Source organism: Oncorhynchus masou, chromosome 23, assembly GCF_036934945.1.
Source record: "Oncorhynchus masou masou isolate Uvic2021 chromosome 23, UVic_Omas_1.1, whole genome shotgun sequence".
NCBI classification, from domain to species: Eukaryota; Metazoa; Chordata; class Actinopteri; order Salmoniformes; family Salmonidae; genus Oncorhynchus; species Oncorhynchus masou.
Window position 1 is genome coordinate 45,948,940 of NC_088234.1, and position 134,572 is coordinate 46,083,511.

Genomic DNA, 134,572 nt, shown 5'->3' on the forward strand with positions numbered 1-134,572 from the left:
CTGGGGTAGCCTAGAGAACATAGCCAGCTATAGCTAGCTAGGCTAATTGAGGCCACATTCTGTGCTTTCTCCCCAACCCCATTAGGATAAACAACAGCCTACCTGTTGGTTGCTCATTGTAGACTACTCCTTCTCATTTTGCTAACTTTTTAATTCCATAAACTTGCATTGCATTAGTGACCTATCACTCCACTTGCTACATATTGAGCTGCTTTGATTGGCCAACCTAAACAGAAAGCTACACACCTGAAGGCTACCGGTCTTTTTATGGGCCGCACGTCATAAAAACAACATTGGAAAGTTTGTTTTATTATAGTAATAGTTTGAAACATCATGGTGTGTGTGTATATATATATACCCTTGTATGGATATTTTAATTTAATTAAGAAAAAGCCTTTTCAGTGTTAAATAGACGTAATAAAAATGGATACTCACACACAATACTCTGTATTCGAATACTATTGTCCGTTCGAATATTCAAATATCTGTGCACATCTCTACTCGGGGGCACACACGCTTTGAAGGAACAGTGGGGGTGCATGCTACGCCACTGCTGGTAACTATCTAAGGTGCCAAATAAATTATCTACAGCTCAGGGCTCCAGCTAGGCATTTGGTTTGCTAACTTGCTAGCCAAGTGGCTAGCTTGCAATACCAAGCTTCTTGGTTACAGCATAGACAATCAATCAACTCCAAGATCCCTGCTCCCTAAATTAGTTTTGTGCGTCAATGTGTTTTGTGCAGGGTTTTTGTTTTTGTTTTGGAAGGAATAGTGCCCCTTGTGTGCACCGCCGGTAATAACGTATGGTACAGGGACGGTATGAAAATCTGGATACCGCCCAACCCTACACCAAGGTATATTCCTAAAAGTCCAATGCAGATGTTTTTATCTCAATATCAAATCATTTCTGGGTAACAAGGAGTTATCTTACTGTGATTGTTTTAAGTTAAAATGGTAATAAAAAAATAGCTTTTTAGCAAAAAGCTATTTCTCAAGCAATCAATTTTCTAGGACTGTCTGGGAGTGATCTGAGGGAGCAAACTGGAAGGATATGTAATTTTAACTAGATGTTATTAGCAGAGAGGTTTGAAACTCTTTGTAATTGGTCTATTAACTTATACCACCTGGTGATATCGCAGGCCAAAACTCAAGCCTACCAAAACAGGCTGAAATTCCATGTGTTTTTTTTCCAAACAGCTCTTGTATTAAAAGGTAGTTATCATAATTGTCACAATATTATTTCAACCTCAGAGTGGAAATACCATACAAAACACTGGAAAATCAGGTTTTTGACTCCACTGCCCTTTTAAACTGGGTCTTGAATTTGATTAAATAAAAATGAGACATTTGTTTTGCATTTTTTTTGTCTGAAGGTATCCTGGACACATTGGAAGGACCCAATATGCCCCCCATCCAGAGAGTGGCCAGAGATTTGCCTGTGGTGGCCACTGCTGCTATGAATGCTGTGAATGCCACAGTGAAGACCCTTGGTGTTATCCTGCAGTCACAGTGATGTTGTGTCCAACATCAACGATGAGACCATAGGCTCATGAGAACCTGAATTCCATGGTGGTGGTGTTGTGTAGATAATACAGACTGATGTGAAGGTCAAAGACCATGGTGGTTACTGGTTATAGTTGACATTCATCATGATACATGAACATTGTCTCGGCAAACAAATCATCATCAGTTCACAACAACTATTGGTTGTTTATATTGAACCAAATCAAAAAACTAGTGAATGTCATGTTTGTTCTCTTCAAATGATTGACTCCCTTTTTCATAGGGATCTTGTATTTGTTAAAGCAGCTTGAGTGCATTAAGATTCCCAGCTGTTTGCATTTGTTCTCATGTTTAGACAAATTAATATTCAACTCGACACTCTCCTTTTTGTAGGCTTTGTTACACAGGTTATGGTGATTCTATAAAATTCTAGACATTCAACGGGAGGACGGTTCCCTAAGGCTGTGTGGTGCCTTCTATAGTTTCTTCAAAGGAATTATTATTATTATCATGTATGATACGGGGTAAATTTAGAGTTTTATCTAGCTTGTTTTACACAATGCACCTCTCTTGTCTGATATCCTAATGGGAAAATAACCAGATATGCAGTTGATATGTCACGAGATACTGCATTAACTTATGAATATTGTTCCTTCTAATCAGCTTTTGTTTCACCCAGTCATTTGTGCTGTGCATTATTTGTACTTCCTAACATTTGGGTGGGATGCAAGGTAACCTCTCCTCCTTTTTATTTAAATGTGAAATTGTATTTATAGGGTTATTGTACAAAACGATACAATGGAAATAAACTTTACGGACCTAAGACATGGTCTTCTGAAAAAAAATCAAGAAGTCCTGCAATTAGATCCTAATCCATGAGTTTCACATGAATGGGAATACAGATATGCATCTGTTTGTCACAGATACCTTTTTTAAAAAAACAGTCAGTATCTGGTGTGACCACCATTTGTCTCATGCAGTGCAACACATCTCCATTGCATAGAGTTGATCAGGCTGTTGATTGTGGCCTGTGGAATGTTGGCCAACTCTTCAATGGCTGTGTGAAGTTGCTGGATATTGGCGGGAACTGGAACATGCTGTCGTACACATAGATCCAGAACATCACAAACATGCTCAATGGGTGACATGTCTGGTGAGTATGCAGGCCATGGAAGAACTGGAACATTTTCAGCTTCCAGGAATTGTGTACATATCCTTGCGACATGGTGTCGTACATTATCATGCTGAAAAATTAGGTGATGGCGGTAGATGAATGGCATGACAACGGGCCTCAGGATCTCGTCATGATATTCTGTGCATTTAAATTGCCATCGATAAAATGCAATCGTGTTTGTTGTCCGTAGCTTATGCCTGCCCATACCATAACCCAATCGCCACTATGGGGCACTCAGCAAATGTTGACATCAGACACCCGCTCGCCAACAATGCACCATACACGCTCTGCCATCTGCCCGCTATAGCTGAAACCGGGATTCATCCGTGAAGAGCAGACTTCTCCAGCGTGCCAGTGGCCATTAAATATGAGCATTTTCCAAATGAAGTCGGTTACGACTCCAAACTGCCGTCAGGTCAAGACCCTGGTGAGGACAACAAGATGAGCTTCCCTGATACGGTTTCTGACAAGTTTGTGCAGAAATTCTTCGTACAAACCCACTGTTTCATCAGCTGTCCAGGTGGCTGGTCTCAGACGATCCCGCAGGTGAAGAAGCCGTTTTTGGAGGTCCTGGGCTGACGTGGTTACACATCTGTGGTTGTGAGGTCAGTTGGACATACTGCAAAATTCTCTAAAACGATGTTGGAGGTGGCTTATGGTAGAGATCTGAACATTAATATCTGGCAACAGCTCTGGTGGACATGCCTGCAGTCAGCATCTAAATGGCACTCTCCCTCAACTTGAGACATCGATGACATTGTGTTGTGTGACAAAACTGTATATTTTAGTGTCACCATTATTGTCCACAGCAAATCAAATGTATTGGTCACATACAATAATTTAGCAGATGTTATTGGGGTATAGCTAAATTCTTGTGTTCCTAGCTCTAACAGTGCAGTAGTATCTAACAGTTCTCAACAATACACACTAAAAATAAAATAATAGAATTAAGAAATATATAAATGTTTGACTGAGAAATGTCAGAGTGGCACTGACTAAAATACAGTACAATAGAATACATTTATATACATATGAAATGAGTAAAGCAGTATGTAAACATAATTTAAACATTACTATAGTGGCCAGTTATTCCAAGTCTATGTACAGTTGTGGCCAAATGTTTTGAGAATGACACAAATATTAATTTCCACAAAGTTTGCTGCTTCAGTGTCTTTAGATATTTTTGTCAGATATTACTATGGAATACTGAAGTATAATTACAAGCATTTCATAAGTGTCAAAGGCTTTTATTGACAATTACATGAAGTTGATGCAAAGAGTCAATATTTGCAGTGTTGACCCTTCTTCTGCAATCCGCCCTGGCATGCTGTCAATTAACTTCTGGCCCACATCCTGACTGATGGCAGCCCATTCTTGCATAATCAATGCTTGGGAGTTTGTCAGAATTTGTGGGTTTTTGTTAGTCCACCTGTCCCTTGAGGATTGACCACAAGTTCTCAATGGGATTAAGGTGTGGGTGTTTCCTTCCAAAATATCGATGTTTTGTTCCCCGAGCCACTTAGCTATCACTTTTACCTTATGGCAAGGTGCTCCATCATGCTGGAAAAGGCATTGTTCGTCACCAAAATGTTCCTAGATGGTTGGGAGAAGTTGTTCTCTGAGGATGTGTTGGTACCATTCTTTATTCATGGCTGTGTTCTTAGGCAAAATTGTGAGTGAGCCCACTCCCTTGGCTGAGAAGCAACCCCACACATGAATGGTCTCACGATGCTTTACTGTTGGCATGATACAGGACTGACGGTAAAGGGGAAAGGGGATTCATCAGAGAAAATGTCTTTACCCCAGTCCTCAGCAGTCCAATCCCTGTACCTTTTGCAGAATATCAGTCTGTCCCTGATGTTTTTCCTGGAGAGAAGTGGCTTCTTTGCTGCCCTTCTTGACACCAGGCTATCCTCAAAGTCTTCGCCTCACTGTGTGTGTAGATGTGCTCACACCTGCCTGCTGCCATTCCTGAGCAAGCTCTGTTCTGGTGGTACCCCGATCCCACAGCTGAATCAACTTTAAGAGACGGTCCTGGCACTTGCTGGACTTTCTTGGGCTCCCTGAAGCCTTCACAACAATTGAACCGCTCTCCTTGAAGTTCTTGATGATCCAATAAATGGTTGATTTAGGTGCAATCTTACTGGCAGCAATATCCTTGCCTGTGAAGCCATTTTTGTTTGAAGCAATGATGACGGCATGTGTTTCCTTGCAGGTAACCATGGTTGACACAGGAAGAACAATGATTCCAAGCACCACCCTCCTTTTGAAGCTTCCAGTCTGTTTTTCGAACTCCATCAGCATGATAGAGTGATCTCCAGCCTTGTCCTCGTCAACACTCACACCTGTGTTAACGAGAGAATCACTGGCATGATGTCAGCTGGTCCTTTTGTGGCAAGGCTGAAATGCAGTGGAATTTTTGGGGGGGAGGATTTAGTTCATTTGTATGTCAAAGAGGGAGATTGCAATTAATTGCAATTACTCTGATCACTCTTCATAACATTCTGGAGCAAATGCAAATTGCCATCATACAAACTGAGGCAACAGACTTTGTGAAAATGTATATTTGTGTCATTCTCAAAACTTTTGGCCACGACTGTATATAGGGTAGCAGCCTCTAAGGTGCAGGGTTACGTAACCGTGTGGAAGCCGGCTAGTGATGGCTATTTAACAGTCTGATGGCCTTGAAATAGAAGCTGTTTTTCAGTCTCTCAGTCCTAGCTTTGATGCACCTGTACTGACTTCGCCTTCCGGATGATAGCGGGGTGTACAGGCCGTGGCTCGAGTGGGTGATGTCCTTGATGATCTTTTTGGCCTTCCTGTGACATCGGGTGCTGTAGGTGTCCTGGAGGGCAGGTAGTTTTCCCCCTCTGGAGAGCCCCGAGGTTGTAGACGGTACAGTTGCCATACCATGCAGTGATACAGCCCAACAGGATGCTCTCAATTGTGCATCTGTAAAAGTTTGTGAGGGTCTTAGGGGCCAAGCCAAATTTCTTCAGCTTCCTGAGGTTGAAAAGGCGGAGTTGCGCTTTCTTCACCACACTGTCTCTGTGGGTAGACCATTTCAGATCGTCAGTAATGTGTACGCCGAGGAACTTGAAGCTTTCCACTGCGGTCCTGTTGATGTGGATAGGGGCGTGCTCCCTCTGATGTTTCCTGAAGTCCACGATCAGCTCCTTTGTTTTGTTGACGTTGTGTGAGAGGTTATTTTCCTGGCACCACTCTCCCAGGGCCCTCAACTCCTCCCTGTAGGTTTTCTCGTCATTGTTGGTAATAAGGCCTACTACTGTTGTGCCGTGTGCAAACTTGATTGAGTTGGAGGCTGAACAGGAAGTACAGGAGTGGGGCTGAGCACGCACCCTTGTGGGGCCCCTGTGTTGAGGATCAGCGAAGTGGAGGTGCTGTTTCCTACCTTCAACAGTTGGGGGTGGCCCATCGGGAATATATTCTTAAATCCATTCCTTTACTTAGATGTGTGTATTGTTGTGAAATTGTTTGATTTTACTTGTTAGATATTACTGCACTCTTGGCGCTAGCATTTCGCTACACCTGCAATATCATCTGCTAAACACGTGTATGTGACCAATAAAAAGTGATTTGATTTTTATTTGATTTTGGAGCAGCCTCTGGAATAGGTTAAATTGGGGCAGCACCCCACCATGTCATCATGTAGTACAGCTGTGAGTGAGTACTTCATGGCTGAAAAACACCACGTATCCCTGAAGAACTCCTTTAGGATCAGCTGAATGACATTGAAGTTGGATTTTCAGGTTGACCTTCAAACCTCTTGGAGTCTATTTCTCTGCTGACGAGTAAATATTGGCCAGGGCCCGGTTTCCTAATAGCGATGGAATTTAGGCTTTTGTTTTAACGATTCTAGCGTTTCCCACAACACCATGCAGAGAATGTTTGTCTGGGCACACCAAGTAATTTGAACGTGGATAATTGGGTAATATTTGGTTGAAACAATGATTAATGAGAACTATATTAACCCACTCAAAAAGACAGCCAAATGTTAGATGAATTTCCAATGTGTTATCACTATGCTTTCAATCATCTAAAAGCACAACCAAATTACAATGAAAAAACAATGTCTTATTTTTGGTTTCGTTGTCACACAAATCACCACGCTTTATATAATTACATTGGAATCAAAATGTGACCATGGATGTGTTTCTTATTTTAAAGTTGAATGTTAAATTAGTCTGGAAGATAGCCTTAACTTTAAGCTATTTACAGTATTAAAAATGTTATATTGAACTGTGTTTGGTTGTCAACGCAACATTTGAAGGCGATGCATCTTCTGTTTGGATAGTTCCATCTGTGCTGCTGGCTTTAATTTAAGTTGGTCTACAAATGAATTAAAACCAACCAGAAATCTAATTTAAAGAATAGAACTAAATAAAATCAAACTTTAAATGCACTTTAAATAAAATTTGATTTGATTTAGTCCTATTCTTTAACTTAGATTTTTGGTTGATATGGAGACGTGAATCCAGCATATTAATTATTACTTTAAAAACAAACTGGTATTAAAGCCAGACTAATTCAGTGGCACAGATGGAACTATCCAAGCAGAATATAAATATCCTTAAAATGTTGATATTTGGTTGCGTTGACAACCAAACAATTCAATAAGACTAAATATAGTTATATTTGAAATCAACCAGACCTTGAAACCCTAGGCCAGTGAATCCCAATCTTTTTATAGCCCCGTACCCCTTCAAACATTTAACCTCCAGCTGCGTAGCCCCTCTAGCACCAGGGTCAGCGCACTCTCAAATGTTGTTTTTTGCCATCATTGTAAGACTGCCACACACAACACTGTACGATACATTTATTAAACATAAGAATGAGGTTGAGGTTTTGTCACAACCCGGCTCGTGGGAAGTGACAAAGAGCTCTTATAGGTCCAAATAACAATAATCAAAATTGTGAATAACTCACCACAGGTTAATGAAAAGGGTGTGCTTGAAAGGATGGGCATAACTCTGCAATGTTGGGTTGTATTGGAGAGAGTCTCAGTCTTAAATAATTTTCCACACAGTCTGTGCCTGTATTTTGTTTTGATGCTAGTGAGAGCAGAAAATCCACTCACATAAGTATGTGGTTGCAAAAGGCATCAGTGTCTTAACAGCACGATTTGCCAAGGCAGGATACTCTGAGCGCAGCCCTATCCAGATATCTGGCAGTGGCTTCTGATTAAATTACATTTTCACAGAACCGTTTGTTTCGATGAGGCTCTCTTGTTCAGATATCGGTAAGAGGACTGGAGGCAGTCTCTCAATTCATAAAAACATAAAATACTTTGCCCCTTGATAACCAGCGCACTTATGTATGTTGTGAAAGCATTACATGGTCGCTACCCATATCATTGCATTATGCAGAAAATACACAAGAGTTCAGGGGCCTTGCTTTAACAAAGTTAACCATATTCACTGTAGTGTCCAAAACGTCTTTCAAGCTGTCAGGCATTCCCTTGGCAGCAAGAGCCTCTCGGTGGATGCTGCAGTGTACCCAAGTGGCGTTGGGCCATCAGTACAGATACCAACACATCTTGACCACCAAAGTCCATTTGATGTCACAACGCTGTCCAGTACCTTAAAAATATCCTATTCTGTTATCCTGGTTTCCAGAAGAGGATGTCTTCCTTATTTGACCCTCAAATGTAACAGGCATAGCTGGGCTAGCAACAAATGTAGAATTACTGATGCTAGCATTGGATGTGCTTGTGGAAGCTTAACAACTTGTGTCGTCGACAGGTGCAGGTGTAGAACTGCTGGTAGTAGCAGTACTACCAGTAGAGCTGGTATGTGTCTCTGGACACGGGCCTTACTTTTTAACCATTTATCAATGGTTTATCAGCAGCAGCTACGTTTGGCTACATACAGACCATTAGTGGAATTCCGCCGAGAGAGTAACATGTAATGTGATTGGATGTTAATTGACTAGGCTACCTGTCTTTGACATTGTGTTGTTATGTCGCTGAACACCAGATGGTTTGATTTTATTTTTGGCAGTGAAATGTGGCTACTCAGGCGAGAAAAAAAAACATCACCCAAATGTACAGCCCCATTGAAAATCTAAATGGACTGTTTGAGAATGTGAATCACAACCCCTGGGTATACCCCAGTCTGGGCATAGCCGCCCTAAGCCTGTGTGTTCTCTATTTTTTGTTGAATCGAAACAATAGCTATGGATGACTTTGCATATGCTTTATACTGTAGTCCTAAATAGCTTAATTGAGGATATATGAATGATAAAGTATGGTCAGATTTCATTTGCTCTGTTAAACCTACACTTTGGAATGGCTTTGATAGCAACAGTAAATCTATTTGGTTTTTAAGTGGAGATCGCTCAACAATCATTCTCACAACAGCACATTGGTAATAGTCAGTGATAAATATCATAGCTAAGCAAGGCTGGGCTTGGCTATAACCTTGCTGCCCAGCCTATTGAATTTTATTCTGATAGTGGATCTAATGTTGTTTTAAAGGTACAAATTCAATATGTCAATAATATTTACACAAGGTTTGTCTATGTTGAAATGTGGCAGCATAGCCATGCCCTCCACTAGTCCTCTCCGCTCACTAGGGGAACTATGGGATGTGACTGCAGTCTGCAACAAGACATGATGTAAGGGCTTTCTTCCATTGACAGAGAGGCGGACCAAAGCGCAGCGTGGTTATTTTGATTAATGTTTTAATAAATATTTTCACATGAACAAACCTACAAAAACAAGAAATGTGAAAACCCTAACAGTCCTATCTGGTGCAAACACAGAGACAGGAACAATCACCTACAAACACACAGTGAAACCCAGGCTACCTAAGTATGATTCTCAATCAGAGACAACTAATGACACCTGCCTCTGACTGAGAACCATACTAGGCCGAAACATAGAAATACCCAAAATATAGAACAAACAAACAGACTGCCCACCCAACTCACGCCCTGACCATACTAAATAAAGACAAAACAAAGGAAATAAAGGTCAGAACGTGACAGTACCCCCCCCCCCAAAGGTGCGGACTCCGGCCGCAAAACCTTGACCTATAGGGGAGGGTCTGGGTGGGTGTCTGTCCTGTGGGACGCGGACCCCACTTCACCATTGTCCTAGTCCGCCTCCGTGGCTTTCTAACCATGGCCACCCTTCTCAATGACCCCACCAGACAGAGGGGCAGCTCGGGACAGAGGGGCGGACGCTGAGGGGCTCTGGCGCCTCAGACTCCGGCAGCAGCGCCGGGCAGGCGGGAGACCCCGGCAGCAGCGCCGGGCAGGTGGGAGACCCCGGCAGCAGCGCCGGGCAGGCGGGACCACCTGTAGGGAGGAGACAGAGAGACAGCCTGGTGCGTGGGGCTGCCACCGGAACCACCAGGCTAGGGAGACCCTCAGGAGGCTTGGTGTTAGGAGGAGGCACCTGAAGGACCGGGCTGTGGGGGAGCACTGGAGCACAGCCTTGGCACCACTTTCCCAGGCTGGACAACCACTCTAGCCTGGACCCTCCAGAGTGCAGGCACAGGTTGAACCGGGCTGTGGGTGAGCACGGGAGATCTAGTGCTTACTACGCGCACCTCTCCCTTAGGCTCCATTCCCACATTTGCCCGGCATGAGCGGAGCGCAGGCATAGGACGCACTGCACCCTCCCAGCGCCCCGGAGACACAGTACGCAGAGCCGGCGCAGGATACCCTGGACCAAAACTGCGCACCGGCGACCAGACACGCTGAGCAGGCACCATACGCCCTGGCTCGATGCCCACACTCGCATGGCACTGTCGGGGGGCTGCCCTATAGCGCACGAGGAGTGAGCTCAGGACTGCTACCAAAAATTATTTGGGGGCTGCCTCTCGTACCTGTCGCACTGCCGTGCTGCCTCCTCATATCGCCGGCTCCTCTCTCCGGCTGCCTCTGCTCTTCTCGCTGTCTCCACCTGTTCCCATGGAAGGCGATCCTTTCCCGCCAGGATCTCCTCCCATGTGTAGCAACCCTTGCCATCCAATACATCGTCCCATGTCCAGAAATCCTGACCTCGCTGTTGCTGTTCCTGCCTCTGTTCCTTCTCCTGCTGCTGCTTTTGCTGCAGTTGCTGGTTTACCACGCCGCTTGGTCCTGTTGTGGTGGGTGATTCTGTCACGGTCTTCCTCCTCATCTGAAGAGGAGAGGCGAGAAGGATCAGAGGACCAATATGCGGCATGGTATGTGTTCATAGTGAATTTTAATAAAGAGAACACTGAACACTATACAAAAGAGTAACAAAAAACAATCAACTAAATACGACCGTGAAGCTACAAATGAGACCTGTGCTGACACAAGCCACTAACATAGACAATCACCCACAAACAAACAGTGCAAAGCCAGGCTACCTAAGTATGATTCTCAATCAGAGACAACTAATGACACCTGCCTCTGATTGAGAACCATACTAGGCCGAAACATAGAAATACCCAAAATATAGAATATAGAACAAACAAACAGACTGCCCACCCAACTCACGCCCTGACCATACTAAATAAATACAAAACAAAGGAAATAAAGGTCAGAACGTGACACATGAGATAGGTACAGTGGAAGGATACTCAGCTGTCACACCCTCAACCTGGGTGCTATGGTTATTCAGTAATCATATATACAAAGTGGGAAGATTTGACATTAAGTATTTGATACACTGCCGATTTTGCAGGTTTTCCTACTTGCAAAGCATGTAGAGGTCTGTCATTTTTATCATAGGTACACTTCAACTGATAGAGACGGAATCTAAAACAAAAATCCAGAAAATCACATTGTATGATTTTTAAGTAATTAATTTGTATTTTATTGCATGACATAAGTATTTGATCACCTACCAACCAGTAAGAATTCCGGCTCTCACAGACCTGTTAGTTTTTCTTTAAGAAACCCTTCTGTTCTCCACTCATTACCTGTATTAACTGCACCTGTTTGAACTCGTTACCTGTATAAAAGACACCTGTCCACACACTCAATCAAACAGACTCCAACCTCTCCACAATGGCCAAGACAAGAGGGCTGTGTAAGAACATCAGGGATACAATTGTAGACCTGCACAAGGCTGGGATGGGCTACAGGACAATAGGCAAGCAGTTTGGTAAAGAAGGCAACAACTGTTGGTGCAATTATTAGAAAATGGAAGAAGTTCAAGACGATGGTCAATCACCCTCGGTCTGGGGCTCCATGCAAGATCTCACATTGTGGGGCATCAATGATCATGAGGAAGGTGAGGGATCAGCCCAGAACTACACGGCAGGACCTGATCAATGACCTGAAGAGAACTGGGACCACAGTCTCAAAGAAAACCATTAGTAACACACTACGCCGTCATGGATTAAACTCCTGCAGGGCACGCAAGCCCCCCTGCTCAAGCCAGCGCATGGCCAGGCCCCTCTGAAGTTTGCCAATGACCATCTGGATGATCCAGAGGAGGAATGGGAGAAGGTCATGTGGTCTGATGAGGCAAAAAATAGAGCTTTTTGGTCTAAACTCCACTCGCCTTGTTTGGAGGAAGAAGAAGGATGAGTACAACCGCAAGAACACCATCCCAACCGTGAAGCATGGAGGTGAAAACATCATTCTTTGGGGATGCTTTTCTGCAAAGGGGACAGGACGACTGCACCGTATTGAGGGGAGGATGGATGGGGCAATGTATCGCAAGATCTTGGCCAACAACCTCCTTCCCTCAGTAAGAGCATTGAAGATGGGTCGTGGCTGGGTCTTCCAGCATGACAACGACCCGAAACACACAGCCAGGGCAACTAAGGAGTGTTTCCGTAAGAAGCATCTCAAGGTCCTGGAGTGGCCTAGCCAGTCTCCAGACCTGAACCCAATAGAAAATCTTACGAGGGAGCTGAAAGTCCGTATTGCCCAGCGACAGCCCCGACACCTGAAGGTTCTGAAGAAGGTCTGTATGGAGGAGTTGGCCAAAATCCCTGCTGCAATGTGTGCAAACCTGGTCAAGAACTACAGGAAATGTATGGTCTCTGTAATTGTAAACAAAGGTTTCTGTACCAAATATTAAGTTCTGCTTTTCTGATGTATCAAATACTTATGTCATGCAATAAAATGCAAATTAATGACTTAAAAATCATACAATGTGATTTTCTGGATTTTTGTTTTAGATTCCATCTCTCACAGTTGACGTGTACCTATGATAGAAATTACAGACCTCTAAATGCTTTGTAAGTAGGAAAACCTGCAAAATCGGTAGTGTATCAAATACATGTTCTCCCCACTGTATATATATATATATAGTACCAGTCAAACGTTTGGACACACCAACTCAAAGGTTTTTCTTTATTTTTACTATTTTCTACATAGTAAAGACATCAAAACTATGAAATAACACATATGGATGTGTAGTAACCAAAAAAGTATTAAACAAATCAAAATACATTTTATATTTGAGATTCTTCAAAGTAGCCACCCTTTGCCTTGACAGCTTTGCACACTTTTGGCATTCTCTCAACCAGCTTCATGAAGTAGTCACCTGGAATGCATTTCTATTAACAGGTATGTCTTGTAAAAAGTTAATCCGTGGAATTTCTTTCCTTAATGCGTTTGAGCCAATCAGTTGTGTTGTGACAAAGTTACATTCTTCAAGAATCAATGGCTATATATTAATACATTAAGTCCCTTTAATGGATTTAAAATAATTAATTAAATCTGATGCCAACCAGATGTCATCAAACAGGCACCAACTCACAACAACAACTCTCCAATCCATTAATATCTAACAATATCAACACAAACACAAATGCTCTCCTCGCACGCATACAAATATGTGATTCATGTGATACAGATAGCCTAAACATATCTCATAACAATGTCTTACTCATAATGAACTATTTACTATCTCATGACTTACTATCTCATAACTCTTAGTTATATTTGATTGTTTAGGTGGCGGGAACGAGCTTCCATAGTGTGTTTGACCCAGAGAACAGTGTAATTGGAAGGTTAAACTCATGAGAGTTTATTCTAGGCCTATTGATTATGATGCTTTTTTTTTTTCAAAACGTTTTTATAGGGAATAGTTATATGACAGGTATATCTATTTGGTGATCATGTTGCATTATTAATTTGAGGGGAATAAATGTAAAGGCCAAGAGCTATCTATCTATGGGTGTGGTATAGACAGGTCAGGTGATGTATTTGGGCAGGACGAGACCAGCACAGCCCCGGTCAGACCAACGCCAGCACTGCACGTGATCAATAGCAATAACCTACTCTGTACTGAGACCACAGCTATAAATATTCGCCCTCGACTTGCATGTTTTACTCCTGAAGAAACATTTGCTCAGACCAGCAATATTTCCCGAGGTTTGCAGCCACACATATTCTTTGAGGAGGCTGCACGCGCCCTTGACGACTGAGGAAAACGAGCATTAGTAAACTAATTAGAGAGCAACATGTGACAGTCAGAAAAGGACTGATTGCAAAGATGTTTCTGATGACATTGGGAAGAGGGTGTCCATAGTAACCGCTACCTGCCGCAAAAGGGGCAAACAAACGATCGCCTTTGCTCCGGTGCCAAGCTCAAAAGATGACTGGAATGCAAAACGTTTGTTCTGCATGAGGACCTTAAACTGCACGACATTAGATTTTATTGGAGCCTGGCTAATATGTATCGACGAATGTACCCATTCACGGCCTGTGTAAGAAGAATCGCTAAGGGTTTAGCGAGCTACGTAGTAGTAGGAGGTTATGTCAGCGCTTGAAACGGCGCATGGGGGTTTAGGAACGATTTAACTTCAGAACACCTACCTCGTGTGCTCTTTTCCTGTGCATAGCCTAATAAGAAATGCTCAATTAAACCAGCTACAATACAGACAGTCTTGCAAATATCGGATATCGTAAATAGCCTATTGACTTTGAAATGTAATTTAACAGCCTACCGACGTTGGATAATTGTATGCCTACAATGCATGTCCATGTCTGCTGGGCACAAACCATGAATGTAATGTAGGCCTAGTAGACAAACATTAACCAAAATGCTACCAGGTTCTATTCAAATAACGGGAGAAGCACTGTCGGGAGCTGAGATCAAGGATATTTGTGAAAGCCTGAAAGAGAACAGTGTGAGGCTTTTGTCTATCAGGGGATGTCAGCTTTCAGACCGAGACTTCGGACGGGTGTGTCGCGGAGTGACGGAGTCCCACTCACTGGCGCAACTCAACCTGAACCTCGGTGTGGTCTCCACCATCAACCGAACCAAGCATTTGGCCGATGCACTCAAGACCAACAGATCGATCCAGACCCTTTTGTAAGTAGTGGATTACAATTAATAAATTGTCTGTCTGATTGAATGATTGATTGGTCTTAGTGGTTGATAATGATACGGCTACTGTCTATTCACTTATTGTAATCAGCATGGGTCCCTCAATTTGGGATCCATTAAGAGCTGTAGCATGCTTTCGCCATGGCATCACATGGGGGACCAGACTCTAATTGCCATGAGGATGAGCCTGAACTCAAGTCTGTCAAGTTGATGCTTTATGTAGCTTGAAAGCGGTGCTCTGCATTAGGCTATATGTGTAAACATGAGTGAATGAATTGGGTGGTCTTCACTGGCACTTTCATATTGAATGATATTCTGCATTTTTTTTCCCCCTCTCCTCCCATCTCTCATATGCCACAGTCTCCACGGAAGCCCCCTCCTGGATGCAGGATTGGTCACACTTAACACTGCTCTTTCCACTCACCCTTTACTGGTCTCTCTGGACCTGGGGGACTGTATGCTGGGGGACGAGGCACTGCGGCTAATCTGTGGCATGCTGCCTCCGGACGGGGCCAAATCAGGTAGAGCCACGCAACACTGCCCTCACTTTTACTGGAGGTGTCGGACTCTGAACCTGCTTGGCCGCCTGAGGGACTGGGGCCTGGAAACAGTAGGCTAGTGTAGAGGTCCTCTCTTGTTAGTGTGTGTGTGTAGGGGAAATGGAAGCAGAGAGAGAAACACATTTTAGTATAGAAAATACAGTCCAGACAAATTGCAACTTCTATAGGCTTTATAGAGCATTCATAAAGTTGTTATTAATACCACATAATTGTGACAGAGCTATCTTTTTCCATCCTATATGTAGCATGATATTTGCTTATGAGTGATTTCTGAAGCATCTTTATAGGCCATATAAAGGGCTTTATGAAGGCATTATGTTTACAATTAGAGTCATTTGACATGATAATGGAGAAAACACACACAAGCTAGTCAGAGCCTTTAATATATGGCTACATTCGGCTCTGGCTATAGCTAGTTGGTCATTTGATGGTGATGGACTGCCTGTCCCACAGGTCTTAGGGAGCTGACTCTGAGTGCAAACCCCAGCATCACCACAAAGGGCTGGGCCCGCTTGGCCATCGCCGTGGCCCACAGCTCCCAGCTCCGAGTCCTCAACCTGGACTACAACCCCCTGGGTAAGAACCAATCATCAGGACACAAAACCAATTACTGTACTTTATATCAGTGAATTTCTTTATATGGAATCCGCTTGTATGGAATCAAGTTCTTAACATTTGAAAGGAAAATTGCACTCAACCCAAAGTGTTGCCATGAAAAATACTTAATCAATATGAACTATTGTGAACTTCAAGTGTTGGAACAACATTAATGTGTCATCATGCGTAACGGGCCCGTTTCAGAGGTGAAGAACTCTTGAGTTACCGATGATGTCTGTTTTATGGGCCAGTTGCTTCTTGCATTACCCAATAATATTTGTTATCTCCATGACAACCACCTGGCTGCTTGCACTAGAGAGAAAGAGAAATGGGGAAAGGAGGTCATCTGAAGAACATAATGTCCCAAGTTAACTTAAGTTTACATTTTAGAGGGCATAGTCCTTCTTGATACACAATTATAGGGCTATGGTCATTTTGGGTTATACCGGGTATTTAAGTATATAGGGCATAACATTTGGATTCCATTTCATCCATCTGAATTATGGAGGTCAGTGACACTCCTAATGACTGGCACATCAAAATCAATCAAATGTTATTTATTTAATGTCAAAGTGCTTTGTAGAAACCCAGCCTAAAAGCCCAAATGGAAAGCAATGCAGGTGTAGAAGCATGATGGCTAGGAAATGCATGTGCCTTTAACATAGCAAATTGTAGGGGTAGACCAGACCAGGACTCAAACCCGGGTTCAGTGACTGTCAGCCCACCACCTTAGCTTTTACGCCAAGTGATCTGAATCCCTTGACGAGGTCACTAGGTGTTGGGTTAAGGTGGTTACACTATAGCAAGTCCCTCATATGAACTGCCCCGCCAATGGCCTCACGGGCGCGTTCCCACTTCTGACACCAATGTAGTGAACACCGTGGGTAGCCCCAACTGGGACTTGTTTGGGCTCCCGAGTGGCGCAGTAGTCTAAGGCAGTGCATCTCAGTGCTAGATGAAGATGTGCATACGCCTGATGAAGGTGGAAGCCGTACACTCAGTGGTCAGTTTATTATGTACACCCATCTAGTACTGGGTCGGACCCCCCTGTATGTAGCCATGAAGGGATGCACCTGGTCAGCAACAATGTTCAGATACGCTTTGGCGTTCAAATGTTGCTCAGTTGGTATCAAGGGACCTAACGTGTGCCAGGAAACCATTCTCCACACCATTAGCCTGTACCGTTGACACCAGGCAGGATGGGGCCATGGACTCATGCAGCTTAAGCCAAATCCTGACTCTGCCATCAGCATGACGCAACAGGAACCAGGATTCGTTGGACCAGACAATGTTTTTCCACTCCTCAATTGTCCAGTGTTGGTGATTGCGTGCCCACTGGATAGGAGTTGAACCTGGTGTGGTCTTCTAATGTAATGGCCCATCCGTGACAAGGACCGACTAGTTGTGCGGTCTGAGACGCTGTCAATTCTTTTGACCCCATTTTTCTCCTCAATTTCGTGATATCCAATTGGTAGTTAGTCTTGTCCCATTGCTGCAACGCCTGTACGGAGTCAGGAGAGGTGATGGTCGAGAGCCATGCTTCCCTCCAAAACACGACCCTGCCAAGCCGCACTGCTTCTTGACGCACTGCTCGCTTAATCCGAAAGCCAGCCACACCAATGTGTCGGAGGAAACACCGTACACCTGGCAACTGAAGTCAGCCTGTGTGCGCCCGGCCCGCCACAAGGAGTCGCTAGAAAGCGATGGGGCAAGGACATCCCGGCCGACCAAACCTTCCCCTAACCTGAATGACGCTGGGCCAATTGGGTCTCCCCCGGCTGCGACACAGCCAGGGATCAAACCCGGGCCTGTAGTGATGCCTCTAACACTGCGATGCAGTGCCTTAGACCTCTGCGCCACTCGGGAGGCCTGAGATGCTGTTCTGCACACCACTGTTGTACTGCACCATTATTTGCCTGTTTGTGGGCCGCCTGTTAGTTTGCATGATTCTTACCATTCGACCGCTCTCATCAACAAGCTGTTTTCGCCCACAGGACTGGTGCTGACTAGATGGTTTTTGTTTGTCGCACCATTCTCTATAAACCCTAGACATGGTCGTGTGTGAAAAGTCCAGGAGGCAGGCCATTTCTGAGATGCTGAAACCGGCGTGTCTGGAACCCATGATCATACCGCGCTAAAAGTTGCTTAGGTCACTCGTTTTGCCCATTCTAACGTTCAATCGAACAGTAACCGAATGCCTCGACGCCTGTCTGCTTTATATAGCAAGCCACAGCCACATGACCTACTTTCTGTAGGAGCGAACCATTTTCATGAACGTGGTGTATCTAATTAACTTTATCAGCTTTATGCTGTTGGAATAAATTAATTATTTATGCAAATACTAATCTGTGTGTGTGGTCCTAATCTGTTGTTCTGAGTCAATGGCACCAATCAGCTTTATGTAATGCTCAAATGACAAACTCACCTTCTGAATTCACTCATGTTTTGGCTGTGTTGGGATTCCAGGGGACCAGATTGCTGGTATGCTAGCCGTGGCTGTGGCGTCCAGCAGAACTCTGGAGGTGTTAGATCTGGAGGGAACAGGCCTCACAAACCAGTCAGCACAGGTCTGTAGTGTCACCAACATCACCACTAGTGCATAGTCATCTGCAACACTGAGTGTGTGGAAAAACATTACAAAGAAAGTGGAAGAAATCTGATGAATACTGAACAAAAATATAAACGCAACATGTAAAGTATAAGCTTATTTCTCTCAAATGTTGCGCACAAATGTATTTACGTTGCGGTTGGTGAGCGTTTCTCCTTTACCAAGGTAATCTATCCAACTGACAGGTGTGCCATTATCAAGACGCTGATGAAACAGCATGATCATTACACAGGTGCACCTTGTGCTGGGGTCAATAAAAGGCCACTAAAATGTGCAGTTTTGTCACACAATGCTACAGATGTCTCAAGTTGAGGTTGCGTGCAATTGGCATGCTGACTGCAGGAATGTCCACCAGAGCTATTGCCAGATAATTGAATGCTCATTTCTCTACTATAAGCCATCTCCAATGTCAATTTAGAGAATTTGGCAGTATGTCCAACCTGCCTCACAACCGTAGACTGTGTAACCATGCCAGCCCAGGACCTCCACATCCGGCTTCTTCACCTGCGGGATTGTCAGAGACCAGCCACCCGGACAGTTTATGAAACTGATGAGTAGTATTTCTGTCTGTAATAAAGGCCTTTTGTTTGGAAAATCTCATTCTGATTGGCTGGGCCTATGTCGTCCCAGGCCCACCCATAGCTGCACCCCTGCCCAGTCATGTAAAATCATTAGGGCCTAATGGATTTTTCAATTCATTGATTTCCATATATGAACTGTAACTCAGTAAAAAAAAAATATTTTTGTTCAGCATAGTTTCATTATGATTTATAGCTTCCACCCCTGAAATGAAACATTTTAGTCATTTAGCAGACACTCTTATCCAGCGCGGCTTGCAGGAGTAATTAGGGGTCAGTGGCATGCTCAAAGGCACAGACAGATGTTTCAGCTAGTCGGATAGGGGATTTGAACCAGGGACCTTTCGGTTACTGGCCCAACACTCTTATCCGCTAGGCTACCTGTCGCCTTGTCACGTGAAAATGTGTATTTCATATCATTGGAAAAGACACCCCATTCTCATGGATTTGCACCAAGTGAGCAGTTCGGATTTGTCACTTCAAGCCCAAATATCATGTTTGACTAAAACGATGACTTGACCTAAATCGTTGTGCAACATCATGGGTAAGCTCTGGCCATCGTCTTTCAGCTCGAAAAAGGATTTCTACTGGTGTGGCCATTTAACTTCCATGCCTCTTCTCAAAATGTGGTGCCCATTTCCAGCATTACAAATGCCAATCATCAATTGAAAAATAACTCATTTATTTCCATTCATGTTATGGAGGTAGCTTTTCACATCCCTTATGGTTCCATTATATTTAATGAGCTTTAATGTGAATGTAACATTGTTCTTTTTCAATCCCACCTATTCTGTAGATTGTAAATGGATTTTTATAGTTATATCCACTAGGTGGGGCTGCTGTATATCAAATCTCCCAATTTAGCTGTCATCGTAGCAAAGCCCTGTTCCTCTCATGGGCTAATTTCAAAGTCCGTCTGCTTTCTTAGGAGACGAAGGGGCTTTCATGTGCATTTCATGCATATGAGTGTGGAACAACAAGGGTGGGAGTGCTGAACAGAGCCTCGGGCTAGCATACCAAAGTCACCGTCTGGTGGCTGCGAGGCCTCCTCAGTCTTTGATCAAAGTAAACTTCATCTAGACAGGCAGCTCCTTCTTAGTCTCCCTCCCACACTCACTGGTATTGACCCATAACCCTGAGTCTAATTTGCTGTGAAGATGTGCTTACTACACTCAGACACTCTTTTCTCACAAACACTTCGCCAGCTTTGGCCTGGCAAGTGCAAATGAAAAGTGCTCAAGGCTTATGGACAATTTATCAATTTCAACAGACTTTCAATTCATTTTCTAGCTACTGTGTCTCTCTCCTCTCTAAAGCTAGCTGATTTATAAAGAGACAAGCCTTGACATGCAATTCACACTAAGAAGAAACGTCACTGCTTTTGAGACGAGTACTATAAATCAGGACAAATCGGAGCAAACAAAAGTACACGTTGACATTGAAGTGATTTGTTACATGCCGAAGTAATTCAAGATGAACAAACCACATACACTGAGCAAAAATAATTTCAAAGATTTTACTGAGTTACAGTTTATATAAGGACATGTAAAGAAATTCATTTGGCCCTAATCTATGGATTTTACATGGGAATGCAGATATTCATCTGTTGGTCACAGATCCCTTTAAAAAAAAGTAGGGGGCATGGATCAGAAAACCAGTCAGTATCTGGTGTGACCACCACTTTCTTCATGCAGCGAAGCACATCTTATTTGCATAGTTGATCAGGCTGTGGAATGTTGTCCCACTCCTCTTCATTGGCTGTGTGAAGTTGCTGGTTATTCGCGGGAACTGGACCACGCTGTCGTACGCATCGATCCAGAACATCCCAAACATGCTCAATGGGTGATATGTGTGGTGAGTATGCAGGCCATGGAATAACTGGGACATTTTCAGCTTCCAGGAATTGTGTACAGATCATTGCAACATGGAGCCGTGCATTATTATGCTGTAACTTGAGGTGATGGCGGCGGATGAATGGCATGGCAATGGGCCTCAGGGTCTCGTCATGGTATCTCTGTGTATTCAAATTGCAAACAATAAAATGTAATTGTGTTCGTTGTCTGTAGCTTATAGCTGCCAATACCATAACCCTACCACCACCATGGGGTACTTGTTGACATCAGCAAACCGCTCACCCACACGACGCCATACATGTGGTCTGAAGTTGCGAGCCCGGTTGGACGTACTGCGAAATTCTCTTAAACGACGTTGGAGGATTATGGTAGAGAAATGTACATTTCAGTTCTCTGGCAACCGCTCTGGTGGACATTTCTGTTATCAGCATGCCAATTGCACACTCAACTTTAAAACTTCTTTGGTGTTGTGTGACAACTGCCCATTTTAGTGGCCTTTTGTCCCCAGCACAAGGTGCACCTGTATAATGATCATGCTGTTTAATCCGCTTCTTGATGTGCCACATCTGTCAGGTGGATGGATTAACGCTCACAAACAGTGACGTAAACACATTTGTGCACAACATTTGAGAGAAATAAGCTGCTTGTACGTACGGAACACTTCTGGGGTCTTATTTCAGCTGACGGAAATTGTGACTAACACTTTACATGTTGCATTTTTATATTTTTGTTTAGTGTAAATTCACAACCTGGAATACAAAATCCCCACTGGCATGCAGAACTCTACCTACCAAGTCCTCTTATCAACCCCTACTGCAGCCTATCGGTGCTTCATGACAGTCTCCCCTCCCCTGTGCCCTCAGGTATTCCTGGACGTGGTGGAGAACTACCCCACCTGTCTGCGCATGCTGGTCCTGGCTGAGAACGCCATCAACCCCGAGCTGCAGCAGCAGATCTCAGACCTGCTCTCCGAGGGAGAGGAGGAGGACGACAAAGAGAGCGAGGCCCGATGCAGCGCTAGCATCCCCACCAGGGAGAAAACCACCTGGGTCCCCCACAGTAGTAAGGGCTGACCTGGCCAACCAAAACGCTCTCCTTCACTGTCCTTTCTTAGTCATAGTCTAGACAGTTCCACTGGGGTGTTCTGTTCTGGAGTATTGCAGATTCAAAATAAATAATTTTCTATAAGCTGCTATAAACCCGAAACGTCGGTATAAGTGATGACCTAAAATAAATAACCCTACAAACTAACTAACCCATTTGCTTAAGAATGAGGCCTGTTCCCATTTCTGGAGTGCTTTAGAGTAGACTGGTAGTGAGATCTGTTTGTGCTTTGGCCAACTTTTTCCATTGTCTTTCCGTATAAGGCTGAAGCACCCTACAGATGAGGCGACCAGACTCGCTGTGGAGTTATAGAAGTCCTAAACCCGTTTCCGTTGTCTCTGCCCCTTGCAGACTCCCACCCCCAGAGGGTCCTGCTGACGTCAGGTCTAGGCGAGAGCCTACTAGCAGAGACTGAGATGTGATTCCACAGCCTTCCTACCTTTTTTTTATACCTCTTTTCCTTTTGCTAGTCTGCACATAATTGTGTTAAAGATCACCTAGTAGCCTGCAACCAATTACACTTTTTGCATGACCTGTAGCACTTTTACATAACACAATACATTTTGGAGCAGGCACAAAATCCTTAAAACCCACACCAAGTGACTTATAGGCAATAGTGAATTATTTATTTTAAACATGCACAGTCTATTTATAGTTCTGATTTTGAAGGTTATGTAACCAATACAAGTCTGTATGCTCTGATATGATAGATCGACTATATATGATTGTTGTGGCGGTCTGATGTCAGAATAAATCTGTTTACATCTTCTTAAAGACGTTTGGGTTCTCGTGTTTCCTGATTGGAATAGCCTACTTAATGAAATTCTTGTACAATAGCTAACCGAACACGGGTTTCCTTTGATCTGAAATGGACTTCTCTCCACTAATGCTTCATATGAACATTATTTTGAAATGGTAGTACTAGCCCTAGTAACAGGACGTTCCTGGGGTCAGCACTTAAACGTCACATACAACATGATTTGAATTGAATGTAACGAGCATGTGGTAATTCAGTATCACACTATGACAATGCAACAGAGTTGTTTCATCATCCCTGTATACAGTGAGCCCTACCCCCACCACCAGTCAAAGCTGATTACTATGGAGGAAACGCTTTATCCCCATCAAATCCCCTTGTTTGAGCCCTTGGTGCCTAAATTAATTTCTAACTGGCCTATATCCATCCATGTTATGACATTCTATTGAACATTTTTTTGCAAGCCTCCACAGCAATACATTTTAAACACCTCCAGTGTGCTTAGGGATGTTATGGACAGAGTACTAACCTCAATATTATCCATATTGTGATATTCTATAGGACATTCTTTCTAACCTCGTCTTAACGCCTCTTTCTTTGATGTTGTGGATTGAGGGTACAACAAGCCAACATTAAAAGGCACAAAGTCTTAGGCACAGAATGAAAAATAGAGAGCAGGAATTACTTTCAATGCCCATTCCGGAAAAGCACATTCTCATGTACTGTAAGCATAAACCAATCACTTGTACAATTCACATTCAGTTTCGCTGGTAATCAGTTAAGGAGACCATAATCTTATTTTTCACTGATCTGAGTAATCCAGTGAGGTAGGTTTCTGATGTTGGGGTGCATAAATGAAAACAGACATTCACTGTGTTAACCCCTTTCAGTGCTCCATTCTCATAGGACAGCTAAATAATGAATGGAACCAGGGATGGATATCACGATCAATCTCCCGAGTTGCTAAGTGACAGGGACAACAGAAGCCTGTTTTTCCAGTGTATCTCCTCCTGTTACACTTGAACCCCTTGCTGGATATATGCTTTGAGGGCCCAACACCTAGTGGCATGATACAATAGTTTAGGGCAGTAATTAATGTTAATCACAGTGGGGAGAACAAGTATTTGATAACCTGCAATATCGTCAGTGTTTCCTACTTAAAGCATGTAGAGGTCTGCAATTTTTTATCATAGGTACACTTCAACTGTGAGAGACGGAATCTAAAACAAAAATCCAGAAAATCATTGTATGATTAAGTAATTCATTTGCATTTTATTGCATGACAAGTATTTGATACATCAGAAAAGCAGAACTTAATATTTGGTACAGAAACCTTTGTTTGCAATTAGAGATCATACGTTTCCTGTAGTTCTTGACCAGGTTTGCACACACTGCAGCAGGGATTTTGGCCCACTCCTCTATACAGACCTTCTCCAGATCCTTCATGGTTCGGGGCTGTCGCTGGGCAATACAGACATTAAGCTCCCTCCAAAGATTTTCTATTGGTTTCAGGTCTGGAGACTGGCTAGGCCACTCCAGGACCTTAAGATGCTTCTTACGGAGCCACTCCTTAGTTGCCCTGGCTGTGTGTTTTGGGTCGTTGTCATGCTGGAAGACCTAGCCACTACACATCTTCAATGCTCTTACTGAGGGAAGGAGGTTGTTGGCCAAGATCTCACGATACATGGCCCCATCCAGCCTCCCCTCAATACGGTGCAGTTGTCCTGTCCCCTTTGCAGAAAAGCATCCCCAAAGAATGATGTTTCCACCTCCATGCTTCACGGTTGGGATGGTGTTCTTGGGGTTGTACTCATCCTTCTTCCTCCAAACACGGCGAGTGGAGTTTAGACCAAAGAGCTATATTTTTGTCTCATCAGACCACATGACCTTCTCCCATTCCTCCTTTGGATCATCCAGATGGTCATTGGCAAACTTCAGACGGGCCTGGACATGCGCTGGCTTGAGCAGGGGGACCTTGCGTGCCCTACAGGATTTTAATCCATGACGGTGTAGTGTGTTACTAATGGTTTTCTTTGAGACTGTGGTCCCAGCTCTCTTCAGGTCATTGACCAGGTCCTGCCGTGTAGTTCTGGGCTGATCCCTCACCTTCCTCATAATCATTGATGCCCCACGAGGTGAGATCTTGCATGGAGACCCAGACCGAGGGTGATTGACAGTCATCTTGAACTTCTTCCATTTTCTAATAATTGCGCCAACAGTTGTTGCCTTCTCACCAAGCTGCTTGCCTATTGTCTTGTAGCCCATCGCAGCCTTGTGCAGGTCTACAATGTTATCCCTGATGTCCTTACACAGCTGTCTGGTCATTGGCCATTGTGGAGAGGTTGGAGTCTGTTTGAGTGTGTCGACAGGTGTCTTTTATACAGGTAACGGGTGCAGTTAATACAGGTAATGAGTGGAGAACAGGAGGGCTTCTTAAAGAAAAAAACGAACAGGTCTGTGAGCCAGAATTCTTACTGGTTGGTAGGTGATCAAATACTTATGTCATGCAATAAAATGTAAATTAATTACTTAAAAATCTGATTTTCTGGATTTTTTTTAGATTCCGTCTCTGAGTTGAAGTGTACCTATGATAAAAATTAGACCTCTACATGTTTTGTAAGTAGGGAAACCTGCAAAATCGGCAGTGTATCAAATACTTGTTCTCCCCACTGTATATCATTGTGACGGCAACTGTAAGTAGGCTACTTACACTTTCCATAAGCAGATTGCTGACCCTGTTGCAGTCGTCATTGGATGCCACAGAGAACGGAACGCCCACAGGGAGGCAGGCTGGTTCACTGCTGGACCATGCCAAACGAACGCTGCATTGCTGGCAATGATAACATCTCGTCTGCTATGCAATCCGATGACGTAGAGAATCTCTAATGCCGGCATGTAATTCAATTAGGATTTATTTATTTATTTTTTTAAATCGCCGTCCCCTTTCTCTCAGGCAATGAAGGCATTTCAGCCATAAATCTAATTTGAGCTGCTTCAGGATCTTCTTTGGATGGAGCTCCAATTTCCTAGGTTTTACTATTGTGAGAACATTGGATGGTGTGATTTTGAAAAGGAATTGTGCATACCTCATATACAAGGTCATGAAAAAGTCCCTTTTGTATAGTCTTTTTAATGATTGACCATTTTGTTTAGTGTCCACCAAATGAATACATTAAATCATTCACAAATGTATAACAGGAGGGTAAAGTAATTAGGCTTTTCTGTTTGTATTATTATCAAGGAAAACTTCACCTTGAGCTGGACTAACATTTTAAAAGTGATCCTTAACTGCAAGTCCAGGATGAGTCATATCAGTAGGGGGAACCCTTAGTTGAGAGCTACTGTTCTAATCTTCCAAGGTAAATGTGTCAATGTTTAAAACGGAGCTGAACTTCCTGATTTCAGCTCGTTCATTAAGAAATGCAGCTTGTTTGACATCAAATGGACCAACAAATTACACCATGTAAAATGGGACACTATTTTAATGTTGCACATATTTTAGTAGTCTCATTAAATACAAAATATTAAGTGTATGAATTTCTACAATTTATAGTTAGTTTGAAGTCGTTGAAGTTTGGAGCTATAGGTGGGTTGGTTGTTTAGCAACAAAGCCAACGCATGTGCAACTTTGGGGCAAAACAGACAGGGTTGGCTTAGATGGTTGACAATATGTAAACAAATACATGTGCACAATGAGGACTTCTCATACATCGTTGCAGTTGTTGGTTGGCTAGCTCGCAAATGTTAACCATATTGGAGTTGACGTGACAAAACACCAACTACATGGTATCAAGAACAAGATTTAAAACGAGCCACCTACGATTCCCCACATTGCAGCTTCTTTTGATTGTTGCTGGCCATCTCGTCACAACACACAGACTTCTGCCCCATTGAAGCGTGCGCATCATTTTTTACGTTGTCAGCTAACCAGTCTACGGACATTTTAAAGGATTGGCCCATGGACATTGTGTAATTTACTGATGGTCCCTTATCTAGCCCCATAGGGACATCAAATGTCAAACCAAATTGACCACTGTCCTGACGATAGGGTTGCGAGCAGCTGCACTGCAGCTTGTGTTGTGTGCAGGATTGAAATCAATCCAAGAAACTGTTTCAGTACCCTTCATTCACTGAAATACTATTTTTCTCGCAAACCTCTGTTTTGGACTAGACTAACATCGATTATCTTATTGTCAATTTAGTCACTAGAATAAATGTTTGACTCAGATGCCATATAGGCCGTTTTCAAAACAAGACGTTTCTTTTTCGGGGCAGTCGCTCTTTAACCTCTTAAAAGGAACAAACCAAGTAAAAATATTGGAGGTAAAATAAAGATGGCTACATAACCAGACCACAAATTAAGTTTAAAATATTTAATTTGTTTTAAAATATACATCAGTTAAATTCAGAAAGAAATGAGTTCAGTTTTAACAGTCTTTTGTATAATTCTGTCCAAGTAATTTTTTTGAAAAAAACAACAAAAAAAACAATCACATGATACATATGACCATGGAAGCATACACTTACATACAAATCAAAAGGAAATCTACAAAGCTATGAATGAACAGACACTGCATCAGGAGAGCGATAATATGCAACCAAATAACTCAACGGAGCACACTTTTCTTAGTATGAGAAAATAATCTGACACTCAACTCCATGCAAGACTGCTAGACAGGGTTTGGTTTGGGACCGACAGGTACCAGACGGCAGTGTGTCCCCTAGAATCAAATGATCGGTATAACAGTATTGTTCCCCAATAAGCACAATCACACCGTATATTTTAAATGGCAACCTCCTGCCAAATAAAAGTCCTGAATTAGGCATGTGAGAGTATTTAACTTGTATTTCATTCATGTCAAAGGGATCATTTGACAACTGAACACCATAAAAAGGAGACGTGAATAATAAACAGCAATGGATGCATACACTGATGTGACAAGACAGCATCTTTATTAGTATTCATGAACCATCTCATTGCAAAAACACCGCCCTTGGGCAGGGACTGGCTTTGTCACCTGGCAGAAATGAATGCTGAGCGAGAGAGAGCACAAATGCAACTTCCAAGCTCAGAATGTATGATTACACTATAAAACCCTGCTTCTGTATTCATATGTAGAGCCGGGGTTTTCTAATTGCATAATGTAATACTTCACGCTCCAGTTAGTCAAATATCAATATTTCCAATAAACCCTTGGCACTGTGTAAATATTGTATTGGAGACAACTGTGACTGGCTGTTTAAGTCATGCTCTGACTAAAACCTACACCTTCAAATTAACTGTGAGCTACCGGTTAACGGTCACCGTCACAGAGGGATTATCAGTGTGTTTATTCCACCGCATCAGAGACAGTGACGAAGCGGACATTTTTCAACATTTCAGACTAAATTTTAAAAAGCTCCACATGACTGGAGCATCCCGGGAAGGTGACCTTGGATCAAAGAAGCGATGTGTCGGGCAGAGATGTGTTCAATTATATTCTTGAAAGAGGAGTCATTAAAGTTGCAGGAGACCAGATGTAAAGGCCTATTTATAATGCCGAGTAAATTAGAGCCCCGCACATTTTATCCTCTTTCTCTCCCCCCATTTCGATTTTTGTATTTGCACAAAACCTTGTCTACAGCACATCTGATGAGCCCATTAAATATTAAAAATGTACATTTCCAGTTTCAAGACCATGACAGACTACCATTCCTCCTTTCTCTTTTTGAAGTATTAGAGACCTATTTCTGAGTGTAATAAAACATGAATAATTTAGCGAAGGGTTGTTACAACTATTAATTACGGGCTATTAACAGCACATCTAGACATCATGGAAAGACCAATAAGCAGACTAAGCAAAAATAAAATAGCTAAAATAAAAATTAAATGTTTAAGGCTGTAAATAGGTGGAGTGAGGTGGATTTCTGAGCCCTCAGTCCCACGTCGTGGCCCGTCACACAACACAATGGAGTTGAATTATTCAGGGCTCAGGAGTGAAAGCTTCCAACATATTGGATACAGTATGGGGAGAGCCTTTTATACCGGCATATGGGGACTCATCTCACTCAGGAGGGAATAGAGCTCTCAAATATGACCCCAGTGACCGGCAGCGGCACAGTACTAAACAGAACAATGTTTCCATTTCCTTGATATGTCTTGTACTTCTTGGTCTAAGAACAGAGATTTTAGGGGGGACTGAAACCCACATCTACCAGGTACAGGGCAGGCTCAAGAGACATCAAGGAGGAACATATATATTTTTCTCCAGGTGGTTTCTGTGTTCCAGCATGCACTGCCTGCCAATGGACTTGAAATGATATTACACCGTCATCAGCCCATAGAGGGTGGCATGAACATGTAATACCAGACGGATTAGAGTCTGACACCATGTGGACACGAGCATGTCTGAGGGTTGAGAAACACCGCACCAGTCGTGCAACTGTATCCTGGATTACTGCCTTATAACGAATGCAACTGCAGAGCTCCCACTGTGAGCGGTCAATCTAGGACCAATAAAACAGCAGGACTGTATGGTAGACTTGATAACCACACAATCAAAGAGCTGTTAGGAAGGGCTACAACCCCCCCCCCCTCCCCCATCAGTAAATCATCCTTATGTACTAAGGTTACATAGTTGAGTGTCTGATGCTGAACAAATGGAATTAAAATTAACACAAATTCATCATGGCTGAATGCATAACACTTAGTCAATTGAATATAATGGACCAAATGAAAAAAAAAAAAAAAAAATCAATTCATAAAAATCACAAAAATAATAATCTCTTGATGAATGAATAAATATTCCCGATCCATATAAAAGGCATGTGGATGAAAAAGTAACTACAGTGAAAATAAACGTTACATACTGCAAGCCATTTATCAGATCCAGGTACAGGTATGACATCCTCTGTGAACCCCCACAATGGAGACTGACACCAAATCAGAATACTATCCTGGTTAGTTGTCAACGGTACAATTACCCAAATCTCATCATCAACCAGCTGTCATACCATACAGACCTTTTGCCTTTGATTATTCCTGGTCCCTTAGATGGTCTGGACACATGTACTGTAGCTGTATGAGATACAAATACGATACCCACAGAAGTGGTACACAATGAGAATTGAAGGCATAATCAAGGAGAATTACTCTCACCCAGGGCCCAATGATTACTTGAAAAACACATCCACAAAAAAATGCCTGGAGATGGATGGCTTGGTTCTTCCCCAAAAATACTGACTCCATTTTTCATGCCATATGAGTCTTCCATTGTAATACCCCATGTACAGTAGAGTTACCAATAGTACTACCGGCCTGTTTGTTTCTTGAAATGAAAATACAGTGATGACAAGAATCAAATGTCAGAACAAAAGTGAAATGATCTTCAATTATAGAGCCAATGTTATATCTCCGTATCTAGTTCTGGAAATAATATTTACACACAACAATGACATAAGTTGCCCTCTGAACACAGAGCTTCGGGTTATAGGGGTGTAACGGTTCACCAAACCCAAGGTTTGGTACGTATTGCCGTTTTGGGGGTCATGGTTCGGTTTTACAGTGGGGAAATGAAATCAATTGTTGTTTATTTAAGAAAATACAAAGTGCTGTTATTCCTGATTCCATTTGTGATCATGAATCATAATACCTGATGAGAGCACAATCAGGAATATCACTTTGTATTTTCTTAAATGAAAACACACGATTACTCATCAACACTAAAATAAAGTGCAATATGCATGTAAAATCAATACGTAAACATGGCTCAGACATTGTATAGGCCTATGCTATAAGGTTTTCTTACAAGGAGAAAAACATGAACACTTGTGTGACTCATAAAGGGGGCCTGTCTGTAGCACGCTACTTGTCATTTGCCACTCCAGGGTAATGTGATGGGCTGTCACTTAATAAGTAGCACTCTGTCGCCCTGGAGGCCCATCAATCTGTAGTAAGCGCAACACAGGGTGGGATTGGCCAATTCATTGACAACTTCGGTGTTTAGCTTGCTTATATAGAGCGGGTACTAACTACCCGTTGGCTGAAATGGGTACGAGAGGGCGAAGATCGTAATGTTGCTCGAGCACTTTCACCAGGTGCTGAAACCCCTAATTTTCTCAACCAATGAAAATGGGCGCATATCCGCGGCTATAAACATACCCATCGCTCTTGTAGTTTCTTTGGCCGGTCAGAATCAGCTGTAAAGGGTTCCTTGAATGTAGAGGGGAGACGAAGTTGTTCTTTTTTGGTGTTTCCGTCTTGCTCCGGTGGTAGGAATACTGGGGTGATGTTGGCCTAAATGTGTCAACATGTTTGAGATGTTGGCAGCTGCATAGGCTCTTCTCGTTGAGCAGCGGCAACATATTCTCCCTGTCCATCGCTGTTGTAATCTACTAGGAAGCAAACATTTTCCAAAACTGGAGATTTAAATGATGGAGAATCCTCCTGGTTTATCGGCCACATCACTCGCCATACGGAACTAGTTCCCGGCTGCGCCTCACAAAAGGACGGTTTGAAATGCACAAATTATGATAAGAATTTTGATTGCAATTTTGAGATATTTATTTAATTTTTTAAATGTATGTATTCATTTGGGTACACAGTGCGGATCGAACCTAGGTCCCCGTACAAACCGGTTCAGTACAAATACGTGTACCGTTACACCACTAGTAGGTTACTCTAGCTCAGAGAACACAAATACATTGACTGTTCTAGATTATCATTGTCATAATATCTCTATAAATAGTTGAGTTAACACCTCTGGCATAAAATGGTCGCTTAAAAAAAAAAAGGCCAAAATGTAAATTATTTGAATGAAGTAGTGATTGAAGAAATAATAAAAGTGAACAAAATTAAATTAACAAAAATCTATGAATACTGTATTTTTGTTATCTAGAAAATAAACTTTAGAGTGAGACCTAGAATTTCTGGAATCAAGGGTGACCTTCCTAGTTGTTGTGTGGTGGACCAATTTCAGAGAGGAGAGCCCTTAAGAGTGGGTGCTCAACAAACCAGTGCACAATGCAGGAAATTCAGAGGGGGATCTGAACAGAACATTTCTAGGCATTGGGGGGGGGGGGGGTTACAAACCCCCTCAGACAGAGAGGGATAGGCACAGAGTCTGTGTGGGGGTCCAGTCCACAATCCACCCCAGACAACAGCATGCACTTGCAAGTGCTCATCCTCTCCCCCATTCATCGATGGAGGAAAAGTTCACATGTCATCAGATGCCTGCATGACGTAACATTTCTCTAGGGAGGGGGAACACAAATTCAGGGCAAAAGAGAAAACAGGAGGGAGAAGGCAACGACTCCATCCACATTGTCTGTTTTCCAGTCCTGCATATCACCGATCATCTCAAATGATGAGCTGAATCGTAGCTCCATCTCGGCTGTTCCATGAAAACACACTGGCTGGATGTTTACACACAGGAAATGACACGGTATGGCTATATCCTGGAGTCGCCCTTCTCCTCCGGCAACAGTTCGGAGTGTTTGAGAGACAGAAAAAACGAACCTCCTGTAGGACCCTTTGTTCTGCTACTGGAGAGGTTTGCAGCTCACAGTGGCAAGAGAAGAAACGCTATGAACTTTGCCATTCAACTGGCAGGCAGGCATTGCACAGATCTCCAAAGAATCAGTTCTTGAATGTAGTTATTAGAGAATGTGCATATTTCCTGACTAAACTCATGAGAGACAGCAGCGCGGACAAAGGTAGGACCAACACGTAGGTATGTTGGTCGACTCGAATCATCCTTCCTTGCTGGTAAGATAGAGAGCCCGCAGAGAAGAGTTAGTCTGTCAGACGACATATGAAGTGAGAGGAAAAAGTCCCCTAGGTCTCAGTCCAGCAGGTTACCATGCTCCTGTGCCCGAGTCAGGCTGTCTTTGCGGTGCAAGTGGTGTACTCCCATCCTCTTTGGGCTCTTCAGGGGTCGGCCGGAAGTGGAGGAGTTGCCGGGGAGGGGAGGGGTGTTCTCTGTGTAGTCCTCTAGCCCTGCCAGGACCCTGGGTACTATGACAGGGAAGTCCTGGGGCAGGATGTCTCTCTCCTCTGCAGAGCTGCCTACAGACCCAGTCTCCTCCACAAACTCATTCCTCTTGGCCTCCGCCAGGCTGGTCTCCACAGTGATGGCCGTTGACACGGTGTCGCCACTGGCGTCGTCTTGGTCGTTGTCCAGGGCCATCAGCAGCTGCTCGCTCTCCTCTGTGGAGAAGTCTGCTCCGTAATGTCCCCTCCTGTTGCGGAGGTCAGCCATGCTGCTGGTGTCAGTGTCCAGGCTGGACTCTCGGCTAGCTGTCCAGCTGCGAGTGGAGGACCCCTCCTCCCCGTCCGAGTAGGCTCCCCGTAGTGCCCCCTTGTGGGATCCCCCGCCACCTGGCTTGCAGGTCCGGGTCCTCTCCAGGTCCTTGACTGTCTCGCTGCTGAAGGAGGTGCGGTTGACCAGGGTGCCCTCAGAGGATGGTGCCATCTTCTCCACAAACATGCGCTGCCAGTTGGCCAGCAGGTCCTCCTCAGAGCTGCCTGAGCTGGCGAAGGCGCTGGGGGGCTGAGGGGGGCTGCTGAAGGGGCTGGACTGACTGGAAATGGGGTCTGCTGTGTCCAGCTGAGTAGGTGTGCGGCAGGGGTCACGCTGTCTCCCTCCCCCTGAGGAGGAGGAAGCCCCAGAGCGCCAGCCCCCGTCCGACACAGCGGGGCTGTTGGGCACAGTGCGCTGGCGCTCGTTCTCCTCGTCATTTTGCACCAGGCTGAGGGAGATGGCCTGGCGCGTTGCGTAGGTGCAGTTGGGCAGGGGGCTGTTCTTGGGGATCTTCACCTTGTCGTCCGAGGAGAACTCGATCACCTTGCGGCCGGGGTAGAGGGGATGGGGCGGAGGGGGGGCTGGGTAGGGGTTGAGCTTCTCAAAGGCCCCACCACCCTCCTCTCCTGGCTGGCCGTCTGCTGACAGGCTGCTCTGGCTCCGACACATTCCGTTCTGCTGGAGGAGCTCATGTGCCTGGTTGCTTTGGGCTGAGACTCTGCTGCTGTGGCGGGGACCCCCATTCTCTCGACCCCCTCTTCCTGCCTCGGCCTGGGGCCCCGTCATGTCCACATGCACAAACACGTCCTCTGCCTGGGGTCGGCCTGCGCTGCTGCTGGACTGGGCAGAGTTGAGCACCAGAGGCTCAGGCTTCTCCAGTACACGGGCGATGACGGAGGTGGGCACCACGTCGGCAGGCGTCAGGCTCATGGTGTCGGAGTCCTGGCCCTGGGCCCCCTGGGAACTCTTATCCGGCAGACTGGCCTTCATGTGCTTGTTCACCATGTCCTGCAGCTCATAGGGCAGCTGGAAGACAGAGGAGACACAAACATAAAACGTGACATGTTCCACAGACAGGCAAAAATCAAAAAGTTAAGGGCTATTTTAAACTAGAGTCCCGTGGTACACTAAAAGTACTACATATTACAGATGTAACTTGTATAAACAACATGGCACCAAATAATGAGAACTCCTCCCAACTGCAGTACCTCCCAATTCCCTCCATTAAGTGGAACGACTTTAAAAACCTGCATCTCACAAGGGCTGACAAATGTTTCCCGACTTGCGCTGTAAAAGCAGCTGGTGAAGCCACTAAGAGCTCGCAGTGGGACTATTTACAACCTCATGTCAAATGCAATGAGCCTTAAAACTTTACCTCGTAACCGAGTAGCTAAAACGTAGCACTCGTAATCGCTCCTATGCAGGGACTTTGTGCTCCGATCCAAATTAGAAAGCGGCACATCTCAGTGGGATACGAGTGGAGTCAGTATTGTCAATAGTTCCAGATTATTTATCAAAGAGCTGCTATGATCCTGTAGTGGATTAGCCTCCCTGTGTAAAAGCAGTGAGTGACACTAACACATGGCAGCCAGATCAGACACGACACTGGGCTGGCTGTCTGATGCCGAATATGTGAATGGAAGAGAACACAGGGATCTATCTGGTGGGTTGCCTTCAGAGAGGACTATCTCAACCTCAATCAGCGCTGTGAAGGAGACTGTCTCCTGCTGCCTTTCTTCCCTGGCAACCAAATGTCTCCTTGTCCCCGACTCCCCATTCACAGGAAACGAATAGCAGAAAGAATGAGAAGAAAAAAAATCTCTCACCTCTAATGAGATAACTGAAGGGTGGCAAGAAAGAAAGAGAAAGTGAGTAGAGAGAGTAAAGGGGGAAAAAAGGCAGGCATCTAGGGCCCTTCTATCACAGTAATACTGGGTGTGAAGAGGCAGGGCAGAGATATTGATTTGTGGAAAATGGGCAGAGAAGAGGTGATTCCACAGCACCCACACTGCCTGATGCCCTAACGATCCTGGTGAGCAACGATCGGACAGACCGCCCTCCTCCCGTTCACTTCCTCTGGTCAGCCGGGCGGGATCAATTAAACAGCACAGGGCTGCCAGGATGACCCCTGAATTTTATATGACATACCCCTGACCTCTGGGCCAATTACATATAGAGAGCTAACAGGCTCCCTAGAGTCATAGGTCATAACCAATGATGTATATATACACTAGATGACTGACTGACAAGGAGTGCTGTGTTGAAGCCACTGCGCCTCCATCTTGGCACTCACATTTGTAAAAAAATAAATAAAAACATTTTGGAAGGTATAGAAATGCATTTATTAATGTCTACATTTGTTTTTTCCAAGTTTATTCTAATGGACACATTAATGCATACTTTCAAATGTTATAGTATGAGCTAAACATATACAGTGCATTCGGAAAGTATTCAGACCCCTCTACGTTTTCCACATTTTGTTACGTTACAGCCTTATTCTAAAATGGATGAAATTGGGTTTTTTCCTCATCAATCCAAACACAATTCCCCAAAATGACAAAGCAAAAAAAGTTCTGAAATAAAACTTTTAAAATACTTAAGATGTCAAATTTACTTAAGTTTCAGATCCTTTACTCAGTACTTTTGTTGATGGGGAGCGTCACTTCAGTTATTTTCAGTTCTCTCCAGAGATGTTCGATCAGGTTAAAGTCCGGGCTCAAGGACATTGAGACTTGTCCCGAAGCCACTCCTGCATTGTCTTGGTTGTGTGCTTAGTGTCGTTGTCCTGTTGGAAGGTGAACCTTTGCCCCATTCTGAGGTCCTGAGCGCTCTGGAGCAGGTTTTCATCAAGGATCTCTGTACTTTTCTCGGTTCATCTTATCCTCGATCCTGACTAGTCTCCCAGTCCCTGCCGCTGAAAAACATCCCCCACAGCACGATGCTGGTTTTTGCTCTGACATGCCATGTCAACTGTGGAACCTTATATAGACAGGTGTGTGCCTTTCCAAATCATGTCCAATTAATTGAATTTTCCACAGGTGGACTCCAATCAATTTGTAGAAACATCAAGGATGATCAATGGAAACAGGATATACCTGAGGTCAATTTCAAGTCTAATAGAAAAGGGTCTGAATACTATGTAAATAAGGTCTGTTTTTTAAATTTGTAATAAATGTGCACAAATTAAAAACCTGTTTTCACTGTCATTATTGGGTATAGTGTGTAGATTGATGAGGATTTTTTTATTTATTTTTTACTTAATCAATTTTCTAATAAGGCTGTAATGTAACAATGTGGAAAAAGTAAAGGTGTCCGAATGCACTGTATGTAAAAAAAGATGATCCTAAAAGTATACTTTTATCAAAGGTTCTAATGTTAATATCCCAACTACAACAACAAATACATATGTTTGTCCTTTAAACATTTAGTTGATGTACGTTAATTCTTATGCTGTTCCTTCTGGGGCGTGACAATATGGCCAACCGGTGGCTTCAAAGCCTCATTGGCCAATACATAATATCAGCAATCCAAGGTTTATATACAGTACCAGTCAAACGTTAGGAAACACCTACTCATTCCAGGGTTTTTCTTTATTTTTTAAAACTAATTTCTACATTGTAGATTAATAGTGAAGACATCAAAACTATGAAATAACACATATGGAATCATATAGTAACCAAAAGTGTGTTAAACAAATCAAAATATATTTTAAATTCTTCAAAGTAGCCACCCTTTGCCTTGATGACTACTTTGATTTGTTTAACTCTTTTTGGTTTTGATGTCTTCACTATTATTCTACAATGTAGAAAATAGTTTTTTTTTAAATAATGAAAAACCCTGGAATGAGTAGGTGTTTCCAAACGTTTGACTGGTACTGTACATCACTGGTCATGACGAGCTAACAAGCAGCTATGGATCACGTCCATGTGCACACAAAGGTACTGTGTTTTAGAGCCTCAACTAAAGACACGCAATAGCTGTAGCAAAAAGTGTTACATTATTCAGTGAGTTAGAGACCTTTTCAGGGACCATTCTTTCCTATAGAACACTGGCTGTATTATTACAGGCACTGCAGGCAATCACCGTGACGGAAATCTGCACGGGCCTATTGATGGCCACAGTCATGGTCATTTTACACACTTTTGTATTAACTGCTTGTGCGCTGAAAATGTTATCAATTAGCATAAATGCATCAATAGAGGGCCAGTTTGAGGCAAAGTGGGCATACTATATATGGCATGATGCCTGGGCAGACAAAAGCGGAGCTTTCTCATGGAACAATTACATGTGCAGCAGTGTGAATTGGTGCACAGACAGCCAATCCACTCTAGCGAGTAGCCTCAGGACTGGGCAACTTCTGCAATGCTGTATAATTGACTTGTTTCCTTAGGCAATCTTCAGAATTCATTCAATCTCCCACAGATGGCTGCTGCCTGCCAGATAAGATGATTTGTATACACAGCTTCGTTTTAGACCACCTCCCAGGGAGCAGCGCATCTGGACACAGGATGACTCAATGCTGTCTGTCTCTTTCTGCCCTCCTGTCTGTCTGCTTGCCTGTCCTTGTCCATTCTGCAGGATCTTTTCCCAGGAGGACGCCGTAACCATGGTTATCCATGTTGCCCTTTTGGTGTGCTTTTATCTGCTGGTGTCATGCTTCCTCTCCCCCTTTCCGATTCTCTCCTAATGGATGATGACTGTCAAGGGGAAGTTTCCTAATGGTTAATGCTTTGATTTTCAAAAACGTGTCCTTGTCTTCCAAGGCACTTTACTTGTTTTGTGAAAAAGAGTTTGCTGCAACAATTAGACTTGTACTGGGTCTACCGACTGAGGTCTAAGAACTACCAAGTTCTGCTCACTAGTTTCTTATCTAAGTCCTAAGTAGCTTAGTTGGTCAGAGGGTGATGCTGGAAACACCAAGATATTTGAAATTCCAAGAAGCTTCAAATGTATGCACTCATTGTACCTCAAGTCGTGTGTGTGGGGCATCTGCTATGTGGCATATAAATACGCAAGCTCAGGGGGGGAAATTGCTGGCTCACTAAGGGAAGTCCATACAATCAACAAGTGTTTGAACAGGCTGCACAACGTGGATGCCTTTGACTACTTGAGCAGTTTAAAGAAGATCATGTGAAATGTGTGTTTAAGTACTAAAGTTGCCTTTGGCAAGGAACCACCAGGTAAGCAAAACGCTCATGACAAATATAGGAGAGCATAAAATAGTTCCCCTCAAAGTATAAATAAGCTGATCACAACACAAGGGAATACATTGAGGCATGAGAACAGATCTGCAGTTTGAGGCAGGTTGTTAGGTTCCACAGCAGTAATCCTGGCTGCCACACATCCTGTAATGAATTATGGCAGGACTGGGAGATATATTTCTGCTCAGATGAATTATACTTCTCCTAAAAATAGCCCTGGCTCCTGGCTGCCTGTCACGGCCCTGCGGCGACAACCTGGCTGGCGCATCGGTAGTAATAGTCCTCCGGAGACCAGAGTATCAGGAATTAAGACGGCACTGTAGATGAATAAACTAACTGAAGGTGTTCGAGCCGGCAGGTAGCCCTGTGCATCAATGGACTGGAGAAAAGACCCTAAAGTCACTAAGCCTCACCTCCAAACACGGTCTCTCATTTGATAAGGGACTGGATTGTTAAAAGCACAGGTAGGGTTGGACTTTGGCACTAAAAGGGAAGCTGCTCATACTAAATGTATTTATTCAAGAGTCTCCGGGAGTGAAATAAGAATCTAATGGATTGTACACCTGAGAAAAACATTTCATCTAAGAGAAATTCATAGCACAACACTTTGAAATGGATTTGTTTATTCATACTGACTTCAAGTCCTTCGTTAGCTGATGTGCTGATTACCCAGCAGTATGTGGTTTAATAGCTCTGATGAAAGCCAGTGTTGAACTCGGTGGCTCTTGATTTAGTGGAGAGACATCACTGATCACATTATGGGCCAGAACCCAGAGGTGAGAAGAGCGACTGAGGTGCTTCAAGTTGTCTTTGGTCAATGGCAGGTCCAAACTAAGAAAGTATTTCTGGTACTGTATATCGTCCACCTCATAGAGTTGATTGTGTGTGTGACCAAAGGCCAGGAGCTGTGATAAAGCGGCCAGGCAAACCTCTGCTTTTTTTTTTTACCCTCCCCCTCTTTCTACTCTCTTTGTTTCTCTCTTTGCCTAGTCCTCTCTGACGCCAGGGTCAGACAAAAGTCCCCCAGGCGACCGCTCTCTCCCCCTCTTTCTCTCTCCCATGTCCAAGAGTGTCACTGCGGAGGGCAAAACAAAGATCTAACAATGCCACCATGACAAGCGGAAGGCGTTATATATACACATATGAGATGTAATCATTCACGTCATACGATCAGAGCTGTACTTACATCTGCAAACTTGTGGTTCCTGAAATGGGACTTATTGCACTTCAAAAGCTGCACGGCCAAATTGCAATCTTGCCGATAGCGCTCCTGTCGGGGAGAAGAATAGAACAAGGGGTGAAAGGGTAGGGGTATGGAGAGAGAAAAGGATAACATTTTTGTTTTAAGTTAGAGGTATACTGGAAACATCCATTTCTCACAAAGCACTTTTTTTTTCTGAGAACGGTGGTTGAACTGTTCAAGGTCTCAATCTTACCCCCCCCCCACCCCCACACACACTGTGGTTCTATACATCTAACTTCATATTTGGTATGAGATAACTCAGAGGGACAGTGTGACAACACCCACGTTCAACTCCTCCAGCTTGTCGATGGTGTTCTTGGCATCCAGGAGTTTGTTGGTGAGCTCCACTATCTCCTGGTCCGTGGTCTTCTTGTCTCTCTCCACCTTACGGAGCTGCAGACGGATAATGGTGGTGGGATGCAGAACATTAGAAAAGCAGCGTCATGCATCACTGGCGGAGGGATAACCATAGCCAGCACTAGCTGCAGGACTCCATGTTTAAGTAAGCACACATGGGGATTTCCTCATTGATTACAGCTAATGCCAGTCTCCTCCTCAGCGCAGCGGTGTGTTGAGAGAGAGAGAAACCCCCCAAAAAAGTACAGCCGCAGAAAATGTCATAAAAACCTGATTGATGGCACATTATGAAGGGACAAAGTGGGAGCTCTGGGTCTGAGTCTGTGCCGAGTCACCCTAATAATACGGTTACTCCAACTCTCGCACTCACGCCATACGTTTGGGGAATACAATAACCTGGAACTGCAGTCAAACAGCTGGGCAGGTGACACGCTGTTGTATCGTTAAGAGAGCCAGTGAATGGCTTCCGTTAACATCTAGCTATGCGAGTCACACTAACAGGACAGATAGGTTTTGCAAAAATCCATAATAGGCAACAATTGATCAAATACTCCGTAGCTTCAGCACTAATATTAACTGATGCGTCATTATAGAAATCAGGATTAAGGGGATTTCAGAGGTACCACAGGAATAGCTTGTGGTGCTGATTGGCTATGGGGAGTGTTTTTTAAGTAACCATGACTTCGCCAACAAATTGGGATTGCTACAGTAGGGACCTCACACTATACGTGCGAAATTTCTCAAGTTTTAACAGGGGGGGGAAAGAAAACAAGTAGTTTCTCTGGGCTTCAGTACGTTCTCTCACAGAAAACAATCCCTAAACCGCTGAGCTGGAGAACTTCCAGACCAATTAATTGTGTGCGCGGATCCAGATGCTGTGACTCCTCTGTGTGTGTGTGTGTGTTAACTAGCAAGCAAGCACAGGCCCAGATCGTTGCATTAATATTCACCACAGGCTCATTGTTTGTTATTTTTTAATTGAACCTTTATTTAACTAGGCAAGTCAGTTAAGAACAAATTCTTATTTACAATGACGGCCTAGGAACAGTGGGCCCGACTGCCTTGTTCAAGGGCAGGACGACAGATTTTTACCTTGTCAGCTCGGGGATTCGATCAAGCAAACTTTTAGTTCCTGGCCTAACGCTCAAACCACTAGGCTACCACCCCCACCCCAAATTAGAGCCCGCAGTGAGCCCACTGCGTGGGGTTTGGATCTGCACTGACACCCTGTGAACAGCTGAGAGAGGCCTGGATCACGGCTGCTGTTCTGACCATCTGCTAACACAATATCAACATCATTATTGGTGAACACGCCAAGCACAATGTCTTAATTTGGGGGGTGGGTCCTCCCTGCATCTTCTATCTGACATTGTCCATGTACTAGCTAGATGTTAACTGAAGCCTGCACGGAGGTGAGCACTGAGCAGCTCTGTCCAGTTGTTTTAGAGGTCGTGATCAATCGCGCAACATGATTGGACTATGAAAATAGCTAGATCCAATCCTCAGAGGGAGAGGGTGTGGTCACCACCACTAAATCACACTTAGTAGAAAAGAGGAACCGTCATTCATCTGTCCGTAGAGAATCAGTGAGAAAGGGAGTTACTGAGCGACATATAGACAGAATGAGAACCAGACTGCATCTCCTGCTCCACTGGCTGCCATGTCAATAATTAACCAAATCGCTTTATATATGCTAAACTGAAGAGGCTTCGGAGGAGAAATACAAAATGCACACAGAAATAAGCCAGCCAGCCATTGTGATGCAGAGAGACAGTTTGACTGGGCAATGCCACATCCATAAAACACCAGTGATCTCTTCTACAGCCCATTGCGCTGCAGAGCGTAACACGCCTATGGTAAAGGGGATACACAGTCCACACCGTCCTAATATTGAGTTGCACCACCTTTTGCCCTCAGAACAGCCTCAGTTCGTCGGGGAGTGGACTCGACAATGTGTCGAAAGCTAATCAACAGGGATGCTGGCCCACGTAGACTCCAATGCTTCCCACAGCTGTGTCAAGTAGGCTGGATGTCCTTTGGGTAGTGGACCATTCTTGATACACACGGGAAACTGTTGAGTGTGAGAAAAACCACCAGCGTTTCAGTTTGACACACTGGTGTGTCTGGCACCTACTACATTAACCCGTTAACAAGGCACAAGTCTTTCATCTTGCCCTCTGCTTGGCACACATACACAACCCATGTCTCAATTGTCTCAAGGCTTAAAAATCTTTTTTTTTTTTTACCTGTCTCCTCCCCTTCGTCTACACAGATTGAAGTGGATTTAACAAGTGACATCAATAAGGGACCATAGCTTTCACCTGGACAGTCTATGTCATGGAAACAGTTCCTAATGTTTTGTACACTAAGCGCACAGAGAGGTGGGGGACTTGAAAACTAAAAGTTTCAATCACTGGGCACACCCAGAGATACACATAATCGCCTGGCCCCTCATGCCCAACCCAACCCCCATGCATAGGGGCCATAGCAGAGCTACACAGACAGGATGATGACTGCGGGACATCTGGAGCAGTTTGCCAGGACAAGACAAGAGGATGGGGAGACTTTCCTAGTTCAGAGGCGACAAGCAGAGCAGTAATGAACATGACAACTGCAATAAATGCTCAGGGGGAGGAGGATGGTGGGAGGGAGGGAGGGAGACAGGAGAGAAATAGAATGATCACGCAACTGCGTAGACCCAGGTTTGACTGATAGCAGCCTGATGATGATGAGACAGCCCGTCACGAAGCAGCAGCATGAGAGAGAGGGAGAGAATGAGAGAAACAGACGAGAGAGAGAGAAAGAAAAAAAGAAAAAAAGAGACGGATGGTGAAAACAAAGACAACACAGAACATTTTGGTCTCTTCTTTTGGACACTTGGCGAGATCTCCCGTGCGTCATCGGCTAATATGGTTTCTGATTGCGAACTCCTCTAACGCAGCACGTCAGAATAGGTTGAAATGGGCCCGTCATTTAAGCCTGGACTGTTAGACAGTGGTCCATAGGCCTACTCCAAAGCCACACAATCAGAACCGGGAAAATTGCATCAATTTAGGCTTAACACAAAAATAATGGAATCCACAAGGATGAGGAAGGATTTGAGAGCTGTGTGCTAGGGACGGCGGCGAGGACACGATAATTCGATTCAAGGTTCGCAATTCGTTTAATAATTGAATCCAAAAATGTACAAATGCAACCATTGTGCAGGTTAAATTAATAAGCAGTGACCGACAATGTCTGTCAAATGCTGTGAAAACGTATAAAGTTTTGTTTTCCGCCGTGCATCAGAACAACCAGTAATTGGAACAATAGATAGCATACTGCGAACGTTTTGAGTTCAGCCAAGTTACACAGTAACATGCAAGAACTCAAAAATGATGAGAGTACTCAAAACACAGACATCGTTTTAACAGCCTATCCCTACTGTGCATTTTTTTAAAGTCCACCGTTGACAAGGTGACTGTGAGGGTCAGAGCATGTTTTGGACAGAGTAATCCTCTGCCAATTGCAAAGAGATTACCTCACATCAGGGCCAGCCTCACTCACTCACACACACACACACACACACACAAACAAACCACCTGTCCCAAACACAAAGCGCCAACCGGCCCATCAGTCCTCGATCCGTCTGTTTACCTAAAGCTACCTCCTCTACAATGACAATTAACAGGGCTGGACTGAAGTCAGAATCAGACAGTAGAATGTTTGCAGATAATTCCACAGTAAATCTGTGGTGTGAATCCAGTCTGGGTAGGGCTAGCCTGTGGGGAATGGGCAGTCAACGGGGATGGGTTGTAGTGGTGCTCAGATCACTTGCCATGCGGAGAGTTGGCAGTTGCACACTACAGCAAGCAACATCATTTATTTCCCTGTCAGTGTAAAACAGAGCAGCTTGAACTTAGATTTTGTCACACAGCTATCACAGAGGGCAGGGGATCGTACCACAGGCACCAGCAAAGGATCACAGCAAACTATTTTGACATTAGTCAATCTACATATTTATGGGAAATTAATATTTGGCCAGTGAGAACGTTTGCTTTGACTAAATGTGATTGGATTAGAAAGAATAGACATAACGTACGCACACGCATACCACCAACAGAGACGGGCTAATCAAACAGCAGCATACATATTAGAGAACATAGATGCATACTTTATGTCCTGACACACAATATCTGATTGGTTGTATGGCTGATGAGTTGTATTATAATCTTCCAATAAAACGTACAGCATCATACATAGGTTACTATGTTTTAAAGGGACAGTGTGGGATTTGACATTGTGGGAATATGTAAGAGTCTCTGCACATAAAACCCCTGGTTGTCACCTAATTTGGTTTCGGGAGCGTGTGTGAGCTCGCTCACACAGACACACGTTTGCCTGGCGTGCTGCCTGGGGGAATAGCAGAGCTGTGGACCTTCCCGTCTCCCAGAGGGGCTAGCAGAGACATGGGTGATAGAGAGAATTGACTTCAAATGAAAGGCCATGTCATTCTGTGCTAATTCCTTGCAGCACTCTGCACCACAGAACCTTCCAAAAGAGACCCTGCGGCATAATTAGCTGACAGGTGTGGGATAATGGCATAATGAGAGGGCTCTTAAATAAATTAAAATTTTTAAAAACACACCGCTGTATGGGAAAGGTTCTTCCCCAATACAGAATAACTCCACTGACCTGGCATGCTGGGAATCTCCTTCGACATAGAAACCTTTGGACGTTGTAGTGTTTGCACATCTACAATACTTTTGACCAGGGAAAGGTCAAAAGGAAAAGCAGTATTTTGGGAAATTGAGTGCAGGTTAAGTTGTGTGTAAATGTTTCCTTTCAAAAAAAGTAGTCACCAGAAGAACATGAAATATTTATGTCCAATGAACACCTATAGATAAGCAAAGAGGGCAGGTGGGAGAGTTGAAAGGTGAAAGGTTACCAGGGAATGAAGCTTCTCCTCCAGGTCCTGGTTGGCCCTCTGGGAGGCGGTGTAGCTGTTCTGCAGTCTGTGGAGGACAGAATGTGTCTCAGTTAATAGTACCGTGTCTCCAGAGCTGAGCCCCATCCAGATAGAACACGTATTGGAAACCGACAGATGCTATTGCTGCAGAGACTGAGACACAGAGCCCACTGGTACAGAACGTAGCACTGCAGTAAAATAACTCGTCAACCACTTTTCTTTTTCAGTGCAATCGCCTCCCATCATAGTTCAGATTACGCGGTTGTCTTCCCTTGTGCGTCTTGTCTGGTTGTCAAATGAATAATTCAAATGGCCATATAGACCAGAATTATCTCCACAATGAGGCACCAGAAAACAGGCAAATCCTGCAGTAAAAGTATGCACGCAGTTATCTTGGCAGTCACATCCATGCACATTTAGTTCACTTTATTTCCATTGCTACTCAACAGCAGCACGGTATGAATCCTCTCAGACTTAATGAAGCCATCAGAGTTTTGCTCGCTCCGGTTTTCAACAGGTTAGACATTCGGAACAAATTACGAGAGATGGGAGGAAAAGGGAGAGAGGGGACTGTATTAAACCCATTTCAATAGGACCAATAGCAATTACTTTCCCACTATCCCCTGCCTCCTAAATTGGCTCGATAAATTCCTCAAAAAAGTGAGAGGTTGTGTATTTCATGGAATGCAATTATGGAGAACATTTTCAAAAGGGCGAAAATGGCAACATACTGATTTTCCACATAGCTTTGCAGGACATGTTGGAGGTATTGATGTTCCTGTTGTATAGGACCCCTGATTGTGCACCACCTTCATCAGTCACGCCCACACTTTGCAATGGTGAGCAACAGTAAAGAGGTGTGGTAGTCCAGAAGTTCAGGGCACTAAAGTGCGCCACGCCTTCAGTAAGCTTTCAGTAAGCGTGAATCATGATAAACTATGCTCAAGTCAACTCCCTTTGAGACTTAAAAAAAAAAAAAATTTAAACCAAGAAACAGACGTTTGGAGAGAAAAACATCTATTTAAAAAAAGATCATCACTTCTCGGTCCATTGTTAAATTACAAATATTACCTTTGTATGGTTCAAACCCCATCTCACAGAAACCCCAGAGGGTATGAACGCAGGACTGCCGTCTGAAAATCCAACACCTGAAATCCAATAGAAGTCTAAGAAGCACACAAATGATGCTCACAAAGCACTCTGCCCGTCACCCTTTCCACCGAGAGGGGATTACAAGGCCAGAGTCTAACAGCCGGTGATCCTCTCCGTGGTAGTCAGGTCTGCACCAGGGCCAGGCTCTAGCCTACTAGTTTCATTTCCTCTTTCTGCCATGAGCCATGCTGGGTGCTCATTTGACCACGCAGACGTGAACGTGTCACAACAACTGCTGTCCCCGGGCCAACTGGCCACGTGATTGATTCATTGATCAAACAATATTGCACATGGACACGCGCACAGGTTTAACCTCATCTATTTTACAACCCTGATGCAATGACACTAAATCGCTATTGTAGTGTCCAGGGTGATACCAGTGTGTATCAATGGGATTCATAGTACAAAACCTCTGGCTTTTTAAGGCATATTTCCCAAAGGGCTGTCCTTCCCAATAACACCAGCATCTCTTCTTACCCCCTGTTGCATTCCTCACTAATCATAAAGGCTTCGCTGCAAATCACCGCCAATGACTTTCACCGTCTTTTCGACCCAATCAAAAGTGAATAGACATTTGAGCAAAGCTCGCCGATTCCCACCGAGACCACAGCGGTGTCCATTTACATTTGACATTCGAGTCATTCAGCAGACGCTCTTACAGTATTGAGTCCATACTTTTCGTTCACACCCCAGCAGCATTTCAGGGTTTCAGAGGGTAGACATTGATCGGACTTTGCGCTGATGGACTTCAAATTGGGGAGCGCAATTACAGTCACCTGATGGCTCCACTAAGAAGTCCGATTGAATAGTCTGGCAGCCATAAACTAATCAAACGAAGTCCTCAGAGAGTCACATGTGAATGCTGCTAATGGGAATTGTAAAGTAAATAAATAGCTAAATTTAAAAAAATTGTAGTCGTAATTACAACAATTGGCTTTTCATTCCCAGAGCCTTTTTAGAGATTGATCTCTGAAAACATCTGTGTAGCGGTGCTGCCCGGTGACAATCAGATAGGACATACGAGTGGAGCACGCTAGTTAACTGATGGTAATCCAATTGAACCCTTATCTCTGCTGAAGCTGTATTTGAATGTGTGATCATCTAGTACGGAAATGCAGATGGACCATCGCACAGGCATGTAGCCTCATTCTGTGATTTATTGATGGAAACACTGCAGGGATAACTGAAAGTGACTGGTTGCTCAGAGAGAAAAACAGAAAGATTCCTCTTGATTGGAGATAAACTGGGACGATTGCTTTTGAATGTGACACACAACACACCACACAAAACACACGAGATTTGAAATGAGCAGCCACGTGGTTTTCCCCTGGAATCTTGACTTAAACGTGCATCTTCACATTAATGCAACCCAGAGCCAAAGCATTCGTAACAGTAAAATTAGCAAATCTATTTCTCCACATACATGTGGACAGCGAGATAAAAATGAAATGGCACATTGACATATAAAGCTATAGGAAATGTATTACGAAAATAATTCAAAAGCAAGCAACATATTTAAAGATTAAAATGCTTAAGAAACAAAATGGCAACCATTATCGCCCGACAGCAGATATGGGAAAATGTGTTGCCGCCAAGTCATATTTACCAGCTTCAGCCCTGGGTCGTCCCTGTGGAGGAGTTTAGGTTTCCTGTGTGTGGTGGTGGGAAACTCATCCATCATTACCATGACACTTCCATAATAACATAAGCTTTACAATCTCATTAAAGTGAGAGAGTTTGTCTCAAATGGTGGATTATGCATACCAACCATTACGCGTGTGTCATTTTGGCATCTTTTTTTTTTAACCTGCACTTAAACTCACAAATTAGGAGCAAAACAAAATACTCAAATCTATTTTAAATAGTTTTTTGTTTTTTTTTAGGAATCAAAGCGCGCATTTTCCAGGCTTTTCAAGACCAACTTCCGTTAATAAGCTTTTATCGCTAAACTGTGAACATTTTAAATCTTTATTTAATAAGCTACAAAGTTGTACACAGGTGGGACTGGACCTGTCCCTTTTCTTCAGAAGTAAATTGCTTGACAAGCAGATGTGTAGAGTTTGATTTATTAACCAAAAACTGAGAGGCGGGTTGCAGGTATTGCCAGGGAAAGCAGGAGACTCTTTTAAATCAAGAGGTTCTTCAACAGCGGAAAGATTGAAAGAAAGACAAAATGATAGAAGAACCATAGTTGTGTGCCCGTAATGTGGTATAGAACGAAGTCAAGAACATAAACAACTAAAACGTTGTTCTGGCTCAACATTCAGGCTCTGAGTTCTAACTCAAAAAAGGACTGGTGGGCATGTATTGTAGAGGAAGGCCTGACGTTGTCACTAACTAGGGCTGACAGAGGAAGTGTGGTCGGGCGCTGAAGAGTCCTATGGTAACATCCTCCCATTGAACAACGTTCTAAAATATAGATAGATACATCATAGATAAAACAGCATAGACTTTCTGGCATCTACATTTTTTCCATGTGGCAGAAACTTAACAAAACTCCCCCAACCCTCCCCCCACCCACCTCGCTCTCAAATAGATGATCCAACATGCCCAGAGGTTGAAGAAATTAAAGTAACAACTAGCTGCATAAATCAGATGCCTAAACTCTCATTAATTCAACAGCTTTGATCAGATTCATTAAAAATGAATTGCCGGGGAAGGTATTCATTTCATCTTTCCGAAAAAAGTGAGGTTGGGAGAGGAAGTGAGTGTCCGGTGTAACGGAATGAAATATTATCCGTGTCACGAAGTGGCAAGAGTGCCTCCCATAACATGAATAATGGGCTCAGGAAATGAGGGAGGTTACACTCGTCACCTGCGGAACTTGTCTCTCATCTTCTCCAGGTCGTCGCGCGTGCGACCCATCTCCCCCTGCATGTAGTGGCGGCTGGTCTCAAACTCCGTCTCCATGGCCTCCATCTTGTGGGTGGTGTGGGAGAGCCGCCGGCGAAGCTCTTCATTCTGCTGCTGCAGGATCCTGGAGGGGAGAGGGAGTGGTAGAGAGGTGAAGGTGGGTGGATGGGGGGGGGGCAGTCAGCCCAGGTGCAGTGGAATGACTCACAGACAGTACTGTATTCACACATAGTGACTAGACTGACAAGACAAACAAAGAGCCATGGGAACTTGCTTCTGCCACAGAACTCACCCAAAATTCAGGGTCACAGTTTATTCACAGTTTATTGAAAATAATGTCAATGGGAATAGAGAAAATTCATAATTAACAACTACGATTAACATGAAGGAAAAATGGCATATGTGAAAGAAAGGTCCATGCACATGAGTGATTTATTTATGACAGAAAGTATGCGTCTTTTCTCTGTGTGTATGAGAGAGAGCGAACACATGGTTGTCCACAGCACTCGTGTGTGTGTGTGTGTGTGTGTGTGTGTGTGTGTGTGTGTGTGTGTGTGTGTGTGTGTCGGGTAGCTGCCTGCCTTTGTCCTAGTGTGTCTGTGGAGTTTAATGGGAGCAGCTGTTAGGATGCTGGGGGGACGGAGCAGCTGCCATGGGACAGGACACATCTGCCATCTGCCACAACCCACTGTCCACAATCCTGTCACCACACCATGTGTCGCACTATGCAGCATCCAGCCACCCACTCACTCACTGCACACTGATTAAAACCACTGTTTTCAGGGTCTCTGTCCTACCGGCTCAGACAGACCCAAATACCTAGGGGACCGCTCTGCTGCATGACAGCAGTTAGCAGCAAAAAAAAAAATATCTCCTAACTACAGTCCACCGATGTATGTTTAAGTAAGACTTCCAGTGGGCTCAGATTAGGTTGTGAGAGCCAGGCAATTGATCGGCAGACGGGGGACCACAACAGGAGCATCCAGGTGCGTTACCCTGTCACAGGGTGTGATTGGGTGTGACAGGGTGGAATGAAGTTAACCCTCGCACCGCTATCGGTTCCCCCGTGCTGCATCTGCAATAGTCAAATGGGACATTTTCCTCCACCTAACAGCTGGCAGACACAAAATCTTTAAAATCGACACAAGCTCCCGTCCAAACTTCCAGAGCAACAGGGTAGTCCTCTTCAAAGTCGACAGCTCCGGAGGGGAAGGAAGGAAAATGCCCACGTGTATCCTACACATGCAGACACACTTTGCCAAACAAAACCAGGGCGACTCAAGAAAAGAGAACATCAATAATTCATGGTATGTTACGGTTGGTGGGGCGGAAGCCAATGTTTTATTCTATAATTACACACAGGATTTCACCGTCTCTGCACGGTTCTGTTCCGTTTTGGCTCTTTCAGGGCACGGGTTTGAGGAAAAAGGCAGAAAATTGGTTTTTGGCACAGTCTGTGGATACTACCCTGTACAAGTTTACTTGAGCTAAGTATGTGTGCGCATATACACACACACACACACACACATATGTTTATGCGGATTATGACATGAGAAACATGAGCTCAGATCCTATTCAGATCACGGAGAGTGGGTGTGTAAAAGAAGCCAAGCTTACGCCTTACGTTTAAAAAAGAAGAAACAACAAAAGGAGCGTAATCCACTCTGCTATGCTGTAAATACACATAAGCAGAGAGGAAGAAAAAAAATGTACATTAATTATACGGTAGAATACACACTTTCACAGAACTGCTGCTGCTAACCAATGCACAGTGTGTGTAAAAGCAAGGCGTGGCTACCATTAGATCTAACCTGGATGATTGGGCATTACAGTGCAACAGCAAAGGCAAAATGAGCATGTCACAGCATAAAAGGTGTGTTGCGATTACAGACTACCCAGAACCTGAGTGCACTGCGGTTAGGGTACTTTTTTAGGCTGTTACAAAACACCTCTACCAGCCTCGCACATCGAGATGCTCCCCGGGAGCCAAACAGGAGGAGTGGTAAATTAAGGCGCGATGGGAAAATAACTGTGATAAGAGAAAATAGATATTCCCAAGCTTTCAGAAATGATTTTGAAAGACTGGGAAACGGTCTTTCAATACACTTGTAAAAACACATCCTTAGAGGTTCAGGGGTTTTACATGCATTACACCAGGGTTGCCCAAACTGGTGACCCCAACTACATTTTTTCCCTTTCTTGTTTTAAAATTGTTGGACATAAAAGACTGCAAAAACACCAAAAGTATTCCCACACATAAGAGAGATATACACTGAGTGCACAAAACATTAAGAACACCTTTCTAATACCGAGTTGCCCTTTTGACCTCGGTATCGAAAGCGTTCCACAGGGATGCTGGCCCATGTTGACTCCAACGCTTCCCACAGCTGTGTCAAGTTGGCTGGATGTCCTTTGGGTGGTGGACCTTTCTTGATACACACAGGAAACTGTTGAGTGAAAAACCCAGCAGCGGTGCAGTTTTTGACACAAACTGGTGCACCTGACACCTACTAACATACCCCGTTCAAAGGCACTTAAATATTGTGTCTTGCCCATTCACCCTCTGAATGGCAGACAAACACAATCCATGTCTCAAGGCTTAACAAAAGAAATCCTTCTTTAACCCGTCTCCTCCCCTTCATTGACACTGATTGAAGTGGATTTAACAAGTGACATCAATAAGGGATCATAGCTTTCACCTGGATTCACCTGGTCAGCCTGTGTCATGGAAAGAGCAGGTGTTCTTAATGGGAAACCATTTCTGACAAAACTATTGTGACTTTAGTTTGACTTTTCTGACCTTTCCCATTCAGAAGAGTATGGTGGAAACAACGGGGGGGGGAGGAAGATCGGTCTGTCAACCGATGTACTGATAATCCCATTCATCTGAGAAACAGTCCTCTGCAGCATACGCAGTAGACGAACAGCCAACATTCTATAGAACAGCATGACAAAACTCCACTACCGCTGGGGAGACAGACTCAGCTCTGGTCTATGTGGAGACTTGAGGAACTCTAGGGCAAGAGTGGGTGACTGGGCGGTAATGATTAACAGCGGCACTCAGCTCAGGTTGTATTCAGTTAGTCAGACACAGAATCAGTCAACATCCCACACCAGCGCAGGGGCACCTAGGCCAATCAGTGACATTGCTTGTGTGCCACAAAGGAGCTTATCAGCATTTACCACCACAAGGGTACAGAAGGGGGGGGGGTCCAACAGCAGCTACGTCAGTGGCAATTCATTAAGCATTGCTGCCTGATGATGCCCACATATGTGGATGGTGGCCTGACTATATTTACCCTTTACATCTCGTTCACTGACACCAAAGGGAACTTCACTGTAGCGCACCAGAGCCAGCGCTGGGCAAGACTTTACTGCGGGAGGCTAAAATGACACATCAAACATGCACCGTCACACACGCAGCTGATAGATTTGGTCGTAATTAGCCGACTATAGGGATTCTTTTGGGAGAGGAATTGGAGCGGAGGAGGACCACAGGACTGCTGGAGGTGAAAGTTCGAGCTGTAATTACAACCAGTGTTCCGTCTCTGTAGTAGTGGTCAATCCTGCACGGCTGGTGGTAATGGACTCCCCCACATACTCAGAGCTGCTTTCTCTCATTAGCTGTGTGGAGTTTTCACAGCTGGGGGAAGGAGGGGGGGGATTCCAGCAGGGAGACGCCACTGATCACATCGATTCACTTTGAGCCCAGGCTGGGGTAGGAGGAGGAGGCGGCGGGGGGGCGGGGGGGGGTGACGGATGTTGGCGCTAACAGCAACCTGCTCCTCTTCCACTCTCGCTCGCCCACCTGCGCAGCACCCTTCCCACCACACCGCAGGGGCTTGTCATCATAGCAGCATATGGATCAGCCATGTCTCTGTGAACCCTCCCTCCCCTTAGCGTTACTGACGCAGAAGCTGGGCGTCTGAGTGCGGCCTGCCCGGCTCCCTCTCCTCAGGAAGTGTCTAGACGGGAGCAGCTGGGGCTCCTGGGAAGGGCTGGCTGTGGCTTGATGCCAACCTGGCCGTCTCCTATAAGCAGCCTATCTACCCAGTGCCAATCAGGTCACGCCACCCGGGGCTACAGCTTCCCACACAGTAGACTGATCTATACAGTACACACTGAGGTGTCAAAACTGGGCTCAAAGTGAAGCAGGCAAATAGACACAGAAACCCATAGCCAAAGAAGTCATGCTGAGATTCACTGTTTTCTGTTTGTTTAAACTGTAAGTCAAATTTAGTATTTTCAATCCTGTGGCTGAAGCATTTCTCACCGAAAATACAGCACATATTTGTCAAAGCATAAGTAGATTATAAAATAATTACTTACTTGATCCTGTCTGCATCTGATAAGGAGTCCTGCAACAACAAACATCCTATTAGTTTGGCCATTGTAGATATGTTTGCAACAAAACAGACATTTTGCTGGACCGGCAATCATTACTGGCTGTAATTAGTAATTTGTTTTAAAAAAGGCTCTCCATCTACAACCTTGAGGCATTGAGCTAGGCAGACAGCGAACAGACCTGGGAAACATTGGAGATGCACTCCGCGACAACAATACACCATTTCAAAAACACTCACCGGCTTTCAAGGACTGAACTAAGCAGAAATTGGTACAAAAAAAAATGTTCCACATTTACATTAACCAATTTTGCACTGCACAGAATTCAGATTCCTTGTTAGTTTTCAGAGTTAGCCACATTTCTGTTGAAGCCGAAGGGTTAGAGAGATAAGCAGACAAGGCAGAATTGTACAGGATGTCTCTTAGTTGCACAGGCCAATATGTCTCATGGAACTATGCAATCAATTTGACAGCCCCTTTCATTCTGCAAACTAAAAAAAAAACCTTCAGTTTACACAGAGGAGCAGCCTGCGCATCTACGGCACTTAAGAGGCTAGTTATCAGCACCACATTTATGAATATTGTATTCTCATCTCTGTAGAATAATTTCACAGTATTAATCCAGAATATCTTTACCACAACGGCTATACACCGAGTGTACAAATCATGGTCATGATCTTTCCACTGACCAGGTGAATCCAGGTGAAAGCTATGATCCCTTATTGATGTTAATTCCACTTCAAATCAGCGTAGATGAAGGGGAGGAGAGAGGTTAAAAGGGTTTTTTAAGCCTGGAGAAAAACTCAATATTAGGACGGTGTTCTTAATGTTTTGTACACTCAGTGTAGCGCTATAGCAGAATGCAGAGCACTAAAATAAAAATATCCAAAAGTAAAAAACAAATATGACACAGATGCACAACACTGACCTTTTCAGTTTGGATTGGACTAGAAAGCTGGCTAGTGAATACCACTTGAGTGTTTGTACAGTACGTTTCTACTCTCGAGCCATCTAGGGAAATGACTTACCTTCAGTTATTGGCGAATGTAATTTCAATTTATAATATGACGAGAGTTGTAGCTAAGCAACTCGCATGTTGAATCCGCTCGACACAATACACAGATATTTGTTGAGAAGGCTTCCAATTATTTTTCTGGAAGGCGTACAACAATGGAGGGGAAAGGGGGGGGGGGACTTCTCCTCACATACCTTGACCTGTGATAAAATAGAAAAAGAGAGGTGTTGTGATACTGTTTCAGAGTGAGGAGGCTGGGGCACGTATTTAGCTGTGGGTTTATCCATAGCGTCCTTGTGCTGTGTTCTGGTGACCAGCTGAGAGGACTGATGCTGTTTTTTCTGGTGATGGTCTCTCTGCCGACTCTTGTCCTCGCAATCAGTCTCACTGCAGCGTCGAGAGCTGGACACCCCGCCACCCCCCTCACGGCTGTAGATGGGCCCCTCAGCTTTGGGCCTCGCTCCCTCCCTAAGGGGTTCTGCCCTACACTTCTCTGCATTCTGGTCAGGGATGTCCTTCGGGGTGGGGTGCCAGGTCTTTGGTCGACCTTTTTCCTTCCTTGAAGGCCTGTCCCTGTCCAGCGCCGAGGACCACTCGTCCCACGGCCGGCTCATCGCAGGGTTCCTCTCGGTTCCTCGCTTCTTCTTCGCTTCGGGAGTCAGGGGAGAATTTTGTGCCTGGTGCTGAGGCTGGTTTCCCTTAACCGGTCTTGTGTCCTCTTGCTGTTTTCCACCCAGCATTTGCATTCTGGCAGGGCTGATGAGCCTGGTGGTGACATCATCCAGGAAGTTGGAGAACTTCAGCTTATTTTCTAGGAATTGGATCATTCTTTCTGAGGTTGCTGAGCTTTGCGAGGTGGAGGACGGGGTTATCTGTCTGGTTGAGGTGGTCTTGGCCAGAGACGACCTCTGGGGCTTCCGGTCTCGGCTCTGGCCCAGCATCTCGGCAGACTTGGACCTCCTGAGGTCTGAGAAGTGGACGCCCAGCTGGTTTGGCTGCTTTAGGATCCCCTTAGGAGGGAGGGCTAGTCTCTGGAAGGAAGTCTGCTGGTGGTGCTGACCTCCTCTGGGAACCAGGATCTCTGCATTGTCCTTGAAGACCAGCGAGCGCTCCAGGCTGCGACTGGACTGGGCTGGAGAGGTAGAGTAGCCACCTCGCTGGGAGTCATCTGAGCGGAGGTCTTCGTCTCCAGAGAGAGCGAGTAGGCCCTCACTGCGCCTCAAGAAGCGTCTCGTCCCCTGCAAGTCCCTGGCTGCCTGGTTGGCTGTGACGCCCACTGTCATGCCTCTATGGCTGAAGGTTTTGGGTGGGGGCAGGACAGTAAGATCCAGGCTGGACAGGCTGGAGACATCCAGCTCACTGTCCGAGAGCAGAGACCAGGAGGAAGAAAATATATTGCGGCTCTCAGGTCTAACTGGGCATTTCAGGTAGGGGTCTGTGAACCTTGTTCGCTGAAAACCTGGAGTATGGTTTGGAATGCGAATTACCTGGCAGGGGTCAGGAGGGTTGGGGCCAGCGGTGTTGGCAAGCGCAGGCGGCGTGCTCCCACTAAGGTCCTCTAGGAACGAGGGCAAGTTGTTGCGCGACTCGCGGTGCTGTGGCGGAGCCTTGCGGTACGGCTTCCTGGCCGGGGTAGCGCTCGTCATCCTTGGTGCTCAGCGTCTGTCCGGTCGGTTATTCCTGCCGGGAGACAAGCATTAGATGTGGTAGAAGCGACACCAGCCCTGAGCCCTGCCCTGTGCAAAAAGCCAGCTGTAAAGGTCTGTGTCCAGTCCCCCTCCCTTTCTCTCTCTCCCTTCCGACCATGCCTACTCTCTCCCTGGCTCTCTCCACTCTCCCTCTCTCCTAAAGCGGTAGCAACAAAAAAAGTGGTTTGAATCAATAGGCTTTGATGAGAGCAGTAGCAGTGGGCAGAAAAAGAAACGGCTGCCTGGTGCAAACTGTCTGTAGTGGAGAGTGGAGGGAGGGGTATGGGATGCCACTTCAAATAAACATCAAACACAATTCATGTGTCGTGATGGAGGATTTTTTTAAATATCTGCTCTCAAAATTCTGCCTCCAGAGTATGTATGTGTGCGCATACGTGTATGTGGAATAGAATGAGAGAGAGGAAAATCTGAGCATGCCCTCAAGCCTACAATTGATTACAAGCAGAAGTGTGTTCCCAATAGAGGAACTCTTAAACTACAGTCCACTGACTGGAAGCATTGTGGGCTAAGTTTAGAATGTAAAAACTAGGCATATTCGTTAGGAAAAGAAGCCACACCCCCTACCAAAATCAAAACCATGGAAAACACACACACACACACACACTCCGGAAGGCACTTTTAGGAACACAGGCACACCCACACACTAGTGGCTGTAAATGACTAAGACGCTGAACAGGAGAAGAGCCTGTCACTATATCTATTCTGATTGATGACTTGGCTTTTGCTGAGTCACTCTGTAGCCCTGTGGATCCAATTGCCACAGAGAGTGGAGAAACACCAGAGAGCCGTCTATCCTTCCTGCAGCACAGAGAAGGAGACCGTAGTCCTCTCTATATCCATTATACACGTTACCTATGCCCCAGTCTGATGCACTCAGTGCACTGTAAATGCGTCCGCATGCCTTCCAGCCGAAACCGTTCTGAAGAGTTTGTGCATAGATCATGACATTTTGGTCTTTGGCAAGATTCCCCCCCCCCCCCCCAGTTGTTCGTGCACACTTTAAAAAAAAAAATTTTTAGAGGCAAGCTGAAGTCGGTAGTTAAAGTCTACGACCCTTCATCAGTCAACAGTAGGGATTATTCAATTAAGTGTTTGTCATTCAATGAGACAAATCATTTTAATGCAAATTTCACTTGAGGAAACACTGCAAGCAAACATCTTAGTTGGATGTAATATAGCGCGCGACAGATCTCCTTGGCAAAAAAACGTGAAAAGTAAATGACAGACTTGAGTTATCTTGAGGAAGTGTATACTGGCTACGGCATCTTAAAAAAAAATAACAAAAATGGACAAACAGTACTATTGCCACATTTTTCTAGCGAAGGTCTTTCAAGGGAGTATTGCGAGCACATACCCGCCAGCCGAACTGAAAGTATGCCGACAACTTAAGCCATAGAAATCCTCTTAAGAGGTTCAGATACAATAAACCAGATTGAAGATCAGCACTCGAGATACCCTAAGAACATGCCACTTCGATACAGCTAAGACCAGAAGTGACGACTTCATGGCAGGTTAGGAGAATTTACACAGAAGGTCAGGAAAGTTAACATCGCAGGTTAGAAGAATTATGTTAAGGTTTGGAAAAGGTTTTGCAGCGGTGTGTTTTTAGGGAGTCCCATCAGCACTTTACTATGTATCCCTGGGGAGAGCATTCTGAGAAATCTGAATGATTAGGAAAACATTATGGAATAAAGGAAGGTTTAACCACCTCTGGCTTGGTTCAAAGATTCCCTTCATTCAAAACAGTGCATAATTGCACGACTGGATTATGCCCTGGGGGGGGGGGGGACCAATGAACATAAGCCATTGATCAGTCCACCACTTCCTGGGTCACAGATGCCCCCTCCACCCCTGTTCTCTCTCATGTCCCACAAATACCCCAGCAGCACAGGGGTGTTCATAATGTTGCTATTTTTACAGTGTGTGAACCCCGCTGACCGGTTCATTGGGGAAAATAAAGGGAGGGAAAGGCTGGTGCGTCACAGCGGAATTCCAACGAAAGATCAATGACCTTCACAGCAGCTTGTGCAGTGGGGTGGGGCCACATGGTCAGAACTAGTGTATGCGACGTCAGAGCAGAGTGCCAATCCAATCAAACTATATACATTGGGGAGAACAAGTATTTGATACACTGACGATTTTGCAGTTTTTCCTACTTACAAAGCATGTAGAGGTCTGTTATTTTTTTATCATAGGTACACTTCAACTGTGAGAGACGGAATCTAAAACAAAAATCCAGAAAATCACATTGTATGATTTTCACACGGTCTCTCACAGTTGAAGTGTACCTATGATAAAAAATTACAGACCTCATGCTTTTATATGCTTTGTCAGTAGGAAAACCTGCAAAATCGGCAGTGTATCAAATATTTGGTCTCCCCACTGTATGTCACATGCGCCGAAAAGCTTACTTACAAGCCCTTATCCAACAACGATGTTAAGAAAAATGAGTTAAAAAAAATTGTTTTACTAAATAAGGGGGGGGGGGGGGGTGTACAGGTTAGTCGAGGTAATATGTACATGTAGGTCGGGTTAAAGTGTCTATACATAGATAGTAAACCGGGACTAGCATCAGCGCAATGCAAATAGTCAGGGTGGCCATTTGATTAGGTGTTCAGCAGTCTTGTGGCTTGGGGATAGAAGCTGTTACGAAGCCTTTTGGACCTAGACTTGGCGCTCTGGCAACGCTTGTGGGGCGGTGGCAGAGAAGAGTCTATGACTAGGGTGTCTGGAGTCTGACCATTTTCAGGGCCTTCCTCTGACAGAGGTATAGAGGTCATGTTATAGAGGTCCTTGATGACAGGAAGCTTGGCCCCAGTGATCTACTCGGCTGTACGCACTACCCTCTGTAGCACCTTGCTGTAGAACATTGAGGATCTGAGGACCTCAGATCCATGCCAAATATTTTCAGTCCCCTGAGGGGGAATAGGCATTGTCAGGCCCTCTTCACGACTGTCTTGGTGTGTTTGGACCATGATAGATTGCTGGTGATGTGGACACCAAGGAACTTGAAACTCTCGACCTGCTCCACTACAGCCTCGAAAAGAATGGGGGCTTGTGCAGCCTGTCTTTTTCTGTTGTCCACAATCATCTCCTTTGTCTTGATCACGTTGAGGGAGAGGTTGATCTCTTGGCACCACACGGCCAGGTCTCTGACTTCCTCCCTATAGGCTGTCTCATCAATGCCGGTGATCAGGCCTACCACTGTCGTGTCGTCTGCAAACTTAATGATGGCGTTGAAGTTGTGCTTGGCCATGCAGTCATGGGCGAACAGGGAGTTCAGGAGGGGAATAAGCATGCACCCCCGAGGGGCCCCCGTGTTGAGGATCACTGTGGCAGATGTGTTGTCTACACTTATAATCTGGGGGAGGTCAGTCCAGGATCCAGTTGCAGAGGGAGATGTTTAGTCCCAGGGTCCTTAGCTTGTTGATGATCTGAGGGAACTACGGTGTTGAACGTGGAGCTGTAGTCAATGAAGAGCATTCTCAAGTAGGTATTTCTTTTGTCCAGGTGGGAAAAGGCAGTGTGGAGTGCATTAGAGATTGTGTCATATGTGGATCTGTTGGGGCGTTATGCGAATTGGAGTGGCTCTAGAGTTTCCTGGATGATGGTGTTTATGTGAGCCATGACCAGCCTGTGAGCCATGACTACAGATGTGAGTGCTATGGGTCAATGGTCATTTAGGCAGGTTACCTTGCTGTTCTTGGGCACAGGAACTATGGTGGTCTGCTTGAAACATGTAGGTATTACAGACTTGGGTCAGGGACAGGTTGAAAATGTCAGTGAAGACACGTACAAGTTAGTCAGCACATGCTCCGAGTACATGTCCTGGTAATCCGTCTGGCTCTGCGGCCTTGTGAATGTTGACCTGTTTAAAAAGGTCTTGCTCATCTGGAACAGCTGGTGCGCTCATGGATGCTTCAGTATTGCTTGCCTCGAAACAACAATAAAATGCATTTTATTGGCGGCAGGTAGCCTAGTGGTTAGAGCTTTGGACTAGTATCCGAAAGGTTGCAAGATCAAATCCCCGAGCTGACAAGGTACAAATCTGTCGTTCTGCCCCTGAACAAGGCAGTTGACCCACTGTTCCTAGGCCGTCATTGAAAATAAAAATTTGTTCTAACTGACTTGCCTAGTTAAAAAAAGGTTAAGTAAAAAATTAAATAATAATTTTGCCCATCTGGTAGGCTTGCGTCACCGGCCAGCTCCTGGCTGGGTTTCCCTTTGTAGTTTGTAATAGTTTGCAAGCCCTGCCACATCCGACGAGCATCAGAGCCGGTGTAGTAGGATTCAATCTTAGTTCTGTATTGACGCTTTGCCTGTTTGATGGTTCGTCTGAGGGCATAGCATTTATTTTTTTATAAGCACCGAGATGAATGTCCCGCACCTTGAAAGCGGCAGCTCTAGCCTTTAGCTTGGTGTGGATGTTGACTGAGGTGGTACACTCCTCAATGCCATTGGATGAATCACTGAACATATTCGAGTCTGTACTAGCAAAACAATCCTATAGCGTAGCATCCGCATCATCTGACCACTTCCGTATTGAGTGAGTTACTGGTACGTCCTGCTTTAGTTTTTGCTTGTAAGCAGGAGAATATAATTATGGTCAGATTTTCCAAATGGAGGGCGAGGGAGAGCCTTTTACGCATCTCTGTGTGTGGAGTAAAGGTGGTAGAGTTCTTTCCCCCTCTGGTTGCACGTGACATGCTGGTAGAAATGAGGTAAAACGGATTTAAGTTAGCCTGCATTAAAGTCCCTGGCCACTATAAGCGCCGCTTCTGGATTACATTTTCTTGTTCGCTTATGGCCTTATACAGATCGTTGAGTGCGGTCTTAGTGTCAGCATCGGTTTGTCGTGGTAAATCGATGCCTACAAAAAATTTACGAAAACTTTCTTGGTAGATAGTGTGGTTTACAGCGCATCATGAGGTACTCTACGAAAGGCGAGCAATACCTTGAGACTTCCTTAATATTAGACATTGCGCCCCAGCTGTTATTGACAAACACACATATCCCACTCCTCATCTTACCGGATGTAGCTGTTCTATCCTGCCGATGAACGGAGGGTGAGGGAGAGCTTTATTCGAGTCTCTGTGTGTGGATTAAAGGTGGTCTAGAGTTTTTTTTTGCCCCTCTAGTTACACATGTTGTATGTGTTGAACTGCTTTGCTTTATCTTGGCCAGGTCGCAGTTGCAAATGAGAACTTGTTCTCAACTAGCCTACCTGGTTAAATAAAGGTGAAATAAATAAAACGTGACATGCTGGTAGAAATGAGTTCAAACAGATTGAACTTTTCCTGTATTAAAGTCCCCGGCCACTAGGAGTGCCGTCTCTGGATGAGCATTTTCTTGTTTGCTTATGGCCTTAGACCGCACTCAACGAGCTGTATTAATGTCAGCATCGGTTTGTGGTGGTAAATAGACAGCTATGAAAAATATAGATGAAAACTCTGGGTAAATAGTTTTTTCTACAGCTTATCATGAGATACTCTACCTCAAGTGAGCAAAACGTTGAGACTTCTTTAATATTAGATTTCATGCACCAGCTGTTATTGACAAATACACAGACCCCTCATCTTAACGGAGATATTCGTTCAGTCTTGCCGATGCATGGAAAACCCAGCCAACTGTATATTATTTGTGTCATCGTTCAGCCACGACTCGGTAAAACATAAGATATTACAGTTAACGTTGGTAGGATAGTCTCCAACGGAGCTCATCCAGTTTATTCTCCAATGATTGCATGTTCGCCAATATAATGGATGGTAGAGGTACCCAAATCTGCGTCCCGTGTCGGTCTCCTCTTCATGCGAATGAAAGGGATTTGGGCCTGGTCCGGTATCAGCAGTAAATCCTTCGTGTCCGACTCCGTCCATTCACCCTTTTGTCTTTTCCTATAACCAACGTTGTAAAACAAAATACTGTACTGTAGAAAACATTCTCTAAATTCTATAGCATGTATCAAGTTCAACTAGATAAAATATGACCTTTGTCCTTGGAAACTGCAACACCCACTTAACTGATGCTTTTACCATTTACATTTCAGTGTTTATCTCATAGAAAGAATGACTAGAACGTGCATCCCCATTAGAAGTTCCAAGTCTGTTCTAGTCATTCTATTTCTGTGATTCATCTATCCAGATTGTGAAGGACTTTACAGTATGGTGGAAAAGGAGGAATTTGGACTTAACCCGAGATGTTAAATCGCTGTACTACGTAACGGTTTGACTCATCCTCGAGAACTCTATTTCCTTGCCACACTGAATTTCTCATGCATGGTGTAGTCAGTGACTCAAACCTCCGTTAAACATTAATTCAGTCATAACGAGAAAGGGAAGAGAAGAGCATGTTTCGAGTCTGGAAATCATAAATGTTTTGTGCGTTTCTTCTTCACATTTGAGTGACAAAGCCTAGAGCGATGGCCTACGCTACAAGTCCCCATGTCACACAAGGCATGGCAACCCCTGCAGTGGAAAGGAAGGGTGCATCTACTCAAAAACAGGTCTTTGCCACCGGACCTGCTTAACCAACTGCATAAGAATGTGCACCTATATGCCTGACTAATATTTCAGTTTTTCCTGAGCTGTTGCATAAGCTGCTAGGGTCAAATAAAAGTTGGCAGATATAGAAAATGTCGGCCAATTTGTCCCTGGTCACTAAAATAACCAGATCAATGAAACACCACATGGATGTACAGCCTGTATTTACGCCCTGCCTACGTTTTACCAATAGGAACCTCTGTCCCCACATCTCTGTCTCTGTCTGCGTGTGGATTTGTGAAATCGACCTCTGTTAAGAAAGCCAATTAAGGCTGGATTTCTGTCACTTTACAGCACTGCGGCTCTTTATAGAAATACACTTTACAGCACTGCGGCTCTTTATAGAAATACACTTTACAGCACTGCGGCTCTTTATAGAAATAAACTTTACAGCCGTGTGGCAGTTTCTCAATAACAGCGCAGTGGAAAATAGCATAGTGATTTTTCGGGACTTAATGTTTGCCTGGGATTTAAGTGGCAGCACGAGGGGGTGGCAAGTTGCGTTCCATCAGTCATGAAAGAATTGGTTTCTACTCTCAGTTCTCAGACGCACTCCCACACAGGGGGGGCTTTACAAATGTTCCTGCAGTTAGAAGCATTAGTTTGTGGCATTTTTAAATGCGCAGGCAACAAGTCCCATTTAATGAACTTCCCTAATGCTTCTCCCTGCCGTATCCTCTTCTTCATATGTCAGATGTGTCTTAAAGCCTGAAAAACAGCATTATTATAACTGACTACGGCGCAGTTTACGATATCTTATAAAAAGGAAGTCAAACTTCGGTCAAGGATTTTTCTGCCATTGAAATGCTTGGGTGAACCACCTACAGTAAGTGTTTTTTTTCCCCGGGTTGCCCAAGTCCTAAAAGTGTAAAATAAATAACACTTTCTGTGTAAACGGCTAAAAACAGATAAAGTATGTAGGAAAGACAATGGACCTAGATATGGGCGGCAGGTAGCCTAGTGGCTAAGAGCATTGGACCAGAAAGGTTGCTGGTAGAATCCCCGAGCCGACTAGGTGAAAAATCTAGTGATGTGCCCTTGACCAAAGCACTTGACCCTAGTTAAGCCTGTAAGTCGCTCTGGATAAGAGCATCTGCTAAATTTCTGAAATATATTACAATATAATCTTTGAGAACTAACAATCACCTAAATAAAAGCTAGACAGTCAGGGAGAATGTGTGTGAGCAAAAGAACATAGCATTATGTGTGAGCAGAATTGTGTGAGAGCAAAAGAACACAGCATTAGAAAAACACATGCAGGAAATTAGCTTTAAACTGATACATTGTCTCTCAGCTGCATGGCAAAACATGTAGAATTACAGGAAATTAGCTTAACTGCAAAAATGTGAGAATTTTGGGGAATTGCAGGAAATCTCTCTACACCACCAAGGGTGGGTGCCTAAAATTCTCCTGACCGCACCCCTTGCCATGCCCACCACCTAAGCCCCTTTTTGATTCAGAAAAAAACCTGACTTCAGCTCATTAGAAAGATGGAATTACTTATAGGGAATCTGTAGTGACAGCCCTTGCTTGGGACATGAAAGTGTTGGAATGCCATTTACCCAAAGACAGTGTATTTGAATGAGCTACGGGGGGGGTCTTGGTAAATGAGGGTGTGAGTTAAATCAGCCTTGGAATGAATGATCAGATGCAATTACAGTACAGAGATAGTCAGGCAGAGGAACTGTGAGTGTATGAAATTACAGCACATCAAATGAATGGATTCTGATGAGGCGATCTGAGGTAAAGGAGGAAGACATCTCAATACTATAAGGAACAAAAGTATAAAATAAAACATGCAACAATTTCAAAGATTTAACTGACTTGCTGATAGAAGGAAATCAGTATTAGGCCATAATCTATGTATTTCACAATGTCGCAGCCAATTCGTTTCCCCCCCACAAAAAACGCCATAACTGCAGTCAGATTAAGACCCTGGTGAGGACGACGAGCACGTAGATAAGCTTCCCTGAGATGGTTCCTTACAGTTTGTGCAGAAATTCTTCAGTTGTGCAAACCCACAGTTTCATCAGCTGTCCGTTCTAGTGGCTGGTCTCAGACAATCCAGCAGGCGAAGAAGCCGGATATGGAGGTCCTGGGCTGGTGTGATTACAGGTGGCCCGAGGTTGTGAGGCCGGTTGGATGTACTGCCAAATTCTCTAAAACAACGTTGGAGCCGGCTTATGGTAAAGAAATTAACATTCAATTCTCTGGCAACAGCTCTGTCGGACATTCCTGCAGTCAGAATGCCAATTGCATGCTCCATCAAAACTTGAGACATCTGCGGCATTGTGTTGTGTGACAGAAATACACATTTTAGAGTGGCCTTTCGTCTCCAACACAAGGTGCACCTGTGTAATGATACTGTTTAATCAGCTTCTTGATATTCCACGCCCGTCAGGTGGATGGGTTATCTTGGCAAAGGAGAAATACTCACTAACGGGGATGTAAACGAATTTGTGCACAACATTTTATAGAAATGGGCTTTTTGTGCATATGGAACATTTCTGGGATCTTGAATTTCAGCTCATGAAACATGGGACCAACACTTTACATGTTGCGTTTATATTTCTGCTCAGTATAGATAGTGGGTACAGCAGTACTTAGAGCAAAATTGACTATAACATACTTTAGAATAGCAAAGCCTAGTCAGTGATTTAGCTTTACTTTTGTGTACATGACACTGACATGAAAAATGATATGCTGCAAGGTCTGAAATATCCCAATGAAATGGCACAATCCAATAGCATTACATTTGATACAATTATCACACCACACCGTCCCAGTTCCTAAACCTACTTTAAAAAACAAACGGCATCATCATTATGGGAAACCGTACAGCTCTTCCACCTCAAAATAATCACACAGGAGCAAACATATCCAACGCTTTCTGCAATCAGTAGCATGAAGAACACAGTATCTTCTAGAGCCTTCTGTACGTACGTCACAGGGGATCTGAGTGGAACTCTGTGGTTCCCCAATGGTGAATGTGCATAAAGATGGCAGAATCTTGAGGAAACCATTGTTTTAGCACTATCCACCAAGTTTTTAAACTACAGCACGTGATTTGTTTCAATGTGGCAATAAAATTAGCACAATCTAAAATTTGGATGCTAATGGCCATAGAAAAAAAGAATAGCGGAGAGCAATGTACAATACGGCAAACTTAGCAAAACAAGGAATTTGTGGTAGGCCGAACACAGTATCTTCAGCCTTCTGTACGTACGTCACAGGGGATCTGAGTGGAGCTTTAAGTTTTATTTTATACCTTTAGGCAAGTCAGTTAAGAACAAATTCTTATTTTAAATGACGGCCTAGGAACAGTGGGTTAACTGCCTTGTTCAGAGGCAGAAATATTTTTTTTTTACCTTGTCACCTCGGGGATTCGATCTTGCAACCTTTCGGTTACTAGTCCAACGCTCTAACCACTAGACGGGGGGGTCTGGTGACTTATTATACCAGCAACATTTCCCCATGGTAAACCCACGCACCTAAACATAGCAATATAACGGTACTGAAACAACCCTAGGTTTCTCATTATTAGAAATGGAACATATTTCTAGGAAAATAACCACCATACCCAAATTCTGAGGTACTCCAGCGACGTCCTCATCCACAGGTTCTTAAGTCACAGGCATTCTGAAGAGATACAAAAGGAGCAGGCTGAATTGTAATCAAAAGGATTCCAGTAAAGTAGCTATTAGCTGGTGACTTCATTTGACCCTCCGTGATAGAAAGGATTCAGTGCACGTGCTGCTATGCTGGGTTCCCTCCTCCAGAATCGTGATACACCAAGGGGACTCGCGTACCTGAGACAACCTTAAAAACGTTGTGTGTGGAACCACTACTTTATCATACCCAGTTACCGAATGATGTCCACTGGGATTTGAGTGACATAGCTCACAATGATACCAGGTTTCGAAATTAGGTCACTGAAAAGGAAAAAGAAAAAGGAAAATAAATAAAATAAAAATTGGAGAACTTTTACACACCCAAAACTGTTCCGAGGCACTCTACCTAAAACGTTGAAACACTCTCTCAATATTTGATTCATGTTTGAGTGGAAATTCATGTGAGGCTGATTACACAGCAAAAACACTTCATACAACATTCAGCACCCCACTTTCACAATCTTCAATTACCTGGATTTGGTGGCAGTTATAAATTAGGCTACCATTTATAAAAAAAAATATATATATAAAAAAAAAAAAAATGAAACAAAGCAGGCATATGTTTAAGCAGAATACTGTAATTTAACACAATGGGTGTTTAATATTCCTGTATCAAAGAACTCTTGAAGGATATGTATATTTTTCGAAAATAAATTCTCCTTAAAATTGGCAAATATAGCTTTCTGGTTTCCCGCTATAACTTTACCACTCTCTCTCTCTCTCTGTGTGTGTGTTATCAGCCTTGAGCTGATCACACACAATATTATTCAGTGTAAAAGCGGTATTTTTTTTGTGCTGCTCAGGGCTGTGGATAAGCAACCTTTGCAGGAAGATTTTTTTCTTTTGGAAAAGTTTTATTGGTACAATTCCTTTAAAAACAGCTCATACATTTTTTACATCATTTATACACATAAAAATGGCAACAATGCATAAAACACAGCATTTGAAAGTTACATTTAAATTTGTTAAAAAGTACATGTTAAAACCAATGAAAACAACTATGACTAAAAGTACTTTCCTTGTAAAAACATCAAATCTGTAAAAGCCATTTAAAATGTGTACTAATGATCTAACAAAGGTAAAACATTTTTAAGACATGAAAAACATGTTAAAAAGCCACTTTGTTAAAAGGCTGTCTTCAGTCCCTTGTACAGGAGCGGGGTGAGTCTTTATCAAGCTCACCTCATCCTGCTCTTCTGAATGTGTCAGAGAATAACAAATGTGAACGCCTGTGCTGTAGTCACCAGCAACGCGTGACAATCAGCTAGTGGTGCCCTGGATTACAGAAACGCACCATGGTTTTTCCTGGATCAAAATGGGGCTTAGTTGGTGGGTGTGACAGGGGCGTGGCCATGGGCATGGCCAATGGTGTGCAAGCCAACTATTCTTTTTTTAAGGCACTCCTGTTCGCCGTAGTGACAAAATATAGCTGTTTTCAAGCGCATATCTGCAATTCTACACAGATAACAAATCAGTTTTAACACACAAGATTACATTTTTTTTTAATGGTTGTTCATTTTTTTGTGGAAACAAGTTATAATTTAATAAAAAGTTGCCATTTTGACAAATTAGATGTGCAGAAATAAAAGCAACTTCTGAAAATGAATACTCGGATTATAGTGATGTGTCTGATCTCGCCAACAATGTCAAGCATGTTTAGATGGGTGTAATCTAGAGCCAAGTGTGTTGATTTTTAATCCAAGGGTATCTTTGACAAACATGTTGAATTATGCAAGACAACACAACAGTAATTAATGAGGCAATCTCGACAATGCAGGTGATTGAGTGCAGTTAGGGTAGTGTTTAGGGTAGTGTTTAGTGCTTGCAGCCCTGTTCCACCCATTTATGCTAATGTAGGTAATTTATGCAAATGCGCTATTTATACAAACGAGGCACATAATTGTCTTTATTTTAACAAAAAATATTTTTACAAAACCTGATAAAAGAAAATTGTTACATTTCACAATAAGTTGAACACCTGAATTCCCACCAAAATCTAATTCGTAAAATGGTTTGTGTGCTATAACTCAGTCAATATCTGATGGTTTATACCATTTCAAAAGGTATTGTTATTCATTGTCCAACTGTTGCATTAAAAACATCATTTTGTTGACTGTTGCTAATTGGAAAGCAAATTTCCTGAAATTCTACACATCTTGCCATGGCTTATGCTATCAGAGTGATTCAAATAGTTTAACAAAATCAAATGGGGGCCTCCCGTCATGACAAAAATATATATTGCATAATATTTATAATTTTAGATTCTTCCTGGCTGTCTAGCTTTTATTTGAGTGATTGTTTGTTCTCAAAAATAAATAGGTTAGGATTTTTTTTTTTTTTTACATACAATATCTTACATCTTACAGAATTTCTTTCCCAATCTAGAACAACGGTCCAAAAAACACTTACATGGACACACACAAGTCCACATACACTTCAAACAGTCTCAGCACTGTTTGACATTTCACCTAATTTAAAATCATGTAATTTAAGCCATGGAGAAAATAATGGAACATAGTGTTTTCCTCACAGAGGTCACCCAGTGTTTTAGGTAGAACACTCTTATAGGGCTCATTTACTATAGAACAAGCCAGTCAACAATAAGGGAATCAAATCATTTATTAAAAAAAAAAAAAAAAAAAAATCTAAATGAGAAATGTACCTTTTTAGCCTGTGGCTTACAGCATAAGGGCACAGCTGTGGGAAGAGCTTGACCACAGAGATTTATGGTCGTCACGAATCAAATCGTAGAATTTCTATTTTAAGAGCCATCCTTACAGTCACTCTTGAACAGTGGGTTGGTGTAAGAGTACCCCTTGTTGTGATGCTTTTTTCTTACCACTACCCTGGTAGTAACTCTATGACATAGTTAATAACTGCTGGGATGTTCATGTTGCGCCTAATCTGTGCTCCCCCTGCTGTCATTCTGTGCTAATGTGGCTGTTTAGATGCCTCTCTACTCTATGTCCAGCATCCTGCTACCTGGGCTTTGTTTAACTTTCTGTAACAAATTAATTCGTAAAAATTGATTGATTGTACCGCCATTTTTGCCTCATCAACCCAATATAGCGACCAATTAGAGCAACTGTTGGTGGCGGGCTGTAAATGGGTGGTGTTAGGGGGAGATGGAGGCACACAGCTGGTGTACTCAAGGTTACCTGAATTGGTCCAATGAAAAAGCAGCTGCATATAAAGTGAACCTAGCGAGAGTTGTTTGCAAAAAAAAAAAAAAAAAGGAACTAATGTTTCCACTGAGGTGATGGAAGGACAGTGCTCTGTTATTAACAAGCACCTGGACCGGGCGGTGGTGTGCTCTACAGGGCCATGTTCAGTCTTGTTTGGGCTGAGCTTGAAAGCTACGGTTCATATAACTGAACCCGTGGAAAATAGTAATTATTTTCCAGGGACATTGAGTATGGGAGAGAGAATAATAACCCGAGTCATTATGATACACTCAGGGCTTTTGATTTGGTGGAACCTAGGTGGCTGGTTTCCTTCGCCCCGATTATGGACGCATGTATTATGCGTCTGGAGCTACTGTACTAACAACAACAAAACACTAGACATTTACTACAAATTTTGTGGCTCTTCTGCCTCATTTACATTTAGTCAACAGAAACATTACCTTCTTGTATCAATGAATAAATAAACATGTTTAAGCAGGCTCTAGTTCAAGCTTACGAGTGAAAAGCATTCTTCAGTGAGGAAACCATTGGAGAATATCCCAAACAGCAGGAGGTCCAGGGTGCCATGCAAAACTTACCTGACAAGCAATTCACAAAACAGTAAGGCCACAATGTACAGAATGGAAATGAATGTGTATTTTAACACTATAAACAGGAGTGATTTTTGTGCATTTTCCATAAACAAGAAAAAGGGAAACCAAGGACAGAGAGTAATGAATGAAAAGCATACTTTGTGTCTGTGAGCGGGAAGAGTGAGCGAGAGAGAGAAGGCGGTAAGGCAGGATGATAGAGAATGGTGGATGAATAGCCACTCACCTTTAAGAGCATATGCTACGTGTTCCAGACTGATCGCCCTGGGTGTGTCCCCTCTGGCTCCTCTTCCTGCCCCTCCTCCTCCTCGCTTTCTTGGCATGTGAACCTCTGGGCTACCGATAACCTGAAACAAAAGAAGGTGGATGGAAAATCACGGTCGTGTCAGTACCTCCGAGGTGTCAATCTCCCGACTCTTCGAATATGTAACAAGCCAGACAGAGCTGGGGCTCAGGGGACAGTGTGCAAGGCAAGCCTCATACAGGAGTCTTTCATTCTCTGTCCTTGACATTCACTCCCACACCGTCTGACTGCCTGAATGACTGCTGCCACACATTAGCTCCCTCTTCTAAGCACGGTGATGCTATTGAGGGAAAATAAAGGCCTTGATAATATATTTCTGCTTCGATTGAACCATCGGTCAGGAAGAGAGACCGTAGTCCTTTTCAAACAGAGATCTAGTGTTTCTAACGGGAGCATGATTAAGTGACAACTTAATTACTTTGTTTCCTTGGATGAGCCCTGGAGTTGAGTGCGTGAAGTCATTTGTTCAAAGTAAGGTCACAGGAGCCAAACCGCCCTGTCAAGAGCATGACTAACACCCCGGGCCCAGCCAAATAGATACAGTAAACCTGACAATCTCTCACCTCCAATTTATTAAGGCTTACCTTCGGATATACTGGGATTTTGAATCTTTCATTTGAATAAAATAAATTAAATAGAGAGTAGCCGAAGACCCGACACATTTGTTGCCTGCGGACGAGAGCCAGTCAGTCTACAGCTCGACTCTGGCAAATCAGGGCTAACTTACTGACTTGTCTCTGCCAATCAGAAAGTCGATGAGCCAAAGCTATGAAAGTATTTCCAGGGTTAAAATGTGTGCTACTGCAGATTGGACCCCTTGGTTGCTGCGTAGATTAAATACTGTCGCCCACAGGTTACCTCAATGACATATTTTTGCTTCATGCTCAAGTCAAGAACAACAAAAAAAAGTTTGAAGTCTTAGAAAATAAAATGTTCAGCACTGCAGTGGGCCATAGACAGCGGGGTTCTCTAACTGTAGGGCTGCGTGTTTTAAATTAATTTCTCCATTTTCATTGACACAAAAGATGGTAAAAACACCAAGAAATCAGCCCAGAGTGATTTTAATTTAATAAATCTGTTCCCAAATATTCCCACGCATAAGAGACATGTGATCTTATACAAACTGTAAGCAAGGTTTGAAATCATTTTTGGGGGTCAAATATATCCGTTTAGGCTTCTTGCGGTCAATCTCCAGTCTACAAATTATTTGTAATTATTTTCCGACCCCCTGACCTCATTCTCCAACTCAGTCTTTCAGAACTATTTACAAACAAGACCCCATTCATCGTCGGCCTAAAACATCTTGATTACTGGCTACTTTGAAGAATCTCAAATATATTTCTTTAAAACTTTTTTGGTTACTACAGGATTCGATGTGTGTTATTTCATAGTTTTATGTCTTCACTATTATTGTACAATGTAGAAGTTAGTAAAAAATAAAGAAAAACCCTTGTGTGTCCAAACTTTTGACCGGTACTGTAGTTCAGCTGCAGCTAGCCAAGAACAGAGCACATATCTTGCTCTTCTTTATAAATCAAAGGGATAATATTAATACTATGCATGACAGTCTCTCTTGGCTAAGAGTTGAATAAAGACGGACTGTTTCTTATAAAAACAGAGCCATGACTGCATGGAACTCTTCCATCTTATATAGCACGTGAACCGCAAACCTGGTTCCAAAAAACAAATAAAGCAACTTCAAGGCACCACACCTCTCCCCCATGTTACCTACTTGTTGTGTGACCGTACTGACACGCGACCTACTTGTTGTGTGACCGTACTGACACGCGACCTACTTGTTGTGTGACCGTACTGACCTACTTGTTGTGTGACCGTACTGACACGCGTGTGTGTGACCGTACTGACACGCGTGTGTGTGACCGTACTGACACGCGTGTGTGTGACCGTACTGACACGCGTGTGTGTGACCGTACTGACACGCATGTGTAACTGATAGACGCGCGAGCGCACACACGTCCTTTGTAATGCCTTTTCGTCCCGTGCCCGTCCCCGGTAAAACTAGCTGTCGCCATTGGCGTCGGCTAATGGGGATCCTAATAAATCAAAAACACCCGAGGCGAGGATATAATTAAAAGCATCAGGTGGAATGTCAGTTAAAATGTCAGCAGCTGTCTTCTGACTGGGAGACACAGCTCTGTTCACAGTAGGCCTACATGGATAAATCACAGATCATAACGCCAAAGTGAGAGGGGAATGAACTGTACCGTGTTATGCATGTGGGGGCGTGACAAGAAAATATGCAAATCCCTTTAAGTATCATCAACAAGAGACCACAAGAGAGAACAAAATGCATTTCAGTCATATTGGATGTGGGCCTAAGTAGTGAGCAGGAGGATTGGATCTAGTTTATCCATGTTGCTTTATACACTGCTCAAAAAAAATAAAGGGAACAATAAAATAACATCCTAGATCTGAATGAATGAAATATTCTTATTAAATACTTTTTTCTTTACATAGTTGAATGTGCTGACAACAAAATCACACAAAAATTATCAATGGAAATCAAATTTATCAACCCATGGAGGTCTGGATTTGGAGTCACACTCAAAATTAAAGTGGAAAACCACACTACAGGCTGATCCAACTTTGATGTAATGTCCTTAAAACAAGTCAAAATGAGGATCAGTAGTGTGTGTGGCCTCCACGTGCCTGTATGACCTCCCTACAACGCCTGGGCATGCTCCTGATGAGGTGGCGGATGGTGTCTCCTCCCAGACCTGGACTAAAGCATCCGCCAACTCCTGGACAGTCTGTGGTGCAACGTGGCATTGGTGGATGGAGCGAGACATGATGTCCCAGATGTGCTCAATTGGATTCAGGTCTGGGGAACGGGCGGGCCAGTCCATAGCATCAATGCCTTCCTCTTGCAGGAACTGCTGACACACTCCAGCCACATGAGGTCTAGCATTGTCTTGCATTAGGAGGAACCCAGGGCCAACCGCACCAGCATATGGTCTCACAAGGGGTCTGAGGATCTCATCTCGGTACCTAATGGCAGTCAGGCTACCTCTGGCGAGCACATGGAGGGCTGTGCGGCCCTCCAAAGAAATGCCACCCCACACCATGATTGACCCACCACCAAACCGGTCATGCTGGAGGATGTTGCAGGCAGCAGAACGTTCTCCACGGCATCTCCAGACTCTGTCACGTCTGTCACATGTCCTCAGTGTGAACCTGCTTTCATCTGTGAAGAGCACAGGGCGCCAGTGGTGAATTTGCCAATCTTGGTGTTCTCTGGCAAATGAAAAACGTCCTGCACGGTGTTGGGCTGTAAGCACAACCCCCACCTGTGGAGGTCGGGCCCTCATACCACCCTCATGGAGTCTGTTTCTGACCGTTTGAGCAGACACATGCACATTTGTGACCTGCTGGAGGTCATTTTGTAGGGCTCTGGCAGTGCTCCTCCTGCTCCTCCTTGCACAAAGGCGGAGGTAGCGGTCCTGCTGCTGGGTTGTTGCCCTCCTACGGCCTCCTCTACGTCTCCTGATGTACTGGCCTGTCTCCTGGTAGCGCCTCCATGCTCAGGACACTACGCTGACAGACATAGCAAACCTTCTTGCCACAGCTCGCATTGATGTGCCATCCTGGATGAGCTGCACTACCTGAGCCACTTGTGTGGGTTGTAGACTCAGTCTCATGCTACCACTAGTGAAAGCACCGCCAGCATTCAAGTGACCAAAACATCAGCCAGGAAGCATAGGAACTGAGAAGTGGTGTGGTCCCCACCTGCAGAATCACTCCTTTATTGGGGGTGTCTTGCTAAATGCCTATAATTTCCACCTGTTGTCTATTCCATTTGCACAACAGCATGTGTGATTTATTGTCAATCAGTGTTGCTTCCTAAGTGGACAGTATGATTTCACAGATGTGTGATTGACTTGGAGTTACATTGTGTTGTTTAGTGTTCCCTTTATTTTTTTGAGCAGTGTATATGAGACACGAAGAAGAATTGTAAATATCATACATGTGATGGATCAATCTGCATGAAAACGGATCCATTTTTTTCTGACTGCTCTTTGGTAGACTGCAGAGAGAAGTCAGCAGCCACTTAAAATGGGGCCTGTCAGCTCACACAGATGGACAGACCTTCCTGGATGGAGACAGTGGGCACAGCCAAGAGGTGACTGTGACAGTCTTCCATACTATAGTGACATTAGTTCCTCGGCCAGGGCTCAGAACATGTTTGAGTTATGGGGGCCTGAGGGCTACGGTGCAGAGGGAGTGTCCGGCTGGGTCTAAGAGATGTCAGATCAATGTGTGGCAGCCTCCTCACTCTCAGGTCATGGCTTCCTGTCTCCCCAAGGAACATATAGTATGGCACCAGGCAGCAGGCTCCACACAGGAACCACACAGTGGCAAAGAGCGGAGTCACTGGTTGACTGAATGAACAGCACATTTTGAGAGAGCGGCATCATTAGTACATGCTAGATGAATTGAACTATTCTTTAATTGTATTTTACCACAATGGAATGTCTCTAAATGACCTTGGATTTCATATTCTGTTCAAAACTACCACGCAATCAACTGTGCGGATAGAAGTGTGATTTTCGAGATTCAAATCAACTTCGAAATCCTTTGCAGGAAATGGAAAATAACATGTATAAAAACACAAACGAGAACAATGACTCAAAACACTGTTTACCGGGGAAACTATTTCCAAGAGGCTGACAGGTGTGTATAATTACTGCCGCGTTGGCGCTGGTTGGAGGAAACTCTAATGCGGTTTGCAGCTTTGAACTATGGTAATTATTTTCCTTTGCCTGTTACATTGAAGCTTAAAAAAAGGGGCAATCTGCAGTTGAAACGATAACACAAAGCACTTTCCCAGTCTCTCTTCTGATAAAAAGCTGCGGGATGGGGCCTGGAGAAATGTAACCACACACCGATTAATAGACAAGAGTTATGGATGCAAGGACTGACCATCCATGATGTTAACATGATCGTTTTAACCATGTTTTCAGGCTATATAGTGCTTGTTTTTCAAACATTGGAGTAAAACAAGCTTATATTTTGGATTCTCATGGAGTGTGACAGTTGAACTAAGCTCATGAGGCATTTATAAGTTCTATTCTTCAAGAATCAATGGGTATTAGGGATGCAAACTTCGGTACATTTTGCTGCCAACTAACCGACCCTCATTAACCGGTCGGTTAATTTTTTTCCAAACAGTAAAATGATGTGAACAACAGAAAATACTTGTATGCATACAAGGAAAGGACATTTTTCCTTTCATGCAACAATAGCCAACCTATCGTATTACACTATAGCCTATTGTTGAGCATTCAACTCATGTAATGAATCAAAACACGCCATTTTCATTTCTCAAAATGCAATTTGTGGGTTCGAAACAGTGCACCTAATGCAAGCTGTGAGAGATGAAAATCTTAGTTAGAAACTTAGAAAGATGGGGAATCTAATAGTAACAACTAGGATGGGTTGCTAATATGACTAGGACTGTGCGTTTGGCTTCAAAAAAACAAAATAAAGTTAATACGAAATTCAGTAGAACAGGAGAGAAATGCTGGTTATTGGAATGAGGAAGTCTCGCATTTGCATTCACGGTTCGACGGGTGGATTTTGGCAAGGCTACTTTGAAACAAGGTAACGCCTCATTATTTGAAGTCAAGTAAAATGTTCAGGTTTCAAACGAGTACACCGCCTCAAGCTCCCATTGGAAAGTGGTGGGTGACACGCTGAGTACTGTTGACTATAGCCTATGCCAGGGGTATCCAACCTTCTCTAGCATGAGAGCAACTTCAAAAGAAATGAAACATGTCGCTAGCTTTCAAATTAGGCTCATTCTTCTCTTCTCTCCCTTGCAACTCTTCCCCGGATCTTTAGTGCAATACTTTCTCTTGTACACTGTGTTTTCTGTCAATATACCTAGTAAAATAAAATGGTTCATAAACTATTTATATAAAAAAAAAAAAAAACTGACTTGCCTAGATAAAGTTAAGAACAAATCCTTCTTTACAATTATGGCCTACCAAACGACCTCCTGCGGGGACAGGGGCTGGATGTAATAAAAAAAAATATAGGACAAAAACACACATCACGACAAGAGAGACAACATAACGCTACATAAAGACAGACCTAAGCCAACAGAGCATGGTAGCAACACAACATGGTAGCAAACATGGCAGCAGCACAAAACAGGGTACAAACATGACTGGGCACAGACAACAGCACATAGGGCAAGAAGGTAGAGACAACCATACATCGCGCAACGCAGCCACAACTGTCAGTAAGTGTGTCCATGATTGAGTCTTTGAATGAAGAGATGGAGATTTGTTTTTTAAACTGTCCAGTTTGAGTGTGTTTTTGCAGCTCGTTCCAGTCACTAACTGCAGCGAACTGAAAAGATGAGAAATCCAGGGATGTGTGTGCTTTGGGGACCTTCAACAGAATGTGACTGCTGTACGTGGAGGATGGGGGATGCAGTAGATAATCGCAGATAGGGGGCAGTGAGGCCTAAGAGGGTTTTAGAAATAAGCATCAACCAGTGGGTCTTGAAACGGGTATACAGAGATGACCAGTTTACAGAGGAGTAGATTGCAGTGATGTGTCCTATAAGGAGCGTTGGTGGTGTAACAGTATAGCTTTTGTCCCTCTCATCGCCCCATACCTGAGCTCGAACAAGGAACCTTCTGCACACATCAACTGCCGCCTCCCACGAAGCATCGTTACCCATCGCTCCACAAAAGCCACGGCCCTTGTAGGGCAAGGGGATCAACTACTTCGAGGTCTCAGAGCGAGTGACGTCACCGATTGAAACACTATTAGCGTGCACCCCGCTAACTAGCTAGCCATTTCACACCGGTTATGGTGGCAAATCCGATGGCCGAATGGTAAATGACTTCTAGCCGCTCGAAAGCACCCTTACCTTCCGATCTATAAAATTTGTCTCCGTAGTCTAGCATTTTTAATCTTGGTCATCAAAACAGTCAATTATAAATGTAATGGTGCGTTATTTGTTGTGCAATAAATGGGCTTATAAAAGTACGTTTCACTCCAGTACCAGCTTGTGCGCTATATAAAAACAGGTGATATTTTACATTAGTAGCCTAAAAACATATCTTGATTAGATTGATGCAGGGGGTTGAATACCCGTGTCAGAATCACCTTTGTCAGCAATTACAGCTACGAGTCTGTGTAAGTCTCCGAGCTTTTCACACCTGGATTGTACAATATTTGCCCATTATTTTTATTTTTTTATTCTTCCAGCTCTGTCGGTTGTTGATCATTGCCATTCAGGCATTTAAGTCTTGCCATAGATTTTCAAGCAGATTTAAAATAAAAAAACTAACTAGGCTACATTCAAATCAGTCTTGGTAAACAACTACAGTGTATATTTGACTTTGTGTTTTAGGTTATTGTTCTGCTGAAAGGTGAATTTGTCTCCCAGTGTCTGTTGGAAAGCAGACTGAACCAGGTTTTTTCTGTTTCTTTTATCCTAAAGAAAAACTCCCTAGCCCTTGCCAATGCGAAGCATACCTATAACATCATGCAGCCACCACCATGCTTGAAAATATGACGAGTGGTACTCAGTAATGTGTTGGATTTGCCCCAAACATAACACTTTGTATTCAGGACGAAAACTGTTTCTTTACCACTTTTTTTGCAGTATTACTTTGTCTTTTTGCAAACGGGATGCAAGTTTTGGAATATTTTTAGTCTGTACAGCCTTCCTTCTTTTCACTCAGTTAGTTTAGTATTATAGAGTAACTACATGTTGTTGATCCATCCTCAGTTTTCTCCTATCACAGCCATTAAACTCTGTAACCGTTTGTAGATCACCATTGGCCTCGTGGTGAAATCCCTGAGTGGCTCCCTTCCTTTGTGGCAACTGAGTTAGGAAGGGCGCCTGCATCTTTGTAATGACTGGGTACATTGATACACCATCCAAAGTGTAATTAATAACTGCACCCATTTACCAATAGGTTCCCTTCTTCGCGAACCATTGGAAAACCTCCCTGACCTTTGTGGCTGAATGTGTGTTGAAATTCATTGTTCGGCTGACCTTCGGTGGTCAATCGGAAAGTATGTATGTATGTTAAAACACTATTACTGCACACAGAGTGAATCCATGCAACTTATGTGACTTGTTCAGTACATTTGTACTCCTGAAAAAAATATATAAATAATAAAATGTCCATTTAGGCTTGCCATAAGAAAAGAGATGGACGAGACATTCCAGCTTTTCATTTGTAAACATTTCTAAAAACATAATTCCACTTTGATCTACACACTACCCCATAATGTCAGTGACACAAACTCTGAATTTATTCCAATTTAAAACAATGTGGTGTGATTACTTTCTGAAGGAGCTGTACATACGCGCCAGTTTAATACCACTAAATTATGAAAATTAACCCATAGACTGATAAGCATTACTGGACAAATATATTTTCGGGGGTTAACCGATTAACGTCCCTAACTGGGGTCGCATTAGCTTTCAGATATCAAAACATCTGTGTTTTAAACCATTTCACCTGTGTTTTAAATTGAAAGTCAACCGTTTCTTTAATAGAGTGATAAGGCGTGCAACTAAAGTTTTTAATCACACAAAATACATTAGTGCAACACATTCGTCAGAAGCTCGTTTTAAAATCAGATTGATAAAAAGACAGAAATGCAACGCTATTTGGCGAACAGCCACAACTCATTTATTTTTGACCGAGGCAAGTCAGTTAAGCGTTATACCTGCGTAAAAACAATCCAGATGGATATTAGGCACTAAGTGCTTTAGCAGCTGAAACAATCATTCATCCTAAAAGATTCAGCACGAATGCAGGAAGAGTGTAAAGAAAACATGTCTTATACAGAATAACAGATATGTCAAGAGCCCACTCACTGCAGATGAGTCATCTGATCACATTCATTTGTGAATGACAGGCAGAATCTTAAACCCCACCACTCCAAATGGACAGTTGAACAAGTCGATCAACTCAATTCGTTGTCTGTGAAGCTCAAGACACTTGATCCTTCATCCAGTGAAAATACACTAGTGAATTAGGAAAGTATTGAGATCTTAACTTTTTCCACATTACAGCCTTATTCTAAAATTGAATAAATCCCCCCCCCCCCCTTCATTCTACACACAATAACCCATAATGACAAAGAAAAAAAAACACAGAAATATCACATTTGCATAGAGTTGAAGTCAGAAATGTACATACACCTCAGCAAAATAAATTTAAACTCAGCTTTTCACAATTTCTGACATTTAATCCTTGTAAAAAAAAAATTCTGTCTTGGGTCAGTTAGGATCACCACTTTATTAAAATAATGTGAAATGTCAGAATAATAGGAGAGAATGATTTATTTCAGCTTTAATTTCTTTCATCATATTCCCAGTGGGTAAGAAGTTAACATACACTCAATTAGTATTTTGGTAGCATTGCCTTTAAATTATTTAAATTGGGTCAAACATTTCAGGTAGCCTTCCACAAGCCTCCCACAATAAGTTGGGTGAATTTTGGCCCATTCCTCCTGACAGAGCTGGTGTAACTGAGTCAGGTTTGTAGGCCGCCTTGCTCGCACACACTTTTTCAGTTTGCACACATTTTCTGTAGGTTTGAGGAAAGGGATTTGTGATGGCCACTCCAATACCGTGACTTTGATGTCCTTAAGCCATTTTGCCACAACTTTGGAAGTATGCTTGGGATCATTGTCCATTCGGAAGACCCATTTGTGACCAAGCTTTAACTTCCTGACTGATGTCTTGAGATGTTGCATCAATATATCCACAATTTTCCTCCTCATGATGCCATCTATTTTGAGAAGTGCACCAGTACTTCCTGCAGCAAAACACCCCCACAACATGATGCTGCTACCCCTGTGCTTTAAGATTGGGATGGTGTTCTTCAGCGTGCAAGCCTCCCTCTTTTCCTCCAAACATAACAATGGTCATTATGGATAAACAGTTCTATTTTTGTTTCATCAGACTAGAGGACATTTCTCCAAAAAGTACACTCTTTTTGTCTCCATGTGCAGTTGCAAACCATAGTCTGGCTTTTTAATGGCGGTTTTGGAGCAGTGACTTCTTCCTTGCTGAGTGGCCTTTCAGGTTGTGTCGATACAGGACTCGTTTTACTGTGGATAACAATACTTTTGTACCGGTTGACTCCAGCATCTTCACAAGGTCCTTTGCTGTTGTTCAGGAATTGATTTACACTTCTTGCACCAAAGTACACTCATCTCTAGGAGACAGAACGCATCTCTTTCCTGAGCGGTATGACGGCTGCGTAGTCCCATGGTGTTTATACCTGCGTTCTATTGTTTGTACAGATGAATGAGGTACCTTCAGGCATTTGGAAATTGCTCCCAAGGATGAACCAGACTTGTGGAGGTCTACATTTTTCGTTCTGAGGTCTTGGCTGATTTCTTTTGATTTTCCCATGATGTCAAGCAAAGAGGCACTGAGTTGGAAGGTGTTACTGTAATTTAATTATGCCAATGTGCTTTCATCAATTGAATTCCCTTAATCTATTTTATGAAAATTTGTATGATTTCTTGTTTGCATAAAATAGACGCAGACCAGTCTTTCAATAATAGGTAATAGAATTTATTCTTGGAGCGCGCTACCACTTAATCACTTGCAGTAGTTTATATACAGATCATGACATCATTTCATTGCTTTAACAGAATCCCCTCCTCTCGACCGGGACAAAGTGAGGTGAAAAGTTAATTCTAACTTACTAACACACTCCCAGATAACTTTTGACCCCTCAACATTATCGATCACCACTGAACTGACAGTTTTAATTAACAGAAAACTTAGGAATGCACTTTCATCAATTGAATTCCCTTAATCTATTTTATGAAAATTTGTATGATTTCTTGTTTGCATAAAATAGACGCAGACCAGTCTTTCAATAATAGGTAATAGAATTTATTCTTGGAGCGCGCTACCACTTAATCACTTGCAGTAGTTTATATACAGATCATGACATCATTTCATTGCTTTAACAGAATCCCCTCCTCTCGACCGGGACAAAGTGAGGTGAAAAGTTAATTCTAACTTACTAACACACTCCCAGATAACTTTTGACCCCTCAACATTATCGATCACCACTGAACTGACAGTTTTAATTAACAGAAAACTTAGGAATGCACTCACTGCCTTATCTAAAAACCCCAGAGCTAAGTTTCTGTAGGGTCAACCATAGGCTAACGACCTTATCTGTTTTCACAGTCCACAACCCATTCGTTTTATTCCTAGTTGGAATGGTGTTCATTAACTTTTTATTACTCCTTGTCCGTGTCACACAATCCCTTCTTATGAACTCATATTGTTAATCACTTATAAAACAGAGTATAAGTTTACTTCGTTACAATTCTATTTAAAATGGGGATATTGTTTATTCATTTATCCATAATAAATTCAACAGAAGGTAGGCCTTGAAATACATCCACAGGTACACCTCCAATTGACTCAAATGATGTCAATTAGCCTATCAGAAGCTTCTAAAGCCATGACATCCTTTTCTGGAATTTTCCAAGGTGTTTAAAGGCACAGTCAACTTAGTGTATGTAAACTTCTGACCCACTGGAATTGTGATACAGTGAACTATAAGTGAAATAATCTGTCCAAACAATTGTTGGAATAATTGTGTCATGCACAAAGTAGATGTCCTAACCAACTTGCCAAAACTATAGTTTGTTAACAAGACATTTGTGGAGTGGTTGAAAAATGAGTTAATGACTCCAACCTAAGTGTCTGTAAACTTCCGATTTCAAACTGTAAGTATTCACACTTTACTCAGTACTTCGTGGAAGCACTTTTGGCAGCCTCAAGTCTCCTTGGGTATGATGCTACAAGCTTGGTACGCCTGTACTTGGGGAATTTCATTCAGATACAAATCCGTGCTCTGGCTAGGCCACTCAAGGACATTCAGAGACTTGTCCCGAAGCCACTCCTGCATTCTCTTTATCCTGTTGGAAGCTGAACCTTCGCCCCAGTTTGGAGGTCCTGAGTGCTCTAGAGTGGGTGTTCATCAAGGATCTCTCTGTACTTTGCTCCGTTCATCTTTCGCCTCGATCCTGATTAGTCTCCCAGTCCCTGTCGCTGAAAAACATCCCGACTGCATTATGCTGCCAGGTTTATTCCAGACGTGACACTTGGAATTCAGGCAAAAGAATACAAATCTTGGTTTCATCAGATCAGAGAATCTTGTTTACCATGGTCTGAGTTTAGATACCTTTTGGCAAACTCCAAGCGGGCTGTCATGTGCCTTTACTGAGGAGTGGCTTCCTCTGACCATAAAGGCCTGATTGTTGGAGTGCTGCAGAGATTGCTGCCCATCTAGAAGTTTCTCCCATTTCCACAGAGGAACTCTGAAGATCTGTCAGAGTGACCATCGGGTTCTTGGTCACATCCCTGACCAAGGCCCTCATCTCCCGATTGCTCAGTTTGGCCGGGCAGCCAGCTCTAGGAAAAGTCTTGGTGGTTCCAAACTTCTTCCATTTAAGAATGATGGAGGCCACTGTTCTTGGGGACCTTCAATGCTGCAGAAATCTTTTGGTAGCCTTCCCCAGGATCTATGCCTTGACACAATCCTACCTCAGAGCTCTAGACAATTCCTTCAACCTCATTGTTTGGTTTTGCTCTGACATGCAGTCAACTGCGGGACCTTATATAGACAGGTGTGTGCATTTCCAAATCGTGACCAATCATTGAATTTACCACAGGTGGACTCCAATCAAGTTGTAGAAACATCTCAGGGATGCTCAATGGAAACAGGATGCACCTGAGCTCAATTTCGAGTCTCATAACAAAGGGTCTGAATACTTATGTAAATAAGTTGTTTTTTATTTTCAATACATGTGCAAACAAAAAAAAGTGGTTTTGATAATTAATCCATATTTAAAATCACTTTTAGAATATGGCTGTAACTTAACAAAATCTGGAAAAGAAGTCAATATTTTCCAAATACATGCACGCGTGCACGCATGTACGTATGCATGACACAAAAGTTAGACACTCCTTCAAAATTAGTGGACTCGGCTACTTCAGCGACACCCGTTGTTGACAGGTGTATAAAAGCACACAGTCATGCAATCGCCGAGGACAAACATTGGCAGTAAAATGGCCTTACTGAACAGCTCAGTGACTTTCAACGTGGTACCGTTATAGGATGCCACCTTTCCAACAAGTCAGTTCGTCAAATTTCCGCCCTGGTAGAACTATCCCGGTCAACTGTAAGTGCTGTTATTGTGAAGTGAAAACATCTAGGAGCAACACAAGCTCTAGACAATTCTGCGCTTTGTGGCAACAGCTTGGGGAAGGTCCTTTCCTGTTTCAGCATGACAATGTCCCAGTGCACAAAGCGAGATACATATAGAAATGGTTTGTTGAGAACGGTGTGGAAGAACTTAATTGGCCTGCACAGAGCCCTGACCTCAACCCCGTCGAACACCTTTGGGATGAATTGGAACACAGACGGAGTGTCAGGATAGTCGCCCAACATCAGTGCACAAACTCACTAATGCTCGTGGCTGAATGGAAGCAAGTCCCTGAAGATTGGATGTTGTTATAGTAGCAAACGGGGGACCAACTCCATATTGATGCCCATGTTTTTTTATGAGTTGCTCGACGAGCAGGTGTCCACATACTTTTAATCATGTACTGTGCCATCCTTTAAATCATGGATAAAGAATCATACCAAGTTACACTCCATAATTGTTGAAGCCACACAGCGTGTGGCAGGGGTTCAAGGTATGGTTATCTAACTGGCTCAATGCAGGTTGGCCACAAAGGCCAGGTGATTCATCCCCTCTTGGACAACCTAACGCTTCGGCCCAGTGCGTTTCATTCTTTCTGAAAGATTGAAAAATCAGTCATTTTGAAAATGTCTGAAATCAAATCTCTTCAAAACGATCCTGTTTTGAAGGAATACCGCTGTTAAACAAAGCCAACTTGTGATGTGTCCGGCAGAGGTCTGGCTGCCTACGAATCCTGAAACTCCCTTCACTCCGCCGCCGCCGCTTCCATTCCTCATTATTTTTAACGAGTATGAGGAACACACCTGTAGATCCCAGTAAGCTGATCAGCAGCACTTCACCTTGGGATTAACATTTATCACATATAACTTCTGAATCAGAGACAGCTAAATTATTCACAATCCTTCCATTAAAAAAGGTCAATGGAGAGTATGAGACGGAACCCGAAGGCGGACGTCACTACTGACTAAATGTACTTTTTTCCCCCTCCCCAACTAGATCCAGGGTTTACCAGAGTGCCATTTCCATCCCAATATAGTGCTCCATCTCTAGTCCTCCACAAATGGACAGTCTAAAAAGGGGGTTATAATGGCTAACCTTAGATAACGAAATAGCGCCCCTTGTGTGCACTTCTGGTAATACCCTATACCCCGAAACGGTATGACGGTATGAAAATATGGATACCGCCCAAATCAGACTGCACTGCAGCCTCACAAACAGGTGACACTCGGGTCACACAGGGCAATTTCCACAAGCAGTGCTTAAGCGCATGAATGGTAATTCAGCTCTCAAGTTTGTGACAGCTAATAAAAGAGAGAGCAGTCCTAATTAAAATCAGTAACACCCTCTGTTCATCTCTCCTCTGCACCCCTGTCTCATTTGGGCAAAGACAAAACATTCTAATTGGTCATGGGCAGCACAGGCAAACAGACAACGCTGTTAAAACACGTACACAAACATCCTGGCACGTCAGTTGGTTACGTTCTACTATTCGGATTTAGTTGTCATCCAAAATTCCCTTTGACTGGCAGCTTTACAGTAAACTATGACCTGTGTCAGTAAAATGCTAACCACACAACCTAGGTTGAGAGAGGAGAAGACTGCAGGACGGGGAAAAACATAACGTCTGAGACGCCAGCCTGGTGTGCAATCCGTCACCCGCCCGAAACTAAGTGCCCCGTCGTTGAAATAAATTATACGAAGCACAAATGTCAGTCAATAATTTAGAAAAACCTCCATCCTTGTCATTACCTGAGTACTAACACAGTGACATGATATAAGAGGATGGAGAATTTAAATATACATGAAAAAAAATCATGTTTTTTTTTTTAAAAAGGGCATTTGAGTGTAGCCTCATACCATGGCTGTCCCTCCATCTCATTCACTATGCCAGCCAAATAACACCTCAGAGCTTGACGGGCACACACAGTGGCATACATTTCACTAACTTAGTCTGCCTGTCACCAGATATAAAGCTATTAGAAATGTCAGGGAGATTCTGCCATTGGTCTTTTAACTTGTATACATTTACATAGACACACACACACACACGCGCGCGCTATTTATTCGCCACTGACCCAGGACTAATGAAAATACTGTTCACAATCACTTATAGCAGACAGTGTATTGTAACTAAGCTGTTTTTATCAAAAGGAATCAGCAAAGTGAATTCATATCCACACCGTGGATAGAATCCCTGAGCAGAATAGGATGGAGTAAACGCAGTATCAACGTCACCACTCTATCCAGTACATGCTAAACAAAGCACAGTATCAACATCACCACTCTATCCAGTACACGCTAAACAAAGCGCAGTATCAACATCACCACTCTATCCAGTACATGCTAAACAAAGCGCAGTATCAACATCACCACTCTATCCAGTACACGCTAAACAAAGCAGAGTATCACCACTCTATCCAGTACATGCTAAACAAAGCAGAGTATCACCACTCTATCCAGTACATGCTAAACAAAGCACAGTATCAACATCACCACTCTATCCAGTACACGCTAAACAAAGCACAGTATCAACGTCACCACTCTATCCAGTACATGCTAAACAAAGCACAGTATCAACATCACCACTCTATCCAGTACATGCTAAACAAAGCAGAGTATCAACATCACCACTCTATCCAGTACATGCTAAACAAAGCAGAGTATCACCACTCTATCCAGTACACGCTAAACAAAGCACAGTATCAACATCACCACTCTATCCAGTACATGCTAAACAAAGCAGAGTATCAACACTATCCAGTACACGCTAAACAAAGCAGAGTATCACCACTCTATCCAGTACACGCTAAACAAAGCACAGTATCAACATCACCACTCTATCCAGTACATGCTAAACAAAGCAGAGTATCAACACTATCCAGTACACGCTAAACAAAGCAGAGTATCACCACTATCCAGTACATGCGAAACAAAGCACAGTATCAACATCACCACTCTATCCAGTACATGCTAAACAAAGCACAGTATCATATGAGTTGGAACTAAACACTTAGGTATCCTTTTCATATATTTTAACACCTGATTTACTTAAAATGCACATCTCAATAGGTGGGCCAGGTAAGTCATGACATGGCACAAGTAAGGGGGTGGGCCTTTCCTCTTTTGTTCAAGCAAGCGGAGGCCAATGACATCATAGATTCCCATCAGGCCAACTCCTTGAATGCCCTACTCCTTGTAGTTTGCAGTTGTGTCAACAAAATAAAAAAACATTTTTTTTACCCTTTTGTGTGTGTGTGTGTCCTTTACTGTATTGATACTTGGAATATCGCTTTTCAACAGTAAAAGTTCCAAATTAGCTGGAGGATGTCTTTAAACGATAAACAAAGGCTATCAGAGCCTGGTGAATGCGGTGGTCTGTGAAGAGGAAAAAAGACAAACAAAAAGCTCATTATGGCATGGAAGAGTACACATTTATAGGGATATTACAGCAGCAGCAACCAGCCCAGAGGAACCCTGCTGCTGGAATGCAGTGGGGGAGAAGAGGAGGAGAAGACGAGGCGGCTGTATTACCTCTCAGAAAGGCAGTGGAGGGAAGCCGATCCACCTGCTTAGCTGAGCAATGTTACCCAAAGCCCTCGGAGGACAGATTGTGGCTCTCATCCAGGTGTGACCTCGTGTTTCTCTTCCATTACCCAACACTGAATGAGCAAACACGTACGCACATGAACACACACACTGCCTACCTGCACTGGCTCATGCCAATTATCTGGAAATAGTGTGGAGGCATACACACAAGTACACCCAGTACCTTTTTAAACTACACACCACACACTAAAAACAGCACACCCACACACTGCCTTCAACCCAATTAGGCTAGGCCTACAGTATGTTGAGTTCTGTCGCCATTTCTCTCCCACCGTCTCATCTTCTCCTTAAATCATTAGTGGGAACAGGAGAAATGTCAGTGTCTGCTCTGAGCAAGGAGGGTATTTCTCCTCAAGACATTCAACAGATGTTACAACAGCTTGTGATGGAGTCTAAAAGAGACACTCATACTTTGGAAACGAGACATTTGGATTCAGATGAAAAGCGGCTAAAAAAGATCAAGTTTGTTCTCTAAGAAGAAGGAGAGACACGATAAAAGAAACCGATGAGCTGAAAGACTGGTTGAAAAGTTCTTTTTTTTAAAGGATAGAATCAAAAGGAGGAGAAACATAAGTCAGTCTAACATTTAGGCTATGGCTCAGTGCATGAGGAGAGAGCCAGATGAGTCACCCAATTTCCTTAGAGGAAGAAATCAACGGCAGACCACACCCCTGCCATATTCAAATAGGCCTACCAACCAGGGCCAACAAAAAAACTACACACACTAAATGGGACAAGTGAGAACATGATGGGGAATGGGAGCAGGTAGCCTAGCGGTTAAGAGCGTTGGGCCAGTAACCCGAAAGCTCGCTGGTTCGAATTAGGGTTGGGCAATATATCGAGATAATGTTTTAGCGCAAATGTTCCAAATGCCTGTATCGTTTTTATGAGCGTTTGTCTTTCTGGTCTCATGTGCACCGCCCAACTTGCAAAGACACCAAGCCCCAACCCCTCACATCAACGAAAAATAATATTCCTCTCTGACAAGCCGTTCCAACTCACTTTTTGCATTTGAAGTTTGGTCCAACATCGGTCATATGGACACCGAAACATTATTTGACCGTAACAGAAGAGAACCTTTGTAACAATACCCTTTTTATATCTCAACTCCCAAAACTTAGAGCAGAGCAGATCTTGCTAAGACGGGAGTATCAATTAACATTTTTGTGAAAAATTAATGCTCAGTTTGACACCAGCAGTTTGCACCAGCAGTATTTCAGCCATACTTACGTGCTAGCCGTCTAGTCAGTGTTTTAGAAATGTGCAATGATCATAAAAATACACATCTATATAAAGAATAGGCAACTCGTTCTCATTCTGAGAAATAAGCATCTTATCCAGGTAGGCCACTTGATTTCAACATCTAAACAAAGTGAACAGGCTGTTGTTCAAACAGTTGGAGACAGACATGAGGGTGTGTTCATAACAGTTCAACTGTTCTACCTTGTTAGCAAGCAAATAGATCCAAATTGGCTAGACTTTAAATACACTGAGCCCCTGAGCAAAAACATAAAAATGAAACATGTAAAAAGTGTTGGTCCCATGTTTCATGAGCTGAAATAAAAAAGACTCCAGAAATGTTCCATACGCACACATTGGTTTACATCCTGCCTCCCGGGCGGCACAGTGGTGAAGGGCGCTGTACTGCAGAGGTTCGTGCTCTGGGTTCGCGCCCAGGCTCTGTCGTAACCGGCCGCGACCGGGAGGTCCGTGGGGCGACGTACAATTGGCCTAGCTTTGTCTCATCGCGCACCAGCGACTCCTGTGGCGGGCCGGGCGCAGTGCGCGCTAGCCAAGGTTGCCAGGTGTTTCCCCCGACTGGCTGGCTTCCGGGTTGGATGCGCGCTGTGTTAAGAAGCAGTGCGGCTTGGTTGGGTTGTCTATTGGAGGACGCATGACTTTCAACCTTCGTCTCTCCCGAGCCCGCACGGGAGTTGTAGCGATGAGACAAGATAGTAGCTACTAACAATTGGATACCACGAAATTGGGGAGAAAAAGGGGGCCAAATTTTTTTTTTAAAGAGAGAAGAAAAAAAGGGAAAAAAAGAAGCCGATTTAAAAGCATGACAATAAAAGGCCACTCCACAGATGTCTGAAGTTGAGGGATCATGCAATTGGCATGCCGAATGTTAATTTCTCTACCATAAGCCACCTCCGTCATTTCATAGAATTTGGCAGTACGTCCAACCAGCCTCACAACCGCAGACCACATGTATGGCGGTTTGCTGATGAAAACGTTGTGAACAGAGTACCCAATGGTGGCAGTGGTATGGGCAGGCATTAGCTACGGACAACGAACACAATTGTATTTTATTGATGACAATTTCAATGCACAGATACCGTGACGAGGTCCTGAGGACCATTGTCGTGCCATTTATCCACGGCCATCACGTGTACAACAGCGTATTCCAGTTCCCGCCAATATCCAGCAGCTTTGCACAGCCATTGAAGAGGAGTGGGACAACATTCCACAATCAACAGCCTGATCAACTCTATATGAGGAGATGTGTCGCACTGCATGAGACAAATGGAGGTCGACTCACTGGTTCTGATCCATGCCCCTCTTCTTTTTTTCTTTTTTTGTTAAGTGTGTGTGACCAACAGATGCATATCTGTATTCCCAGTCAAGTGAAATCCATAGATGAGTTTAATGAATTGATTTAAATATTAATATTTCCTTATATAAAACGTAACTGAATAAAATCTTTGAAATCGTTGCATGTTGCGTTCATATTTTTGTTCAGTATATCGAGATTAGCTGGCTACTCACTATGTGTAACTTTTATTTAACTAGGCAAATCAGTTAAGAACAAATTCTTATTTACAATGACGGCCTACCCCGGGCCAAAACCGGACGCCGCAGGGCCAATTGTGCGCCGCCCTATGGGACTTGTGATACTGCCTGGATTTGAACCAGGTACTGTAGTGACGCCTCTTGCAGTGCCTTTGACCGCTGTGCCACTTGGGCGCAGTATAATTTTACAAGTCCTGAATTTATTTGATTTGTCCCAACTGTTTCAAATGCAGTCTATTGACCTTTTAATAATGCAAAGGCATTTATATATATTTTTTTATAGATAACGTGATAAGATTTTTAGGCCATATCGCCAAGCCCTAGTTCGAATCCCAGCACCGACGAGGTGAAAAATCTGTCCATGTGCCCTTGAGCAAGGCACTTAACCCTAATTGCTCCTGTAAGTCGCTCTGGATAAGAGTGTCTGCTCGATTCCTCAAATGTTACTGTAAAATGGGGGAATACTCTGACGAAAGTATTAGGCGTAGACTGGCTTTTGGGCCTGTGGAAAAATGGAATAGAACAGATTGAGGGAAAAAGATTGTAGGGGGATGAATACTGGGGGCGGAGACCAGAATAGGCATTGTTTACTTTGACACACTGTAGAGTACAAAATACACACTAAAATACAACATTGTCAGACAGCTTGCTATGCCTGCCAAACCCCTGCTGGTGCAAACCCACGTTTGTTTGTTTAGGTACATAGGCCTATAAATAGCTCTTTCATAAGGTTATTAATATTATCATCAGGGAATGGAATGTGCATGCAAATGTTCTTCCTCTGTCAATCCTTTTTATCCACCTCTGAATCAAAATAAAAACACCCTGTACCATTCAACGCCGATTCAAATGGGTTTTCATACGTTTTGACAAGACCTGGGATTCATCTGTGCCTCTGGTGCATCTTAAGAGGAGACCAACCAAGGAAGTTAGTGGATGAACTCAAAAACGGCTGAGGCTCTGCTCTTCCGAATAAACGTCAAACATTATTCCACAATCCAAGAGACACTTCCAACCTCTGTCCTGGAATCAGTCAGGAGACGGGACGAATTCACAGCCACTGCAGGGGACAAAAAGACTGGAAGAGCAGACAAAAGACAGCTACTGGCAGTCTCCCTCCCTCTAGCTGATACTATCCCATGGTGCCATTGGAGCGCGGCTCTGTTGAGACATGCCAGTCCAGACTCCCCATACAAAGTCGCCCGTGCAGTACAAGACCGAGCTCCTTTTATTAGTAGGCCAATAACATAGGCAACCCCCCCAGGAGGCATAATGGCTTTACCGCCACTTCATATAGGAAGTAGGGGTCTGAAAGCCACTTGGAGGCCACCAAGAAAATTGGACACAGACAATTCTAATCTAGAGCAAAGCACTAAGGCTGTTGCTTTTATTGCTTTGCAGTTGATTTTCCTTTTTATTTTTCTAACCCGGAGTTAAACCCAATGCTTTGCCTGTCACAAGGCACCGTTTCAACAAGACAAGTCACACACGCGTACGTAACTCGGCAATAAAAAGCAAGGGAGTAAACACTGAACAGTATAACATTCTGGTTAAATCATAAAGGGTAATAGCTGCCAACTGGCCTAAAAAGGCTGATAAAAATAGCATCCTCTAATTTCGGTATTCTTTCTCATTACGAAGCAGGCTCAACAACAAAAAAAACACATGCGGAGTCTCCCATTAAAAGTTCATGTTGGCCAGCTCTCCCTCTATACATAATAAAATGACACAAAGTGCTCCCACACACTCTAGGGAGCTGGAAATCGTTAAAACCACGTGTGTAGCAGGGAAAACAAAAAGGTGGACCTGGCCAATCATATTCATACAATATTGAGCTATAAATGATTCAGCCATTTAGTGGTAGCAGCTGTGAGGATGTGTGTCCTGCTTGTCTGAATAATACTAGCAGAGAACACAGTGCCTGGCAGGATTCAAGACTGCAGTGTCCCGAGGGAGTGTCAATTCTCATTCACTCTCTGTAAGGCCAACAACTGCTGCAGGTGACTGAATGAAACAGAAGAGGAAGTATATTCACTATGGAAACAGTGACATTCTCTGAAGTGTGTGTGTGTCTCACACACACACACACACACACACACACACACATCAGTGTACCATTGCATACACTAGTGAGAGAAAACAGTAATCACTTTAAGTTTCTTTTAGAAGGACTGACCTCTGCTTTAATGCAATGGATCCAGAGGTCAGTACAATGCTGATGTGGCTGTTCCAGCCCTAGTGAGTCACTGGGCATGCAGCGGTGCTGATAAATGTGCAATCAGCGCAAATCACTGGAATCACTCGAGCCTGGCGCAACCTTGGGAGCGCTCCTGAAATCTTCAAATATCAGAAGACAAAAAAAAGTGACATTGGAAATGCAGATATGCTGCGTGCTTTTTGGCCATTGTTCAGTAACACTTCTTTCCAAACCAAGCAACGGTCTTATTTTTAGATTTTCTTTTTTCGATTGTTCAGCCAAAGCACGACTGTTTATATGGGTTTTGTGTCATCATTTATTTTATGAGTCGCTCATAGGTAGTAATAGAGCCAGGCTCAGACCAGGATTACATTTTTCATCAGTATCCAACTCAGTCACAGGACACATTCCACACTTACCACAAAGGGATGTGTAATGAGTGTATACAGTGTATGACTGAATAAATGGCAGAAATAGACTCAACCTTCAGAAGAGAGCTTGAAATAGGGAATATTTTAAGAAGAAATACTGTGACCACTTGTTTGCCTGGATGTCAGAGGTTAGAACACCATCAGCCCGTGATGCCAAAAACACGGCACAATAGTAGGGCCCTGTTCACCATATCTGGAACAGTGTGTCCAAAGGTTTGCTGGGAAATCACAGGCAAGGACAGCCAATGGCGCTGACGCAAGAACGACAGCGTGGGAGGAGGTGGTGAAAATGAGTGAAAAGAGGAAGAGACAGGGCGAGAGTGAGAGCGCCTGGGAAAGGAGTCAAGAATGTCCTGGCATGAGCTCGGAGGACTGTCATGACGAGTGTGACTGCAGATGATCCTCAGCTATAAAGGACAACGCCAGATCCACTAGAAAATAAGCATCTGACCAAATTACACGAGAATCCCTAATGCCAAAAGTTAGTCAAAAACAAGAATGACATTAAAATTAAGGCGTTAGACAGTATTTCTTCTTCCTGAATAAAGATAGCAACTTTCCCTTCCACTACAGCCCATGATAAGGGGTGAATGATAAGCAGTGGAGGATGTAGGCAAAGAAGTATGTCTAGTGGCAGCCAGAATGAGAGGCCTGTCGTGCAGGCCAGAGGCCTATAGCCTAATGAGCCAGGCCAGTCAGAAGCTCTGTAATGAGGCTACGCTCCTCATCCCGGTGTTGCCGCCACTACTCCAGTAGCAGCTGGCCACACAGGCAGTCACATCTGGAAAATCCCAGGGTGCAGGGAGTTAAGTCCCAGCCAGCAGAGCTGGTAGCAGTGGGAGGCAGGCACAGAGAGATACACACAAGGTTTGGTTTGCTCAGCTAGGCGAAGTGAACGTCCCTTAAAAGACCTTCCCTTGAAAAACGAGAAAAAAAGCGGCAAGAGTACCGTTTTGCCCCTCTTGAGAAGCTGTAGCCAGTATACCCTTAGATTCATTCTGACTAAGACAACAACAAATCTGTAATTAATTGACGTAATTCACATGAAAACAAGTCACCACTCGTTGAACGACAAACACTTCATTGAAGAATCCCTACTGTTGACCAATCACTGTCAAGGGGTTGCCTCAAAAGAAAACTGCATGCACGAACAGCCAAAAAATCCTTGGCGAAGACCAATATGAACAAAATATATGCAAACTGTTCCGAACTCTTCGGATAGGATGCACGCAACGTCTTTCGCCCAGCTAGCTAAGGCCTGCAAGACGTTGTACGGTTTCCCAGCCTTTGACTGACTGAGACACAGCCAGCCAGGTCTAACAAGGGAAAGTAAGCAACAGGAATAAGTGAGGAAAGGAAGGTTTGACGGAGTGGGTATGGAGGGAGGGGAGAGGCGGTTTGAAAGGTTGTGGTTGTATGCCATTGTAAAAATACCGCAGCAGGCTGTCACGAGCAACAATTCATTTTAAATTCTCACAAAATATGCAAAAGACCTAGATAAATCATTCAATTTGAAAACAAAGTGGATATACCGGGAACCATCAGATTAAGAGAGAAAGTGGGTGTTTGTGTTGGAGGACACAAAGGGGACTGTGCGACTTCTCCCAAGGTTACTTTTCAAACGGTTTAATGTCGTCTTGAGGGATGGGTGTGTAGCCGAGATCAGTTATTCTTACCAGTAAATATATCCATTGGCAACACTAGTGAGGAGAAATCCACTAAAAATACTATGGCCTCAATTGTTTTACTTTGAGTTATAAAACCCTCAAAAAAAATATATATATATCTGCTTATTAAAAGCTCAGTGGTAGCCAAAGATCAACTGAATTGTTTGGTGTGACCAAGCATGCACCTGACATGTCAAGATGATTGGTTTCAATAATGCCTCAAATGTACCCTAATCAATTCACTGTCACTCAGTGCCATTCATCCCCATTTCAAAAACATTTTAAACAATTAACACTCTGAATGTACTTATGTTGAATGATACTAATTAGGTTAGATGACTTTTTAAGAGAGATGGAGTGTGCACGTAACAGTCCACCGCCTCTTCTCTGAAGCAATGACCTTTCACTTAGACATCTGAACAGGTTATAATGAGGAAACAAGTAACTTCATTAACTTCCACTAATCGCTGAGAAGCATTTAAGATGTGAACGAGGTAGTGAGGGAGCTAACAGATAAAATAATAAAGAGCATGGAGAAACTTAACCAGCCATTTAGTTAAGTAAGAGATGGCCAAAAATCTAGCGTATAGACTGTCTAAAATAAGCTTTGGAGGAATCCAAAATGTACTCCAACTTGTCACAATTCAAAGCCCACTTCAAAATATTTTTGGGGGCAAATAAAATCTTTCAAATTCTAAATCCTCACCGTTTGTTCTACTCAACCATTTAGAGAGACGATTTGTCTTGAACTGCCGGCAAACAAACACTATAGTGCAGGTTGTTTATATCCACCTCTGAGACAAACCGGAAAGTATGTGGCGGGTCACAGATAATTGGAAACGGCCAACTAAACAAACAGAAAGAGAGTCCTGACAGGATGGCAATGGGAGCATGTGGCTGAAGGGTACATTTGCATAAGAACCGCATGGTGCTGCTTTCTGAAGTGCATTCCACCAAAACGGGGGCACTGAAGGACAGCTCGCACCACACGGCTACGGGTTTCAGAGATCAGCCTCCCTTTCACCAGCCCCCTGGCTCTTCCCCCTCCACACACACACAAACAGATCAACCATTGTCTGCTGAGCTCCCTGGTAAATGGTATGGACTGTCCTGTGTTCACGTCACTTCCAAGCACTAGCAGCAGCTTTCTGGACACTCAGCAGCAGGGATAATGAACAGTCACGCAGTAGCCGGGCTGGCTGGGATTCAGCTCAAATCCACTGCCCCAGACATTCCGGTTCCACTGTGTCCAGAGGATGATTAATATTTCAGCTACAAATCAGTCAAGTTTTATTACCAGTTCCAACCCATGATGGTGAGTGTCAGGTTTATTGCAAAGCCAGCCCCCACAGACGTGGGTTTTTTTGCAACAAATTTTCTTCAATAATAAAAAAAAGTTGGTGGCATCATGGTGAAGAGCACAGCTCTCCTTACTAACATACAAGTGCAACAAAGATTTAATTTCCACATATTGGTGAACCATTTTATTTTACAAGCTCCAACATCTCTATTCAATCTCACTCGCTGATCCATCAGCAGCCAATACTCAAAAGTGTAATCTTGCCACAAATCCTAACGTCTCTTTTCTAATTGACAAAAGCCAAAGAGAGCTCTATATTACCAAACCACACTCATCCTGATTAAAAAAAATAAAATTAAAAAAATCCTCTCGACACTGGATTTATCCCTCTCTAAACTACCACGCCAAGCTCATCAATCCACCACTACACCCACAAACCTCATGAGTTTGGAGTGTGGTGTCAAGAAAATAACCTCACACTCAACGTCAACAAAACTAAGGAGATGATTGTGGACTTCAGGAAACAGCAGAGGGAACACCCCCCCTATCCACATTGATGGAACAGTAGTGGAGAGGGTAGTAAAGTTTTAAGTTCCTCGGCATACACATCACAGACAAACTGAATTGGTCCACTCACACAGACAGCATCGTGAAGAAGGCGCAGCAGCTCCTCTTCAAACTCAGGAGGCTGAAGAAATTCGGCTTGTCACCAAAAGCACTCACAAACTTCTACAGATGCACAATCGAGAGCATCCTGGCGGGCTGTATCACCGCCTGGTACGGCAACTGCTCCGCCCACAACCGTAAGGCTCTCCAGAGGGTATTGAGGTCTGCACAACGCATCACCGGGGGCAAACTACCTGCCCTCCAGGACACCTACACCACCCGATGTCACAGGAAGGCCATAAAGATCATCAAGGACATCAACCACCCGAGCCACTGCCTGTTCACCCCGCTATCATCCAGAAGGGGAGGTCAGTACAGGTGCATCAAAGCTGGAACCGAGAAACTGAAAAACAGCTTCTATCTCAAGGCCATCAGACTGTTAAACAGCAACCACTAACATTGAGTGGCTGCTGCCAACACACTGACTCAACTCCAGCCACTTTAATAATGGGAATTGATGGGAAATTATGTAAAATATATCACTAGCCACTTTAAACAATGCTACCTAATATAATGTTTACATACCCTACATTATTCATCTCATATGTATACGTATATACTGTACTCTATATCATCCACTGCATCTTTATGTAATACATGTATAACTTTAACTATGCCACTTTGTTTACATACTCATCTCATATGTATATACTGTACTCGATACCATCTACTATATCTTGCCCATGCTGCTCTGTACCATCACTCATTCATATATCTTTATGTACATATTCTTTATCCCCTTACACTTGTGTATAAGACAGTAGTTTTGGAATTGTTAATTAGATTACTTGTTGGTTATTACTGCATTGTCGGAACTAGAAGCACAAGCATTTCGCTACACTCACATTAACATCTGCTAACAATGCGTATGAGACAAATAAAATACAATTTTATTTGAGTGTGTGCCTACCACGTGGGCCCCAGAGTGAGGAGAACTTTCTGGGACTGGTGGAAGAGGCTCCCCCTCAGGGGAGACAACGAGCGGTGCGGATAGGCCTAGCTCTTTCGGCTGCTGAACCAGTGTAGTAGAGGTGCCCCTCCCTTCCCTGGAGCAGACAGAACAGAAGAGTGTTTGCTGCCCACACTGCAGTTGTTAGGCCATACAAGTTCGCTGTAATATTTTAACATGGTCCACTTTTTTTTCCTTCTCTCTGCTCGCACTTCTCAAAAAAATAAATCCCGTTCAACATTTAAGGGGATATTTTACCCAAATTACATATTGGTATGACAGGAATCCCTGCTTTAGTTTAGTTTCCCTGGCACTGTCTCCAAATGCTTACGTTTGAGCATTTGTGGCACAAATCCTATTCAAGTCATGGTACCGATATTAGCATTTTCGTGCATCATGTTCAAATCATCTATAAAATTACAGATTCAGAATCAATGAGATACTTTCGGATGATTTGGACAAGATGCACAAAAAAATGCTAATATCAGTACCATGATGAATGGGATTTGTGCCACAAACACTAAAACATTTACATTTGGAAACAGTGCCAGGGACATAGGGTAAGTAAACCAGCAAATAATTTTGTAATTTGTGTGAACTATTCCTTTAATAAAATGCAGCCTAGTTATCTAGCTGAAATCACATGCTCTCAGCTACATCAGTCAGCACACCACATGGAGTGTGCATTATAGGTCTTCACTGGTCCCCAACATTTGACCTTTGGTAAACAAATCCAAAAGCGCATTCAGGTCGCGCTGAACGTCGGACGAAAAGTTCAAAAAGGTCCGTTACAGCCCGTAGAAACATGCCAAACTAAATATGGAATCAATCTTTAGGATGTTTTTCACATAAAACTTCATTAATGTTCCAACTGGACAATTCCTTTCACGTGAGCGCGCCAGACAGAGGCTGTGGCACTCTGCCAGACCACTCACTCAAAGAGCTCTTATGAGCCCCTCCTTTAGAGTAGAATCCTCAAAACTGGTTCTAAATACTGTTGACATCTAGTGGAAGCCTTGGGAAGTGAAACATAACTAATATCCCACGGTATCTTCAATGGGGACTGAGTTGAAAAACTACAAACCGCAGATTTCCCGCTTCCTGGTTGGATTTTTTCAGTTTTTTTCCTGCCATATGGGTTCTAGTATACTCACAGACATCATTCAAACAGTTTTAGAAACTTCAGATTGTTTTCTATCCAGATTTATTGATTATATGCATATTCTAGCTTTTACGGCTGAGTTGCAAGCAGCTTAATTTGGGCATGTTTTTCATCCAAGCTACCCAATACTGCCCCCTACCCCAAAGAAGTTAACCAGAACTGATAAAGCCGAAGAGGAGGTCCGCTCTAGCAGGCAGGGAGGAGCCGTACTTTGAGCGAGTGACATAGAGGAGGCAACAAGAGAGAGCAACCAACCAAGACTCACGTTACTGTAGATTAATAGCTGCCATAGCTGGGTTATTTATCATCAAATATGATTGGAGTACCAGTCTTGACTGCTCGTTAAGCCATCTAATGTTAGCTAGCTAGACTGAGGCTGCAGTGCAAGCGCTTTCCAATCCTACATATAACTCTTCATAATACTAGGTAGCACCCTACCTGTTGGTTCTTTTAGTTCCGTCATTTTAATTCAATTTTACATTGACTAAGTATCTATTTTTTGCCACACACAAAGCAAGGCTCTGACTGTAGCCTATTGCCGCTTTGATGACTCATGATTGGCTAACAACAAGCTACACTCTCGTGAAAAGCAAGAGCAGCAGCATAAATTATGCAAAATCTCTCATATATATATATATATACACGGGTCTGTACAGGCCCTTTCCGGATAAGTCAGTGAAAATGTACACATATCCGAGACAATCATATCAGATCCAACCCAGACCCGTGATATTAATTAGAATTCTGGATCAGGTCTCGGGTACAGGTGGAGCTGTGAAAACATTGGTGTGCATCCCACCCATGTTATAACAGCTTCAGTAAACTAAATGTTATCAGTGTAGTGGGGGAGGCTGGGTTTGTCTTTTCCCATCAATTCCAGGGAAATGTCACTCTCATTATGACCAGAGATATGTTTTGCTATACAGACAATGGCATTCTGGTTAGACCACAATTCAAGTAACGTGCTCTACAAAAGACACATTTGTACCACAAGTCAAGAAACACAAGAAGGCCAAAGACCGTGTGGCTACAAACCAGAAGCAGGGAACACATTTGACTGCGTGGAAGTTTCACTACACTATATTTCTGATGAATGATTGGCCAACAAATACATTGACCACTAGTAGTCTTCTCATAAAACACTGGCAGCCCACTGGTGTGTGGGTAAGTCTCAATGGAAAAGCACCACTAGACTTCTGCTAGAGCTAGACTACTGCTCTCCCTAGAGACAAGCATGATGGAATAAACATACCACGCAAATATTTTACAAGGAAAAATACAAAAAGCACTTAAATAGTTCATTTCAAGTTGACATAAGAACAACGAGTAAAAACTGGGGCTACAGTGAAAGTCTGTCTAATTACCAGGCTTACGTTGGATAAAGCTTTCAAACTCTAGGTGGCATTCTGCAGTCTCCCTATAGTCTTTTCAGTCTCCTGAGGGGGATAGGATTTGTCGTGCCCTTTTCACAACTGTATTGGTGTGCTTGGACCATATTAGTTTGTTAGTGATGTGGACACCAAGGAACTTGAAGCTCTCAACCTGCTCCACTGCCGCTCCGTCAATGAGAATGGGGGCGTGCTCGGTCCTCTTTTTCCTGTAGTCCGCAATCATCTCCTTTGTCTTGAGCACTTTGAGGGAGAGGTGTTGTCCTGGCACCACACAGCCAGATCTCTGACCTCCTCCCTATAGGCTGTCACGTTGTTGATCAGGCCTGCAAATGTTGTGTCATCAGCAAATTTAATGATGGTGTTGGGGTCGTGCCTGGCCGTGCAGTCATGAGTGAACAGGGAGTACAGGAGGGGACTGAGCATGCACCTCTGAGGGGCTCCTGTGTTGAGGATCAGCGTGGCAGATGTGTTGTTACCTACCCTTACCACCTGGGAGCTGCCGTTAGGAAGTACAGGATCCAGTTGCAGAGGGAGGCGTTTAGTCACCGGGTCCTTAGCTTATTGATGAGCTTTGAGGGCACTATGGTATTGCACGCTGAGCTGTAGTCAATGAATAGCACTCTCACATAGGTTTTCCTTTTGTCCAGGTGGGAAAGGGCAGTGTGGAGTGTAATAGAGATTGCATCATCTGTGGATCTGTTAGGGCGGTATACAAATTGGAGTGGCTCTAGGGTTTCTGGGAAAATGGTGTTGATGTGAGCCATGACCAGCCTTTCAAAGCACTTCATGGCTCCAGACGTGAGTGCTACAGGTCAGTAGTCATTTAGGCAGGTTACCTTAGTGATCTTGGGCACAGGCACTATAGTGGTCTGCATAAAACATGTTGGTATCACAGACTTGAACAGGTGTTCGGAGCATGCTAGAGCATGCTAGATAGCTAATTAGCACAGGTGGTCGCATCTTATCTTCCGTAAACAGGCGCTGTAACATGGAGATATGGCCAAGGGGGAACACTAGTCCTAACAAGGTGTGTATCATTTTTTTTTAAATTAAATTATTGACTCTTGTGTAATGTAATGGAACTGAGAGTCATGATCAAGGGCTGTTGGATACTGTCTCCACCATTGGCAAAAACAATGACAATTTCAGAAGTTACTGACCACTGTAAAATGCTTTTTAAAACATCAGTAATACGATTTGAAGTGTCCTCATTCCAATTACAGGGACTCAAAAGAATCCTGTATTGTTATTTTTCGTCACTACCTCCCCGAGTCGGGAGTGGATCATTTGCATGCCTACTGCCTTCCTTGGATGTGGTAGCCGTTTCTCAGGCAGCCTCTCCGGGAATCGAACCCTGATACCCAGTTAGCCCAGGTCACCATGGTAGGCACAGAAACTACCATCAAAAGTTGATAGGGCAGACATTCGAATGACACTCCAGTGCTGCGAAGGATTACCAAAAGCGGGTGCGCATGTCCCCGAAGATCAACACTTGTTGGCACGTCTTAGCACTAGAACTGCCACAGTTGCAAGTAACATTAGAGTGATCAGTGGAACAATAACTGATTTAATGAGCCATTCACAGATTCCCTGTACCGACCATGTGTACTTAGACTTGCATGGAATCATCTTTTTTTGTGAAAAGAATATGTCAGGATCAACCAGGTAGAGCACGAGGGAAGTCTCTAAAAGAGGCACAGTTGATGAGGGCCCTTCCAGGATGGATCACGTATGCCAATTGGTCAGGAGTGAGACTGATAGACCATCCTCTCGGTGTGTCCTAATACAGAGAGTGGGAACCAGGAATGGAAGTACTACAGCCAGACCCCAATATCTGTCTGCACTATCACTACGGCCAGGTAAAATAACTAGACCCTCCCCAGACGGCAGAGACAGACCCAGAGGACGCTGAAACAATGTTCACCTGCTGAGAGTGAGAATCCAGGCGTGGGAGAATGAATACATACAATTTCACTTAAAATTATAAAAATTGCAACAGAATACGAATAGCACTTATTAGCCCTAGCCCTATTTCATGAACAATAAGTTTAAAAAGGTCATTATAGAAGTTTATTAACAGGCTAAGTCCCCGGAAGTGACACCATCTTCATGTCACACTAACACTAACAGGCTGACCACACCGCTCACGTCGCGGGCGTGTTGCAAAATAAATTTAGAAATCTGTGTTATTCAATTATTGCACCCACACTGCTCAGGCGCGTCAATGAGCATCTGCGTTGCCAAGGGCTAAAATAGAAGTCCTTTCTATTTCTGACACAGATCGCGCTGCAAGTCCTGCCTCTCCCATCTCCTCATTGGTTTATAGAAGCAGGTACCCACGTGCCATCTCATTGGTTATACCCACGTGGCTGATTGAAAGACGAACTGTGTTGCTGCTCAGTGTAGTAATGCTATGAAAGTTTAGATGCCAATTACCATGTTAGTTCAAAGATGAAAAAGCCTGGAAGGAGAGATGACTAGAAATGATTTGGATGACCGTTTTATGTGTGGATTAATTGTCAGGAGTAGAGGACCTTGTGCATTTCAGGTAAAATAACAACTCATTGTTTATATCCCAGGACAAATTAGCTAGCAACAGCAAGCTAGCTAAATAGGACAAATTAGCTAGCAAGTGCATTATAACTAGCTAAATTGCCAAAAAGGTTGAATGTTTTTCGACCTGTCCCCAAATTAATGTCATTGGTTCAGAGTTTGTTTTGATATTTTAACCTGAGTGTCGTGATCGCGTTTGGTGTAGGTGGACAAAATAAATGTATGGACGATGGCGCACGCACACAGCCAGTTTGGGTTCCGTGTAAGGGGGGGAAAAAGCTCTCACTCCGTTGGAAATCTCAGACTGTTGGTCCCTTTTGGACCTTATTGTTAACAGTAAGCCTAACATTTCACCACAACATGTTTTCATTGCTTTTTATACTTTAATTATACAAATGCTTTCCATATATAAATTCAAAAGGCATCACATCAAAGGAATAAGAAACAGACCCCTTTTATGTCAGAGAAGTGCAATATTTTGAGAAATATTTCTGATGTAGAGCTTACAAATTTGTTCAAGATATGTGCTGCAGCCATGTCTGTACTTCCTTATTGCAGAATTCTGCCCAGCACAATGGTGCCCGAATGCTGGTTTGTTGTTTAATCACAGAATTGTGTCACACTAAGTGGACATTGATTACATTTTGGCCCTAAAAGCAATCAGAACTATTTGGAAATATCATGAATAGACTGGGGGACTATTCTTTCATGAAATACATTTATGTTACAAATAAGAGAGTAGGTGAAGGGAATATTATTCATTTTTTTCATTAATTTACTTAAGTTCAAAGTTTCACTACCTTACCTGGGAACAGTCACACCATTGAACAATTGTCATAGTTGGTTCATTGTAAGAAAACACATTATACACTGCATGAATTGACTCATGATTCAAGTAAAAAAAAAAAAAAAAAATTAAAAGCTTTTAGTATTTTATTTCAATTTTGCCATTATGGATTAAAATGGGTGTCTAGTCAACTACCCATATCAAGTTTTGATTTCAACTTTTAAAGAAGGAATTGTCTCCCGACCTCGAATTTCATGAGGTTTTCTTGAAAATGAAAAATGACAGGTGCTTAGATCAAACGATATGGACGAATCAGAGTTAGCAAATCTCAGGCCATATTACATTAGCAATCGAGATAGTGATGCATTGACAGCATACTGGCATTCTCATTCAAATTCGGTTGCAAAACGTTTCGTCAATCGTTTACATTACTAAGCAAACGAGAGTTTCTATTGGACAAATTCAAGTAGGTCCCTCCCCATTTCGTTCCGTTTACCTTCGTTTGGTTTCTTACACCGTAAACGTTTTCTGATGCAAGACGTAATGAATCCACCTCTAGCTCAGTGCCATCAATATCAGTCAACGGTGGATTTATCGGTCAGATCAAATCATAAAAACATTGAGTAGGCTTTAAATACAAACGGGCACCTCTGCCGATACTTACTCGCGCGACATAGCCTGCGGCAATGTCCGACTCAATGATTTACAGTCGAAGCAAATGACTTAGCCAGTTAAAACAAATGCAAAATATCTCCGATATCGATGTTAACAATTTAGCTAAAAATAATCAAAAATAAGCTATCGATTTGATGTCTCATGATTGACCGGTCACGCGACAACTAAAGTACATCCCCTTTGAATTCGGTTCTGTGGCCCACTTCAAAAGGTATTGTATCGAATTTGGTTCACAAATAACATATCTACAAACGTTTGCTTCTTTAGATTATAAATATAGACAGCTAAACTTAAATCTTACCTGTTTAATGTCTGCTGTTATAGTTACCCCAAATAATCAAATTTTAAAAATCAGTGTCAGAGGGCTGAGTCAGATCCGTAATAAACTTTATCCGCTCTTCTTAGGACGGACGCTGTCTGCAGTTTGGAAGGAAGGAAGCTCATGCGCTGTAATTATTCGATCACGTTGCGTAGACTAGACTCAAGAATGACACTGATATAAGTGCCTAACCATTAAGCAATTACACAACCGATAACTAACGGTTTATTCTCTACAAAACCGAAATTCAGGTATAGTTGTTCCCGGCCAAAGTTGATCTCCTACCCTCTTCATCTATCGCCATCTTTACCCGCGGGGTACGCTGGGTAATCCTAGGAATCCCCACGCACTGCGCGTCCTGACGTTCATGATATTCTGGAAATGGGGTGGCAGGTGGGCTCTTCCAACTTTGCGCTAGCTGCAGCACTTCATAGGCCACTCGTTTCATGGTACACATAATATGAGTGAAGGTGCTATTTTTGATGTCAATTGAAGTACATTCATTTAATAATAGGCTAAAGGGTTAAATGTTAAACGTTGATAACAAAGTGCCCAATAGTCTACTTCATGATGTCAATTAAATTAGGCCTACTGCCCAACATAGGCTATTTAAGCAATAAGGCCTGGGGGGGTGTGATATATGGCCAATATACGTACCATGGCTAAGGGCTGTTCTTAAACACAGCACAACAGAGTGCCTGGATACAGCCCTTAGCCATGGTGTATTGGCCATATACCACAAACCCCTGAAGTGCCTTATTGCGATTATAAACTGTTTACCAATTTAATTAGAGCAGTAAAAAATACATGTTTTGTCACACTCATGGTTACTCTTTTTTTTGTCTGGGCATTAGCACAGTATACCTGATCACAATTCTAGTTTCAAGACAGCAGCAATTAGAAAAAAACTAAAAAGTAGCTCTTGCTGATTTATTGGTGCATTGAACCATGTCCCGCGCTGTGGTTTAAAAACTCTGTAGATAATGCTGAAACGATGGCATCATATCTGAATTTCTCCATCTTTATGCATCTTCACCATTTATCCCAAGTGGAAGACAAAACAATAATTCATAATTGTATTCACAGGATAGGCAATCCCCAAATATTTCAAGTAATATCTGAAACGTAGGCTACTGCAAGAATCTTTGTTTTTTGGACAAAATGAGCCAGAACAAAGCATTGGGAGAAAAGAGGCTACCCAATTCTGATATTTTTTCCACTGATTGGTCTTTTGACCAATCACATCAGCCCTTTTCACACCAGATATTTTTCAGATCTGATCTGATTGGTCAAAAGACCAATTATTGAAAATAAGATCAGAATTGGGCTGCCATTGTAAATGCAGTGAGGGTCCTCTGGGCTCCTGATGTGTTACACATAGAGGCTGAGCAGCAGGTGGCAGTCTCAGATCCTAGTTGACACATTTGTGGCTCCATGAGCAAAGATGAGCACTCAGAGCAGAAAACCAGTTCAGATAACTTCATCAATGATTGCTCATTCCAGGCGCCCTGACATTTTTAAACTGAATCAATTATTACACAGGGGTTGGCAATGGTATAGGCTATATTTGGACAAATAAAAAGTGTTTTAAAATGTTTATTTTATTAAAATGTTTATTTTACTAGGCAAGTCAGTTAAGAAGAAATTCTTATTTTCAATGACAGCCTATGAACAGTGGGTTAACTGCCTTGTTCAGGGGCAGAACAACAGATTTGTACCTTGTCAGCTCAGGGATTCGGTCTTGCAACCATTCATTTACTAGTCCAACGCTCTAACCACTAGGCTACCTGCCGCAGAATGATTAACCACTTTACGATTATATACGATTAAAGTAGGTAAATTATATAAGGCACTTATGGTTGTCTCAGAAGTCATTGTTTAGAATCACTAGTTCTACAACATTTCAAACAATGTTGTCAACAGCACCTTGCAATACCCTCTAGTAAGACAATTAATTAACCTGCATTCATCTTTCAACAGCACAAAACAATGCTCCTGGAGTTGCATATCTCTCTATATTCTAATGTGCTGGTTGTTGTTTGGTTTCACCAGGTGAGGAGGCCCTTTCCTGTCAGGCTCAGCAGGAGGTTGCATACTAATGCTCTACCTGCCTGTTAGAAGTGCAGACAGCTGACCTGAGAACAGAAGGTAGAGAACACATGTCACGCCATAGGTATCAGAGTCCACTGGCCCAGCACTTCAGCAAGCCTCACATCATGACGGGGAGCAGGCTGGTGAGTGAGTCATTTGCATTTTAGGTGAAGGAGCTAGAAAATGTTTGAATGAATTAAAAACAATGAGTCATCATGAATAATTTCCCCCAGCACATGAGAAAACCAGCAAACCAGATCGTTGTGATCAGTGTGTCTCCTCATCAAACAAAATCCTCTCAAATCTGCACAGGTAGGTGGGTGGTTGGGGGGGGGGTAGCAGCAGAGAGAAGCGGATTACAGTAGTTGAGATATTGTTTATTTAGGAATAATTAAGAGTCGCATGAAAAGGTAAGTGCTTTCAAAATACAATATGCAATTTCATGGTAGAACATGCCCAAAAACCTTTCACAAAGCTCTGTAGGCGTATTCCTGAAAACATAAACTGCAAGGTTAAAACAAACTTTTGGTAACACGGCAGCCTGTAATTAATGGCAGTTTGGTAATTCCGTTTTTTTTTGTGTTAAAAACAGCAGAGGAAACCATTGTACCATCACCCAGGCTTTGTTTTTCCCGGTGGTGGAACAGGTACAGTTGTCATACTTGAGTAAAAGTAAAGATACCTTCATAAAAAAATTACTTAAGTAAAAGTGAAAGTCAGCCAGTAAAATAATACTTCAGTAAAAGTCTAAAAGTATTTGGTTTTAAATATACTTCAGTATTATAGATAGCCAGGGGCACACTCAAACTCTCTGACATAATTTACAGATTAAGCATTTGTGTTACGTGAGTCCACCAGATCAGAGGCAGTAGGGATGACCAGGGATGTTCTCTGTTTAGTGAGTCCACCAGATCAGAGGCAGTAGGGATGACCAGGGATGTTCTCTGTTTAGTGAGTCCACCAGATCAGAGGCAGTAGGGATGACCAGGGATGTTCTCTGTTTAGTGAGTCCACCAGATCAGAGGCAGTAGGGATGACCAGGGATGTTCTCTGTTTAGTGAGTCCACCAGATCAGAGGCAGTAGGGATGACCAGGGATGTTCTCTGTTTAGTGAGTCCACCAGATCAGAGGCAGTAGGGATGACCAGGGATGTTCTCTGTTTAGTGAGTCCACCAGATCAGAGGCAGTAGGGATGACCAGGGATGTTCTCTGTTTAGTGAGTCCACCAGATCAGAGGCAGTAGGGATGACCAGGGATGTTCTCTGTTTAGTGAGTCCACCAGATCAGAGGCAGTAGGGATGACCAGGGATGTTCTCCTGATAAGTGTGTGAATTGGACCATTTTCCTGTCCTGCTAAGCATTCAAAATGTAACAAGTACTTTTGAGTGTCAGCGAAAATGTATCTTTAGGAATGTGGTGAAGTAAAAGTAGTACTTTAAAGTATTTTTACGTAAGTACTTTAAACCACAGATTTTTACTACAACAACCTTTTAGATACATTGAGGATGTAAGCATATTACATGTAAATACACTAAGTTGCTAAAATGGGGATTTATGTTTTTAAAATATTTTTCTTTATGTTTAAAAGAGAATACAATTATAATCAAACTAGACCAAACCCAAACTAGAATCCATTCCACAATAGGCAATTATGGTTATTTGTGTTAACTAGAAAGGAAGGGTTATATTAGTGTGCCACACATAAAAATATAAACATATTTTGATTCTAATATTGTCATATGAAGAGGCAGCATGAACCTTGAGAGAGTCACCGTTTCCCTTTTCACACCAGCAGGTTCAGCCCCCGGCTGTTTGTTTTCCTTGGTTGGGAAAACGCTCTGGCTTGCTGGAAAACCCATTCGTGGCACAGCGGGAAAATCTGCTCCTCTTCCGCTGTAGTGTAGTGTGACAGAGCTTCATGTCACTAATGTGGGTAAGGCAGAGTGACAGAGCCTGCCAGATCCTTTCCCCTGTTGTCTTCTGATGGAGTGTCATTATGGTTTACAAAACCCACATGCCTGTTCCGCTCAAGTGGTGGCAAGGCCACTAAACAACTATTTACAATTCTCAACATTTGAAGTGTTACAAATTGTTATTCACCGACATAAACAATGACTGATTGGCTATACAGCTTGTTGAATGGAGGTTTCAGAGCTTTCAGACATTACATTTCACAGAAGTGTGATTGAATGTAACCCCTGTGTCACTCCTGGACATCTCTAATAGGATTAAATTGAGACAACAGTTACATGCCGCCTTCAAATAAATGAGAGGAAATTCACTATATTATCTCTATATCTAGCATTACCAGACATAACCACAAGGGGAGGATAGGTAGCAGAAATTCCTATCCTAATTGTCGATTAGCATGGGAGGGCTCACTTAGGGTGACGTGACGATGTCTCATAGGGATTTTTTAAGGTCTGCAGCTGGAGCTTTCTCCGGTTATCACTCATTCTTTCATACCTCCATCCCATTCATTTTTCCCATAGGGATTTGACCCTATTACAAACACTGTGAGTATAGAAGTTATTGCACACGCATACCCTTTAATCATGTGTCATTGGAAAGCTTAGATTCACACCTATCCATCAGACACATTTTCGGGAATGTTCAGGTGGACAGTACTTTGATTTTTGACCTCTAGGGTACATTTCAGAATGACCTGTATTAATTGCTTTAAAAAGGCATTCCAGTTACATTTTAAACTTTGTTTGACATGTGATTCTGAAAGCTCATGAAATTACCTTTCAAATGATATATAATATACAGTAACCAACTTTGAAAGCATCAACTACAACTATTGTTTAAAAATACCCCATATTCTGCCATTGACATTAGGATGTTGGAAGCCTCGCCATATGTTTTCACACAAACAGTTAAAACAGGTTAAAAATAGTTTTGTAGATACAGGGCCATTGCAGGATTCAAGCTTTAACCACACAGAAGCCTTTTTCCAATATTGCCGACTAATTGGATGAATTTTGCATGACCATACCTGTATAAAATATAGTAGTATGCCCAATAATATAGTAAAATGTTCATCGTGATGTAGAATGCACAACCAAATGAGCCAGGAGTGTCATATATACAAATATGTTAAATTATTCACACAGATGTGGTAAGAATGTGCACAAAAAGCTGTCCGAATCGCTGATTTCTGATTGCTGTTGTGATCCTTAATTGAAATATTTATTATTCAAACATTTAGAATTTATTTACACATGTAAATAGTCATGAATTTAAGCTGATTAAAATGACATAAAATTTTATTCTATTAACTGTTTTCATTATGAGAACTATAAACCTTCTACATATATTCCGTTACAATGTAGTAAATCCGATGTTGGGCCTGTTAAGGCCAATTATATTACTTTTAGTATTCTATTAACAGACCAATCTGCTATGGCCTCATCGTAAGAATAGATCTTAATGTAGACTGTGTAATGGTTTCCTGCTCTCATCATAAAGATATTAGGTTAAAACGTATTGACATTCCTATTGAATTTGACATTGTAATGTATGCAGCAATTGTATTTTTTATGAAAACAGTTAATAGGACAACATTGTATATCATTTGAATCAGATCACATGCATGACTTTTCACATGTACATATCCATTTGAAATGTTTGAAGATTAAATATTGCAATTAAAGATACAAAAATAATCAGAAATTGGCAATTCAGACATCTTTTTGGACACATTCTTCCCAAAATTCTGTGAGTGATTTAACATCTTTAAATATCTGGCACTCCTGGCTCATTTGGTGGTGTATTCTACATCACTATGAAGATTTTAAGATATTAATGGGCATACTACAGTTATATTTCATACAGGTATGGTTATGCGAAATTGATCCAATAAGACCCCATTGGGTTGTTTGGCGGCCATATTGGAAAAGGGCTTCTGTGTGGTTAATGCGTTAGACCTATGATGGCCCTGTATCTACAAATCATTTTTTTAAACTGTTTTAGCTGTGTGTTTGAAATTTGGTGCCTCGGTCGCCAAATGTAACAATCCAAAAACATACCATATTTGAATAAGCGGAACTCCTAGGAGAAATATTGGATGAGCAGTTATCATGGTCAAATCATATTGACAAGTTGTGGAAGTGGGGTGAGGTACAGTACCTTCAGAAAGTATTCACACCCCTTGACTTTTTCAAAAGGTTGTGTTACAGCCTAAATTTAAAATGGATTACATTTATATTTGTCACTACACACAATAACCCATACTGTCAAAGTGGAATTGTGTTTTTCGAAATTATTACAAATTAATAAAAACGTATATGCTGAAATTTGACGTGACCCTTTTAAACGAGATGGCCGAATGAACTGAGAGTTCCGCAGCTCCGCACAAGTAATGTCCAATTCTTAATCTTACCTCCACTTCAAGTTAAACCCATTAGCTTTAGTAAAAAAAAAAGCCATTGCGGCTACAAAAGGCGACATTACATGTGACATTGTCACCCGGACTCGAGCAATTGCCGCTGAAAAAGTCTCCAAGAAACAGCTAGCTTCAAAAAAAGCATAACCATCAACGCGGGGCGAATCTTATCCATTGGAAACTCACTGACAGACACCATGGAAACATTAGCATCTGCTAAAAAGAAAATAGGGGGCGAAGGAATAACTTTGTTCTATTAAACCTGTCCGGAAAAGAAGAGGGAAACATACCACTGATCCGCTACCTGCAAGACAAACTCCCCGAGTGGCTCCATCTGTCCCCCGACAGGCCCGTAGAAGTCGAGAGCTCACCGAGCACTGAGGCCCCCAGTCTACCATACCTTTCCTGAGATTCACCGACAAGGAACAAGTCCTACAGGCGGCGAAAATCAACACCATACAGTGGGAAAAGCAAACTCACCTTCCACCAGGACCTGTCAGCTGGAATACTTAATTGACCGAGGCATCTTCAGGGGATTCAAATACCCAAACGAGCTCAGGATTCTTCACCAAGGAGCACTGCGACACTCCAGAAATTCCAGAAGAGGCTAAATGTTTTTTGAAGGACAATCCTGGTCACTGAAAAATGGACCAATAACTAAAAGCAATTACTGTTATTACCAATGGAGGTAAGCCAACATATAGCCGCAGTCCAATGACTCACCCGCCCAGCTAAATGTCATTATAGTCGTCTATTTCTTATTTATTTTAGCTGAGAGGGATAGGTCCTATAGGCTAACCTCGGCCTACTAACGTTTTAGCCTACTTGTATTTTCTCTTTTATTTCAGTGAGAGAATTATCAATTTACAGCTTTTCATCTTGTCTGTAGAACATAAGCTAATTGGTTGACAAAGTGATCAGATACTGTTAATTTATATTAGGCCTATAGCCTACTTTTTTATTTGTATTTATTACATAGACCTTCACCATTGGGAGCCTGTCGATTACGACACATCTACAGACCTAACGAGAGGCTCAGTGTGTCAACTTTATGCCAATGGTTATGACCGCCTTATCCTGTTGATATTTAGTTTTAATAATAACAAACAACTTATCCTATAGACCCCTCTTAGTGATTTGCTCCCTCATGTCTGTTTTATTTAGTCCAAACGATTAGGTTTATGTCCTTTGGGGGATGTATTTGTTGGCTGGTCTATTGATTTTATTTACGCCATTTTTCACTCTCTTTTTTACTGTGGTCTGGATGGGGTGACGTTGACACTTAACTTACTGCGTGGCAGAAAGGACGAGGCCTTTTGTTCTCTCTCGGGAGATGTTGGGCGTTGCGAAAACGGGAAAAAGAATTGTGACTGAGAGTGGGGTTAACAGATCCAACAGGATATGTCGAGTTGTTTGGGAACTCGGCTGGGGTGTTCAGAGATTGTTATTTTATGTACACCGTTTATTTTTCTTTTATGTGATCGGAGCTGTAACTATTATCCACCTATACCCAGAGATGACTTGCACTAGAGTTCGATTACTGTGCGAAGACGTTGACTAGTACCTTATATCTACTGACATGAAACTGCCATGGGCTAGGTCATGTAATAAAACGGGGAAAATACTATGTGCTCTCAAAAAGGAAAAAGCAGACAAGACACACACCTCTGTGATGCTGAACATGCTAAACTCCACAGAGCTTGGGTGGGACAGGTGTATTTCTCATCTCTCAAATCAAACAGTAGAGGCACGGTCATACTTATCCATGAGCATGTTACATTCATAATTGACAAAAACATATCTGGTCCAGGGGGGACATTTATTCTGATAACTGGGTGACTGTATGAGCAACCAATTACTATCTTAAATATACACTGCTCAAAAAAATAAAGGGAACACTAAAATAACACATCCTAGATCTGAATGAATGAAATATTCTTATTAAATACTTTTTTCTTTACATAGTTGAATGTGCTGACAACAAAATCACACAAAAATTATCAATGGAAATCAAATGTATCAACCCATGGAGGTCTGGATTTGGAGTCACACTCAAAATTAAAGTGGAAAACCACACGACAGGCTGATCCAACTTTGATGTAATGTCCTTAAAACTAGTCAAAATGAGGCTCAGTCGTGTGTGTGGCCTCCACGTGCCTGTATGACATCCCTACAACGCCTGGGCATGCTCCTGATGAGGTGGCGGATGGTCTCCTGAGGGATCTCCTCCCAGACCTGGACTAAAGCATCCGCCAACTCCTGGACAGTCTGTGGTGCAACGTGGCGTTGGTGGATGGAGCGAGACATGATGTCCCAGATGTGCTCAATTGGATTCAGGTCTGGGGAACGGGCGGGCCAGTCCATAGCATCAATGCACTCCTCTTGCAGGAACTGCTGACACACTCCAGCCACATGAGGTCTAGCATTGTCTTGCATTAGGAGGGACCCAGGGCCAACCGCACCAGCATATGCTCTCACAAGGGGTCTGAGGATCTCATCTCGGTACCTAATGGCAGTCAGGCTTCCTCTGGTGAGCACATGGAGCGCTGTGAGGCCGCACAAAGAAATACCACCCACACCATGACTGACCCACCGCCAAACCGGTCATGCTGGAGGATGTTGCAGGCAGCAGGACGTTCTCCACGGCGTCTCCAGACTCTGTCACGTCTGTCACATGTGCTCAGTGTGAACCTGCTTTCATATGTGAAGAGCACAGGGCGCCAGTGGCGAATTTGCCATCTTGTTGTTCTCTGGCAAATGCCAAACGTCCTGCACGGTGTTGGGCTGTAAGCACAACCCCCACCTGTGGACGTCGGGCCCTCATACCACCCTCATGGAGTCTGTTTCTGACCGTTTGAGCAGACACATGCACATTTGTGGCCTGCTGGAGGTAATTTTGTAGGGCTCTGGCAGTGCTCCTCCTGCTCCTCCTTGCACAAAGGCGGAGGTAGCGGTCCTGCTGCTGGGTTGTTGCCCACCTACGGCCTCCTCCACGTCTCCTGATGTACTGGCCTGTCTCCTGGTAGCGCCTCCATGCTCTGGACACTACGCTGACAGACACAGCAAACCTTCTTGCCACAGCTCGCATTGATGTTCCATCCTGGACGAGCTGCACTACCTGAGAGACTTGTGTGGGTTGTAGACTCCGTCTCATGCTACCCCTAGAGTGAAAGCACCGCCAGCATTCAAAAGTGACCAAAACATCAGCCAGGAAGCATAGGAACTGAGAAGTGGTCTGTGGTCACCACCTGCAGAACCACTCCTTTATTGGGGGTGTCTTGCTAATTGCCTATAATTTCCACCTGTTGTCTATTCCATTTGCACAACTGTTAGGAAAATTATGATTAAATGACTGAACAATAGTCTTATTTTAAATGAAACTGTAACTAAGTAAGCTTATACTCTGTTTTATTATATCTGATTAACAATATGAGTTCATAAGAAGGGATTGTGTGACACGGACAAGGAGTAATTAAAGTTAATGAACACCATTCCAACTAGGAAGAAAGGAATGGTTTGTGGATTAAGTAAACAGATAAGGTAGTTAACCTATGGTTGAACCGACGAAACTGAGCTCTGTGGTGTTTTAGATAAGGCAGTGAGCGCATTCCTAGGTTTACTGTTAATTACAACTGTCAGCTAAGTGGTGATCGATAATGGTGAGGAGTCAAAAGTTAATTCAGTTGTGTTGTGTGTCTTGTGTATGTGTTAGTGAGTTGGAATGAACTTTGAATGAACTTTTAAAGTACCCTTGGTCCCGGTCTAGAGGAGGAGATTCATTTTAGAAGCAATGAAATGATGTCATGTTATTGTATGTAAACTGTTGCTCGTGGTAACGTGGCAGCGCACTCCGAGAATAAATTCTGTTACCTATTATTGAAAAGACTGGTCTCTGTCTATTTTATGCAAACAAGAATCTTACAAATTCTCATAAAATAGATTAAGGGAATTCAATTAATGAAAACATATTGGAATAACTAAATTACAGTAACAACAACAGCATGTGAAATTTATTGTCAATCAGTGTTGCTTCCTAAGTGGACAGTTTGATTTCACAGAAGTGCGATTGACTTGGAGTTACATTGTGTTATTTTAGTGTTCCCTTTATTTTTTGAGCAGTGTATAGGCCCCTAACACTGATTCTTCTGCTTTCATGTCGAAAATGATAACCCTGTTCAATGAGCATTGTTTTTCCTTTGGAGTTCTGGCTGGAGATTTTAATTGTACCCTCAATTCAAGTCTGGGCAAATCATCTCAAGTCCCCACCACAAACCCTAGATCAGCAAAGATGTTGAACTCTCTTACTAAAGAGATGGGACTGATAAATATCTGTAGAGCGACTAATAGCTCATCTATGGACTATACATACTTCTCCAATGTCCATTACACCTACTCTGGTATAGATTACATTTTTATTCCAAAGATTTTCTTACATTTCCTACAATCGGACCCATAGCTCTTTCAGAGAATGCCTTTGTCCACCTCTGCTTTGACTTCTGTAAACACATCCCAAGGTCAAAGTGCTGGAAATTCTACACCTCCATGTTATCAAACAAAGCATTCCATACATTGGTTACTACATGGACAGACAACAAAGACTCTCCTGTTTCTCCGGCCACAATGTGGGACGATGCCAAAGCCACAGTAAAGAGGTCATCTAACTGCATATGCTTCCTTTAGGAAAAAATAAATGGAAGCACACAGGTTAGATCTTGAGAGGGAGCTGAAACGCTGTGATAAAGTACATAAACAACCCCCAGACAGCTCCTCCTGGAGTCAACTTAAAGCAGCTAAACTAAACTTGGACTACACTCGGGAGATTTAAAAAAAATAATAATAATACATTTCTTTACCAAACAGAAATTCCATAAGTATAGCAATAGGCCTAGCAGATTGCTTGCTTACCAATTTTAAAAAAGAGCAGTCAGGGCGTACAGTCATGGCCATCCAAACAGCAGATGGCGAGGTCACATATGATCCAAATTAGATCAATTGAACTTTTCATGATTTTTATTGCAAATTATATACATCTGAGAGAAAGCATACAGACGCAAAACTCCCTTCCTTTCTAGGGGGAATCTCGCTACCAAAACTATCAGAGACCGACCAAGAAGATCTCAGCTCCCCCTTCACTCCTGAGGAGGTCCTAGAGGCAATTACCTCCATGCCACCTAACAAGTACCCAGGCCCAGATGGATTTCCCAGAGAGTTCTACAAAGCTTTTTTGCCCCAGCTTAGCCCTATGTTCATGTCAATGCTGGCTGATTTTTGCAAAAACGGAGCTTGCCCAGATTCTATGTACACAGCCCACATTACAGTGTTGCTCAAAAAAGACAAGGACCCTCAAAAAAGACTGGTACTCTTTTGATAACCTTCACCGTCTTTCAAATCAAATTTTATTTGTCACATACACATATTTAGCAGATGTTATTGTAGGTTTAGTGAAATGCTTGTGTTCCTAGTTCCGACAGTGCAGTAATATCTAACAAGTAAGCTGTTTTTCAGTCTCTCGGTCCCAGCTTTGATGCACCTGTACTGACTTCGCCTTCTGGATGGTAGCGGTGTGAACAGGCAGTGGCTCGGGTGGTTGTTGTCCTTGATGATCTTTTTGACCTTCCTGTGACATCGGGTGCTGTAGGTGTCATGGATGGCAGGTAGTTCTGACGTTCTATCCACGGTTTCTAGTTTGGGTAGGTTTTAATAGTCACAGTTGGAACAACATCCCCTATACACTTCCTGATGAACTGATTCACTGTGTTTACGTCAATGTTATTCTCAGAGGCTACCTGGAACATATCCCATTGCACGTCATCAAAACAATCTTGAAGCATTGATTCCTATTGGTCAGACCAGCATTTAATAGACCTTAGCATGGGTACTTCCTGTCTGAGTTTCTGCCTATAGGAAGGGAGGAGCAAAATGGAGTCGTGATCTGACTTGCCGAAGCGAGGGCGGGGGAGGGCCTTGTAGGCATCTCGAAAGGGGGAATAGCAGTGGTCGAGTGTTTTTCCAGAGAAAGTACTACAGTCAATTTGCTGATAGAACTTCAGTAGCGTTTTCCTCAAATTTGCTTTGTTAAAATCCCCAGCTACTGTCACGACTTCGGCTGAAGTCGGTTCCTCTCCTTGTTCGTTCGGCAGTCGACGTCACTGGCTTTCTTGCCATCGCCGCTCCATTTTTCATGTATCCATTTGTTTTGTCTTGTTCCCTTCACACCTGGTTTTCATTTCCCAATCAAATCATATGTACTTATTCCTCTGTTCCCCATCATGTCTTTGTGTAGGATTGTTTTGTGTTACGTGGTTTTTGTTTGCACACGCTGGTTTGTTCCGTGTTTTTTGTTACACGAAGATTGTTACTTGTAACTTTATTCAAGCTGTATCTATTTTTGCGCACTTACACTTTTGCCTAGTTTTGGATGAAGGTTTTTGACGCAGTTGCATCCTACTGTTATTTTCTCCTGCCAAATAAAGTGTGTGCCTGTTCACAACTCTCTGCTCTCCTGCACCTGACTTCTTCACCAGCAGCGCCCAGCCTTAACAGCTACAATAAATGCGGCCTCAGGATATGTGGTTTCTAGTTTGCATGAAGTCCAGTGTAGTCCCTTAAGGGCCGTCATGGTATCGGCTTGAGGGGGAATATACACGGCTGTGACTATAACCATAGATCATTCTCTTGGGATGTAATACGGTTGGCTTGATTGTGAGGTATTCTAGGTTGGGTGAACAAAAATACTTCAGTTTCTGTAAATTATCACAATCACACCATGAGTAGTTAATCATGAAACATACACTGACATCTTTCTTTGTCCCGGAAAGGTCTTTATTTCTGTCTGTGAGATGTACTGAGAACCCAGCTGGCTGTATTGACGGGGACAGTATATCCCAAGAGAGCCATGATTCCATGAAACAGAGTATGTTACAGTCCCTGATGTCTCTCTAGAAGGAGATCCTCGCCCTGAGCTCATCTACTTTATTGTCCAGAGACTGAACATTAGCGAGTAATATACTCGGAAGTCCACTCTGAATACCTCTTCTCCGCCGGCAGCATCTTGGAGCAGCCTCTGGGATAAGTTCAATTGCCCTGGGGGGTTACGTACAATGGATCCAATTCGGGATAGTCGTATTCCTGGATGTAATGCTGGTGAGTTACCGCTGCTCTGATATCCAAAAGTTAATTAGGGCTGTATGTAATAACGCAAAAAAAATGTTCTGGGCTAATAATGTAAGAAATAACACACAAAAGAATACTGCAAAGTTGCTTAGGAGCTAGAAGCAGAGCTGTCATGTCTGTCGGTTCCATCTTGGCAATGATATTATGGATCAAGTAAACTAACAGAAGGCCCCTGTCCTGCTGTCTTCACTGGATGCTGAGAAAGCGTTTGACAGGATGGAGTGGAGTTTTCTGTTCTCAGTCTTAAAAAAAGTTCAATATGGGCCAAAACTTTATTAAATGGATTAAGTCCCTATATTCTCATCCAAATGCTATGGTGACTACTAACGGTCTGAATTCTGACAGATTTCCTTTGGGACGTGGCACAAGACAAGGATGCTCGCTGTCCCCCCTGCTCCACTTATCGAGGGGGAGTCTTTGGCTGAGTTGATAAGGAGAAATCGAAGTATTATGGGTCTGCAGGCGGCCTTCAGCACAAGATTTCGCTCTACGAGGTTGATGTCCTGCTTTACATATCCAACCCTCAGAAATCCCTCTCATTTTAGACACAATTGCTCAGTATGGCACGTTTTCAGGATATAAGATACATTTTAACAAATCCATTGTTTGCCCTCTAAATCTTACACTCACCAGTTCTATGAAGACACTCTGTCTGTTCCAGTGGAAGACACAGGGGTTTCAATACCTTGGGATCTTTGTAATACCAGATTTTAATTGCCTTTTCAAGAAAAATGATATTCCACTCCTGGATCGATCAAGAATGATCTCCGAGGGCTCCCGAGTGGTGCAGTGGTCTAAGACACTGCATCGTAGTGTTAGAGGCATCGCTACAGACTCTGGTTCGTTCCCGGGCTGTATCACAACCGGCCGTGATCGGGAGTCCCATAGGGCGGCGTACAATTGGCCCAGCGTCGTCCGGGTTAGGGGAGACTTTGGCCAGAGGGGCTTTACTTGGCTCATCGCGCTCTAGCGACTCCTTGTGGCGGGCCGGGCACCTGCAGGCTGACCCCGGTTGTCAGGTGAACAGTGTTTTCTCTGACACATTGGTGCGGCTGACTTCCGGGTTAAGCGGGCGGGTGTTAAGAAGCGCGGTTTAGCGGTCATGTTTCGGAGGACGCATGACTCAATCTTCGACTCTCCCGAGCCCGTTGGGGAGTTGCAGCGATGAGACAAGATCAACATTGGGGAGAAAAAAGGAGGTAAAATACACAAAAAATATTTTAACTTGGATCTCCTTCCCAGTTAGCTTAGTCGGAGGAATCAATGTTATCCGTATGAACATCTTCCCTAGATTTATCTATTTATTTCACATGCTCCCATGCTATCTCCCAGTTTCTTTTTTCATAACAACAAACCAGAGCATCACCAAATTGATATGGTGCAATAAAAAATCTAGGATCAATTTCTCCACTCTATCGAAACCTGAATCTAAGGGTGGCCTTGCCCTTTCCTGCCTTCAATTGTTCTACTGTTCTGCCCAAAGATGCTACATGCTAACATGGATCACAAAGAGACAAGACTCAATGTGTATTCAGATAGAGGCCCAATCCTGTGGTTCATTGCCCCTAAGCTCAATTATATTCATTAATAACTTTAGTGAGGTGGACAACATATCCAAAACCTTTGTGATTTACAGAACCCTACTAGCGTAGAAGGACTGTAGGAAATACCTTGGCATTTCCTCACAGATATGCTCCTACTCGCCTATAGTATGCAACCCAGACTTGCCAAAAGCCCTGAGTGATGCCAACTTTAGTCTTTGGCATACTCTAGGGATCAGGACCTTTTCAGACCTGTTTCAGCAAAACACAACTACACTGAAATTCTTTCAAGAGCTCTCAGTGAATTCAATATATCGTCAAATTAGACACGTAATTTCCTCATTCACTTCCAATGAGAGGTTTAGAGCTCAGCTGAATAGGTTGAGACCCTTCTTGCTACAGCACAATCCGTCAAAGGAAAAATATCTACTGACTCCTTTCTGAGAATGTTGGCTCCTGCTTTACTCCTTTGAAAAGAATCTGGGAAAATGACCTTTGTCTTACTATCAGTGATGAGTTATGGGCGGATGTTTGCGACAGGGTATACTGCTCCCCTACTAATGAAAGAATCTAACTATACATTTTTGTACAAAAAGTGGAACCTGTATGCATGTATTGGAGTTGTAGAGAGATTGCCAAAATCTGCTAATCTATATATACTGCTGCACAGAAAATACTAGATGTACAGTTTGATATGACCCTGTCTCTATCTTCTTAAATGCCCAGCAGGACTTTGTTCTTGATCCCGACAGAGAAAATGTGTTTATGACTACCACATACTTTGCTAAGAAATGTTTTCTCCTACTGTGGGCTTCTAATTCTTCTCCTACATTTAAAATGTGGATTGACCAGATTTGTTAACTTTTTCCCCTCTTGAAAAGCTCACTTATGACATCCACAAGAGACAGCCCAGGTTTGATCAACTCTGGTCTCCATTACTCAACTATATTTCAAATTTGACAGAGTGAACGGGGTAATTAGGGAAATGAGTGTATATACATGTTGTGTAAGGTGCTGTAAAAACTCATTATTTGCTCGTTGTCTCAGCTAAAGCTAGAAATAGCTAACATGATCACAGCACTTAGCTAACATGATCACAGATAGTGCTGCTGCAAATGTTTTTGTTTTATAGTTTATTCTATTATTTATGTATGCCACATCTGTGAATGTGTAATGTGTTTTGGGTGTTGATTGAAAAACAAAAATACTTTAAAACAAAAAATAATTGAAGGGGGAAAAAGGTGAAATGTCTTGAGTCAGTTATTCAACCCCTTTGTTATGGCAAGCCTAAATAAGTTCAGGAATAAACATTTGCTTTACAAATCACATAATAAGTTGCATGCTCACTCTGCAATAATAGTATTTAACATGCTTTTTGAATGACTACCTCATCTCTGTACCCCATACATACAATTATACAGTGGGGAGAACAATAATTTGATACACTGCCGATTTTGCAGGTTTTCCTACTTACAAAGCATGTAGAGGTCTGTAATTGTTACCATAGGTACACTTCAACTGTGAGAGACGGAATCTAAAACAAAAATCCAGAAAATCACATTGTATGATTTTTAAGTAATTAATTTGCATTTCAAACACAGATTCAAACCCATAGACCAGGGAAATGGGTTAAAAAAAGCAGACATTGAATATGGTGATGTTATTAATTACACTTTGGATGGTGTAGCAATACACCCAATCACAACAAAGATACAAGTGTCCTTCCTAACACAGTTGCTGGAGAGAAAGGAACCCGATCAGGGATTTCACCAATGGTGACTTTAAAACGGTTAAAGTTTAATGGCTGTGATAGAAAACTGAAGATGAATCAACAACATTGTAGTTATTTACATAAGTATTCAGACCCTTTGCTATTAGACTCGAAATTGAGCTCCGGTGCATCCTGTTTCCCTTGATTATCCCTGATGTTTTACAACTTCATTGGGGTCCACCTTTGGTAAATTTAATTGATTGGAAATGATTTGGAAAAGCTGTCTATGTAAGGTTTCACAGTTGACAGTGCATGTCAGAGCAAAAACCAGGCAATGAGGTCGAAGGAATTGTCCATAGGGCTCCGAGACAGGATTGTGTCGCGGCACAGATCTGGGGAAGGTTACCAAAACCTTTCTGCAGCATTGAATGTCCCCAAGAACACAGTGGCCTCCATCATTCTTAAATTGAAGACGTTTGGAATCCTTCAAGGCTCTTCCTAGAGCTGGCCGCCTGGCCAAACTGAGCAATCAGGGAGATGGACCTTGGTTTAAGAAGTGACCAAGAACCCGATGGTCACTCAGACAGAGCTCTAGAGTTCCTCCTTGGAGATGAGAGAACCTTCCAGAAGGACAACCATCTCTGCAACACTCTACAAATCAGGCCTTTATGGTAGAGTGGCAGACAGATGCCACTCCTCAGTAAAAGGCAAATAACAGCCCACTTGGAGTTTTGCCAAAAGGCACCGAAAGACTCTCAGACCATGAGAAACAAGATTCTCTGGGTTGATGAAACCAAGATGGAACTCTTTGGCCTGAATGCCAAGCTTCTCGTCTTGAGGAAACCTGGCACAATCCCTACGGCGAGGCATGGTGGTGGCAGCATTATGCTGTGTGTGTGTGTGTGGGGGGGGGGGGGGGGGGGGTTCAGTGGCAGGGACTGGGAGACTAGTCAGAATCGAAGCAAAGATGAACGGAGCAACGTACAGAGAGAGACCCTTGATGAAAACCTGCTCCACAGCACTCAGGACCTCAGACTGAGGTGAAGGTTCACCCTCCCTAAGCACACAGCCAAGACAACACAGGAGTGGCTTTGGGACAAGTCTCAATGTCCTTGAGTGTCCTAGCCAGAGCCCAGACTTGAACCCGATTGAACATCTCTGGAGAGGCCTGAATATTGCTTTGCAGCAACGCTCCCCATCCAACCTGACAGAGCTTGAGAGGATCTGCAGAGAAGAATGGGAGAAACTCCCCAAATACAGGTGTACCAAGCTTGTAGAGTCATACCCAAGAAGACTCAAAGCTGTAATTGCTGACAAAGGAGCTTCAACAAAATATTGAGCTAACATGAAAAGGGTCTGAATTCCTATAAACTCTGCAAAAAAAGAAACGTCCTCTCACTGTTAACTGCATTTATTTTCAGCAAACTTAACATGTGTAAATAATTGTATGAACATAACAAGATTCAACAACTGGACATACACTGAAGAAGTTCCACAGACATGTGACTAACAGAAATGGAATAATGTGTCCCTGAACAAAGGGGGGGTCAAAATCAAAAGTAACAATCAGTATCTGGTGTGGCCACCAGCTGCATTAAGTACTGCAGTGCATCTCCTCCTCATAGACTGCACCAGATTTGCCAGTTCTTGCTGTAAGATGTTACCCCACTCTTCCACCAAAGCACCTGCAAGTTCCCGGACATTTCTGTGGGGAATGGCCCAAGCCCTCACCCTCTGATCCAATAAGTCCCAGACGTGCTCAGTGGGATTTAGGTCTGGGCTCTTCGCTGGCCATGGCAGAACACTGCCATTCCTGTCTTGCAGGAAATCACTCACAGAACGAGCAGTATGGCTGGTGGAATTGTCATGCTGGAGGGTCATGACAGGATGAGCCTGCAGGAAGGGTACCACATGAGGGAGGAGGATGTCTTCCCTGTAACGCACAGTGTTGAGATTGCCTGCGATGACAACAGGCTCAGTCCGATGATGCTGTGACACACCGCCCCAGACCATGACGGACTCTCCACCTCCAAATCGATCCCGCTCCAGAGTACAGGCCTCAGAGTAACGCTCATTCCTTCGACGATAAACACAATCCGACCATCACCCCTGGTGAGACAAAGCCGCGACTCGACAGTGAAGAGCACTTTTTGCCAGTCCTGTCTGGTCCAGCAGCGTTGGGTGTGTGTCCATAGGTGACGTTGTTGCCGGTGATGTCTGGTGAGGGCCTGCCTTTCAACAGGCCCACAAGCCCTAAGGCCAGCCTCTCTCAGCCTATTGCGGACAGTCTGAGCCCTGATGGAGGGATTGTGCTTCACTGGTGTAACTTGGGAAGTTGTTGTTGCCATCCTGTACCTGTCCCGCAGGTGTGCTGTTCGGATGTACCGATGCTATGCAGGTGTTGTTACACATGGTCTGCCACTGCGAGGACTATCAGCTATCCGTCCTGTCTCCCTATATCGCTGTCTTAGGCATCTCACAGTACGGACATTGCAAATTATTGCCCTGGCCACATCTGCAGTCCTCATGCCTCCTTGCAGCATGCCCAAGGCACATTCACGCAGATGAGCAGGGACCGTGGGCATCTTTCTTTTGGTGTTTTTCAGAGTCAGTAGAAAAGCTTCTTTAGTGTCCTAAGTTTTCATAACTGTGACCTTAATTTCCTACTGTCTGTAAGGTGTTAGTATCTTAATGACGGTTCCACAGGTGCATGTTCATTAATTGTTTATGGTTAATTGGGAAACAGTGTTTAAACCCTTTACAATGAAGATCTGTGAAGTTGTAAAATTTTACAAATTATCTTTGAAAGACAGGGTCCTGTCTTATCTTTTTTTTACTGAGTTTAAAAATGTGTTATTTTGTTATTTTTAATAAATTAGCAACCATTAAAAAAAACAGTTTTTGCGTCATTATGGGGTATTTGTCACGACTTCCGCTAAAGTCGGTTCCTCTCCTTGTCCGGCCGGCATTCGGCGGTCAACATCACCGGTCTTCTAGCCATCGCCGATCCACCTTTCATTTTCCATGTGTTTTGTCTTGTTTTCCTGCACACCTGGTTTACATCTCATCATCAGTACAATGTGTATTTAGCCCTCTGTTCCCTCCATGTCTGTGTGGGGTATTGTTTATTTGTCAAGGTTGGCACACTTCCGGCTGGTTTGCGCCGGGTTTTGTTTTAATGCCCGTGCTTTGTGGCAGCCGGTACTTTGTACTTGCATTCTGTATTGTGATTGCCTAAGTAAAGCGCCTTGTCCACTCATCTCTGCTCTCCTGTGCCTGACTTCCATGCTCCAGCTACACCCACCATTTTAGAGTATTGTGTGTAGATGGACGATTTAATCAATTTTAGAATAAGGCTGTAACCTAACAAAATGTGGAAAAAGTCAAGGGATCTGAATACTTCCTGTGGTCCTGCAGGCCTTAGTTTTGTCTTATCTTGATTATTGTCCAGTCGATTGCTGCAAGGAAGGACCTTGTTAAGAACAGAGCAGCGCGTCTTGCTCTTCATTATAATCAGAGGGCTAATATACTACATACTATACATGCCAGTCTCTCTTGGCTAAGAGTGGATGAGAGACTAACTGCATCACTTCTTAGTTTTATAAAAAAACATTATTGTTTTGAAAATTCCAAATTGTTTGCATAGTCAATTTATGCACTGCTCTGACACACACACGTACCCTTCCAGACATGCCACCAGGGTTCTTTTCACAGTCCCCAAATCCAGAACAAATTCATTTCAAGATCCCGGTTAGCAATGTGAAGCATAAAAGATATAAACACGGAATACATTGATACACACCGAAAGCCGGGACTCCACCGATCATCTTATTAGTCTGCCTGTAACCTACCGTTATTGATCACCAGCCTCAAGAGTCAAACTTTGTATTTTACACGTTTTCACCAAACAGAAAACATCTTATAAGGTTAGCTTCGATTCGGTCTGTGTTTGAGCTATAGCTACATGGGGGGTTCAAATGGATCCTTAGGTTAGCAAGAACACATCTGGCCTATTGCCATCTGATGATGTATGACTTAATGGCAACATCGAATGTCCACCGAGTGACTATATCTTTACGCATCAAAAATATGATGTTGCCTGCTTCCGCACTGTTGGCGTCTATATCCCCTGTATGTCCCCCGACACCACCACATTGTTTGAGAGAGGTTGGTGTTGCACAAATTTAGTTTTTATAGTGAACAATAACTTTTAGGCACATCCAGTGTGCAAAAACAGTGCAATTACAACAATCAGACACTTTGGAATGGTTGAAAGGACTCTTGAATGTATTTTTTTTCTGATATTGTTCAAATGTTGTGGGATACATCTGATGTGTTTCCAGCTCTGGTAATCAATAATTCACTTATAGCTTGTCAATGAAAGATGACATTCAAAATATGTCAGGATTTGGCCAGGATTGTTCTGGTTTTGGCCACTAGATGCCCCGAATTGTGCTTTTTTGACCCTTTTGTTTTCCCCTGTTTCCAGATTATTATTTGCACCTGTGCCTCTTAGTTTCCCTCAGTTCTTTGCTCTGTGTTTGAATGTTAGCACCCAGCCCCAGCGATGCGGTGAACATTTGTTACTCCAGTTGGACTCTCTTGTGGTACTCTATTTTTGTTCTGGTTTATTGATTTTTGATTATCTTTTGAGGCTTTTCCCTGCTGTACCTACCACCTTGTGGATTTACGTTTTCACTTGGAGGATTACCTTTTTCTCTTGGAATTACTTTTGACATTGTGGATTTATATTTTTGCCTGAAGTACTTTACTTTTTACTTTATTAAAACATCGTCTCAAGTACTGCTGTGTCTGCCTCATCTTCTGGGTTCTGCCAACTATTAGTGGCTCAGTTTGCTAAGTGACTGTTTCTCACACCGGAGCCCTGAGTTCGTAACCGGGTCCTGACAAAATAATAGAAATACGAAAACGGTTATTTTGTTTGTGCTTGATCTTGTGTATTCTGAACTAATGTAACTCCTATTTTCTGATCATTTCCTCACAATCTCCCAGATGGCTTCTTTCCAAATATACCAAGTTTTTGCATATCAGAATCATGTAATTACACATGAATAGCAGTTATTTTGGGGTATGGTCTATTTAGGCGGAAATATAGATTTTGTCGTTACATTTTCGAGTTTACACCATGCACGTGAGTGTGCCAAAGTGCCATTCCCTCAGAACCTTCCACCCCACAGACAATTCAATCACATCTTTGACTGCCCTGAGGACACCATCACCCTTAATAGGTCATTATCCTTGCCTCAATTACAAGGGAGTAATCAGCAATCTGCTCCTAATTTGCCCTTTATTGTCCTGTCTGATAAAGGTTTTACAGCTGTGTGGCAGCTGGTTTGTGAGGACCACCTGGTGGGCTATAGATTCTGTCCATTATTCTGATGTAGGAAGAGACTATGCCCAGTCCCAGCCTCACCCCAGCTGCTTCAGAAACAGGGCCAAAGCCCATCTCCTCTCTCTGGAGCATTGGGAGCTATGGCAAGTATGTGCATTAGTTTGGTGAATGACTCCCAACTTTAGCAGTTGCTCTTGTCATTATGGTTTCCACAACACTACTATTTTAGATGGTCTGCGGTGCTGTTTTCTTTCTAATGCTCATGTTAATGATGGAACAGCACACTAGGGAGTTAGCCTACATTGAGTATTGGTGTCGTTTAGGTCAGGGTGCTGCATGCTGCATGTGTCGCCGCGTGTGTAGTGGTAGAAGATGACAGCGCGGGTGACAGTGTAATCTCAGGGAAGTTCAGACTTTCAAGTCTGACTTGAAATAGTGACAGATCTCATCACCTGACTGAGCTGGTGCCTCCCCTGCTGCAGAATGCAGCCGATTTCATGAGACAGTGTGAAGACCAAGAGGTAAAACTCTATGTCATGAAAACACAACACCAGTCCCACATCTAGGTGACAGAATATAGAGACTTATAAAAATAGCTGTTTTATGATCGACTTATGTTTTGCATTTCGAGAATATTATTTTCTACACACCCCATTATCCAGCTCTTTTTCATGTTTATTCAACCTCATGTCTTCTGAGATAATTGGTGGTACATGTAGTCTTTGGGGGTGTGTTGTTTTTCACACATCAGGTGTTTATAGGGGAGTGGAGACGGAAATCGTTTTCTCACTAAAGTATGAAGTGACAGTTAATGCTAAGTGTGTGATGAACACGGACTGAGTCACGCCTGCTTCATCATTTATTGGAGGCAAGAATAGACACAAACTATCACCTAAACGATGATATCATCAGAGCATTCAAGAACTGCCTTCGTTTGGACACGGCTCTGTGAAAGGGAATATTTCATGTTTGTGTGGTTAAAAACTCAATGTAGACATTTTTATCACAATCTCAAATAATTTCTGGGTAACAGTTAAGTACAGTTGAGTACAGTTTACGTACACTTAGGTTGTAGTCATTAAAACTCGTTTTTCAACCACACCACACATTTCTTGTTAACAAACTATAGTTTTGGCAAGTTGGTTAGGACATCTACTTTGTGCATGACACAAGTCATTTTTCCAACAATTGTTTACAGACAGATTATATCACTTAATTCACTGTAGGCTACCCAAAATGTTTGACCCAAGTTAAACAATTTAAAGGCAATGCTACCAAATACTAATTGAGTGTATTTAATGTCAGGAATTGTGAAAAACTGAGTTTAAATGTATGAAAAACTGAGTTTAAATGTATTTTCCTAAGGTGTATGTAAACTTCTGACTTCAACTGTAACTCTGGGTCTTCCTTTCCTGTGGCGGTCCTCATGAGCCAGTTTCATCATAGTGTTTGATGAGTTTTTCCTAGCCACCGTGCTTCTACACCTGCATTGCATGCTCTTTGGGGGTTTAGGCTGGGTTTCTGTACAGCACTTTGATATATCCGCTGATGTAAGAAGGGCTATATAAATTAATTTAATTTGATTTGAAACGTCAACTGTTCAGAGGAGACTGATTCAGTCCTTCATGGTTGAATAGCTGCAGAGAAACCACTGCTAAAGGACACCAATAAGAAAAATAGACTTGCTTTGGCAAAGAAACACGAGCAATGGACATTAGACCATAAATCTGTCCTTTGGTCTGATGAGTCCAAATTTGAGATTTTGGGTTCCAACCACTGTGTCTTTGTGAGATGCAGAGTAGGTGAACAGATGACCTCCGCATGTGTGGATCCCACCGTGAAGCATGGAGGAGGAGGTGTGATGGTGTGGGGGTGCTTTGCTGGTGACACTGTCTGTGATTTATTTAGAATTCAAGGCACACTTAACCAGCATGGCTACCACAGCATCTGGTTTGAGCTTATTGGGACTATCATTTGTTTTTCTACAGGACAATGACCCAACACACTTCCAGGCTGTGTAAGGGCTATTTGACCAAGGAAGAGAGTGATGGAGTGCTGCATCAGATGACCTGGTCTCCACAATCCCCCGACCTCAACCCAATTGAGATGGTTTTGGATGAGACCGCAGAGTGAAGGAAAAGCAGCCAACAAGTGCTCAGCATATGTGGGAACTTCTTCAAGACTGTTGGAAAAGCATTCCAGGTGAAGCTGGTTGAGAGAATGCCAAGAGTGTGCAAAATCTGTCATCAAGGCAAAAGGTGGCTACTTTGATTTATTTTGATTTGTTAAACACTTTTTTGGTTACTACATGATTCCATATGTGTTATTTCATAGTTTTGATGTCTTCACTATTATTCTGCAATGTAGAAAATAGTCAAATTAAAGAAAAACCCTTGAAGGAGTAGGTGTGTCCAAACTTTTGACTGGTACTGTATATATACAACTCAAGAAAATAACCTTTTTTGACTGCAGCTAGGCCATTCCACTAATTTGGTGCCTTTTAAGAAGTGTAACGTGGTTATTTCACCTATTAAAACAATTATGTCATGAAGAGCAAATGTTCAACTTAATAAAAAACTTGTTTTCCCATCTAAATCGGTTTAAAAACATTTTTTAAATGCTATAGTAAATGCCTTTTAAGTGCCAAATAAAGTAACAGGGTTGACTATAAGGTTGATGAGTTCATGTTAAATCAGCCATAAATCCCCTTGTGACAGGGAGAATGGAAGCTTGTGTGCAACAGGGAGTGGTAATTAAATACAAGCTTAACAAAAAAAATGTAATTGTTAAAACAATTGTAGCCTGTCTACAGTAGGTTGAATGTGTTAATTATGATTAAATATCCTCAATTCATAGTAGTATCCGTGTGAGAGTGATAATCTAGCTGTCTACTGTATATGGTTTTGGGGGAACTGCAGAGGTCACCCGGTTGCTGTTCTGTGTATCAAGTGTCATCTTTAGTCATCCAAATTCCCTCTTTTCGGCCCCCTGCCCGTGTTCCAAACCTTTACCATCCGCATGATTGATACCCAGTCTTACGAGGTATCTTTGCCCCCTCCTTCAGACGTTGTGTATCGGGTGTCCAGATATTAAAGGAGCTCTTCTTCTGATGGTGACGCAGGCTCCTTGCTGGGTTGTCAAAGGAAAACACGCATGAGAAGCACAGCAGTACCTCTCACTGCTCCCTCCACCTTGAAATCTGGCACTTCTTTTACATAGCTGGAGGGGTATTTATAAAGAGAAACATCAGAGGTCGGACGTGTGAACTGGCTGACAAGTGCATCTCATTGAAAACTGGCATAGGTCTAATGTCTGAGGTAATAGTGGCTGGGCAGAAGGGTTATAGTGTCTCATCTTATATGCTGTACATACCACATGTTACTTTCCAGTGACGGCTAAAGGAAAGTAATAATCAAGCAATATTGTATGTCACTTTAAACACACCCTGTTGGTGCCATGCAAAATCAATACCTCAATAACTATGATACTGTAGACCATCACTTAATATGTTGACACTAAATGAATATGAGGCTGATGCTACAGTATCTGTTCCAGGCCAGGGAGCATATGAAAATAAACCCAAGACTAAGAGGTGAGTTACAGTACACATGTTATATAGAAACAACACTCAATGACCCGTGGCATGGTTTTCATGTCACACACTCTTTCACAGACAGGTCCTGGATCCTCTTCCCAGTCACATTTTAAAGCCCTTCGCTCTCTCTCTTGTTTGAAGTGGCCATCACTTGGGAGTGTGTGAAACCAGACACTTGACGTATCTCCTGTCGCTCTCCTGCTCCTATATGAAGCCCAACATTCTCCGGTCCAATCAGTGTAGCAGGCCATTGTTTCCTACTATAAGGGTAACAGTGAATTAAGGGTGTAAGATGAGATAGGTGTAAACTCTCTTCTCATCGTCTTACTATTGTCCTGTCCCAGTCATGGGATTGTACCGGTGTATCAAGTCTGACACCAACAGGCTCTTGAACGGCTTCTATCCCCGAGCAACAAAATAGCTACACGGACCGATTTTACCTTGTAACTTTATTGACCTTTTTATTTCAGTATTTGCACTGTCTCTATGCACACTCACGGGGCCCTACACACTCACACACACTGTCACTCCAACACACACGCGCAAACACTCACTCCATCATTTGCTCACTCGCACATAATAAGCACATACATTTATACTGACTACACACCCACACACCCACTCACATGGAAGCTGCTGCTACTCTGTTAATCTTACATCCTGTTGCCTAGTCACCTTACCCCAATACATACAGTATTTACCTCCATCGCTCCAGTATCACTACACATATGATATTGGAACTGACTTTTTAAATAGTTCCTGTATGTAGTAGTATGCTTACTTACTTTGTCTATTTCATATTTCTTACTCTTATTTCTTATATGTTTTGTTCTTTCTAGTAATACAGTGTTATTATTAATTATTACATTGTTGGGTTTTGAGTTTGCATTTCAGGCATTTCACTGTACTTGTGCATGTGCTATTGAAACTGGGAAACTATTTTGGATTATTGACCACCAGTTGTCACAACCTTCCCCTCACAACATTTCGAACCCAACTGACAGTACTAATCTCTGATCTTCTCTATCAATTACTAAGATTTGGAGGGCAAATGCTGTGTAATGAAGGATCAGTCATTAGGCCCCAAGAGAAACTGTTTTCACTTCTAGGCAGATGCAGTGCATTGAATAGTTTTATGGAAAGCGGTCAATACAGATGTAGGATCTTAATTTGATCAATGAAGGACATTTAAAACGTGTAGTGCATTTGAGGTTTAAAAAGGCTTCTGAAGTTTTTCCATTTCCACTTTCAAATGTCAGACTTGAATTTCCCTTATGAAAAATAGTTCAATCCCTATTCATTATAATCCACATAACATAACATTATTTTCATGCTGTAGCAAACTGGCTCAAATTAAGATCCTACAAATTAAGATCTGTAATCAACACTTCAGAATTGGTTTTCAGTTACGTATATGGTCCTTCATGTAACATTGTCAATGTGCAATACATCTAATTCATTAAATATAATGGAGAACCCCCATATGCACAATTGTACATGACTGCAAGTAAATGCTGTACAACTTCCAGATCTTTATTTCATGGACACTGCTATTTCACATCCGTCTTCTTATTCCCTGCACAGTTGTATATACAGTGAGCTCCAAAAGTATTGGGAGACTGATAGATTTTTGGGATTTTTGGCTTTGCACTCCAGAACTTTGGATTTGAAATTATAAAATGACCATGAGGTCACAGTGCAGACTGTCAGCTTTAATTTGAGGGTGTTTTCATCCATATCGGGCGAACCAGTTAGAAACATCAGCACTCTTTGTACATAGTCTCTCCATTTTTAGGAGACCATAAGTATTGGGACAAATTCAATACTATAGTAAGTGCCAAATAAAGTAACAGGGTTGACTATAAGGTTGATGAGTTCATGTTAAATCAGCCACAAATCTCCTTCTGACAGGGGGAATGGAAGCTTGTGTGTATGCCATGCCAAGGGCCATTTTATTAAGGGTTACTGTGTGTTGTTTGTATAACGTGTACTGTAAGTCACCTCTTAGTCTTGGGTTTATCTTTCATATGCTCCCTGGCCTGGAACAGATACTGTAGCATCAGCCTCATATTCATTTACGATCAATGTATTAAGTGATGGTCTACGGTATCATAGTTATTGAGGCATTGATTTGGCATGGCACCAACAGAGTGTGTTAAAAGTAAAATAATATTGCTTGAATATTTTACTTTCCTTCAGCAGTCACTGGAAAGAAACATTTAGTATGTACAGTGTTTAAGATGAGACACCACAGTATAATCTTTCTGCCCAGGCACCATCACCTCAGACATTAGACCAAGGCCAAAATGTATCATTTTGGAGTCACTTTTATTGTAAATAACAATAGAATATGTTTCTAAACATGTCTACATTAATATGGATGTGACCATGATTACAGGATAAACCTGATTGAATGGTGAAAAAGTTAGACGCACAAGTATGATACCCAAGACATGCTAAACTCTCATCATTACAATAACAGGAGAGGTTAGCATTTTTGGGGGGGTATGATATTTCTCACTCAAAATTATTTCTAAACGGTTCACCTGATATGGGTGAAAATACCCTCAAATTAAAGCTGACAGTCTGCACTTTAACCTCACAGTCATTGTATAATTTCAAATCCAATGTTTTGGAGTGCAAAGCCCAAACCAAAAAAAACAACAACATCTGATTTAATTAACAAAAAGTAAAGTGACCTTCATTTCAACTCCTGACGCAATCAATCAGGGTCCATAATTCTTTGTACAAACCACAGGCTCCTGCTAAGAGTCAGGCAGCACTGCTATAGCTCCCTCAGAATTAATAAAAGAGAGTGGCCAGATTAGGCCTGGAGATAATTAGAAAGGGTCTTCCATCAAACACAGGGATTAGACTTCACACTTTATTGAAGTCAAGCCACTAATTGAAATAACCAAGACACTGCAGATAACATTCATTCTTGTGGGGTTAAATGGTCAATTTCCCTTCAAGATGGAGAGAACATAAAGAGGAACATCCTTTGATGAAGAGAAACCAAACTGACCTTGTATGTTCTGCATTTCGAATATCTAATGTGGACTTTGATAGCCAACCCAGGACATCTGCTTAGACCAGCAAACAGATGAGGAGAATGGCTGTGTTTCCAAGAGGCTCAACAATGCACTCTCAGCATCATGCTCAAGGCCAATAATTGTCAATTAATTATACTGTTTGTCCTTCCTGGAATCAATTAGCCTCTCTGTAAGGAGCTCAGTTAATACTTGGAAAAGCTCAACTCTGTTCATAATAGGGTCCCTAACCTGCAATGTTCTCTCTGAGCCTCTCAGGTCTCTGTGGTGCCTGAATGGGAAGGAAGGAAATGTGTGCATCTTTTGCGGGGAAAAAATCTCATTAAATGCACACCATTGCAGTTATGGTAATAACTGCATAAACTCACAGAGCACAGTTGGAGAGAAGAAAACTGTTGCCCTGGGTGATAAGTCTGGTGGCAGCAGCACAGGCAGCAGAACAGACATTTCCACTCTAATAAGCACGTTGGAAAAATTATCTGAAGTGCATGTGCTGTGTAATCGTTTAACAATATAATTTAATCTGCGATCACTTTTAATTGTCAAAGAAATGTAGACCGACATACAACTTTGGACGCACAATCATTTCATTGATCTAATGTTATTACCCTCTAATCAATTTGCAAACCAGTATATACCATCACCATTTGAATACAGTTGATATATGCATGATACAATCCTGTCTCTGTTGTCTCAGCGCCCATCTCACTTCCTTTGAATTATGGGTAGTCGTGGAGTGAGACACACGAAGCATGTTGAAAGACCTCTGCCCCGCCAGGGAACGACAAGGTCCCCCTGCACCTCCTGTTTGCACCCCACGTGCAACACAGCATGGCATATTATAATCCAGATGAAAGGCAGAGTTCTCTCCCACAGCCTCAGGGCAGAGGAAAACAGGGTGCTTAATTGGTGCTCTCAGCACTGTACAACCGGCTTATTGGTTTTATTCGATGAAGCACTTTTCTTATCACCTCTCGGCAGGTATTAATAATGCTGCTAGGAGTATGCGCATTGTGACGCTGGGGGTGGATCGGGTGTCGACGCGAGACCCCTATAGTAGTGGCCAACAGGTGTGAAGAATGTTCCTCTGTGTGTGTATACATTACTCCCGCTGGGCACTGCCTAGTGTCTATCTGTCCAATGTACACAAGTCATCTATATTTAGTCATGGCTGAAGACTGCATTGAAAGTTGATGTTATTCACTCTTTAGTCACCATACAAGCCCCAGGGGAGAAACAGCAGGCAGTGTCGGTTCCAGGCATAAGCGACGTAAGCTCACTTAGAATTTTTAGATTGGTAGTTAGTCTAGCCAGCTATCTAAACTTGTAGTAATGATGGCCGAATAACAACCAGGCATGTAATGGCAAACTACCTTAAAATAAATATCTCTGCCCCATTGCTAAATGTGTAGAATTGCAGTAACTGAATCTCCCTTAGGGCCCCCAAAAGGCTAGAACCGGTGTTGTGCCGAAAAGCTCCAGTAAGCGTGTTTAACTGGCGGCAGAGAAGTCA

At 43.0% G+C, this 134,572-nt stretch overlaps 3 protein-coding genes across 6 annotated transcripts in view; 2 read left to right on the forward strand and 1 right to left on the reverse strand.

Annotated features, from left to right (window-relative positions):
* yipf3 (Yip1 domain family, member 3) overlaps positions 1–2,342 on the forward strand; it is a 7,808-nt gene extending 5,466 nt beyond the window's left edge. Inside the window, 1 exon segment of the mRNA XM_064932226.1 lies at positions 1,374–2,342. Within this exon segment, the coding sequence (XP_064788298.1) occupies positions 1,374–1,513 (140 nt within the window). The 3' untranslated portion in view covers positions 1,514–2,342.
* Positions 2,343–13,901: 11,559 nt separating this feature from the next.
* On the forward strand, positions 13,902–23,034 carry lrrc73 (leucine rich repeat containing 73). The gene is made up of 6 exons (XM_064930804.1): positions 13,902–14,951; positions 15,327–15,487; positions 15,980–16,102; positions 18,590–18,690; positions 22,026–22,224; positions 22,618–23,034. Exons 1-6 carry the CDS (start codon positions 14,680–14,682, stop codon positions 22,686–22,688), a joined length of 927 nt encoding a protein of 308 aa, XP_064786876.1. The 5' UTR covers positions 13,902–14,679; the 3' UTR covers positions 22,689–23,034.
* A 4,347-nt stretch (positions 23,035–27,381) lies between these two features.
* On the reverse strand, positions 27,382–104,469 carry tjap1 (tight junction associated protein 1 (peripheral)). Of its 4 annotated transcripts, XM_064932227.1 has the most exons (10): positions 104,141–104,469; positions 70,337–70,457; positions 66,245–66,303; positions 55,904–56,096; positions 53,387–53,415; positions 49,020–49,181; positions 45,032–45,098; positions 40,033–40,140; positions 39,691–39,774; positions 27,382–34,329 (listed from the first exon to the last, which is right to left on the reverse strand). In XM_064932227.1, exons 4-10 carry the CDS (start codon positions 56,060–56,062, stop codon positions 32,845–32,847), a joined length of 2,094 nt encoding a protein of 697 aa, XP_064788299.1. In that variant the 5' UTR covers positions 56,063–56,096; positions 66,245–66,303; positions 70,337–70,457; positions 104,141–104,469; the 3' UTR covers positions 27,382–32,844. The 4 variants fall into 4 exon arrangements, with proteins under 4 accessions (XP_064788299.1, XP_064788302.1, XP_064788303.1 ...); XM_064932230.1 differs by lacking the exon at positions 66,245–66,303; XM_064932231.1 differs by lacking the exon at positions 55,904–56,096.
* Positions 104,470–134,572: the final 30,103 nt, after the last annotated feature.

Excerpts from the sequence above, each read along its gene's own strand:
- tjap1 (XM_064932230.1), bottom strand. The coding sequence starts at position 56,062 with ATGACGAGCGCTACCCCGGCCAGGAAGCCGTACCGCAAGGCTCCGCCA. Across the intron at positions 45,099-49,019 it reads ATGAGAGACAAGTTCCGCAG|ACTGCAGAACAGCTACACCG; the intron begins GTGACGAGTGTA and ends TGTCCTCCACAG. Across the intron at positions 39,775-40,032 it reads ACAAGCTGGAGGAGTTGAAC|GAGCGCTATCGGCAAGATTG; the intron begins GTGGGTGTTGTC and ends TCTCCCCGACAG.
- lrrc73 (XM_064930804.1), top strand. The coding sequence starts at position 14,680 with ATGCTACCAGGTTCTATTCAAATAACGGGAGAAGCACTGTCGGGAGCT. Across the intron at positions 14,952-15,326 it reads AGATCGATCCAGACCCTTTT|TCTCCACGGAAGCCCCCTCC; the intron begins GTAAGTAGTGGA and ends CATATGCCACAG. Across the intron at positions 16,103-18,589 it reads CCTGGACTACAACCCCCTGG|GGGACCAGATTGCTGGTATG; the intron begins GTAAGAACCAAT and ends TTGGGATTCCAG.